The sequence below is a fragment of the Pipra filicauda genome, unplaced genomic scaffold (assembly GCF_003945595.2).
Source record: "Pipra filicauda isolate LSUMZ 115617 unplaced genomic scaffold, ASM394559v2 scaffold305_size881528_pilon, whole genome shotgun sequence".
Classification (NCBI taxonomy): Eukaryota; Metazoa; Chordata; class Aves; order Passeriformes; family Pipridae; genus Pipra; species Pipra filicauda.
This window is the reverse complement of record NW_024104427.1, coordinates 575,194-719,372: the sequence shown is the minus strand read 5'-3', so window position 1 is coordinate 719,372 and position 144,179 is coordinate 575,194. Positions and strand designations below refer to the sequence as shown.

At 40.8% G+C, this 144,179-nt stretch overlaps 3 protein-coding genes across 8 annotated transcripts; 2 read left to right on the top strand and 1 right to left on the bottom strand.

Annotated features, from left to right (window-relative positions):
- Nucleotides 1-7,000: 7,000 nt before the first annotated feature.
- NELFA (negative elongation factor complex member A) lies at nucleotides 7,001-30,957 on the top strand. The gene is made up of 11 exons (XM_027715554.2): nucleotides 7,001-7,569; nucleotides 14,648-14,819; nucleotides 15,971-16,132; nucleotides 17,038-17,127; nucleotides 18,987-19,117; nucleotides 19,304-19,373; nucleotides 20,213-20,301; nucleotides 21,402-21,513; nucleotides 23,753-24,009; nucleotides 25,086-25,185; nucleotides 26,697-30,957. Exons 1-11 carry the CDS (start codon nucleotides 7,318-7,320, stop codon nucleotides 26,879-26,881), a joined length of 1,620 nt encoding a protein of 539 aa, XP_027571355.1. The 5' UTR covers nucleotides 7,001-7,317; the 3' UTR covers nucleotides 26,882-30,957.
- A 5,311-nt stretch (nucleotides 30,958-36,268) lies between these two features.
- LOC113985012 (signal peptide, CUB and EGF-like domain-containing protein 1) lies at nucleotides 36,269-50,998 on the top strand. The gene is made up of 9 exons (XM_027715540.2): nucleotides 36,269-36,618; nucleotides 39,407-39,892; nucleotides 41,231-41,366; nucleotides 43,285-43,373; nucleotides 45,122-45,185; nucleotides 46,288-46,375; nucleotides 47,397-47,509; nucleotides 47,965-48,121; nucleotides 50,301-50,998. The coding sequence occupies exons 1-8, from the start codon at nucleotides 36,564-36,566 to the stop codon at nucleotides 47,975-47,977; spliced, it is 1,044 nt and encodes a 347-aa protein (XP_027571341.1). The 5' UTR covers nucleotides 36,269-36,563; the 3' UTR covers nucleotides 47,978-48,121; nucleotides 50,301-50,998.
- Nucleotides 50,999-54,417: 3,419 nt separating this feature from the next.
- On the bottom strand, nucleotides 54,418-128,584 carry NSD2 (nuclear receptor binding SET domain protein 2). Of its 6 annotated transcripts, none has more exons than XM_027715535.2 (23): nucleotides 128,453-128,584; nucleotides 113,619-114,244; nucleotides 98,288-98,453; nucleotides 94,578-94,744; nucleotides 93,717-94,208; nucleotides 89,096-89,240; nucleotides 88,031-88,108; nucleotides 86,470-86,588; nucleotides 83,012-83,093; nucleotides 81,884-82,008; nucleotides 68,830-68,961; nucleotides 67,671-67,794; nucleotides 66,565-66,765; nucleotides 65,734-65,913; nucleotides 64,541-64,697; nucleotides 63,584-63,789; nucleotides 63,033-63,136; nucleotides 62,507-62,776; nucleotides 62,294-62,410; nucleotides 60,393-60,534; nucleotides 59,561-59,667; nucleotides 57,771-57,975; nucleotides 54,418-56,862 (listed from the first exon to the last, which is right to left on the bottom strand). In XM_027715535.2, exons 2-23 carry the CDS (start codon nucleotides 114,213-114,215, stop codon nucleotides 56,597-56,599), a joined length of 4,182 nt encoding a protein of 1,393 aa, XP_027571336.1. In that variant the 5' UTR covers nucleotides 114,216-114,244; nucleotides 128,453-128,584; the 3' UTR covers nucleotides 54,418-56,596. The 6 variants fall into 6 exon arrangements, with proteins under 6 accessions (XP_027571336.1, XP_039239279.1, XP_039239280.1 ...); XM_039383345.1 differs by lacking the exon at nucleotides 128,453-128,584 and adding an exon at nucleotides 127,771-127,790; XM_039383346.1 differs by lacking the exon at nucleotides 128,453-128,584 and adding an exon at nucleotides 127,389-127,408.
- Between the last annotated feature and the right edge of the window lie 15,595 nt (nucleotides 128,585-144,179).

Genomic DNA, 144,179 nt, shown 5'->3' with positions numbered 1-144,179 from the left:
CCTTGTCTAGTTTTCTTACCTGGCCCTAAGCATAGAATTCCATCTATCCTAGTCCTTATGTATGAATCTCATAAAATGGTGAGAATCCTTTTTATCAGGGATTGGGTCCATACAATCCAATGGCAATTAGAACCACACCATCTGATAGAAGTAGCACATGTAAACCAGATTTATGCCTTTTGAAGCTCCCTGAAAATCTGTCCATCAGGACATCACCTCAGTTACTAGAACACAGTAGAAGTCTTGCTGAAGTTATAATAATATTTTTTTAAAAAAATTAAAGCAAATACTCAGCACATCATAGTAATCCAAAATTAATGAAAAAGAAAAATTGTTTAATGAGTTAATTTGCTGGGTCTACAATGGATATGCAATATCAGTTTGTACGGTGAGTAGCAACACCTCAATAATTCATAAACAATCACATACAAATACTGTAAGTTTGCCTGCAAAACCTGCAACTTTGTAAGTTCTTACTACAGTTCTGAAGGAAATCTAGCCATGCTGAGAAAAGAAAGTTTGGAAGGAGAGGTAATATGTTTTATTAGATGAAATCAGACCAAATACAAGGACTGCAATCCTGAAAGCTTGTTTATTTTTCCAATTATATCTGATAAAATATAATTGTTTTTCTATAAGCCCAACCTTTCTTATACATTACAGAAGTATTACTTTAAAAGTAAAGCATTTACAAGAAACACTTGTACAACAAAGCCAATAAAGCCTAAGATAATTTACAAGTGAAAAAAATTAGAAGATTTATACTAATCTACACCGCTCTCTACATAGCTCTAAAACTGTGTAGTGAGCCAGTAATTTTCCCCTGCTTATTTGGATTTTTCTCACAGCAATTAAAATAGCAAAAATAAATTTTGAAGTGTCATTGTAAGAACATAAAAACGGTCTGAGAGAATTCACTGGCATAAAAAAACTTGAAAGGCTTCCAGTTAATTTTATCTTTAAGTGACTATAGTTCAAGTTCACAGTATCCCTTAAACTAAGAGAAATGTTTTGATTTCAGCCAGACTCCTCAGTTATGTAAATCTTGTCATGGTCTTTGGAGGTCTCTGCAATTTTTTTCCTGCTGTAACCTCCAGTCCTTAAAGCCGTATCTGAACTAATACCAGAGATCTCAACTTCCAGGCATTAACTGACATTTACGCTTAATTTGGGCATTTGGCAGCATGTGGGCATTTGGAATTTATTGTGGGTGAATTTGTATAATTTTTTGATTAATGATTTCCATCAAATGATGTTGTGTGTGTGTGTGAATTCTCTGTGTTTATGTTCAGAACTTAGGCAAATACTGCCATAAACAATCTCCCTTTTAATTATGAGAATAAGAAATACATCAGCAGTAACTCTGGAAAGCTCACTGCGTCAAGAGCTACCACTAAAAGCAGGAAATTTTGCCTGTGAGGGTAACTAACTTCTAAATTCAAGTACTTTTATCTTGTGTTGCTACCTATGTTGATACTAACCAGGACACAGAGCAAGCAGAGATGGGCCGTGAAATTCAGGTTCTCCACTGACTCATAAATATGGAGTTTCATGCCCAGATACCTACAGCTCCTAAATCACACCTAGAACATCCAGCTGTATCACACATGGAGTATCTCAAACAGCGGAATAAGGCATATAACACATAATATTATAACACGTAATACAACTATATGGTAAGACTTGGATACCACAATTCCCATCCAGATATTTTACTGTCCTTTCTGTGTCCCCTGGGCTTTTAAATCTTCTCAAGTGCTCAGTGCGGGATTTATGCCAAAAAAATCTTCTATTATCTTCTATTTTAATTTATACAGTGACACAAAAAAATGGTCTTTTTTGAGAAAGCATGGGCTGGGCTGCCAGTCTGTCAGATGGTTTGAAAATTTGAGGATTAGGCCAACAGATACCTTAGGCTCGAGAACTCCAGGCATCAAGACAAATGGGAACTGGCTGAGCATCAGCCCAGGAGAAGGACCAAAGAGTCATGGTCATGCCAGGCCACACACAAGCCCATTTAGGCCAACAGTGCATTCTCACTGCAAATAAAGCCAACTGCACCTGGACTCCATTGAGAGAGATGTGGCAGGGAAGGTATTATCCCACAGTCATCAAAACAGAGAAATTAGGAGCAAAGAATTTTCACAGAGGCTGACAAATTCTATTCTAAGTGTTCATCCAGTTTGCACAGAAAGGAGAACCTTTTCATAAAAATGGGTGTAGTCTAGCTGGGAAATTAGAAGGTAGCAATCCTTGCCAGAGCAATGAGCTTCTGGAATACTTTTCTACCTTCAGAAGCAGGATAAAACAATCAAGGCAGTTGCAACATGGAGCTTAATTGCTTATAGAAAGACTGATGTAATAACGTGGCACGTGACAGCAACTGGTCATGTAGGACATCTCATCCAGTCCAACATTCCTGAGTTCCGCATGCATGCAGAGTGATAAAAAACGTAGGAAAATAAAAGAACAGTTTCTGAAACATAATAAAGAGGGAGAGAAAAGAGGAAAGTAACATGTGAGTGCTGGCAAACAAAGTCCCTGGAGGTAATGAAGAGGGAAGGAATCTTCCTTGAAAACTTGGTGACTTCCTTGTCAGAGATCCCAACATTGTCTCAACACGACCTGATGTCATAACCTTTAATACCCCTCATTTCACAGCACAATTTCATTGTGATGGCTGCTGAAAGCATTATGCTTCTCTCAAAACAACAATATGATGTTTCATACAGCACATGCCATGAGATGTCAAGTAACAGATGATCCTGAGTTAATTCCCTTGAATCCCTTACCTACAAAGCAAGGCCTTTCTAACATTTGGTCATATTATCATAAGCAGAGACAATTCGAAGCACCATGCATGGATAAATACACACCACAGCCGACACAAGAGGTTGCCACAAACAAGCTTTCCATTTGACAGGAGGAAGTGGGATAATCTGGTTTAGTTTGAGTAAATTCTCAGCCATTGTTTCCTTTCAGATCACATTCCTACAGCAAAGTTTTAAAATGGGTCAAATAAACTCCCACACAAAATGATACACCCACACAAATGCATGAACTCATAATAAGCAGCGTTTTAGGAACTGAATTAGTATAAAAATGTATAATGTATTGACAGATGTTAACACTGACAGTAAATACCATTTTATAAAACCAACTACTGCTTAATGATTACTAATAGTGTACCTTAGACCCAGTGACAAACCTCTGTTATCAGTTAACACAAAGGATATTAGCCTGTTACTATTACCAGTTATTCCATCAGTGCCCCTGACAGCTCTGAAGGTTTAACCCCACAGACAACTTACGTGCCAACTTGATACCACAGGATAAAATTTATCCTCTTATTACACTTTGAAAACCTAGGAAACTACACTTTAATATCATGTTGAATGTATTAAGGAGAGGTGGTGTTTAGAACACCAGCTACAAACATGAAAGTAAAAACAAAACTGCAGAAAAGCTCAGTTATTCAATCTTGATGGCAATGCTGGGGGGGCAGGAGGGTACATTATACAGTAATACACAATCTACTGCTTTGTCTGCCTTCCTGGGCTGGCCCCTGCCATCGTGGCATGAATCACAGCCTAAAGCCTTGCTGGCTCAGGCACTGCCATAGTTTCCATTGCAGGATGAGACACCAGTGGGAACTCAGTGCCACTGCTAATGCCAACGTTGTGTTCATCGCACAGGCCTCAGTGCTTCCCAAAATTCAGTAGAGCAGCTTCTTGTTCACTGAGAGCACAATGCCAACACAAATCTGAGACCTCTGCCTACTCCTCGCTGTGGGTGCCCAGCTGAGATGCCATCCTGCTTTCCCCCAAACCACGACAGCTCCAGGCTCTACCCCTGGAATGTCCTCCTGACTACACACGATTATCCTGAATCTGAGAGGTGGCAGGACTAATTCACCCCAGCATACACAGGTACATCTTTCAAAAGGTAATGAGATAAAACTGCAGGCCAGAAATTCATGGAGCACTGGGTTTGGTGTGAGACAAAGTCACACCTTTCTTAAAACAATTATAAAACTGGAATCAAAGAAATGAATTCTTGCCTATGTCTAGATTTTATTCGAATACTGCTACAACTGAGTAAGTGAATCTAAGGTGTCTCCCCCTCATCTATTTTGTAGCTCCAACTCTTCTCAACAATTTGATGTTCAACATCACCAACTTTGAGAAAGGGACCTGCAACTTAAGGGAGAAAACATCTGCAAATAGTTACATCTGCAAATAGTTATCTGTGAAAAGCAACATCCTCTGGGATATAAGGCATTCCAGAGAAATCAAGTATGCCTTTTCCAGCTCCAAGAATCCCTGAGGAATGAGAACTTTTTTTATTACTCTGAAAATCACTATACAAGCTAAACAAAATCTAAATTAAAAAAAAAAAAAAGCTTTATTCTTTTCAAACAGAAAGTTAAGGTACAAGTAACTGTCAGGATACAAGCTCTTACAGCACTTTGTCTTAATCTGCACAGTGTCTGAAGCCCCTTCAGTTAACAGCTGATAGGGACAAATTTGCAGGTGATAGGACTGGAGCCATTTTGACAATGCAAAGCCTTCTATTCCAGATACATATCACAGAATAGGTTCCCCTTGCAAGTCACACTTCAGATAAGAGCACAGAAGTGATCAAAGCAGCTCAGACCAGACTGTGCACAGTACAGTGTTTTAACACTTGACAGTGTCCAAAAATAGATACCTCGAGGAAAGCACAGGAACAAAGAAAACATGTAATAACCCTTCCTCAGTTTCCATCAGCATTTGGCACTGCCTGGGAAAGCCACACAAACTTTACTGAAACAGAGCTACCCTGTCCAAAAACGTCCAGTCCACCTGAACTGGTGGAGTTTGTGCCATCTCATGAACCAGGTTAACTCTCTTTTAGCTACTGCTTGAAGACAACCAGCTGAGCAAACACGTTCTCTGATTTACCTCCCTCAACTCACCTATAAAAGGAGGTGGTTACTTTTCTCCTCACATTAGAAGGTGAGAACATCGCTAGTTTTCCTTGCTTAATTAGATTTTTTTTTTTGTAATTACCCTATATTATTATACATTTTCAAAAGTAGTTGACAGCAGAAGGCAGAGCTAAGGGTGGAATATTGAACTGTGTCTCACCAATAAGTTTGGGTTGGTTTTGGTTCGGTTTGTTTTTGTTTTTTTTCACAATTGTGCCACTTTGCACTTTTTATATTTTAGAATGCTTTCTCACAGCAGAGTCCATACTTTTAAGTAAAATCAGACCTGAGTCTATGAGGGACCATGGAAGGTACAAAAACATACACTCTCTACCGCGGGTAATTCAAAGCTCACTCTCCTGCCATGAAATAAATAGTTCCAGTGAACTCAGTGGGATTTTGCACTACAGTTAAGCACATACCCAAGTGTTACCAGTATTGGTGCCTATTGTAAACGGCTAGGTAAAGGTTATAAGTGATAATTACATGTTAACTATATGTCTAAACTAATACAGTTCCTTTACAGCTATTTTTTAAACCTTTTGCTTTAACTAATTTCCTGTTTCGTTTTTAATTTAATCATTTAGCGCAGTCGCTTAGTTACAAATTTTTTTCTGTATAAAATAACAGATAAATAGCTACTTGTGGATAAATAATTCCCCCACAGCTACGTACTGAATTAACATACCAAGATAGAGGTCAACTGAAATTCTGGATGTTTATGTGCTGCACAAACTGCTTCAACTTCTATTTTGCTGTTCTAAAATGTCAGCTCACTTCATACAAAAGGTTTGTCTTAAATCAGATTTGAGTATACATCGATAGTTCCAACTAAATGCACGATTAGCTGTGGAAAAAATTCCCAATGTACTAATATATAGTTTATTCACATAGAAACTCTTTGCTTTAAAACACTTCCACACTGACAGAAGTCATAAGCACCTAAGAGCTGCAGACACTCAGCATTTTGGACATTACTTAAAAGTCAAAACAAGTACAAAATATAACACTCCACGATGCCATATTTGGATTTGATATTAGGAAAACTCTCTTCACTGAAAGAGTGGTTAAGCATCAGAACAGGCTGTCCAGGGAAGTGGTGGAATCACCATCCCTGGAAGTGTCTAAAAAACGTGTAGATGTGGCACTTATGGACATGGTTTAGTGGTGGGGTTGGCAGCGCTGGGTTAGTGGTTGGACTCGATGATCTCAAGAGATCTTTTTCAACCTTAAGGATTCTGTGATTCTTTATTGAAGAAAAATAAAGCACCTCGGCAACAACTGGTCTGCTCTCATAGAGAATCAGGTTGTAGGCGACATCCTTGAAACGAAGAATGTTGTAAAGAAAATGTTTTCATTCAAAAATTTAGGGAAAGAGAGAAGGTGAATTTGCTACGCACTCCTACAACTCCTGTACTTTGATTTCAACCAGAAAGACACCAAATTGAAACGTTTATGCTGCACTTGAAAAACTCCGGGTCTTCCGGGATTTAGGCAACTGATTTTCATATTTAAATAACAATGAATCGAATCGCTGGGGAATACGACTGTATGCACACCAACCCTAATTTCTGAGTGCCTACCCCTAGTGCTGCAGACACTGAGGTAACCTCCTACATCGCTGAAGCACCCAGCACACAAAACTCTGGGGAAAATCGTGAGGGAGACAGCTTCTGTCAAATCGCAGCACCACGGCGGGGCTTCCCCGCCTGGCCGGAGCTGGGCTTGGCGAGCGGGGCGGACGGCGCCTGAAGCGCACATGGCGGCGGTCTGAGGCACTTTAAGGGGCCCTTAACGCTAATAAGCTACCGGCGGTGCTGGGTGGGAACACGGTCCGGCCATAGGAAGGGCAGGAGGGCGCTAAGGGAGCGGGTGACCCGCCCTCGGGGCCATGTGGGAAGGAGACGTGGTGCTCCGCCAAAAGCTGTGCTGGGAGGCGCGGTGGTCGGCCCGGCTCCGGGGGGGAGCCCTGCTTCCGAGCCCCGCCGTCCTGCCCCGCGGTGGTTCGGCGTCCCGCTCCCGGTTCTCGAGGCCCTGGAGAGCCCCGGAGGAGTCGGGGCGGGCTGTGAGGGACAATGAGAGGCTGACAGAAGAGCTTCTCTGCGGTGAGGCGGCGCCATCTTGCAGTACGGAAGAAAAGCCGCGGTGGGCGCCATTTTGCATCTGCCCGAGGAATGGAGGAGCCTCGCTATTTTCTGCCTGGTGGGCGCCGCCATTTTAGGTTACGGCAGAGCCTCCGCCTTTCGTAGCGCAACCTCATTGGGCGCCGCCATTTTGGCTTACGAACAGGACGGCGACCCGCAGGGGTCCTCACCCCCTCCCTTCCTCCCTTTAGGTGCCTTCATAAAATGCCCGTCGAGAATCCCCTCTTTTTTCGCCCCGCTCCCAAGATGGCGTCGATGCGGGAGAGCGACACCGGCCTGTGGCTGCACAACAAACTGGGCTCCACGGACGAGCTGTGGGCGCCGCCGAGCATCGCCTCGCTGCTCACGGCCTCGGTCATCGACAACATCCGCCTCTGCTTCCACGGCCTCTCCTCGGCCGTCAAGCTCAAGCTGCTCCTGGGGATGCTGCACCTGCCCCGGCGGGCGGTGGATGAGGTGAGAGCCCGGCGGGAGCCGCAGCGAAGCGCGGCGCGGGTGTGTGTGAGGAGGAAAAGAGATCGGAGATGGCATGAAGGGGCAGCGGCGCCAGCACCGCTTCCCCCGCCCGCCCTTTTCTGTCCACACGGAGGCTGCGGGGAGGGGACACCCCGGGCTCCCCCACAGACCCTGGGGGACGAAGCCGAGCGGCCGCTGCCCCTCACGGGCAGGGCTGTGTGGTGGGGCTGGTCCCCACAGCCATCCCCGCCTCTCCCCTGCAGACTTTCTCGGACGAGGAGGGGGAGGACTCGCTGTGAGGGGAAGCGCTGAGATTGCCCGTGATAAAGGAGAGAGTGGAGTGGGAGCTTTGCTGCTGCTCCTCCTCCTCTTCCTGCGCTTTGGGGACTCCCTGGCTGGCATTAGTCTTTTAGAAGCAGTTTGGACGTGCGAGCCATCGTGTGCCTCCACAGGGTTGTGTTTTAGGACACTTTTGGGTGCTTTTTGGGGGAGAGAGCTATTCTGAGGCAGTGGTTGTTGTAGGGCTAGGACAGAAAGGCGAGATCGTTTAGGAGCTTCCTTCACTCCTTCCTTAGCACTGGCAGCTGTGTAGGTGTCACAAGTCGAACATCTCGGCTTTAAGAAGGACAGCAGCAAGTGCTGAAACTTTGAGAGTGGAAGATCTGGGGTCTGCACTGAACCGGGCTCTTCCCCACCCTCTTGGAGCCAGGGTTTTCTTGAGGAAAATTGCCATGCTTTTTATTTGCTTCTCTTCACCTTTCTGGGAACAGCTGGTGCTTTCCTTTACTCTCCCACCCCAGCTAATAAACTGGCTGGCTCGAGTCTGAGCTGGCCCTGCAACCTTATTCCCTTGGCCCTGGACCATACCTGGCTTATTCTTACCTATTGATGTTTGGTGCAATATCTGGAGAACGATTAGAAATCTTAAGTTTGTTCAGCCAGATTCGAGGAATTCCCCTCCTACTTCCATCGTGTAAGGTGTCAGTTCCTGGTAACAACCATGGAAGCAGTGTGTAGTTAGTCCTCCCCTTGTGCAGGGTATTCTCAGCTGTGCTTGCACCAGTCTCTTTCTTGGCTAGGACACAGCTGCTGCTTAGGCTTTATACACATATATACTAGACAGGGTGTGGTATCTAAGTTGGATTATTGTATGCTCAGCTTTTGTGCACTTCTAAGCTGAAAGTGGACAAGCATCACCTTTAAGCAATAATTTAGTGTACATCGGTGCTTGTCTTGCCACGTGCATCTGAGTGGTTGTTCACTTTGTTACACTGGTGTCAATTTAAAAAAATTCTTGTTTGGCACGTAAATGCTGATTTTTTAATTTTCTTTTTTTAAACACGATATTAATGTCCAGTGCATAAGCTGTCACCCTTGTGTGTGACAAATGAGGCTGTATTTTGGACAAACAAAATAACCAAGGCCAGAAAGGGGGGATGGGAGGTCGTGTGAACTCGTGAGTTAGCAAAATTGTTCTGAAGTAAGTGTGAAAATCCAAGTAGCCTGGAAGAAATGAGTAATGCAGTATTTAGAAAAGGCTATCAAATTAGTGGTGGTTTTAGATTGAAAAGAGCTTCAAAAAGCTTAGGGACCTTCATAAATAACACTCATGCCAATTGTTTGAGGGAGCAGCATTCAAGCAATCTGAAATAATTTGTTGAAATGCTACAAGAGTGTTCACTGGGTGGGTAGAAAACCCCCACGTTTTAAACCAATTCTGAGGAGGATGGATCTGTGCTTTTGTTAGCTGTGGAGATAAGGTGTGTTAAGGTAGTTGCTGTGCCTTTTAGTGTATCCTTTAAGCGGTCAGAATGTTCCAAATACAAAGCTCTTGTTACTGCTGTAACAAAATATTGTGGAATTTTTCAGTTTGGTAGAGTTCACAAATTCAATAACAAATTTCATCCTTCGTTGTAAACAGATCATGCTTGATTGAGATCTACCTGTAGCATCTTAATTATTTCAGGGATGTGACTTCCTTTTTTTTTTCTTAAACTGGAAGGAAAGGCTTTAAAAAGTGGTTAAAAATGGAAAAACTCATGAGTCAGAAACCCTTAACATCGCTAGTAGGCCTGCTATTATCATTATAGACTTCCTTCTATAGGTGGTAAAAATAGCTGATGTAACAAACTGCTGACAGAAAGGGATGTTGTCTTATCAGACACTCATCATTTGTGGTGAATTTGCTAAAATAGTTGCATTTGTGGAGATTTGTTACATAACTTACTGTTAAGATTTTTTGATATCTTAACTGGCATTGAGTGTCTTGCCTATGATACCCAGAAAACAGAGAGATAGGTTTGTGTTCAGTGTGGATCTGCAGCAGCCCCTACTCAATGTCTTGTGGAGTGCTGGACGTGGTGTCTTCCTGCCAGCAGAAGTGCACCAGGACAGGGTACCTGTAGCTGCCTGTAAATTAATTTAGGCATTTGGAAATCACTCCCATATCTGAAAGTGATTAAACTTAACTGTGAGAGTACTTAATGAATCTCTTTGGAAAGTCACATGTGTGCCTTCCCTGCCATGTGCCAGTGTGTATCGATCATGTGCAAGAAGCACTAAGCTGGCATTTGGAAGCTTAATTGTATTGGAAAATATATTGCATCAGCTTTATAAAGCTTTGGGAACCTCGACAGTGGGTACAGAATATGTTAAATGTTCCCCTCTCTAGATAACAGATTCGTCTCGGTTGTTTCTCCTTAAACTCTTTTTGGAGTTTGTTTGTTTTCTTTATGATAGCAGTTTCACCAAGGCTTAGGATAACATGGAAACCATTTGTGAGAAGACATTTGAGTAGAAAGTGATGTGGAAATCAAGGAAACTGTGGTGGTATTTGGTTTAGAAGGGATTTAATTCCTGCTGGTCCTTTCTAAATCTCTGTGAAAGCTTCAGTCTAGACAAGTGAATCTTCAATGAGCTCTCTTGAAAGCTCAGTCCTTCACTTAAGTGGTTTTTTTCCTCATATGTAATATCTCTCGATTTTCATAATGTTTTCATTCAACACTACAAATATTATATAGATTTAAGTGACTTAATCCTCGTAATACTCCTGTGGGATAGGTAATAAACCTCATTTTTTTTTATCATGCTGGGAACCTCATTACTGTGCGTTTGTTCCTGCTGACTAGTAAGAATAATTGGCTCTCATTTTCATCCTAAGCTGTGTTTTGTAGGCAGTTATCAAAAATACCCTTTCCCACTGTAATTCTCTGGGCAGAACTTGGGAACTCCTGAATCTCACAGCCTCCCAGCTTTTCAGCTGCTAAATTTTTTTCTAGATAATTGCACTTATTTGAAATGATGCCTAAAGCTCAGTCTAGTGCTGACCAGAGTTTCAGTTGTGAATTTGGCAGAACAGTTACTTCTGTTTATTTTGTATATTATAGTCTTGTTAACCTGATTCACAATGGCAAATGCAAGTTTTTTCTTTCTGTGCCAGTGTTTAATTTGTTTGTTCAGGGTTAGACTGTGATGTTACAACCAAGTTTGGAATCAGGACTGTGCTTCTATGCTTTCTGAATTATCCTGAGAGGAAGATCCTACCCCAGCAGGGGCCTGCCCTTTTATTACAGTAGCTGCAAGAGAGCAAAAGTCAAAACTGTTTATTCCTTCTGGCTTATGTGAACCAGGAGTCATCTACTCATGGAAGTGGGAATTGTGGAGTACTGGTGCAAAGGAGTCAGAGGGCACATGACACTTGCCTTTCCCTGTGTTCAGAACAGACAGGCTGCTCTGCATCTTTTTGGCCTGCACTTACTGTTCTTAATTATTCTGTGATGTAATATAGTATATTTTAACCTAATAGCACTCTTGGCCACTTCTACTCTTTTTCATGATTAAAATGCAAACCAAATACCATAGTGATACTCGATCCATCCTTGTTTTGTACTGTGTAAATATTAATACTGTACTTTCAATCCAGTGCTTTTAGTTTAATGAAAATGCTCTATAATAATAATACAGATACCTATTAAATATCACCTCTATGGCCCCTGAAAGATTAAAACTTGATTTTGTTGATTAGCCACCTGTTGATGCAGTTGTCTAGATGTATAGTCCCATATATTAATTTGGGCATAATATAAAGCAAATGAACGGGAATTCTTTGCAAGAAGTCATATCAGAACCCTCATGTTATGCCTTACTAGTAACATTTCCTTTTTTACTCCTTCCCACAGTCCTGTTTGTGTATTCTTCCTGCACAGCCATTATTAATCTGCCTTTGTTCCCAGACATTTTCCATCCTACCTGATCCTTTTTTGCTAGATATTTCGAGTCCTGCCCTTTGCTTTTTCTTGTGTGCCAGCAGGCTGAGAAAAATACTTGAGATGCTTAAGTTTCAGATGAGAAAAATGCCAGAACATGTTGCATCAGATCTTGACATTCATGCTTAACAAGATGCTGGTTGGAGCTAAAGGGAGTTTTACTGACCCAGTGTTGCAATCTTAGACAATTAAGAGTTTGGGATTATGGCTGTGCTCTATAAAGTGACCCAAAAACTGTCTGTAGGATTCCCTGTTATTTTAAGTTTCATTTCAGGCATTCTCAAACCACAAATGAAGTATATTTTTTTCAGCTGCCAGTTGAACAGTGAAGTGGGAACATGTATTTAAGTTGCCATTTGAAGACAAACCTGAGTCAAAACTTGAATCCAGGCTTGTTAAATGCAAACCCCTATTCAGGCAAGGTCTCTGGTTAGCTCACAGTACGAGTTAATGTGCTTTGCTTCCTTGTGCGTGACAGTGACTGTTCTTCCATCACATTCTTTCTGCCTTGAGGCCTTGTGATAATGTTATTTGCCCAGTGCAAGGAAAACAAGTTGTTTCTGGGCTCCTTTCTTGAAGGAACCAAAGGCTTGTATAGTGGTGGGTTGTGGCATAAATAGGTTGCCTGAACTTTAATCCTGAGAACAGTGGGGATGCAACATGCCCAGACAAGAGCTCTTAGGAACTTACACGGTATAGGCATGTAGCTCTGTGAATTTTTGGTATAAAGAGGAGTTTTGTGAAGCAGGTATGAAGGGTAAACTGTGAGGATACAGGAGACATCTTTCTTCTAGCTATTGCCTGAGTTTGCTTTGATGGAGCAAATCACATTCTGTGCACTTACCTGCATTACTGGTTTCCAGATAAAAACTTATAAAAGCTATAAATGCGTTAGCTCTCATGGCATCTTTTAGGTTTTCGGGTGTTTTGTATAAATCACTCCCTTGATTCCTGAAGGATGGATAGGAGAATAAAAGACTTTGTTCTGATAGTGTTCACAGACATCCTTCTCTTCTGTAGAAGTGACTTTCGATGAGATGTTTAGGTTAGAGAGAATGAGAAATCTGTGTGGAGGTTATGGTGGGCTTACATTTACTGAAAAAGAAATGAGCAGTGGAGGATAGTGAAGATTAGGACTTCAGAGGTGGATTCTTTCCACTGGGTGCGCGTCAGTTAAATTGGACAACGCATTAAACAGTGTGTGGTCCTGGTTATGTGCTCAGTTTAACCCAAAGCAAATCAGTGGCAACTGGCTCATGTTGAGTCTCCTTCTTGCTCCACTGTTTTTGTGGTTCTGGTGTTTGTGTGTCTGCAGTCAGGCACACCAATGAACTGGTTGAGCATAAAGCTGGAGAGATGCTGGTTTTCTGTCGGATGAACTGATGCTGTTCGTTTCACAAGCACGTTACTGTGAGCCTTGGAACATGCAGGGGGTGAAGGACAAACAGGGTCTATAGTGGACTTGTAAACCCTTCCAAAGTGAGAGGCCAATAACATTGTGTGGGTGAAAGGAATTGAGAAATGTTGGTATTTGTTTGCTTCTGAGTTTAAAAGTGGATGAGGGGAATGGGGAGCAGAGGTTTAACTTTTTCTTAAAGTTGTATGAGTAGAATAAGCTTATTTGATTAAATGTTCTCATATAAAAAAAAGACTGGCTTTAAATAAAGGGAAAGGAATACAGCATAAAGGTGAAGATGAGTTTCTTGTCCTCCTGTGTTCAGAAGCATGTACACTGTAACTAAGCTGTATGTGCCACAATGGGTTGTGAAAAATAAAAATTCACATATTTCCTTATACTTGCTTGTACATTCTTCAATGTTAATATCATACAGATAGAGTATGTTTAACTACTTTATGTAATTTTACCATTATGTTTTGTGGCTTGATAGACATGCAGTACATCTCGAACATCTTAGTTCTCTGATGCTAATGCTGTAATGCTTACATGAAAACGTACTTAGTTAAAAAAGCAAGTGTTCAGTCTTTAAGGGTTTCAGCTTACCTGTGAATGAAGTGAACCACTCATTTAAGAGATTCACTGTGTAGACCCTGACTGTAGTCACCTTGATATTAATTTCATAGTGCCAACAGACATGTCAATTAGTAATTAAAAAAACTACTGTGACAATGAGACTTTTTAAATTCATCTTATGCATTACTTAGCATTTTTCAAGATAGGTGCATAAAGAAAATTAACTTTTCTGACTATAGAAACTCTGGGTAGATGGAAAATCTTTGTACTTTTGACATAATAGAGTCCTGTGTTTATTTATGTAATACATAATTTTTGTCAAACAGTACAGTTTTGATTAGTCTGAAGCACATTATTTTGAGGGCTTAATTATGATGCAGATACGGTCTGTCTGCTTAATTATACTGTAGCTCAGCAAGGGGCACATCTTCATTTAGATGCCTGTTTAAATAACTTGTATTCTAGGTGATATTCTTATCACTGAATAGAAGGTGTGGGTACACTGGGAGTATGAGTGTAGAACATAAGGAGATGGTAATTTAAGAATTTGACCTGCTGCTTTTAGTAAAAATGTTCAGTGCTAAACAAAGCTTTGTGCTGCCAAAAGCTCAAAACAAACTGGAGTAAGATTGGCTGAAAGCACTAGAAAAAAATTGCTTTGATTCATTCTTTACTTAATTGTAGAGTTAATGTATAACTTTGTGGAAACAATCTCCCTCTTCCCTTCCCCAGTAGTAAAACATTGTGCATGTTTATGCTAGTGTCTTTTTAAAATAAATCCAACTATAACCTGTTTAAAACTGTTTCCAATTGGTTGATTTTCTTTTTCTTTTTTTGTTAGATGAAAGGGGCACTGACTGAAATTATCCAGCTCGCTACCTTGGATTCAGACCCCTGGGTCTTAATGGTAGCTGATATTTTAAAATCCTTTCCAGATACTGGCTCCCTTAACCTTGATCTTGAAGAACAGAATCCCAATGTTCAAGATATTTTAGGAGAGCTTAGAGAGAAAGGTAAGCCCTTCCTGTTGGTGAAAATTGCAGAAATATGGTGCCTTTTTTCAAGAACAACCTGTCATTTCATCTGCAGTCTTGCTATCTTAACAGTAGAGGTACCAGGACAAGCAGCATGTCTTGTCTCTGAACCACCACAGTTTATGACATGGAATGTTACTGGACTGGGAACTGTGATATTTGAGGAATGGTAACTTCCTAAAATGTCTTTTCACGCATCATCAGAATTTACATGTCAGGTATTGCCCTGGGTCTTAGTGCAAGGCAACACACAAATTAATGTGGATTCATTAGTGTCAGACAGGCTGTGTGTGCACTGATGGGTAACAACTGAGTGACTGCAATAATTAGAGGGTTTTCTATTTTGCTGTCTCATGTCCTAGTACTGAAGAAGACAGTAAGTCCCTGTTTTTCTTGTGTGGACAGCGTCGTGTGTGTGGAAGGACCCTGTTGCACTAGGCAGGTGGGCTGCCTCTGCTGGAAGTCCTGTGGGCAACAGGTGATAGGTGCTGGAGGGGAGACTGACCTCAGGAAGAGTTATGCTGCCAGTGTCCAAATAGCTGCAGATTGCCCAGCAGCTGAAAATGTGGGTCCAGGCACTTGCACAGTTGCTGCTTCAAGCAGTGGAGTAAATGGTGATGCAAAACTACTCATACTTCAGTGGGTTTATTTCAGCACACTGCCTAGAAAAAGCCCTCAGGCATAAATGGGCAGACATGATTTTGGATTTGGGATTGCAGCAGAACAATAATAAAATGACTTGGAGGTGGAAACGTTTTCTTATTTTAAACAAACAATCATTTGTCTGTTCACACTTGATTTGGACTTTATTCAGTAGTTTCCTTTTCATGTGTAATTTTTAAGGACTCTGAGATGCAGTAATTTTATCTTTTTTGACAGTAGTAGAATATTTAAGATTCCTGTAATTTGCCTAGGTATAGTTAACATGGAAGCTTTTATGAAGCTAATGTGAAAAACAAACATCCTAATAACTGGTTACACACTGTGTAATAATTGGAACTAAATTACTCTTGGTGTTTAAACAAGTAATCTAAAATTTAAAACCACCTGTACAGTCTAGTTGTAAAATGTTTTGTAATTAGCTGTCAAGAGGTGCTAATACCCATGTACTGTGTTAACTCTTTATGCAGTAAGTGAATGTGAAACTTCAGCTATGTTGCCGTTGGAATGCCAATACTTAAACAAAAATGCCTTGACAACACTAGCTGGGCCACTTACTCCCCCAGTGAAACACTTCCAGCTGAAAAGGAAGCCTAAAAGTGCCACTCTCAGAGCTGAACTCTTGCAGAAGTGTAAGTAGTATTAAGATTGTGTAGCAAATTGAATGGTGAAAGGAAAATTTATCTTCAGTCTTATTCTCCAACATGGTGATATACATTAAAAATTTCTGTTACAAGAGTTTTGGTTAAATTTTTCTTTTCTGGACTGATGTGTGGAGAGCAGGTGCAAGTCATCTCGGCCATGATTACATTAAAATTCTAATCTTAATTTAAATGCTGTTCAGATTTCAAGGCATACAAAGAGCTGTGGCTTTTTAAAGCACAGATGAGTTCTCTCAGGGGTATATTTAACATGTGAGGACTTGTGAGGGACAGCGTTGGTTAAAGCTTCTGAAACAAAAGTAAAATGAGAACCCAGTTTTATTTTGCCGTGTGTTTTTGCAACAGGGAGCAAGAGCTGCTAATTAATGTTTTCCTTTTGCTCAGTATTGGCTATACAGGGTGTGAAAGCCAAACAGGTTTTCACTAAAAAAAGGCAGCATATGTGTACATGGAGGTAGGTATTGGTCGCTGGTTGAACTGAGTGATCTTAAAATAGCTTACTGTAGCTGCTGTTCTGTTGCAGCAACTTGCTACTTTCTTGCGTGTGACTTGAGCAGTTGATCTGGTTAAATACAAGATTTGTAACTTTTTATGATGTTATCTGTAGCTTAGACAATTAACTCAATAGAGATTGAAATTATTTTATTTTGGTAATCTCTTTTAGCTTAGATCACCTTGTCAGTTGCATAGTCATTGATTTTGCATTTTCTCCAAATACTGTGTTAACTTCACATAAATGACCTGGATTTTAATTAAAGTATAATTCTTTCTTTGTTGCTATTCCCCTCTCTTTATGTATTAGTTAACGTTTTTATAAGAAGCAATGTGTTTTTTCAACACAGGTTCTGTAATAACTAAAGCTTTTTTCTTTTTAGCAACAGAAACTGCACAACAGCTCAAGAAGACTGCAGGAGTGCCTTTCCATGCCAAAGGCAGAGGACTGGTCAAAAAGATAGATACAACAAGTATGGCTCACTTCCATCACTTTTCAGAAAGAAAATCTGATAAAACGGCCTTGATGAAGAATAAAATTACCATCTGTTTTTTTACAAAAACTTAATTATTTTTGAAGCAAAGAATTTTTCCCTTTCTGCCTCCCTCTCTCCTGATATTTAAATATTTCTGACATGTCAGAAAGAACAAGAGTGTGGAGGTTTTTTTAAATGGCAAGTATATCTGCCATGCTTCTAAAATGTATGCAGCCAGATCATGCCTGTAGACTTTGGTAGGAATTTAATTTGCATCACTCCAGGAATAACTCCTGACTAAGCCATGTTGCTCCAAAAGGGAGCTGAGTGGATCACAGTAGTCTGCTGTGCTCTTTGAAGTGCTGTGAACTAGACTGAAACTATATTGCATTTGTAGAATTCTGTCTGGAGAAAGAAGGGGGACAGTGTGTTTTCTGCAGCCAAGGCTGTGCAGTGACTTCTATTTAATGGACATGACAGACATTTATAATGATTCTTCAGCTTTGTATTAAGAGATTTCAACTGTTTGCTGAAGTTTCCCAACTCCTGAATTTTTCAAATAAGTTTTTGACTAGAAGCAAGAGGAGAACTCAAAATTAGTTACATACTTTAAATCACTGCACAGGCCACCACATCACTTTTCTGGCCACCAATGTGATGCTGAGGTGTGAAACTTTGAGTGATTTCTTGGTTTTGTGGGTAGAAGCTATGAAGTACTTTGTGTCAATGCTATTTAAGATGTGGCTTTGAGGACCAAAGTTTGGCCTCACGTTCATGCAGGAAATGCATAAAGTCTGGTTGTAATTTGAACTAAAAGTTGTCCCAGTATAGAAAATGACCATTAGTTCTTGGCATTCTGTTTAGCTGTTGAACTGATAAAACCAGGTTTTAGACATGGCCTTTGGAGCCAGGTGGTCTCTAGAAATAGGAGTTGGGCACCAGCTGAGGTTTGCTCTGCTCTGCTGGAATTTACTCACATGAGTCACAGAGTTGTCCTGTGGTGAAAGGGTTTTCAGTACAACATGTAGAGGGATACAGTCTCTAACATCAAACTAAGGTTCTGTGTTTATCGTCAACTTAAAGAGTATGATGAGACTTTCAGGAGGCTCAAAGACCTGATAGATAATATATATGTGTCCCTAATTTTTTGGTAGGTAAAAGAATGCTGTATTTAGCAGTAGCATTAAGTGTGAGGTAAAGGGCAGCAGTGTAGAGTTGGGGGGAAAACAGCTGCTTACAAGGGTAGCTGATTCTGCTGAGACTGACTGAGACAGCAGGTGTTCTCTTTGCACCGTAGACCCAAATTGGGTCCTCACTTCTTGTGCAAACAGCAGCTCTAGAATTTCAAACCCCTGTATGAAGCACTCGTTTACCTTTTCACTAGACATGAGCCCTTAGCCCTGCAAAAGCTTGGCTGAGAATCTTTGATTAAATACAGTTTTACCAAGTAACCAGATCGTGAAATTCAAAGAGCAACTTTGGCAATAATTGGATTCAAAACATTTAAGTCCTATACCATTTTATGTGTTCAGAGTTTATTTTTTACAAGTAAGGAAAGCATCAATGAGTGTAGGAAAAGTCGATTTTGCTATGAGTGCACCCATTTGAATACTTCAAGTAGAACAGGGTTGCAAGCATTAGCCTAGAGATTGGCTCTTACTCCTTCTTTGAAGGGTAAAACCTAATCTGACGTCTGAGGGACATGCAGTGTGTTATAGACAGTTCCACATTATAAACATTTGAAGTTAAAGGGGAGGTAGGGAATGCATTAAGAAGGGAAAAAGCTGAAAAACTCGAATATGGTTTTTGTAACTAAATGTGTGTATCAGTTGTTGCTTTTTTTGATCTTCCCTAAGCACCACTCAAAGGAATACCAAAACAAGCTCCATTCAGGAGTACTTCAGCACCAAGTGTATTTAGTCCTTCTGGAAACAGAACTCCTATTCCTCCTTCAAGAACACCTTTGCGCAAAGAAAGGGGAGTAAAGGTGGGTGCGCTCATTCTTGGGCTCTTGGTTTTTTTTTTTGCTCAGTTCTCCTTCCTCGTCTAAAGTGAGTTTCTGGTGCTGTTTTGAATTAAATATCAATATATTAAAGAAAAAGAGCTAAGGACGATATTTAAACTACATACATTTAACAGTGGTTATTAAGTTCTTTATAGTCTTTCTTTTTAGCTTCTAGATATCTCTGAGCTGGATATGGTTGGTGCTGGCCGTGAAGCAAAGAGAAGAAGAAAGACATTAGGTTGGTACAGCATTCTTCTTACAAAGGCTGTCAATATGCCTGCAAACAGGATCTAGATTTGCAGTGCCATTTTGTTCTCAATTTGGTAAAACTTAACCGAAGCTAAACTTTAAAGACCAGGAGGATGATGTGAACCAACCCAGAAATGTTTTAGGGGAAGATTTTCATTTGTTTTATTTCAGTGCTCCCATTCCTCTTGCCTTGTGCCCAGTAACTCAGTCATGGAAAGGATTGAGCTAGTCATCCATTGTGCATTGGGCAACCCAGAGGTGTGTGAGTGGCTTCAGTACTGGAATTGTTCTGAGATATTCTGCTTACTTCTACTGGCTGTAGAAGTAAATTAATTGAAAGTAACATTGAAAAAACTTGGAGCACTCTTCAAAATTCTGGCTGAGAGATCTTAGCAAGTGAACAGTATGCACTATCATGCTTTTAAGTCAAGTGGCAGTGCAGTGCTCTACTTAACCATATCAAGAAGATGCACTAGTCAGTATATCTGTTCCAAAACAACCTTTTTGTATTTTTCACAAAAAAAAAAAACCTCAGCAAAACCATATTTGGAATTAAGTTGTTGCTTGGGCTTTCATTCTTTCTAATGTCAAAAAATTAGCCAGTTCTGCCTAATCACTCAGTTACTGTATCTGGTACATTGTGGTTCAGTACATTATTGGTTTGATTATAAAATTGTATATGGAGATTATCTATTTCAGCATATACCTCTCTAATCGTGTTTTAGCAGACTTTGAGAAATGCATTTTTATATCTTTGTTTAAAAAGTATATTTAATTCAGTATTTCAGAAAACTTTCTTGAACTGACTTCTGTTTTTTTACGCAATAGATACAGAAGTTGTGGAAAAACAAGCCAAAGAAGAAACAGTAGTAGAAAATGCTACCCCAGATTATGCTGCTGGCCTTGTGTCTACACAGGTAAAACCAAGCAATCAAACAAAAACCAACTAGTAAAAAAAAACCCCAAAACCAAACCATGATGCATGCTACTCTAAACCAACTAAACACTGTAATGATATTTTACTCTTTAAACGTGCCTCTTTATATAAAAATCTTTACATAATTTTTTCACCCAAAAAGAGCAAACCTGTTGCTAGAAGTACTTCAGTAAGGGAGGGGGGAAGAGTTGTGTGTAGGCTGTTTTCCTCCTGTTTCAGGTATGGTACGGTATAGAAACTGTCATGCAACTTTCTCTCTGTCAGGACATAGGTTTTAAAAGAATTCTATGTCCTGCCCCCACTTCTGAGTTAGAAACACATGCCAAAAAACAGTATACAGGCAGATATTGCTAGGCCAGAGTCAGCAGTGAAGGTCATTGCCTATCTTTCTGCAGAATGCTCAGAGTATCTTTCTTTTAGCAAGCTCCACATTTTACAGAATGCCCATCATTTATCCAGTAAGGCTACCTTAAATTATCTGTGTGCTAGACATGTTCCCCCAAAACTTCTTTCCTCTTCTTTCCTTTTGTTTATAAGGCTGGATTGGACAGTGAAGATCCTGATAGAGATACTGTACTATATATGCAGTGTCATGTATAGTTAAGTACAAAGTGTGGCTTTCTTTGGCTTGATCTTACATGGCATCCGTTGTGTTGCTGTTCACTGCCTTTTTCCGTGGGAACAAGGTTTTTTACCTGAGCTGTTCACTGCTGCCTTCTGCTTGCTTATGTCCCAGAGGCCTTTGTGTTCTCTTGCTGATACTCTAGTAGGTCTTCTGCCCATGGATGAACACAGATTTCTGCTTACTAATAGTGAAGAGCATGTTTGCCCAGGCAGAAGGTCACTTAATTCTATAGAGTGATTCTTCACAGAGTACCATCTGCACAAATTTCCAGTGTCTGAAGTGGAAAGTTAGCATTGAACAGGTCGTTAGGTAGGACTCCTAACAGAGGAGGCAGTAATTGAGTTCCCAAAAGGAATATTGTAATAAAACTAATGTTGAAATTGTGTTTAAAATTCAGAAACAGCACGCGAAATATATAGTGTGGCTTTAACACTTTATTTTCATTCTTTTTGTAGAAACTTGGCTCATTGAACAATGAGCCTGCACTACCTTCTACAAGTTATTTACCTGCTACCCCCAGCGTGGTGCCATCTTCCTCCTATATCCCAAGCTCTGAAACACAGCCAGGTAACAGACACATTTTTGCTCTTTGGACCTACTACCTCCAACTCTGTACAGTTTTGCTGTCTAGCTGCTATTTTATTTATAAACCTACTGTCCCTCTAGCGAAACTCCACCTTAGAAGTATAAAAATCCATTGGAAGAACCCAACCTTTGGGTTTGAAGTAACCAGACGTGTCATTTAACCTAAATAAAGAATGTAATTGTTGGCTTTAAGTCTTAAAATGACTGCTAGTTAAGTAAGTAAAACGATTTACTGATTTGGTTTTTTTCTTACTCTGTAATAGAAAATCCAGCTTTTTTAATCCCTAAAGAGACAGCAGTAATAAACATAAGTCTGGAGTATATATTCCATACAAACATTCATATGCTAGCACTTAGAGAACAGTTGCTTTCAAGAGTCAGATTTATTTCTAGAGGCAAGTGCACGTTAGCTTTCACACAGTCTAGGATTAAGCCATCCATTTTCCTTTTACCTTTGTAGAACAGTCTGATGGATAATAGCTGCGATATTATCTGTGAGCTCCTGCATATTTTGAAAAAGTGCTATGTTACTTTCAATTCTAGGAAATTGCCGATAGTAAAAAATAGTTTGTACAAATCCTTTATTTCTACACGTCTTATTTTTAACCCACTTGGTTTTACTTTTCCGTCCCTGCTGTGTGTAAAGTCTTAAAGGAGTGTATTAATTTGCACTCACAGATGTGCATGACTGAGATTCATTACCAGGTCTGGTTGTTAACAGAGAACCAGCATTTCAGTTTAATACATTAATTTTACTTTTGCTTGTGAGCTGTGGGATGTTGGTCGCTACAGAAAAATGTGTATGCAAACCCCAGTCATTTCACTTGGCCTCTGAACAGTTTAGAATCTCTCTGAAGGTCCATGCACAGCTTTCTCTGGCAGAAAATTGGCATCTCTAGGAGGAACACAGCCAAGAGCACATCAGTGTGTCAGCAGCTAGTACTATTTTCCAGAGTGTTGGCATTGTGTTCAACAGCAGGGAAAGTCTAGTTTAAAATTCCCTGTTGTCTGTTCTCTATTTTTATTTTAGGAGTATAGAATATTTAGCTTTTCTTATGGACAAGGAATATAAAACTGCTCCCTTGATATAAGATGCACACAGAAGATCCACAGATTTGGTCTCATATAATCTGAGGCTCCATAATTAAGCCCTGTTACTTTATGCAAGTCAGTTATTATGACAAGAGAAGAAGCTGGTAATCAAACAGTACAAAATTAAGGAGTAACTAATTGGTACAAATGTTTGTCCTCTCAGTTGTTCACTGTCCCCTTTCACATCCACTGGATAATAGTCATACTGTTAAAGCAATGCCGTGTCTGTGCTGAGATGGAGAACTGTAAACCTCTCATTCTCTGAAATCTGATCTGAAGGGTGTCAGCGTAGCTCTCATCGATACCTGCCTTAGAGTCTGCTGTGAACACAGTGTGAACAGGTCAGATTAAACCCCATGGGGTTTGGGACGGGTGCTTAAGCAGCTGTGCCTGTGTCTAAGAGCTGCAAAAGAATGTAACTGGTGAGTGTCCACTGGATAGTTACCATTGGCTGTGATCAAGCTACTGAGATTTCCTAAGTTCCCTCTACCTGCAGCCAGGTTTGGAATAGTAGCTTCCTTAGTGCAGGTGAATGGATCAACTTTGAGAAAGAACGGAGTTAAGACTTGTCGATATTGTGTGGTTTTAATGCTCTTAGCAGTTAGTGTTTAAATAACGAGTGATTTGTGAAGACTACATTTAATTCTGGCATCTCTTTAAGTATATTTGTATTTTCAGTGTCTGTTACTGGCTGAGGCTTAGTTACTGTTCCTTTGAAAGCTGTTGCTACATTAGATAAAAACTGCTGGAATATTTTTGGTTTTGCTTCTGCATAACAGTACAGCAATAGTCCTGGTAGGATCAGAGTACAGTTGTTACAGCAATATAAGCTAAGCAGTAAATAAAGCAGTTTCAATTTAATAAGTCTGATATCCATTAAACATAAAATTTGATACTAAATATAGTGTAATCCATATTGGACAGCTAATTACTCTGTTGTCTAATTATTGCTAAAGGTAATCGAGTGGAAAAAGCATTAGCTCTTAAATTCTTCATGTGGATATTAGCATATTGAATCGTGGTGCTAAAATGGAATAATCAGAATTTTTAGGGTTTTTTTAAAGGCCATTGGTAATGCTAATCCCTATTTGTGGATTATGTTTTTAATTATCCTGATTGGTTTTTGCAGCTGGCTCTTCACGAGAGGCCTTGCAGACTAACAGACAGACTGAAGAGCCTGCAGCTCCCAATGCTACTACAACTCTTCCTGCACAGTTCAAGCAAAGAACACCCATGTACAACAGTAACTCTAATCCACCTGCAGCTACACCTACCTCACCCCTCACACCCACCACGCCTCCTGCCATCTCCCCTGCGGCACAAGCACCACAAGTGGCCCCCCAAACTCAGCAACAGCCACCACCGAAGAAAAGCCTCTCTCTCACAGTAAGTAAAACCAGGTTCTTTTTGACTGATGCTTTTGATGTAGGTTGGAAAACGCCAATTTTTATTATTGATCTCATTTACTATGTTGGCAGTTCCTGGTCTTTGGATCATGGAGTGGTCGAGGCTGCTTTTTTATTACCAAAGATAATGTGAATGTTTTGTGGGTTTTTTTTAGCATCGCTGTTTTAATGTTAATCACAACATTTTTAGTTGTATAGTGTTAATGTCGCAGTAAGATGTTTTTATTTACTTCTATTTGTAATGGAAAATAATGTTGTTTTACTCATTAAAAAGAATTCTGGGAGAAAGGTGTATTTCCAGGAGAGCTGTTGCCCAACCAGTTTTACATAATGTAAGCTGCTTAAAAGGATCTTGTCACTGCTGTGGTAGGAGAAAATATATCAATAGATTATTCTAAGATGAAAACCTTTATTTCTGTTCTCGTCACTCCGCATTGCAAATTTTTCAAAGCCTGAGGGTGGGGAGGAAACTAAACTCAACAGCTATTATATGTCCTGAGGCATCTTATTCCTGGTATGTGGATATATATTATATGCATGCTTGAAGGTCAGTAGGTAACTAATTCAAGATGGAACTGATCTGAAGACTTTGCTAAGCACATCTGTAAGCCTGGCTTGCAAGGTCTGAACTTTAAGAAGCTGAGTGAATTTTTTTTTACAGTATCTCTACTTCATTTATTAAAGAAAAAAGAAAATTCTCTGAAATGACTGCAAACCTGGGTTTGTCGGACCGTAGAGGAAGCATTGTGTTTTTTTTCTTTTTTCCTATGCCATAAAGGCCACAAAATTGATAATGTAAACATTAAGTCTCTCACATGTTTCTGTAACTATTTAAAGGTGGAGGTTTTTTTTCCACTTTCAGAATTCAGTTGTCACTGCTGGAAGTATTAGGGGCAAGTATTAAAAAAGAGGAGGAAGCCTTGATGTTAAGGGGCTTTTTTTTTGTTTACTTTTTGTAGGTCCTACCAACTTCACCATATTCTTTTATGCTTATTAATGTGGTCCCTGTTGGCAGTGTCTCTCCACTGGAATTGACATTTGTTGTATCTGTTGCAGAGGGAGCAAATGTATGCTGCACAGGAAATGTTCAAGACTGCAAACAAAGTTACAAGGCCAGAAAAGGCTCTTATACTTGGATTCATGGCAGGATCCAGAGGTATGTACTGAGACTAATTTAGCTTGCTTCTGAATACCCAAATCTGCAACGCACTCACACAGACACATTTAGAAATGCTATACTGTAAGACTTTGCTTTAGGTTTGCCTGTATATGCTGGACTCCTTCCTTTACTGTGGACTGGACATAGTTTTATGGATTATAGTTCTAGCTACCTGGAAGTGGATCTTTTAGGGTCTATTTCCCATAAGTCAAACAGTTTGTCAGAACAGCTGCTGAACACGATATATACATAACTGAACATATTGTAAAATCACAGCTTGGGGTTGAAGGAGAAACAAAGCAACTGGTCAACCTTGAACAGCCTGGTTGGGTCCTGTACACTGTCTAGAAGAGCAGTGAATGTAATTCTTCTGTGGCAAGTCCAGGTACAAGCTGGGAATACAGAACCTCTTGGCTAGCTCCTTGCTTTAGAAGCTAGCAACTGCTGTCTCAGACTTTAGATAACCACTGGGGCAGTGAATCACAGGGAGATAAGCTGTCTCATAGCTGGATCCTGTTATATATTGGCCTTGATAGACCAAAGCTGTTTTACCTACAAGATTATCGGATGTAAAATGAGAAGGGACTTAAGAGTCCTTAAGTGAACTCCATCATCTGCACTAGCTCTGGTTTCTAAATTGGTATTTGAGGGTTCTTATCACTGGAGCCCTGGAGCCTAAATGTGACTCATACATTTAGATTAATGCAATAATCCAAATTAACAAAGATGACCAGGGTAGAGTTACTGTCCTTGGACTTTAAGTTTGGTGTATCTTGCATTAATGATGGTGGTTTTAGTATTAGATGCTACTTTAAATTGCAGTAGGAGAGTGTACTTTCACAGCTACATGAACAGCTTTTTGTAATGTAAGATAAAGTAGTATTTTTGGAAGAGTGTGTGTGTGATATATTCACGCATACAGAAAAGAATATATCAATATGAATTTCTTCAGTAATAACGTCAGCACCTTCTGAAGGTTGGGTAAATAACTGCCGACTGATATTCTTGAACACCATTTGAATACCTTGGAGTGTAACATTTAATATTCTACTGGCATGGAACTGAGTCTGGGACAAGTGGTTTCAGTGAAGCTGTTTTGGCTTTCTGAACAGCTAAAAGTTGTTGAGGCATTTAACTACAAAATGTATCCTAAATAAAATAAGTCTGGTAGTTCAGGTTTACCAACTCCTATTCAAATATAAGCTTCTCTTCTGACTCTCAAGGCAGAGAGAAATGACACTAGCATGTTTTACTCCCCCTTCTGTTATTCTTCCATTTACTTTAGCCTTGGGCTTCATCTTTAGGGGTCTGATTTTGTTATCCTTAAAGCTCAGTCTGTGGAGTATAGAGGGAGGGAGATCTTTGGCTTTATGTTTTGCTCAGTTTGGGGTTTGAGGTTTGTTTTTTGTGTATTGGGTTTTTTAAGCATAAGAACCCCTTTAAGTGCTCTTTAACTTGTCTAATACAGTGTTGAAATGTATAATTTGTTTCTGTTCTTGTTTCTGCAGAGAATCCTTGCCAAGAGCAAGGTGACATCATCCAAATTAAACTCAGTGAGCATACAGAAGATTTACCAAAGGCAGATGGCACGGGCAGCACCACTATGTTGGTTGATACGGTCTTTGAAATGAACTATGCTACTGGTGAATGGACCAGATTCAAGAAGTACAAACCTATAACTAATGTTTCCTAAGAGATGCAGCAACAGCAGACTGGACCAAATCAAGCTTAGAGTCAACCAGCTCATAGTGTATGTCAACTGTACAAAATGGCATTCGTGTGTACATTTCTTATTACCCTCCAGAATAGAAACTGTGGCTCTTCAACCAAACTGGGCTCAGTGAACACAGAAGATGGGGTCAAACTCACTCTTTTTTTTTTTTTTTTATTAATTAATCTTGGGAGAGGGAAAGATGATCTTGATGGGGAGACGTTGTGGTTTGTTTTCCTACAGTTCAAGATGCTGAAAAAGATTACAGATGGGAGCAGTTCACTGCCTAGTGCTGGAAGAGAAGACGACTGCACAGTCCTTCATGGTTTACCATTAACTGAGGGCACAGATCTTTATTGTAAAAAACATTTTCTTTGGCTACATGGGTTCTGTCGTAAGAACAGACATTTGAAGCACCACAAGTCAGTGCTTGATTACTTTGTATTTCAGCTGCAGTATAACTATTGCGGGTGGTATGTCAGTGTCTAAAGGTACCCACTGTATGTTTAGCTTATTTGTGCTTGGGTCATAGGATGAGATTGAGCAGCTTTGCGAACTCGCTATATTGTCAATGTACATGCCCAGCATGTGTTCATCTGTATTTGGCATTATTTGAGATAGAGAGAAACTAAGTATCATAACTTTCTGAAGGAAAAAAACTGTCGAAATTAAAGAAGTAGTGGTGGCTTGTCACTGCCTGGAAGTGACAGCTCTTTGCCATGGAAGTCTTGGGGTTGAAGTCCATCTGAAGCTCTTGCATAGCAAACCCTTTGCACAGCGTAACTTGGATGGGAGGAAGGGAAACCACTCATCTCAAGACCAATTGAAACTTAATTTAGAAATGGCCCTAGAAATGGTTGAGACATACATCTGAGAAGAAGTAGTAGTTTTGTTGTCCTGAGGCAGTGTTAGTTTGTTTGGTTGAACAGTCATAATGTGTTTGATCACCATGCCCTGACCCAAAAAGTTTTGAATGACTGTAGCTGTGGTTCTTACCAGTGTAGTTTTATCAGTATAATCGCTAATGTGGCCACAATTATACTGGCATATAAATGTGCCTTATACTTGTCCCCTGCTAGTAGAAGCACATTTTTATCTTTATAACTGTGTTCACACCACTGGTGTAATCTGGCTTTAATAGTACAAACAAAGCTGGCATTTATTTGAGAGGACTTGTGTACATAAATCAGGATTGCTCCTTGGGAGACTTGGCTTCATCATTTGAAGGAGACTTGGATTCAGCATCTGGTTTCTGCCAGTAGTTGTGTGTGGAGCTGTGCTTGGTTGGGAATGCTGCTTAGAAGGAAGAAATACAAAGATGAGTAGCAGAGTGGTGATGTGGTGCTGAGAAGGTACCTTGGGGCTGACTTAGAGGTTCATGTTGAAGTGGAACTCTTAGGACAAAATGAGGCTTTTTTCTTTTTTTTTTCCTCTAAAAAGAAAGCAGACCAAATCCCATAGGACATTTGTATACTAACAGACATCTTAGAGTCTTGTTTTTTATTGGGGAATTTTTATTGCATTTTAATTTTAGTTTTTCAAGCAAACTATCCAACAGAACAGGGCAAGTATAAATAATAAAAGAACCCCTGTATTCTACAGTGTTTTAAGATGTGACCAAAAGTGTAGATTTCTTAACTTTATTTAAGCAAATATGCAGAATGTTGTAGCTCCTGTGATGGCCAGTTATGTGATGGTAGCTGCTGCCATTAAGGAGTGTTGTGCATGTTTTAGTGTGAAAGTTAATCACATATAACTGTCACATCGGGGCTGTCCTCCACGTAATTACCCCATTTCAGAAACAATGTAGATTGTAATTTTGATTGCAACTTTTCTTTATAAACAGCTAGAAACCAGCCTGACAAGTGAGGATGAGTAGTGAGTTTTAGTTTTTAGGAGTTCAGTAGAATGCTTTATCATGGTTATAACTTATTTGATTTTAGCGTGTTACATGGTAAGGGCTAAGGATAGAATATGAAAATATTCATCTTTTAAAAAGAAAGGTTTAAAGAAAAGTGACATTCCTTTTCTTGTCTGCATTCAGATTTTGAAGCTTTCTTGTGAAGACCAGTTTTCTGTAAACATATATGATACTTGTCTGTCTTGCAGCTTATTTAGCAAGCAGGAACAGTTATCAAATACAGTTTTTAAGAAGGAGCATTTAGGAAATTGGCTTGAGGGGCATGTACTGTCACTGTAAACTGTTGATGAAAGACTTGTGCAACTGTGTCGTAGTCAGGAGCTGCCGTGTGGTGGCTCTTTTGGCTTCCTTGAGAGTAATTGTAGTCCCTCACTAAACTTTCTTGGTGCACAGAAGTCTGTATTTCAGACCTAGGGGTGGAGGCAGTTGCCACTCTCCTCTTCAAGAAGCCCTTCTAGGATGCAGTGGAGTCATCTGAGTGCAGTAGTATGTAGGAAGCTTAACCATGCTGCTGTTTGTATTTGCTGCATAACCCAGTTGGTCTCCAGGCCTGTTTGTCTAAAGTCAGTCATATGCAATAAATGGAAATTTTAAATAGAATTATAGTATATTTTTAATTCTGTTCAGTCATTAGAACAAGACAACACTGCAAAAATAAATTATTTTTTAAAGTGACTTTATGACCCTCAATATCAGAGCATTACTTCAACTTGATCTGTGAATCTAGAAAGTGGTTTTAAATGCCTAAACAAAGGGAAGGTTTTGCAACATCGTTAAAATGATACAGTAAGGAGTAAAACTACATAGAGCTCTTCAGTTCAGCAAATTCAGTCTTCAAATCAGTGTTCTGAAAGTAGGAATGATGCCAGACAAATCAGAAAGGACAACATCAACATTGAAATTCCAATATACTGGACTTGTTGCATACAGAACAAAATCTGACCCTGGAACTTGATATTTTTTGTCTTGAACACTCAGTCACTTCACTCGGATGTGTTCTCTGGAGCTGAGGCTCAGTGTGTGCTGTAAGTTAAACCAAACACTCGTTGACTCTGGAATGACTCGCAGATGCAGCCAGAAGTTGACCATAGAAGTAGTTCTTCAAGCTTTGCTTGTGTCCTTTCCTCTTCCCTTTATCCCAGCATGAAGCTTTAGGAAATAGCAAGCCCAAACTGTTGAGGTTTGAGCTTGAACTGCTCCTCAGCAAGGATGATGTCCCAGTTTCTTTTGCCCTTACTTGTAGAGAAGCCCCTGTCTGTGCAAGCCTAGACATGGTATGAAATAGCTTGTTCGATTTTTAGAGTGTGGAATACTGGAGAAGGAGGCAATGAAAGGGGCTTGTGTTTTCCCTTGTGTTTTCCCTATCCTGGCCAAACTTGGTCTTAGGGGAGAAAGAGCACATATGTGCTTGCCCAGGCTGCTTTAACAACTTCTCCTACAGTTGAAGTGCTGGGTTTCTGTTGGCTCCATTTTCGTTCACGAGTGCTGTGAGGACCAGAAAGAGTAAATGAGTGTAACAAAGAAGCTGAGCCCAAGAAGGATGCTGAGCAAGAGTTCTGATCACACACAGATTCCATCTTAATTGTCACTAGAACATTTTTTTGCTCTCTAGTGCTCTGTAGTTATCTCTATAGAAACCAGTCTAGGCTTAGTACAGTTAACATTGGTATTGGGCCTGTATTTTGTGGGTTAACCTGATTTTGGCTGTTAGCTTTGCCATTTAATCTTTCAGTTCAATACCATAGGATGCAGTGGGGAGGAGCCTTTGGTAGTTACTTGACATCTCCATGTGGAATTGGTCACTTCTCTCGCTGAGTTGTGTCAAAGTGCAGACCACTTGTCCAGATGAAAGAAATCTTGAGACTTTGACACTACACAGTTTAAGGGTGAATCACGTTTTCATAGTAAGATCTGACTGGAAAAAAAAAAGACTAAAAAATGTTAAACCAGAGCCCTCTGGGAATCTGGTGCCTTTAACAAAAACTGTCATTTTGTAAAATGTCACATCTATAGCATAGCCCGTATGTTTTCTATTTTTTTTTTTGTACAGTTGTAAATTCAAAATATTCTGTCTTTGGGTACGTATTTTCAGTGTAATACAGTATGTATAATAAAAAATTTAGATTTTCTAAGGAAATGGACTGACACTCGTCTTAATCAAGTTGTTTATTGTATTGACAGTTGAATCATTTTACCACCAACCTGAGACCAAACGGCCAAATTGCTCAATAATGTGTGTCCTTTTTAGATTTATGTTGCCATTGCCTCTGTAGATGCATTTCAGAGTTGCTATTTCAAAGCTGACCTGTGCTGGTTTTGCTGGTTTAGGATATTTTTGAGTAGGAGATCTACTGAAATGCCGTCTCTTGCTCTCCGTGTGGCTTCACTAAAAGCTGATGAACTTTGGGTGGTGTGTCTGTGGTTGGGTACTGTGCTGAGGCACTCGAGCCACAGCCAAGACCTGATGGCTCAAGGAAGAGAATCCATGCACAGGTTCTGTGGATTGCCCACGTGGTGTGGAAGTGTGGAATAAACTCTGGGTTTTTTTGGCGCTGCCTTTATCTGAATTAGAGCAAGGGTGGCCTCTTAGTTTCAGAGTGCTGCAGGAGGTGGGTGTCTCTTGGTTTGGAGTTGGTGGTTTTTGGGGTGGGTTGTTGTGGGTTTTTTTTAGAAACTGTTTTCATGCTCAGATACCATCCCTAGAGTCTAGTTTATCCTGTGATGAGCATGAAGGTTTGTCTTGCAATGTTGAGTTACGTGGATGTGTGTGGCTGGCCTTACTCCAGTTTCCTTATGCACAGCTGTGTGACATGGCTGTGTTCCGCTTCCCTGCGCTGGGGTGGTGCCAGACAGTCTGAGCTCACTCTTTATTGTGTCAGATCGACCTTATCAAATAGCTGGGAAGGGAATTCTGTTCCAGGTCAGCTGCTTTGGTAGAATGCTGGGGACAAAGCTTTGGGATAGATTGAGATGCGCTTTTTGTGATTTCATAGGGCACTTGTTCTGTCAAGTTTTGCAGTATCCAGCTGTGTCACTGATACACTGTACATGAATAGGTATGTGCCAGTTCACCTGCCTGCTGAGACTGGCCTGTGCCAAACTGGACCCAGTTTTTTCACCACTGGGTGAAAAACTGGGTGAACACTCTGGGCAGTCTTAGCTGGTACAAGCACAGGGCTTTTAATGTTTCGGATGTTGCTCTAATGCTAACCCTCAAGTCTGATCATTGAGCAAGTTGAGACCCAGACCAACTTGTCAGATGCTGCCCTGTATTCCCAATGCCTTTAGGCAGAGCTCAAAACATCCCAGACTCCACTCATCTCCCTGCCTGTGCAGGTGTGTGTGTGAACAGGCTCTCCTGAGAGCAGGAAAGGAAAGATAAGGCAAGAAGCAAAACCTGGTTATTCTAAAGTAGATGAGGTGACTTTATTTTCAGAATCAGCTGTGCTTCAGGACACTTGCATGGTACTATCCCTGGAATTGCTCAAGGCCAGGCTGGATGGAGCTCTGAACAACCTGGTCTAGTGGAAGATGTCCCTGCCCGTGACAGCGGGGTTGAAATGAGATAATCTTTAAGGTCCCTTCCAACCCAAAAAGTTTTGGGATTCTGTGACCTTTTCCTGAGGAACTTGGGGGGATTCCTTTACTTGGCTCTCAGAACATGGTTCCTGAGTAGCATTTGGTATTGGAAATACTGAGTCCTTCCTTGTGCAAATTTAATGGAAGCAGAAAACAATTGTTTTCTCAGAATGGTTGATTCAAAATCTCAGTAGCATGTAAGCTTGGTTCTAGTGCCTTACCAATCATTTGGTGTCACTGGAGTCCATAGTCTCTCCTTTTTCCTTTTCATCTTTCAATAGAAATTATTCTTACTGGCTGTTTCTTCACATGGGAAAGCTGGAGACACAAGCTCTCATGACTGGCCTTGTGCTAAAATTTTGTGTCATTGATCCAGAGCTGTTGGCCAGGTGGGACCCAAGCTGTGCCTAAAGGAAAGGTTACCTCATGTTTCCTCCTTCCCTCCCCCAAAAGCTGCAGGCTGGGTTTGACCTGCATCCTTAACACTGACTACAACCAAGGCACACTGCTCCATTTTGGAGCTTTTTCACATTTCAAAACCCTCTTTTTAAATGATAGAGACTAATTAAGAATTAAATGTTCAATGCTGCTTGTAAGAAAATAAATTTTTAACCTCAGCTTGTACATTATAATGGTTGGATAAGCCATCAGATCCCTGCTGTTTGGCTAGTTTTACTCTTTTTTTGAATTCCTTCTAAATCCAGGCACAGAAGAAACACATTTTTTTTAAAAAAAAAGAAGAGGTTTGAGTTATTTCGATGTGACTGCAATAACTGGGGTTTTTACCTTTTTTTTTTTTTTTTTTTTTTTTTTTTTTTTTTTTTTTTTTTTTTTTTTTTTACTTAATTCCTTCAGCTCCCCTTTTGCGGGTTGTTATTCCAACTACACAACGCTCATGACAGAGTTTTCTGCTGGTGCAGTTTGAGAAGGCAGCACCACCTCTTTTTTGGGTTTCAGGGTTGGCTGGGGTGTGGCGGAGTGTCCTCTCTCCCCAGGGCTGTGGTGCCATCATGTGGCCGTTCGCTCCCGTACAGGTCTCGGTGTCCGGAGCACAGAAAAGTGTGTCCCTCTAGGAACGCCGGCGACTTCCACTTGCTTTTTTCTTTCTTACCCGTGTTGGAGTGTCTTGGCCCCTTCTTGGGCACGAGGCTGTTGGATCTGTGTTCCTAAAGCCTTGAGTGCCTGTCCTGTTATATGGCAGTCAACTTGCATACCTTGGAATAACGTTGCATCTAAAAGGGGATTCTGGATTCCCAGTTGCTTCCCAGCACAGCCCAGGAATGCTTCAGTGCTGCTTTTGCTTTTTTTTTTTTTTTTTTTTTTTAATTTGTCTACAGAGGAGGAAGTGATACCTGCTGGCTGGTACCTCTTTTTGTTCACAGCCAGGTTTGGGTATGACTCGCAAGCTTCATTGCTTGAAGAAAAGTTGTTTTCCAAGAAAAGCTCCTGTCAGAATCCACCTTGCAGTTTGTCTTGAATATCTTGCTCTTTCCCAGGCAGCAGCTGCAGCCCAGCCCTTCAGGTTCTAGCTCAGCAGTAAGGTGTGGATTACCAAAGGACCATGGTCTGGTCAAATAGCTGGATACAGCACACCAGTTTTTTCCTCAGAGTAGTTGGGAACGAGGTGGTTCTGCAGTATCTAGCCTGGCTTGGAACATGGCAGTCATTTGGCACTAGAACAGGTTTGTAGTGGCTGCGTAGCTCAGAAATCCGAGTCTGCCCTCGGCAGATAAAATCTCTGATAGCACATCCTTTGCTGGCTCACTTTGGATCCTGATGTGGTTCTGGGGAGCCCTGGACAACAGCTGTGCTCCCCAGGCTGGGCAACACAGGGGAGTTGGTACGAACTGCTGGAGTGTCTGAACCTGATGCCGTGTTCTTGGGAGAAACATCACTGCTTCTGCCTCTGCCCTGTGAGTTCTGAGGGTGGAGGGCAGTGTCTGGTTTATCTGGGGACACAAGGTTCACCATCCATGGAGGAGCAACAGAACTGACAAGCAGAGGGCCCTGTGCCAGCCGAGGACATCGCTTTTGATCAGCCATAACGCTGCTTTTTATTCTCTGTGAGCCAACTAGCAAAAGCATTTAATCTCAACAGAGACAGTCCAGGGCGGGTCAGGAGTTTACACATTTATCTGTTTGTACTTCTTTGCCCTGAAGTGACATCAGGCTTTTCCTGTTGGAAGAGTATTTCCAACTTGGTAAAACAATTGAGAAGAAAGCAGCTTGCCTCTCCTTTCCACTGGGCTCTGGTAGCTTATCCAGAAAGGGAGCTCTGAGGGCACAGGAAGGGGGTTTAATATGCAATTTCCCTTTCTCTTCCACATGTCAGGCTGAAACTTGCCAGTGAAAGTACTGCCACATCCAGTTCTGAAGTGCTTTTCCAGTGTGTGTGTAGTGACTGCTCAGGAAGAATGTGACTTTCTTCTGGGACTTGGGGGTGTAGGAAGGTTCCTCCCAAACAAGGGGTGCAGTTTGTGGTATGGAGAGGACTGATCTGCTGTCAGCTCCCTGAGCAGGATCCATCTCAGTGGGTAGTTGCTGGCAGTGTTGTACCCATATGTGAGGCTGCTGCATCCTGCAGAGGTGCTTGTGTGGAAGTTGCCCACCACTGCAGCACCTCAGCCCACTGAAGGATGGATGGCCCCACACAGGTCTGGGTGGAACAGGTTGTTGTGTTATTTACACAGACTGAGATCAAACACCCTGTGCAGAGACTTGTAAAACCTATAAAGCTTGTTGAGAGCTCTCCCATCTGCAGGGAAGGGTCAGCCCTCCACTCCAGCCTTACCTGGAGCCATTGGAGCAGCATCTCTGTGAGAGGCTGCCAGGGCTGAGTGCTGGGCCTGGGGCTGTGTCCTTGAGTCTGATGTTTTACTTGCTGGCAGTAACCAGCTCAGGTTAAGGTTCTGTCTGACAGTGAGAAGCCTGGTCACTGCCTTGCCTGTGCCTACCCAAACTGGTGATACCAGACTGGAGGAGGCTACCCTGTGTCCCTGCTCCTGCCACGAGGCAGGTCAGCACCAACAGACTGTCACTGCTGGAGACAGGAGGATGAGAAACTGTCCCTGGTCCCAAATTGACACAACCTGGGCCACTGTGAGGAAAGCTTGAGGGATTGTGTTAGAGCACGCTAATTCTTGACTCACCATGTTGGGTCCTATTGAGGATCCTGGAGCACAGAGGACATTGGCTACACATGACAGTGATCACATGATCTGCTCATGGAACTTGGGGTGTGTGGAACATCCACAATCCTACATGAGTAGCCAGCTGTTCCCTGAATTTGGGGGAAGATGTGACATGTGAGATGTGGCATTTGGCTGTCTGCTAAAGGAAATCCTCTCTCACAGGGGAGGTTTGGCAATGCTGATTGCTAAATGATGGGGGCACAGTGAAAGGGGGGGATCTCTCAAAGCAGGGCTGTGAGGTGAGGAAAACATGGGGACGTCTGTGTCCTGAGGTGGCACAGCAAGCAGTATGGCCACTGGATAACATGTGGAAATTGGGTGGGGCCTTTCTAAACTTTAAGCCTTCACCTCAAAATCATCATCATCAGGCTCCTCAACAAGTTGATGCATTGAGCCGGACACACTGGGGTCAGCGAGGGGGGAGTGAAATGCTGATTTGGAAAGCTCTGTGCTCACCAGAGGCTGCATTCTGGTTATGGCCTTGTGGTCTTACTTAAAATGGGAGCTGCTCTGAACTGGGGACTCTTCTGGGGTTGTTTTTCTTGTTCTTCTTACAGGAAATCTCGTGTGTCTACAAAATGAAATCCTCTCACTTGACGAGGTCACAGGGTGCTGGCCCGCAGCCAGGCGCGGGGTTCCTCCACTGCTCTGCCTGTTCCTCCCTGTGAGCCCATCGCTCCCTCCCGGACACTCCTCCTGCATGAATTTCTGCACGCTGCGAGGAGAGGCCTGGATCTGCTCTTCTCAGTGTCCAGTTTGTGCTACGCTTTGAGAGGGCCAGTATTGTCTTAAGACCTGCTGCAGTCTCCGAATATAAACCCCCCTTTGTTGGGGAGACGTTGACTTGACTGAGCCGCATGATCAGAGTCAGGTGACAAAATTGGGCATGAAAGCAGAGGAGAATGAGCAGTTGGGTGAGGGCATGAGCTGCTGATCTTACCTTTTGACAAGCTGCGTTACTGCTCAGGGAAAAATGAGTACCTGGCCCTCTCCTCTGCTTTGGAGCTTGACCACGGCGTGTTTAACAGGTAAGTCCTCCCGACGTGGAGTTCCTCTTGGCAGGCTGAGCACAGAGCTGGGTAAAGCCATAATGGGATTGTGAAAGCCCTGGGCTTCACTGAGTCGGGGTGCTGCAGCTGGCAGGGCAAGGGGGGAAGGCAGGAAAGGAAGTAAGTGTTAAATGATAGGCAGTGTTGGAAGTGGGGTGAATACGGTAAATGTGAAACCTTGCTTTTATAAGAAGAAAAAAAAAAAAGGAAAAATAGAGCTGTATTACTCTGCATATTGAGGACTTGCAGGGGCCTCTTCGTGGCTTTATCTTAAACCCTAAGGAACAGGATGCCTGCTTGTAGGGTAGGAAGGATCACCTCTGTAACCTTCCCTGACGTCCCCAAGGCTATTTGAGGCATCACATGTGAAATGACCAATCCTTCAAGTATCCCTGGAGGTACTTTGGTTGATTCACAGTGCTCCTAAAAAAAAAAAAAAGGCTCTAGAAATCAAAATTGCTGCTCCCTGGAATAGACAATATAAGAGCAGGACAGGAAATGGTTTGTTTGGTGAAGCTGAGGTTGTTTGAGTATTGTTTTTTCACACCTGTGACACTATAACTCGTAAAACAAACCCACACACTTTATTAGATGCTCAAAACTAGTTTTTTTCAGTCGGCTGACTTCTTTTTTTTTTCTCCAGAAGTTGTTAAAATTAATGTAAAAAGTGCTGGCTACTGAAGGCTATTGATGGCTACTGAAGTTTTGCAAGCAACTCTTTACTGTTTTAGTAAAGAAATTATTATCAAAGAGTATTTTCAGTTAAAGAAACAATGCATCTTAACAGTACCACCATTTAACACCAGAACCAACCAAAGAGTGAAAGCTTATATATTCAACTAAAAACCCAAACAACAACAAAATTCACCTTGTTAATGGCAGTCCAAGGTGTTCAAACCCCTGCAGAGTCTCTGGCTGGCAGAGCTGAGCTGATGGGTAGGGCTGCTCTGTGGGAGATCAGACTGTGATCCCAGCAGTCTGGGAGGTTTTTCTGGGAAAACTGGACAGTGACTTAGTGGTAGTGTTTACCATTAGTTTAATGAATCTCGGGGCTGACTCAGTTCATTGCCAGAGGCAAGGAAATAGCAGCAGACTGGCTTCAGCCCTTAAGGCAGGGGAGTCAGATGACAGAAATTATGCACCTCAGTCCTGGGTGGAAGCACGGCCACAGTAGAAGTATCCTCTCTGGGCACTGTGGAGCTGCTCTTCCTGCCTAGGACCAATGCTGGCACTTCCAGGTCACTTGGATTTGAGCCTGGGGCAGATCAATATCCCACAAAATGATCTCTGCTTTAGGGCTACAGCAAAAAAGTGGGCAGTGGCCCGGACAGCTGGGTGTTCATCTGCTTTACTCAGTAGTTGCACAAAGATGGGCTTTAGCACTTGGTGAAGCACAAAGCAGGCACTTTGAACAGGAGGGAGCATTCATTTCAAACTCTCTCCATGTGATCTCAACTTTCTAAAGACTCTTTTGTCCAGTGTCCTGATCTTGCTGTAGAAATTTAACTGGAGTTACCATCAGCTTGGTCTGCATGTTGTTGTTGTTCATACCATGGTGGTTCTAAGCACTGGTACCTGCAGTGCCTGGCCTTGTGTGGTGTGGACAAAGTTGAGGGACAAATCAAAGGCTAGGGATGAAGCATGGTTAGGGAAAAGCCTTCAGGGACAGCTGCCTGGTCCTTGTGCTGTCACCCCTCTTCTCACCTTCCTCAACCTACATCCTCCTGTTGGGTGTCAACTGCAGTTTTGGAGCTCCTTGAAACCCGTAAACTGATTTCTTAAGACAGTCCTTTTGCTTTCCATGCCAAGGAGCACTCAGTTCTGTGGGGGTTTAGCACATGTTGGCTGGTTGGAAGAGCATGTTCACATGGTATCAGCTCTGGTCTCATACTGGTGCTGTGCAAGGTTGGATGTTTTCAGAAGCTGCAGTTACTACTAAGTAAATCCCTGCCCTGAGTTCCTGACCCCAGCTGATGGGGCTGACTGACCTCAGTTGCTGTGGCAGGAGCTGCCTGTTTTGGTTCTGCTTCGCTTCCTTTGCTTAGTACCACACTACTACAGTAAAACCCAAGCTGTTTAATTTCATGGGTCTCTCCTCTGTTCAGAAACTGGAAGATGTCCCCCATGCCTGTGACAAGAGATGGCTTCCATGAGCAGAAGACATTTCAGTCCACCACATATCATGGCAAAACAACTTGAACTGCAGTAACACCTCCTTTCTCTGCAGATTACAACTATCCTCTCTCTAGTGGGGGATTTCAGAATCAAAGCAAGTCTTGGCCTGCAGGTTCCCTTCTGGCTACTGGATATATCTCTAGACAGTTTTAAAAGATCCCAAACCCATGACTTTTCTTGGCTGATCCATTTAAGGGAGAAGGGATAAAACAGCCAGCTACTTGACAAGCATCTTAAATCAGATTGTCATGAGCTCTCAGTGTAAACTGTCTCAAGGAGCTAACCAAACTGAGTGTTTCTGGCAGTTCTCACACCCTTCTATCTGGGAGAGTCAGGCCTCCTGGACATTGGCATCTACTTAGTTTGTGGCCTCATGGACCCATTAATTTAGCTCCTTGATAAGTCTCTTGTGTGCCTGGGATGCTCAGATGCTGACTCAGATCCTTGCTCTGTAGTGAATCACAGCAGATGGGAGCTTCTGGATGTCAGACAAGGACACATGGTTTAAGTAGTTGATAAAGACCTAATGGGAAGCCACCGACCGAGGGAGAACAATAATTTTGCCACTTCTTATGTTTTTTTCTTCTCTTAGGTATTGCTTTAGGCCAGACAATCAGCACTGAGGTTTCTATTGCATCAACACTAGTGCCTCCCAGTACACCCAGCACTGAGGTCCCTATTGCATCAAGACCAGCATCTCCCAGTGCAAGCACCACTGCAGCCTCTGCTCCCCCAGCTGCCACTGCGACCCTCCCGGCTGGATTGGCATCAACCACTGCAAACCTTGTATCGTCCACAGCAGCTCCATCTGCTGATCCAAGCACCATAACCCCTGCTCAGGCTCTGCCCACCACCACAGATGGGACCATCCTCAGCTCTGGCAGCACAGCTGCCTCTCGAGTATCTACAGGACCAGTGGGTGCATCTACTGGTGCCCCAACGTCCCCTCCAGGAGTGGCCACGTCTCCCGGGGTCCCGTCAGCAGCTCCGTCCCTCACCACCCCTCAGCCCTCCAACTGCAGCAGAGTGAACGTGACAGCCTGTTCCCCCTGCCCCCCAGGGACATTTCCCAACGAAGGTAAGAGTTTCTGCTCGCCCTGGATCCCGTGTGAGATGGAAAAGTGACTTGTCAGGGGAGGTGACACCAGCACGTGTTCTTATGTTGGAAACTTGGACAGGCAGCAGGAGAGGGAGATAATTCATCACACCTTTCTGACATTAAAGACTTGGTCTTCTCTGGCCTTGTGCTGTTGGTCTTCCCAAGGCTTCCCAATGGGATGACAAAGCAGTAGGATTGTGGCACAAAATGTAACACAAGTGTAACTTGATTTATCGGGAGAAAGATGTTATTTTTAGATACAGTGCCAAATACAAGGTCAGCTTCCAGCTGTCTTGAATGTTTGAAAGAGAATCTCTGCAATAGAAACAGCCTTTTCCCTTGGGCTTGAGAGAATACTTGATCAACCTCTGTTGTGGTCGGGAGTGCATAATATTACCTTTTGCAGAAGTTAGTTATGTTGTAACATGGTTGGGTTTTGTTTTCAAACACAACTACCCCACAAAAAATATCTCAAAAAACCCCCAAAAACAAAAACCCACCACCACCAAAAAAGAATTCTCTAAAATAAAATCCATATACTTTTTGCTTACACACACACACACACACACACACCCCCCCGCTGCAGGGCACTTTCAAAAAGGGGAGTAAGCAGCTCTGATGTTTAGGGTGAATCTGCAGAGGACAGGAGTAAATTCCCAGCTCCCTTATGTGCAGAACATTCATCCATAGGGTCTTCTCCTCTTGCCTGTGCTTGATTGTGCAGCACCCAGGACTGGCTCCTGCAAGCAGTGGGATGGCAGGTCTGACATGTTCAGCTACAGCAAATCCCTCCCAATTACTCTGCATGGTTTGGATTTGTTTTGAGAAGCAGAGAGGGGTAGAGTTTGCCTGGTGGGAATGCCATGGTACCTGTGCTCAGAGAAAAGCTGTTACTGCTTAAGGCATATCCTCTGCTCCAGGGTTTTACTCATCAGTTCTGCTTCCTGCAAGCTTAAATTATCAGTAATTCAAAGGTTTGGGTTTTCTTGGGATTTTTTTATTTGTGTGTTGGAGGAAAAACAAGGAAAATGTTCCTGTCCCCTCAAATTAAAGGAGGAAAAAGCAGTGACCTTAACTACTGGAAATCCACATTAATAAACTTGACACCTTAGATCATCTTAGAGCTGTTCTTCGGCTTGCTAATGATGCACAGCAGCATAATTAGCATTAATATTGCAGTTCCTACATTCTGAGGGTGCCTTGCCAGAGGGGCTGCATCCCAACCCTTCTGTGTTCATGGCAGTGACCCGTCCTGATGAGCACAGGGCTTTCACTCAAGTCTTGCAGCCCTGATCCTGACTTTTTGTTCCAATTTAGGCACCTTGAGCTGCTCATGCTGTGCAGGGGGCTCGTGCACAGACCCCAGTGCCTGCAGCTCCTGCCCACCAGGCCACTACCAGCCCCAAAGTGGGCAACCATCCTGCCTGCCCTGCCCACAGGGGTCTTACACCAGGTAAGTGACTGAGCCCCTCCCTGGACATGGTGGGAGGTGGATGCTATTCCTCAAAACACTTCCCAGCTGGCTAAATCCCCTTCTTTGGGCTATAGGAAGAGTGCTGCAAGGGTTGTTTCTCATAGGCTAAATTCTCCTCATCAGGAAACCCTGGTGTGGATATCCTGGTGCTGAGGGCTGCCCAGTGGCTGCTCCATCCCTCTGCAGGCTACCCTTTTATACCCTCATGGTCTTTTGTGTGTACTAGGGGGGAACAAGTCTGTGTTGTGATGAGGGGACACTTGGGAGCGAGGTCTGGGTTCATCTTCTCATCTTTTCTCTAGGATATCTCTGGCCAATGGGCTCCATTTCTGTGCTTTGCTTGAGTATTTTCTCAATCCCTGTTTTCTTGCCTCCAAGAGATCTCATTACATTTAAGTTGCTGGCATCTAAAGCAATATCCTCAGCTGACAAGGGTGTGGAAAAGCTGACAAGACATCCCAGACAGAAACTCTGCCTTGCAGTCTCACCAGGCTGCCTCATCCACTTGTACATCATGCTGTACAAGTCCTCTGGCTGCAGGGACATGTGGATGTGCTGCTCTCCCTATTTTCCATCAGGTTTTCCCTTGTCTGCAACAAGTGGGTTCCGTCCCTCAGGTGGTTGCAAGGACAGAAGGGGTGGTCAGAGCTTCCTAGGACAGTGTCCATCACAGAGCAGTTCCATTCGGATCAGTCCTTGGGAAGGGGGAACAAATTCTGCAGGGAAGAGTGACCTAACTGTACAGTTTGTTTGCAGCAGCCCCTGAATTTGGGGTGCCAACATCCTTCTCCTTCTTGCAGTTTGTGCTGTGAGGACCTACCTTAAAAATTTACACCCAAATTGCTTTAAAAAAACAACCAGGAGCAGTCCCCAGGCCACCACGCAGCTGCTGCTGTCGGGATGTGGGAGAGGGCAACACAGAGCCAGGGACCAGAGAGGGTCAGCCAGTGGTGTTGGGTCTGTGTGTGCCAGAGCAGGGACATGGATATGGGGGATATGGAGACTGGGGGTTCTGGGGGGTGCAGTGTGTGCATGGCCATCTCTGTGGCAGCTGTCTGGGCCTTGGGGCTGCGATGGGATCATTTAACATTTTTGTGGTATTTGGAGAATCCAGCCCCCCTGGAGCTTTGAGCAGCTCTGGCTGCCACGGGCCCTGTGTTGGTTTGTTTTAAGCAATGCATTTGCTCTGTTTCCAACTGATTTTTGGTTTGGTTTTTTTTTTTCCTGCAAATCTCGGTCAGCCCGGGGGTTTCTGAAGGAATTAAAGAGCACATCCTTGTTTTCCTCCAAAGCATCCCTGAGAATGTTAACAAATTCTTATACCCCCATGCTTGTTGTGGGGGATTTGGCTCTGTCAGTGATGAATGTAATAGCTTCCTCTTTCCCTGCCTTTCCCTCATTTCCTCCCCCTCCTCCTAGAGGTCTAACATATTGCATCCCCTTTCCTACAGTCCCTGTTATTTAAGGTCAGGGCTCTCTCACACGTCACTGCCTGTGGTTTAGCTTCTGATTTCCAACAATGAAGCAGCTCCTCTTGAAATGGCTGATGGATGCTGAACAGCAAACACCTTTCCAATTCCATTTAATATTCAAATGTGGATTTAAGAGTCTGACTATAAACCAAGGGTTTTAAGCCTGGCCACAATGTATTCTTCAAGACCTTCAATTCAGGCCTTCCCTTTCCACGTAGCTCACAGGCACAGGGCATCTCTAATGTTAATAATACAGGAATTTTTTTTTTCAGCGGACCTTTAACATTCAGGCCAGTTCACTGAACTCCTTCTTTATAACAACTGTTTCTAGACTTGTCAGTGTTGTGCTCTGCTCTCTCCTCTCCAAGCAGATAGAGGCTCAGGTGACCTAAAATAGCATTCCCCTCTGCTCCCTTCTCTCCCAGCTTCCCAAGGAGCACCATGTGCCTTCCCTGCCCACCTGGCCATTTTGCTGATGAGTCTGGGGCTGCAGCCTGCAGAGCATGTGAGCAAGGTAGGCTTTGGTCTGTATTCAACCCAAATGCATTTTCATCAGGCTACCCGATGGTTTTTCCCAGGGCCAGACACAATTACCAGGTAACTTAAAAGCACCGAAGGGTAAACAGGTTATTTTGTTCAGGCTAAAAATAACACAGCAGATCCCTTCCCATTCTGCTATTGACATTTTTATGAAAATGAAAAGAACAGATCTTGGAGTCAAGCTTGTGTTTCCAACAAGCTAATGCTAACACTGCAATGAAAATCAGGAAAGGAGGTTTATGAAATTCAGTTATAGCACAAGGGGGAGGGGTGTGTCAGGAAAATAAAGTATTCCTCCTCCAGTTTTTAATGGTAAAGATGAGTCTAAATCATCTTTGCTTTCACTTAGGCAATCTTCTGCAGCCTGAGTATTAAGTGTAATGCTCTCCTTATTCCCCAGGTGTTAAAACTGGAGTTTCAGTGAGGTGCTTTGCACCTGGGTGATGCCACACGAGCCTGGTACAATGTGTTTGCAGATGAGGTAACAGCGTGTGCAGAACAGAACAGCGTTTACTTATGCCTAATTAACACATGCAGTGCAACAGCTATTCTGCACTAGAATGGGGTGCTGCTCGAACATGCACAGCTGTTCTTTGGAAAATCCTCCCGCTGAATCATTGGGTTGGTACCTAAACCTTGGCTGTCACTTGCTAATTTCAGGAGGAACAAAGTCTGACTGGTGACAGCGAGGAGGTCTGTCACTCCCTTTACTCAGCAGATTTGAACACTGTGTTAGGTCACAAGGGAGTCTGTGGGGGTGGCCCCTAAATCCTGCAATTATAAATGTAAAAATATCCTTTTTCCCTGCAGGGACAGGGAGGTGGGTTTGGTTTGATCCTGCTCTGCTGCAGCCCCTGCTGTTTGGTGCAAATCTGTGTGGATTTGAGGCAGACCTTACCCACACTGCTTTCAGCTCTTCTCTGAACGTTAGTTTTGTCCAGTGTGGCCCCACGGCCGTGATAATTTTTGTGCATCATCGGGTTCCTTCCCAAAACCTCCTGAATTCCCAGGTGCTGTTCTCCTGGCTTTCCTGCTGGTGTGGCAGGACTCACAACTTGGGTCCTGCCAGCCCCTGCCCACACCACGGCCACTTTGGGGCACTTCACTCCTTGCTGTGCTTTGGGAAGGGTCAGTATGTGTCCTCCTGCCCATGAGGGTCCTCATGGCGCAGGGAAGGAGGGGGGGTGAGTAGCTAATTCCTGCACCAGCAGAGCCATCCTGGTTGGTGGGTCTTGTGTCCTTCCCCTTGGGGGCAACGAGATGCACCCCAGACTTCCTGGGATGAGGGAACTCCTGGAAGGGCTGGGGTGACCAGAGGGATTTCCCCAGATCAGAGGCTTGCTCCAGCTGAATAACCCTGGAGATGGCACTGGGATTACCTATTCCAGCTTCATTCCAGTTCAACCTGTGGTGCTGGGAAGGGTGACAGATCTCTCTGTCTCCCTGGTGAGGTTTTGGATGTGAGAGTGACACCAGGGCAATCTGCCTGATCCCTCCATGCATCCCTCAGCGTGGAAGAGGGCAGTAGGGAACTTTTATTGCTCTTTCAGAGCTTTTGACAAATAGAACCCCAAATATCCTGAATTAGCCCATGAAATGCCACCTGAAGCATGTTGTGGGGATTCATTTTGTTGCTTGTAAAACGAAGATGAGCAAATACACAACAATGTGTGGCAGTGATGTGGAGGCAAGACCCTGAAGCCTTACTTTGCTCTTTTTCAGGTTATTTTAGCTCCAAGCAAAACTCATCTTTTTGTCTTCCTTGCCTGCCGGGATCATTTTGCAAGTAAGAAGCTTCCTGGGACACTGGCTCTCAGGCAGACAGGGAGAGGGGTGTTTCTTTTGGCCACTGAGCTGCAACCACCAGTGCAGTGGCCAAAGACAAGTCATCTGCCACTTCAGCTGTGGAGATGTTAGTGCTGACCCTGGTGAGAGAGGGATGGTACAATGAGGAGAGGATCCTGGCTGGATGCGGAGGTCCTGTGGGATGAGGTGGCAGAGAATCAGCTCACAACCTGCCTTCCCCATTCCCACTTTCCATCATCACTGCGTTTCATGGGCACTGCACACCCCTGGGATCAGACTGATACTGGCACAGAGATGGAGCTGAGAGTTGCTCTGGGCTCTGGTAGTTTGTTTATCCTGAATCAGGGTGAGCAGAAGGCAGTGGAAAAAGAACCCTGGCTGAGCTGTCACCCTGGGGTGGGAGGGAAAACCTGAGGGAGGTCCTGGCGGGTACCTCATGATGGGCCTTGACCTACTGCGTAGGGATGCCTGTACAGGGGTTGGGGTGTTTATGTCCAAAGCAGGAGAACTGGCATATGGATACCTTCCTTCTGATTTCCCTTGAGCTCATTTGTCCTATGTTATGCAGCAGATCTCTGCTGAACCCTGCTTAAATTGCCATGGGACTTAACCCAGGGCTTAACCAGCTGTATTGCAGGTCTAGCCAAGTTCTAACCAGTTCCAGCCAAGGAATGCCAGATAAGGCAAAGTGACTTCTGGGATAGCAAGTTCTTACAGGTTTCATTCAAATAAGCAGTCAGAGAAGACAGAAATGCCATCGTGTGCCCAGGCCTAGTTAGACATGTGTCCAAGGCCAGGCTGGATGGGGCTTTGAGCGACCTGGTCTAGCGGGAGGTGTTCCAGTTGGCATTAGATAATCTTTAAGGTCCCTTCCAACCCAGACCATTCTAGGAATCTATGGTTGCATGCAAGAAACTGCACTGGAGACAGACAGTGTGAATGCCCATAAAATGGGAAAAGCTTAGTTCCCAGTAGACTCTGAAGAGTCCAGTCTACACATACATAAGAGCTGGCTTTTGTGGGCTGGGCTGGCCTTGGAAGTGCTTGTCCTACAGCATGTCCTGCCTCCTCTCCCCTCCCAGCACCACCAGCTGCACGGCCTGTCTGCCTTGTCCTGGGGGGCAAGAGGCTCCTCGGGAGGCATCGGAGGACTGTGTGCCTGCCAGCCAGGTAACTCTGCAGGGAGGGTGGGGCTGGGCTGTCCCAGGTAACTCTGCAGGGAGGGTGGGGCTGGGCTATCCTGTCTGGGAACACGTGGCTTCACTGCCAGTGGAAGTGGCTTATTCCCGAGACTCCTCCCATTGGACCTGGAGGCTGTGTCTCCCTGCCCTGGCTGGCGTCTGCAGAGCAAAGCAGTGAGGGCTGGTGCTGGGGCGTTTGACTTGCTGGTGGAGGCTGTGCCTGTGCCAGACCTTCCTGCCGAGGTTAATGGCTTGGAGGAGGGCTGGTCCCTGGCACGCCAGGGCACCCAAAGCCAGGCTGGATACATAGTTCTGGCTAAAAAGCATCTTCATCAGTGGTGGTGGCTTTGCTGAGGAAAGCACAGAAGGCGGGATGCTCTGCACTGGCAGCAGGCTGGGGCAAAGGGGACAGTCAGAGAGGGGATGTGAGGACACGGCCCTGCGGGAGGGCACAGTGCTCCGGGCACCCCCAGTGGCCATGGCCAGCCTCCACTTTGGACACAGCACCAGGGGTTTCTTGTAACCAAGTTTTAAACGTGCAGAAAACCATTTACCGCTTTGAGACTTGGAACCTCTGTGACCCGTCGTTCCCACAAAGCTTAGGAAACCAAGCTGTGCTTTGAACTGTGCTCAGCAAGTTTCAAACAGCTGGAAAAGATGTTTGAATCCAGAACTGGAGTGGATGAAACACTGGTGACCTCCAGCTCCAACCTCCCATCTGCTTTAAAGCCAGAGCTCACAACTAAATCCTTCCCCCACCTACTCCTACTCACACCTACTCTTTGCCAAGGTCTGACCCCAGATATTCTTTAGTCCCTCTGTCCCTGTTTGTTCTGTTCTGCCCCTTTGCCACCGACCCAGGACCAAAGGCCAGGCTCAGTTTTTGTTATGCACATAAGTCTTTAATGCTCTTTCTCCTTGTGGCTTTGAAAACTAAATCATCCATATGCAACTGCAAAGGTCCTGGGGTCTAGTCCCAGATCTTAATTTTGCGCTTATTTGCTCTTTAGGTACATTCAAAGGTCCAAATGACAGCAGGTGCAAGGTCTGCAGGACAGGAGAGTACCAATTACAGCGGGGCAAGGAGAGCTGTGACCTGTGCCCAGAGAATCATTACTGCCCTGTGAGTCCCCATCAGCTGGTGGAATAGACTGGGTTAAGAATAGAGCTGTCCCATGACAAACCAAATACACTTCAATTAACATTTTTTCTTTTAATCTGAGCTTCTTTCTTTTTTTATAAACAGACAGAGCCCTGATGGAGGGAGATGGTTAAAATTATGACACCAGGAGGGTGGTTTTTTGCTACCCCTGGAGCTGCCCACTCTCCCTGGGCCATCAGGGGATGGTGTGTCCATTAATGAGGGGGTTGATGTATGGACTTGCTGCGTAATGACACCTTCTGCTCTTCCCCTACTCTAACACCACAGGGGCAGACAGGCTGAATTTAATGACAGCAGGTTCATTTTTTGGTTATTTTTCTTCTGGGTTTTTCTTTTCAATGCTACAGTGTCACCTCCCTTTGCACTAGTTACCTTCTGCAGTTTGCTGGTGCTGAGTTACTTCTTCTCTTGGGCAGAGCCCAGATGTGAACCCGGTCAAGTGCCCTCCTGACGCCTTCTGCCCCCGGGGCAGCACAGAGCCGACCTACTGCATGGAGCTCTTCCTATACAAGGCAGGGGACTCCTGCCAGCTGACCCCTGTGATGATTGTTCTCCTGGCCACCTTCTCTGCAGGTGAGCATCAGTCTTCTCTGTCCTGTGGTAAAACTAGACACCCCTCTGCAGCTGGGCACCTTTCTGTTAAACCAAGTATTCTCTGAATGGTGTATTTCGTGTTTCTGGGAATCTGGATTTCTAATGAAGGTCTTTCTGGCTGCTTTCAAGGCCAGTGATAATCCTTTCCCTGTTGATATGTGTTAACAGCTGTACTTTTTCTGGAGTAAGGCTGAATGCTTGTTGTCTGTCCCTGGGAAGCAGGTGTGCATATGGACCCCATATCAGGAATTTCTTGACTGCCTAAAAGTAGGAAATAAGGCCAATTTCCTTTTGGTATGAGACTTTGCTTCCTGAAAGCATTTCTGCCTTAACTTCTGCCACAGCATCCAGCAGGACTGGGGGCTGCCAGCTCGTGCACTGTTGCTTGTGTTGATGCCATAGTGCATCTTGTAACCAGCAGATGAGACAGCCAGCACCTGCTGAGTGTGGGGAGCATCCCTCATCCCAAGTGCCACCTGCTGGAATTAGCTCACTAGGGCAAGCCAATGCATGGATGAGCTTTTCTGCTGGGAAACTGCACCATGAACAATCATTCCAAGACAATGTATTTGCATTTGTAGTCTTAGCAAAGGGAAAAATAGAGTTCTGTTGGTTTTAATCAATGTTGAGGGGAGGTTTAATTGGAGAGTCATGATGAAAATGGGCAACTATTACTGCTATGGATTGCAAAAAGGGCAGATGGGAAGAGAGATTTGTCTCCCGTGCCCTGGCAAATGAAGAGAAATTCTTAAGTGTCACTTAACGCTACCAGAGAAAAAAAGTCTTGTGTCAAGAGAGCTAAGTCACAGAGATGATTAAGCCATCAGAAGATAAGGAATATCCAATAACCCTCATATCCATGGCTGTCTGTGTTTCAAGTGTGTGTTATGTACCTCCTGAAGACCCATTCTCCACTCAGCTCACTGTTGTTAAAAGGCAGGGGGAGATAAAATAGATGTGCTGTTCCCCACAGTGAGCAAAGCTCCTTCTCCAACAATAAAGCAGTGAAAGTCCCCATCAAACTCCTCTCCTGGCGGCTAAGGAGAGGACTCCATGGATACATAGAGGAGACGAGGACAGCAGGATCTGGAGAAGCTCTAACAGCACTGGCTGACTGCTTGTCTCCCAAGAGCTGAAATGCCTGGTGGGAGCAGATGGGGGTTGTTCTCACAAGCTGTGGCTCGGAACCATGTGAAAGCTCCTCCACTGACCCCTATCCCCCTCATGCCAGGCTGCAGTCCAAAAATCTGCCAGATGCCATTTGAAGCGAATATTAATTTGAAAAAGTAGATTAAAATGAAGTGTATGAAAAGCCCGTCCACAGAGGCCCACAATGGCCCATTAACCAGCACTTCTGATAAACAAGTCCGAGGGTGAGAGAACAGCATTCCCCGGCGCAGTCCCGCCTCTCCCAGAGCTTGCTACAAGGAGGGGGAAAGGAAACAGCCCACGCAGGAAAACACGAGTATTTCATGGCTGGTCTCACAGATCAAGTGTTTAGCATGAGACTGTCTGCTCATGCAGCCTAAATTTGGGCATATTTGCCTGGCCATATTGCATCAGAGCGACAGATCTGTGCTCTTCTGTTCAGATCAATTTTCTCTGATGATGCTTCTGCCAGAAACAAATGAACAGAATGTCACAGTACTTGAGATTTGCCAATTATTTCCATGTCTATGCCCAATCTAAAAGTAATTTTCCCTGACAGCCCTGATGATCTCAGTCTAGACTCAAAAGTTAATCTAGGTTAGTTACTTCTTGTGCCTCAGTGTGAGCGCTGCTCAGAGCAAACTAATTTCTCAGCAAGAGTCTTTGGTGGGATCTGCAGCGGATAGGATGCCAAGTAGAAAAGAACAGTTCCATGGAGCAGAAAGCTAATGGCAGTAGGAAAGCAAGTTAAAACCTGCCATTATTCCCTGCAGCTTCCAGAGCAAAGCTGAAATGCCAGAGCATTTATTATTATTGCTAGACAAACCTCTTTTTGGTGGTTTATTTTGAGGGGTTTTTTGGGGGTGTGTGGGAGAGGCAGAGTACGTAGGAGAAAAACCCCTTATGTTACTGGAAGAGAATATCTGGGTTGGGAAGCCTCAGAGCAAACATCACCTGGTGCTTTCTTTACCTTCCCATCTGAGAATGACTACCATTCCTCTCTTTCCAGGTGGAATCTTTGTTATCTTTCTAATAATTCTGAGAAGGCGGCAAGACTCTGGCAGGAAATCACTGAAGTCTCTGTTGCTGCCCCGAGGCTCAGGACGACATTCGACTTATGGGGGCATGGAGCACACAGAACCAGTCTATGCTGGGTGGTAGCACAGGACAGGCCCCCCAGCAGGCACCTGCCTCTCTTTTGCCTGGGGGAAAACAGATGTGTGTGTGTATGGGCAAGGTGTTTAACCACAAGCAACTTATTTCCGTATAGGCAAAATAAGTGCTGAGAAATAAAACTCAGTTTTTGAGTTGTGGCTGCTTGTGCGAACCAACCCAGCTGCCTGCTCTGCCACACTGGCCTGATGTGTTCCCCTTTCAATTCCTAGCTTCATTCACAAGTAAATACTTTTCTCCTTTCCCAGGGGGGAAAAAACCCAAACAGAAGCAAACAATTACGTCTCTCTCTCCATTTCAATAGTCAGCTCAACAGAGTGAGGACTGACCGCTCCAGTTATTGAAGTTCCTGTGACACAATACTCCCTTCCACCCGAGCATGAATTAACATGAATGTGCTTCTTTTTACTAATATGTCATTTGTATTTTTTTTCTCATTATCAAATGGGTAAGTCAAGGGAAGGAAAAAGCTTTCCCTCTTCTCTCAGCTGTGGGCAAACGTGCAACTAAAATAACGGTTGATTTTGGGACAAATACATCTCTTTTGTTTCCTGCTGTAAGGTGGTCCTTCATATTAGAGCTACAAAAGCAACTCAAAGGGAGCAGCATGGTGCAGGCACAGAAAATGCCTTGCAGATTTTTGCATGCTGAGGAGATGGGCCTTTATGAGACCCATTCCCTAAACGCCCATGCAAAGTTCCTTCCCTGGTCCTGGACACTTGATTCGTCCCCCACCCATGAGAGCAGCAGGTCTGGTTTCTACCTGTTTGCTCTGCCACTCCAAGCCTTCTCCTGTGCACCCAGCCCAGTTTAACCATCTTGTTAAACTGATGTGATTTGTGTTTTACAGGGATGATTTCAAAGTGTGTAGTTGGGTGACTCTTCTCTTTTTAAACTTACTTTTGCTGTATTTTCCCTACTGTGCTTTTTCTCTCAGTGATGTTTGGTCAGTGCCCCAGGCACTCAGAAATGCCATTGACTGTACTGGAGTCAGGTTCAACTGCTCCATGAAACCAGTACCTGGGGCCCCTTAACCTTCCCACCTTCCTTTTCCTCCTACAGTGATGTGCACACACGTGCTGCGTAAGCCCAGACAGACCAGCTGTGACCCTTCGTGTCAGGGCTGTGCTTCACCAGCTCTGTGAGTGCTTGTAAAAATAGTACCTACTATGAAAAGATCCACGCTTTCAAATGACTCTGCACTGAGGTGGGAGCAGGTGTTACTTCTACTTCAGTCTTGCACTAATGGGCCCCTGGAGCAGCTCAGTCGGCTGAATAACCCAGCTGTGGGGGGTTAAGTGGTTCCTGCCCTCAGCTGCTCATTCTCTCCCCAGGGGAGGTGTTAGTGTGTTTCAAAAAATATATAAAATATATCAGTGCTCTGATCTCTCTCAACTATGTCAGATGAATAAATGGATGGCAAGAGAGGTACATCTGCCATTGGAGACAGACAGGTTGCCCAGAGAAACTGTGGATGCCTCATCCCTGGCAGTGTTCAAGGCCAGGTTGGATGGGAATTTGAGCAACCTGATCTAGTGGAAGGTGTTCCTGCTCATGGCCGGGGGGTTGGAACTGGATGGTCTTTAAGGTCACTTCCAACCCAAACCATTCTGTGATTCTAATCTGGATCAGCAGCAACACAGCAGCAAAGGGACACAATCCTGATGCACAGCACTAGCTGAGCTCAGCAGAACAGTAAGCCACTAGTATCAAAGCACTTCTCTGAAATGCTTTTCAAAAAAATGTAGCTGCTGTCAGACATAGGAGACTCTACACATGAAGCCAAACCAGACCCTCCTTCCCCCACAAAAAAACCCCAACCTGTCTGAACAAGCAAAACAGTCAAATTCAGACCTGGGCAAGCAGGACCAGCAGCTGTGACAGCAAAAGGAACCCGAGGGAACGGCGCTGGTCGGGCTGAGTGGCTCCGGCTCAGTGTCACTACAGCATGTAAAATTATGAGCACAGCGCTCTCACAGGAAAAACTGGACTGCAAAAGATGTCAGTATTTTTGTGATAAGAGAGGCTGTGAAAACAAGCCAGAGCACAATCATTATCACCTCCATGTAAGCGTAAAACAGTATTTCCATGGCGTCTCTTAGGAAGTCCTGGAGTGTAAGTTTTCCCTATGAAAGAACAAAACCCCATTCCCTTGCTGTCAAACCATGCTTGCCTAGTATGTATCATTTTTCTTTAAAGAAAAAAATTTGGTGCAAAAATAAGTTATTAGAGCTGTTTTATGAAAAAGACTTAGCAACTTCTCAAATAACTAGGAATGAAATTCAATATTTAATAAGACATTGAAGTTTCTCAAGCAGTCAGACATGGAATAATATGACTCAACAATGTGGAAAAATCCCATTAATACGTCTTTCAAGATATTTTGCTTTTCCAAGTAATTCAAATTAAAAAAAAAAAGAAAACCTAAACCTGACCATGAACACAAAGCTACTGAACAAAACAGACATTTGATTATTCTTCCTAGAGTGTATGAAAATACATCTAACATATTCAACTGAAAACTGTTCCCATTCTTGCTCATGTGATAAGAGAACAACAAATTCTGAAATTGGCTGTCATGTATCAGCTTTTGGCTGGAAAAGGAAAGACATTTTGCTACTTTGATGGGCAAAACACAGAGAACATAATTTAAGGCCACATAATTTGCCACACTTAGATTTTGTTTAGATGAATTTATAACAGAAAACCTTTTAAGTTGCTGAATGCTAGGAAGTACTGAGTTGCATCATGAGAAAGCTCAGTTTTTGAAGACTGTTTTACCTCTTATTTGAACAGTGGGTGTCTTAGTTACAGGGACTGGGACCAGTTTATCACCATGTGGGTATAACCAAAACTGTGTGTCCTACACCCTCTATGTCATTTCTGATGGACTGGTAATGATGGATCATTTGCAGCAGCTGCCCAGGGCACACCTGACACCTGAACCTACAAGCTGGGTGTTAAAGAACTCCACAAGGAGTGTTTCTTTGTCTTCACACCAAAGACTCAGATGTGATAACTCTCCTCAGGGGAGGCATTAGAACCTTCACACCCAGCCTGAGGGGTCATCTCTGTCCCGGGGGCTGGGTTATACGTCTGTCTTTGGGGGTTAAAACCAGTTTTTCTCTGTATCATTGCATCTATTGTAATAGTTTTTTGTAAATTGTAACTCTGACTTACAATCTCTCTGGAGTTGGATTCATTTCTCTGGCTGGTTTACTTTTAAACCAGCACAGTGGGAGAAGGAAAACAGTGGAACAACTTTTCTTTTGCCCTCTTTTTTAAACAAAACTTCGGCCTATTTTCCCAGGCTGCAGAGCAGGTACAGAAGCCTTCATTAAAACACACCCAAACGCCACCTTTCTTAACTCAGAAACTAAAACTCTCCCAGACTGCCACGTGAGTGACTGAGCTGAGCTGGGCAGTACGTATTGAGGGGGAATATGATCCACATGTGCCCAGCAGAAGGAATGAATCGCTGGGAACTCAAAAGGGAACTCCTGGTTTGCAGTCTCAGTGATGCAAAGCTCCACTGGCCCCGAGAGTTGAGTAGTAAAGAGCAGGGAAGAGGTAGAAGGAGGCGGGAAGTGGAGCAGCCGCTCCCTCAGATCTGTTTGTGTGAATGTAAGGAGGGCTCGGAGGGGTCGCTTTGGACACCCAAGTCCTTATGTCCCCACAGACAGACACAAAGGGGTGGCTGTCCTGCATCCTGCTGTGATAAATGTGCTTGTGACCCCACTGGAGAGGCAGGCAGGGAGCTGCAGGCTCCGTACCTGATCCCAAACCGGAGGGTGTTACTGCAGCAGTGCCCGTCAGTAACAGTTTGAGACAGTGGCTTCTGCCTCTCAAGGCCCGGGGCATCACTGTTCCAGAGTGCCAGAGCTGTTACACCTACACGTGAAGAGGAAAAAGCAACACACCAACTAAAAGAAATTAACAAATTATAAAAGCAATGGAATGTAAAGGTAAAATTTTATAATAACTTATTTAAAGGTATTCTTACAAAGCCTTCCTTACACGGTATAGTATTCAAAGAATGGTCCCAATGACATCCAATTCCTTCATTTTGTTTAAAAGCAATGAGGAAAATATTTCTGCTTTACTACGTGACCTCGTTTTCCTCCCTGCAAACCCCCATATCAGAGAAACATCCATAGTACCATCTTTTGGTTTTGATTTTAGGCACAGGACTGTTCCTCAGTCCCATGGCAGAAAGTTTCCCTCAAAACCAATTAAGGAATCTTGAATTTTAGCTCGAATGCAAGGCTTGGCATACCATTTCAAGAAATGCAAACGTAACACTTCCCCTGATTTTGACCTGTGCTATTTCTTCAAAATTATTTGAAAAAAATTAACCTTCCAACAGTGTTTATAAAAACTGATTCAAAGAACAAAGCAGTTTGGTCACAAAACAGGAACAAAAGAGTTCAGGATACGGCAATGCAACATTTAAAATCTCTTTCAATTAATACCTTCTAATAAAACCAAAGTTTTTACGTGTTGGGAATAAACGGGGATTTTAATAATTCAAAAAAACTATATCTGCAATCAAATCCTGAAGAAATACCTTGGGAAAAAACCATACACTTTCATGATATAGCAAGGCTTCATTTTCAAAAGGGCTACACAGAGTTTTTGCACTATTAAAGGCAAACTAAGCTAGAACATACACAAATGACTAAATGGACGTGGAGGCGCCCGTGGTGTTCACAGAGGGTAGATGACAATGGCACAAGTCAGAATGTGCTTGTAATGCTGCCTAATCACGGGGCCAAGGCCATGCACTGGGAAGAAAACTGCCAGGTGTTTTTCTTTACCGTTTTTTCCTAGTTCTAATATTTCCATCAATACTAAATCTCGTATATCCATCTCACTGTGAGAACCCAACGCTGATGAGAGCAAAGGATTCAAAACAGCTTTGCTGGCACAACACAGTGGTGATGAGATAGTCAAGAGCAGAGCTTGTAAAATTGTAACAAATAATTTCAGTCTGTGAAGTCAAGTAGCCAGTTACAGACTTTATTGAAAGGAACAGACAGGCTAAATTTTGTATTAAAGTTACTCCTTACGTGCTTCTTCAAAAATCTATTTCGTTTTCACTTAGTTGTTTTGAATTTAGTTTTTGCACTTTAGTCAAGTTTCACCTTCTGTTTCATTCACAGGGGTGGTTTTACCTGTTGTTGGGCATTTCTTGCATTATCATAAAGTTGTAGTGCTTGGGCTCCAAGCATTCCAAAGAAATGTTTGCCTCTGTGTTTTACCTGACATTAAGGAAAAAAAAAGATCAAGTAATTTTTTCCAAATAATAGGTTTTGTAAGATTTATTTTTATTAAAACACAAAATTCCTAGGGTATTGGGCCTAGACTGCAAGACAACATCCCTTTAAATCCTGACTTGCACAGCTCTGCAGGATCAAGTCACTTCTATTTTGCTGGGATGAAACACAGGAAAAAACAGTATAGAAAAAAAATCCCTAACAAAGTAGGATTTCCCCTCTCTGGTATGGGGTATGCCTTTCCACGCACTACACTTCTCGGTGGAAGGATATTTAAGAACATGATTGTTTGATAATCATTTTCTAAGAGCACAAACAAATTGTTGTGTGTGTGGTTATAGCGAGATACACACCTGGACCATGACTGGCATTCAAGCACTTGCTCAAAAACACACAAGGCAAGCAAATCTTATTGGGACCACAGACCAAGCCATTTCTTACTCAAAAGGACTTGAGAGCTAACAACTTCTTTCAAGGATATACTATTTTAAACATCTGTTGGTTGACAAATACTATCTCAAAAAACTATGTTTACGCCTACCTGGTTTGATTTTTAACCTACCTCCAACCTGCAAGTATTTTGGAGGGAACATTTTACATTCGTAACAATTCAAGTGTAACTGTAATGCTGAGTAATAAGTTTGGTTTGTCCTGAAGTTTACTGAACTATGCAGTTCGTTATCAGTGCAGAAGCAGCAGAAGACTGCTGTGGTTGGCTCAGTGGAATTATAAAAACAAAACAAAAAATCCCCCCCCATGTAACCTTTACAGAATATATGTAAAACCGTGTCCTTCCCTGGTCATATTCACAACTTATCTACAAGATAGTGTTAGCAGTAGAAACTGCAGTCCATGACTATTTGCATTCAGCTCTCATCCATCTGTTCCTCTTTCTCCTCGGCTTCAACTTGTTCAGTTTTCTGCGGGGTTTCTCAGTCTTCCGAGTTTCAACAGAATCCACCCCGAGAACATGTTCAGAGCAGCATAACTGTCCATTCAACATAGAATTTAGTACTGTCCTGTCTTGGTGCTCCTTGCAGAAGGAATTTGGGCAGAAGTGGCAGAAAGAAACAGAAGGTTTGCCACAAACATCACAGTGGTGCCAAGGACACTCCCACTTCCCTGCAGTCAAAAAACAAAGAGCCCATTAGTGAGTGGGGAGTAAAACATGGCATCGTCTCTGAAAGAAGTATTGTGTTTTAGCAGCTGAACAACACACAACTTTCCTGACAAAGCAAATGAGACAGCAACTACTGGGGCTAATCTCAACACAAAATGCTACATCCTACCTCTAAAGTTCAGCTGACAGCTGTAAGGAGCACACTCGACATACTCTCAATTTAAATACAGCAGACAGCTCCAGCTAGAAGAAAGTATTCAGGCTTTACTCAACAAAATTTTACAGAACTTGCAGGCTAGTAGAGCACCCAAACATCTGCTCAACTGCTGCCTATTACAGCACTCACCTGTCTGTTGCCAGTTTTGCTCAGGGATGGCTGGTGTGCTTCACCTACGGCTGCTCTTTCGCCCCAGCATGCTTTACCCAATCCTTGTCTTACTTGTTTCTGGGATAACAGGCTTTCCCTGCTTCCCTTCTTCATATCCCACCTGACATGGCTGTTTGGAACCAGGTAACTCCTGTGATATCTAGAAATGCAAACTGACTGCTGCTCCTAATTTTACTACTCGCCTCCTTCAGAAGCTGCTGTTATTCCTCTGGCTTGAGCTCAAAGGGCTTCATGCATTTCTCAGATATAAAACAACTTTCCTGTGACAGTGATGTACTCAACTACCAGGTGATGTACTCAACTGCCTACATTTGTAAGCAAACAGCCCATTTTAGCAGAGAGGCAGGAGGAGGCCATCATTTTGCCTTCGCATCCAGAAGCTGCTCCTATGTGATGCAGGAGCAAAGTTCTCTCCACACAAACCCAGTGTTTTCTAGATAACACTCCTGACAAGGTTTGAATGCAATAAATGAGGTACCTGCACAAGTTATTTATACAAGTGTAAGAGGTGGGCTGACTCACCAAAAGGACGTTTCACCAAACCAAGACAGGAGAGATGATAAGCTTTAGTACAAGATTTCCTGTCACACAGTACCAGCTGGCCTCCATCCCCACAACGGAAACAATCATCTTCAGATTCCTTCTTCCCTTCATTTTTCATTCTGCGTCTCCGTGTTCTCTTTTTGGTCTTTTTGCCTTTTTCTTCTGAGGCATTAGTGGAAGAATTCTAAAAGATGCAAATCTGTTAATGCCAGTTTTGCAAAGCAAAAATATAACACAACCTAGACAAGCTGTTGGCACACCTGACAGACTCTGCACACAGCCAAAAACTTGACTTGGGGCAGACCTGTCCAGTGCCTCACCATACTGATCTGTGTTGGCAAAACCCCCACACTGACCCTTGTGAAAAGTCATCCTAAAAACAGATCTTGCCCCTAAAGTACCTTCCCTACTGGAAACCCCCTTCACTTTCTTGTCACTGACAAAAGGTCTTCCAATTTCCAGTCTGATCTACTTGTGGCTAATTTACCCCCATTTTGTACTTGCACCACCAATCACTTCAATACCCATTTTTCTCTTCCAGTTGTGAGTATTACTGCTGGAATTACCAAAACCTGCCTCTATTTCTCTTTGAGGAACAGACAGCAGAACTTCAGGAACTGTAGCTGTGCCTGTAATGATAGAAAGAATTTTCCAAACCTTATCTCTATTTCAATCTGACATTCTGCTGCTTGCACTTCACCAAATCATGTAAAATTCTGGACGTTTTTTCAACATCCCTACCATCATTCCCCTCCCTCTTACCCCAGTAATCATTACCTACTTTCTTTGAAATTAGCCCATTCTATCTACCAATGCAGACAGCTCTGCAAAACTGAACTGTAATATTTCATTTTTTCATGGCTGTCTGTGTAAATGGATCACAAGCTTATGAGAAACTTCCCCTAAGCCTATCTCTAAACAAAAAAACAACTGTGTGAACTCTGGAGATTTTCAGTCCACTCTCTGAAGTGGCTGGTACTGAGCAGTGTGAAGGGCTACAGGAAGGTGCAGCTTTTGAACATCCACAGGTGGTACCTGTGCCTTCCTTTGCACTCCTATTCCAGTCCTTCAGGAAGCCCCATCAACTGCTGGATTACAGGTTTTAAACTAACCTGGCAGGAATCATACAGATAATTTCTTGACATAATTTGATATCATTTTTTCCTCATTCAAAACTCACATTTTTTATTCTTCAGTTCAACTGATTTTTCTTTAATGAATCTTAAAGTAATAATATTTTAAGGTTTAGATGGGAGAAATATAAACTGCAATGTCAGAATAATCTCACTGACTATAGTTAGGTGTATTCTTAGTCAGTTCAAAGCTCCTACAACTCTTCCCCTCCCCATGTTTCAAGTGGGAGTGGGGAAGTTATTCCTTCTGAAATCTCCTTTTTTAAAAATATGCTTTTGATTTCAGAAACTAGTGTCAGTAGCTAGCAGTATTTCTTATTCAGGACCCAAAGTAATTAATTTCTCATAGGAGAAAGTGGTAGAAAATATTTTGGGCTGCTCCCAAAACCAGTTATCACCTACTGTACTGTTACAGCATGAAGTGTATTCTTCAGCATCAAGGTTATGCTTGGTAAAACTATGTTTCCATCTTTCCAGCAAGGGAAACAACAAGCTTTGAACTCAGAGGACAGAAAGCATCTGTTCATGCATCATCACCCCTTATCACAACATAAAACTGGTCCACTCACTCATACCCCAAAAGAAAAACCCAGGGTAGTAGACAAGACTGTCAGAATCTCTTGATGTATTACTTGCCTTTGGTCTGTCCCCAAGAAATCCACTGCAGTTTGGGGCACCGCATTTGCAGACTGTTTTTTCATTGCCCAGACAGTCAAGGTTGTAATTAAAAGTCAGCTCCGTCCCTGAGTGAGAAAAGACAAACCCTTTCATTGTGAAGAACAAGGTAACAAATTCTGTCAAAATTATTACAAACAAATGCAGCTTTCCTTATCTGTCTGCTGGTTTGGGACTTGATGTATTGTCACAGGATTTTCCTCCCCTTTACTGCTCATAAGCACCGACAGTGATTAACGAGATGCCCACATAGCACGATGGGCAACTACATTTTAAAATAAATTGGTTTGACTTCACAAATCAGTGCGTGTGTTTGGTTTACACACTTGTTATATAGATTATCTATCTATCTGTCTATTCATCCTTCCAGCTAGATATAGTTATAGATAGATATATGTGTGTGTGAGCATGTGTGTACACAAACCAGAACATACCTACTTTTAAGCAGTCTCCTACATCCACGCCTTAAGTTTATTATCTTCTTGTGAAAAGATGCAAAATACTGTTTGAGATCTCCAAAACAAAAGCTAGGCTCTACAACACAAAGTGAGTGTAAGGATACTAACTTACTAAGGTTACTTGCCCTTTCTAGAAGGAAGCAATAAAAAGCAACCATGGGACTCACTATTAAGAAACACTGAAGTAAAAGGCAGGTTACGAAGCATCTCTCTGACTGCTGAGTTGTCTATAAAAATACTTGCACTGAATCAGTTCAACCACGACTGTCCCACCCATAAGTGCAGAATAGGTTTAACTTAAGGAATGAAACCAAACCCAAGAGAAGCAGACCTACCTGCAGGAATATCACACACAGCAAACAGCCCGACACGAGTGTCTCCATTCACTGTCCACTTTAGAGTTTCACAATTTGGTTGGCAGCTGTGATTCATAAACCGAGAGTAGTTTCCTTTGGGGCCAGCGTCAATAATACGGTCCTGGAGGAGATCAGACCAGCAACAGAATGAATGTTTTTTCTCTCCCCCTCACAAAAAAAAATAAATCCGTACATGATTTCAGTAGCTGCATTCAGAACAAACAGGGTGTTGCTACCCAGAGCACAAAAGACGATCGATGGTACATGTTGTATTGAAAACTGTAGTGTCCCATGTGGCCTGGAATGTGACACTCCCAAAGCAATACTTGTGCTCTAGCTCACGTTTTCCCAGCACCCATCGCAGCCACAAGGCAGGATAAGTGTTCTCGTGAGCACTGTGGTGGTTAAGGAACCCCCTCCCTCAGGAAGCCTCAAAACTCAGACTGAGTCCATTTATCTTTTACTTTGCATTCACAAAGCTGTGAGGCATTTACAAATACTATGCTTTACGGCATTTACCAAGTCACTGCATGATTACTTGCAGAGATTATCAGTCTCGCACCAGCTTTTTTTCCCCAAATCAGCCTAGTTAAAACAAAAACAAGCTCTTGGTAAACTAAAAAAATCCCATCCCTACACACAATTGCTTTTTAATTTCTATCTCCACTGTACATACCAGACATTAACAAAATAAAATCTTGAAATAGCCAGAACTGTGTTTCTCTGCAGAGCTGCTTAAGAGGGATTTGCTAATTAATGAAATATTATTATAGTTTCCCTCTAACTCATTTTTATAATGCACATGGCATGACTGCCGTGCCTATGTGCACACACACCCAGCCACTCCAACTGCACGGGCAGCTCGACCCACAATTAGTATTTATTAATTACAGCAAGAGTCAAATACATTCTCAGTTCAGATATGTAACACACTGATGTGTGTCAATTTAGTAGAGGGGTGAGAAACTTTTAAGTGTTCAGAGAAATGTGGTTTCATCATTCCTTGGTGATAATTCCAGTAACAGGAACTCCTCAGTCACAGGTTTAATGAAAACAGTAGATGTGGAAATACAGAGCAGGACAGTCTTGGGCAAAAGAATAGTGGTTGGGACTGAAAGAAATGCAGTACTGGCAGCCAGCTCTTGTTTTTCTCCTAAGTAGCTTTTTTTTGGGGGGGACTGAAGCAATATAATATATGTAATCAATACCCCCTACTGTCCAGGTTCTCTGCTTTCTTCTCCTCAGAAAGAAAATACTCAGAAGTGGGCACAGAACCACAGGTGCTGCATTAATTCGATGTGTTAATTAATCTGCTGCAACAATTTGCTGCAGAATCAATTTGTGGAGTACTAGCTGGCTACTGATGCAGAGAGTGCTTTCAGAAAGACAGTTTCTACAAAAGCACACATCTAGTTTTGTTATAAACTAAGAAATGGACAGAAAGATCCAAAAAATATTAAATGCCCAATATAAGACACAGCCTCACAATTCTATTTCACATTCTCTCAAGTGAGAATTTTATCTTCTGTTGTTGAAATTTTATTAAAAGGACTGCTAACAGTAATTCTTTCAACTGTATCACTACTATTCCCCAACACTTCATTTTGAGACTAGGCAGGTAAATACTTTGCTGCATCTGATTTCAAGCAACAAAGCAAAACTTATAGACCTTAATATTTACTTTATTACATAACACAGAACTAATGAGATGCATTATATACATATAGAATGCAGAGAACAGGCACAGAAGATACAATGCTATGAATACAGGAAACTGTGGAACATCAAAGGCAGCAGAGAGCCCTACCAATGTGATCAACAGGAGGAAAAGGGATCAAAATAATAACTAAATAATGGCAAAAAAGTGTCAAATACTCTACCTTATCAATAGTAAGCATATAGAAGTGGGTAATGTCATTTTCATGTGCATATTTGATTCTTGCCATACATTCCTCTTCATCAATCAGCTCTCCCACATACTCGTTCACAAACTCTCCCTGGAAGATACCAAGTATCACTAGTAAAGTATATACCAAACCCACAGAGAGCATCACAAGTCACCGATTCTCCGCTGGGGCAAGAACAATTCATACCTTTTTGATGTCCCTCTTGGCGACCAGACCCCACCCTTTCCCGTCGGTTTTGATGATCTTGGTCTCGGGGTACTGGCGCTTTGTAAAGCACTGGTTTTGGCACCTCTCTCCCGCTGGACAAACCTGGGGATGGCACTCGTACATCAGCATCCGGTTGAGGCACTCGGAATCAAAGCCACAAGGGTTTTCATCTGTGGGTTTGCAGTTGCACTTGGGAATCTCAGATATGTCAGCAGTGTATATCTGCACTTTACCGCAAGGTTTATTCACCTGAAAAAAATACATTAAAATAGTTCATATATCACTTTAGAACATTTGAATTTGTTGTAAGAGTTATTAAGGCGGTTACTAATTTGTTTTTGCCACACTAGGTGTTCCAATGGAAGCAAAATTTCACCGCAGCAGGACTGTAAAAGCAGAATTACCAGCACAGCATCACAACCTGTCCCCAGCTCGCAGCTCAGCTTTTCCTCTCCAGTGCTGCCTGAGACCTTTGAGTACCCAGTGTAATTTCCTCAAACTTTACCTTAATATGCTTGTATGGTGGAGGTTTGCGTTCACTCTCCTGGGTTTCTTTGGCTTCTCGCTGTAGCTTTATTTCTCGAAATCGAGCTTCAGCTTCTTGCAAAGCTGAAAAAGATTGTCACATCAACACAAATGCCAGAAAGGGGATTACTCTCCCCGGGTTGACTTGCTCATTCTCACATGTGTTAAACAAATTGTCTGCTTCCTAGTCCCATCACTCAATTTTCTTACAAACAACGCTTCTGAGATGTTAATGCTCTCAACAGATGTACAAATTTTACTCTTTCAGTCTCCCAGTTACACTTTTCCTTTTCCTTTCCAGAAAGCAAAAATCATCGAAAATAATTCCAATTAGACCCTAGTCTTTTAAAAGCCATGAAAATAATGTTTTCATTCAAAGATAGTAATAGTGGCTGCTGCCCAGGACACCACAACAATTTCCTTAATTCAATATTGTAAAACAACTGTACGAAAGCAGACCCCAAGGCTATGTGTGAAGAAAGCAAAGCATGCATATCCCTAGATTATTTTTGTTTACTTTTAGTTATGTACCATTTTTGAAGACTTTTCCAATTCCTTTGATCCCTTGGTATCTACTCCCTCTGTCTCCCTCCATGTAAGGGAACACCCGTGCTTGGTGCGTCCAATAGTAATCCTTAGAACCAAAGAAAAACACAGGAAATTCTCCGATTTCATGCTTCATTTTCTGGATATTTGGGGGAACGTTTTTCGGATGGCAAACTTCTGCAGGCCACCATCTAGCACAGAAGTACAAATAAAAAAATACAGCATTTTAGTCAAGCTCTTTCTGCATGAGACAGTTTAGTAAAATCACTCTAAAGAGCAGTAACTGCATATTATTTCCAGGATCCAAGAGGATTTAAAATCCTTTCCTCCCTTCACTCACTAGGCAGTGAGAGAAGACTAGGAAAGGAAAGCCTGACACTCAGATCTGTGGGACTTTGGCCTTCCTGTAAGTCAAGGAAACACATCGGGTTCCTCCTGTCTGGGTGGCAAAACCATCATCTTTACAAGACCTGCAATCTCTGTAATTGTCAAAGACCAAGAGAAGGTTGATAATAGCTATTAATGTTTCTAGGACAACTCCCACCCACCTCTATCTCACTCAAATCTCAATGAAGTGTGAAACACTGACAACCTGACAACACTGACAACCTGAGTGACTGATCTCCCAGCCTGGGAGGTAGTAATTTAGCCAATTACAAGTTATAACAATTTATTTGAAGAGATCTCTGAAACAAAAGGGGTTGAAAGCTCATACACTGGAATCAGATATCATAAGGCTCAAGGAGTCCTGTATGGGTAATGCCCTGGCTGAGAGCAACAGCAAAGCTGCAAGTCTTTGAACTTGAAGCTTGCAAGGTCTCCAGCTCAGAGAGGAGTGAGGAATCAGTGTGCAGCAAGGCTGGTCTGCAGGAGAAACCGACTGTACGATCCTTACTTAAACATGCCAGTACTGTAAAACAACATAAAATTCCTTCATCAGACCTGTAATTTCCCAGTTTAACCCAAATAATATCCTGGAAATGGAGCTTCTTGCCCGCCCTGCAGTCGTTGCAGTACCAGCTCCCATCTGGCATTTCAATGTTTAAGCAGTCGGGATGAAAGGCTGCTGGACACGACTCGCAGCACAACAAGCTTCCACCTTCACAGAGAGAAAAAAAAAAAGGAAAACAAAAAGTTTGAAAGACATCAAGACCAAAATAAAAGTCTGCATAAAACCAGTGTGATGTACATGTGGGTAGGTTCACTCATAAAATAAATGGTTAAAATGTAACAAATACATATCTCTTAGTTGTGTACAAAAGCCAAAAAGTCCTGATTTGAATGCCTGGCAGACTTGGTTTAGTAACACATACAAAATAACAAGCAAGCTGGTGATAAAAAAGCCAGAATAATGCACCACATATTATAATTACTTTGCTTTACTTTAATGACTACAATATATTTAACACAGTTTAATATATATTAACATTTCAATGTGAGAAAAATTTTAACCACAACAGGCTTCTCTTATATTTGTTTTTTTTTTTTTTTTTTTTTCCCCTGGGGGAAAGGGAATGAGGTTGTTAGTTTGTTCCACGAATTATCAAGTGGAAAGTTAGCTGGAGCTTAAAAGCTGCTATGCTGCTTGTTAATTTGTTAACAAATCAGGTAAACTTTCCCTGCTAGTTTAATCAGCACTACGCATTCTGTGGTTCTCAATAAGGAACAGATTTATTGTACAACATAAAACAAAACACCCTTAATTAGCAGCACTCCCAGCAACAACTAATACTGATTCAATTTGCTGCCTGATGCTAAACTAAAAGCAACACTTAAAATATTTATGGCGTAATATTACATATTAGCAATAAAGAAACACAAAAAGCTTCAGTACATTGAACACAGGGGAAAGAACAGAGAAATACTCATTATGTGTATCTCACACAGAATTAAACCAAGCTTCTAGTTGCTGGATAAATTCCAAGTAAAACTATTCTTTAATCAATCATTTCTGCAAAAAAAAGATACTTAAAAACCTGAAGCAGCACAAGCCAGCCTGACTTTATACCAAAACCTCACAAAACCCCACTTAATATGCCACACTTCTAATAATTTTGTATAAACGGGATCAATAAAATAAAATTTAAAACGTTTTGAGGCCGCATTTACGACACGGAGTTCTGCGGGAGTTTTACCTTTGGAACACACAAAGCACCAGCTGACATTGACATGGGCATGGTGGCTTTTCCCCTTCGTGGCAGTGAAATGGTTGGTGCAGACAATGCTGTTGGAGGCGATGACGGCGCATCCCGCGGCAATGCAAACGTCTCCAGCGTGGTACGCAACGGGACAGCGGACACAGCGCATCATCTTCCCTGGCAAAGCACGACACTGACACGTTACTTTCCAACAGAACTGGCTGTTTGAGCTAAAAACGCCTGAGATAGCCAATGCACACACAAATACACGCTCGTTACGTTTCCAAAGCCCAAATATTTGCATTTAGCGACAATGCCGAATTGATAAAGGTTTTTTAAAGCACTATAATGTTTAAACGTGAAGATTTCTAACTATGGACACCATTAACTATGACAAGCTTTCTTCAGTCATGTAGTTTTGTCTACAGTTGTTGCCCAAAGCTAAAAGCCTGCACAGAATCAAATGTCTCCATGTTCATCGAGCCTTGCTGCAGTGTTGTTACATTCTCAGGTCCTGCCCTCACTGCCCGGCCTCTTTCCCATCATCTATGCATTCTAGATTTCATTCTCTCTTCAGAATAAAACATGGTTAACTATGGATAACTGAAAGCTAGTTTAAAAAAAAAAAAAAAGAGCACGAACAAAGTAAATACTAATGCTAACTAAAAATTATTCTGTTATTATTTTTTAAAAAATTCTGAGTCAATCAATAGTCCATTTACACCTAAAAAAATTACAGCTAGCAGCTCTTAAATGGACAGATTCCTTACCTTAACATACCACAAACAGAATTAATTCATCAGTTATAAAAATGTAAAATTAAACTACCTTTTGAAATTCGTGGATGTGAGGGGTTACTGACATGACAACTGAGGCAGCTGTGGAGAGGACATCGAAACCCCCTGTTCTCAAACACAGTAAGATGAAATTTTTTCACACAAGCTTCATGGTAGAATTTTCCACAGTGAGATACGACACAGCGTTTCACATCTGCCTTTCTCTCCTTACACACAAAACAGGTGTGCACACCTAATGGCAAAATAATAAACAGAATGTAACTAATTTTTCATGCAAACATGTGAATTTAAAATGCTTCTCTTGTGCTTTTATGTTATGCATGAGGGAGTTGCTTCTGTTTTGTGCAGTTAAAGTGTACGCAACATCCAAAACCTCACCAATCTGCTTTTACGTTCTTATTTATGAGCCTCAGTACACCAGGACAACTGTGAATTTTTCTTTTTTAATTTTGTTTTTTTCAACCAGTGAAACAGAATGATGGGTTGTCTCTGATCCTGTGAAATCTGAGGCAGCACCACAAGCCAAAGACAAGCATCCTCCAATCTTCTCTCTGGACCACTCGGAACAGCTTTATTTTGAAGCAGCCTTGTTCCAACAAGATTTTACTGCATGTACTGAAATGGGCTTATGAGCAAGAACGCAAATCATTTACATAAAGTTTCGAGATTAAGAACTTCCAAGCAGTTACTACAGGATTAAAAGCAAATGAAATTAATAGCAATTAAGGTAGTCTTTTAATGGGAAAAGCAAAAGACTGATATAGACGCACAAAGGACTAAACTAGGACTGAAAACATTTCACGTGCTGCTCTTTTTTCTAGCATTTCTTAAGTCTTTGTGACAGACTTTAAATCTCATCTGTAATTGTACTCAGAGAACAAATAATTTGCAGTTATTAAGGCAATGGAATTCAGACTAAAATCAGCCAACTTGCAAGAGAGTTCTCACCAAAACCAGCGTGAACTTTCTAAAAGATGGCACACTTAGTGGTACTCTGTGAACTCCCACCCTGTCAGGTCCCAAAGGATAAGTAAGGGTTCTCCAAAGATACATACTCTGTCCAGGAGCATGTCCTAGAACAATGTATCGGAAAACTACAACTTTTTTTTTTAAATTAATAGAAAGGGACAAACTTGCCTGATGTACATTCACTACAAATGAATTTTCCTGCTGGTCTTCCAGAGAGCCCAAGGCAGCTTACATGAAAAGCTCGATAGCAAAGTCCTTCACACAGTAGGAGATCACCTGTTTTTTCACACAGCTTTTACAACACAAAGGCATTGAATGTTAAAGAAAAGTTCATATGTGGAAAAAACTGATTTCTTTATTCCATTTCATATACTGCTCCTCAAAATCTCTTTTCCCATTGTTGAAATCAAATTTAACAAGTGAAAGACAATTTTACAACCATCACCACATGCCCTGGTTTCAAGTTGAAACAGGTAAAAGAATCATTAAACCACTAGAAATATCGCCTTCCAGAACCATAGCTCAATACAAAATACAACTTGACAGAAAAAAGGAATAGGGAAAAAAAAAGCCTGAAGAAATATTCCCTGAGCACACTGATGTATCTGAGCAGGGTTATAAAGCATCCTTATTTTCCTTTTCCTTGGCAAAAGGAAATTAATCTAGTTGGCACAATGATACTTCTATGTCTGAGTGGTTAGCAATGACACATGCACAACTAAAAACGAACTGAACAACAGTGCTGTCAGAATTTAGGGATTACCCAGCATTTAAAGATAGATATAACCTCATCATCACTATGCACAAGAAATGGAAATGTAACTGCTTGCCCAGTCTCATGGAAACAAATCTGATCTGCCTACTTGGACTGTGTTATCATTTCATAATCTAAGAACTCTTCCAGAGTAGTCTGAAAAAGCTTTTTGCTTTCAGCTGCCACCTGCATGCTGTGATCAGTGCATCACTGCCACCTCTGCTGTGCACAAAGCACAAAACCCACTAGGTTTGAATTCCTCCTCTTTACTAAGAGAGGAGCGAGCAGCTCTTCTGAATCATCACTGGTCACCTGGCAACACTCATTTGCTTATTCTGAGGTACAAATCATGCTTATCATACAGATCTGGAAGCTCAAGCAGAGAGGCTAAGTCACTTACTGGAGGTGAAGAAAAAAAATAATTAGGTACTAAGAACTCCATTTACTGGCATGGCAACCTCATCACTAACAGACATCTCAGACAGACTTTATAATCCTGCTTCTGGTCTCACATTGTTATTTTAATATTTAAAAACACCTTTCCGTCTTGCTGCCCCAGCTAACGTCTCTCACCTGACACACATATTCTTTTTTTGTTCCTGCTCCTCGCTCAGATTTTTTGGATGATATAGACACTTCAGTCTGAGTTTCATCAGCACTTTCATAGGGAGACTCTGACCGCTCATCTCCTTGGCCATCGGAGATCTGAAGATTAAACACAGGTGTTAGAGAAAGCAGCCATGAATGGTCATTTCTGCACAGAATATCAACTGATGGAAGCAAACAGACTGCAATTCAGACTAGGAGATTCAGGCACACTCTTTCGGTTTTGTTTCCCCCACCTTCAAGAAAAACTTCATTAAAAACCAGAATATGCACTTGTGGAAGTCTCAGCAAAAGGACTATGTAACAATCACCCTCACCAGCAACTCAACAGCAGCCAAAACAGAACACCAGAACTTTGTTATATGGCATTTTATTTATACTCAGTTCTGTAATACAGTTAGCAATAAGTGCCTAGCCAGTAACATAAGGATATCTTCAAATCCCTCGACTGAAGTTTGAGTATGTGGTTTATGAGAGAGTAACAGTCAGTTTTAAAAAAGAAACTTGGTAAACTTCAAGCTGTGTATGAAAGTCTCTGACTCAAATATTCTCTGAAGAAGTGGGAATAGTATATAGAAGAGAGGAAGAAAGAAACAAGCAGCTCTCAATATGTTTAAGGAATGTTACAGTCCACAATGAATTCAAAATACTATGAAAGATAGGATCAATCTTATATAACAGATCTAGATGTATAAAATATGGAGGATTTTTAAAAGTAGTCATAATTTACTTTAAAAATTTTACTTGATAAAAAAAACAACCCAAGTAACATATTTAAAGAAAAATACAGGGCAGTTTTCAGTTCAGTAGAATTTAAGGAGGGAATGGACAACCAAGTGATTCATCTCATCTCATCTCACATTACACCAGAAGATGCAGAATTTCTTGCTGTTGCCCCCAGATGGTACTCAGCGAGTTGTGTCTCACCAAGTATATTCTCCAGGAGAGCATCACAACTTGGAATTGCAAAAGAAATCTGTCACTTCTCTTTGAGCTTGTTCTAATGGTTATTCACACATACCATCAAAAGCACTGCCTCCTGTCCTTTTGGGTTGTCTAACTGCAACTCTCAGTTGATGGTGCCTTCTCCAGATATTTCAGCTATATTAAAAGTCCTTTGGAAGCAGACATTTTCCTCCTGTGGAAGCATGCTGCCATTAAACTGGTTTCAAGCCTTTTTGGTCCACCCTCTAATTTTCTCCCTAGGGGACACTTTACAACATCTAGAGGATTTTAGTGGTTTTTTCCTAAACCTTATCTGTACTTTAAAAGGGTTGTTGAAAAATCAGGCATGACAACTGGAGGCAATAGCCCATTATAAGTCTTCTAAGTCCAGTATCCAAAACAAGCCACCATGCTACTACTCTTCTCCACTTCTGTTCTGCTATGCAAGGATCTCCCCAAGTCTTTTCAACACAGCACTGAAAGTCACTCTAAATAGCTGTGCTACGCAAGAGATCATTTTGCCAATGGCCATTTGTCAGGACAGAGACACCCCACTTTATATGAAGAATTTGCTTTCTCTTTTCAGACACAGAATCTCATCTTTAACCCAGTAAATTAAAAAATGACCCAGCTACATGCAGGAGACAGCTACATGCAACCTGCCTATCAGACAATCCATGTAACGTGATTTATTTTGACATCAGAGAGAAAAATATAAGACCGAACCAGGCCTAGAATTACTCTTTATAAAAGCCCTTTAGAAACACTGCTTTTGAGTGATTACTTCTCACTGCTGCTGCCAGTTAACATTCAACATTTGCTTGCCTTGAGCATGTCTAAAAATATTTTAAAAATTGAATCAGACTGACAGTTGTTGGTTGGTGGGGTTTTTTTCCCCCCACATTACTTGCAAGAGTGTAAATTCATTTCCTCCATGCAAATAAATACTATCAAAGTGTCTTGTACCTACACATCACCTACAAATATTTCTACAATTGGAGTGATTTGGAGATTCTGCTTGGTCGTTTTGCAAAAAACTGCACGTAAAAATCACTGCTTTGTTCAGTCACCTGGAAATCTCTGTCCCCTGGAAGGAGCTGTGAAATAGTAAACTGCAAATGCAACCCAAGTGCAAGGCCAGGAGCAGCCAGTTCTTGCTGGGAAGGGGCAGATAAAGGATGGCAGTGTGGGAGTGCAGCAAAAACACAAACCCAGTTTCCCTTATGGTTTAAGCATACTTACACACATGCTCATTTTTGTTTAAACTATCCCCACAGAAGCATTAATTAGTGTAAGCAGTGCACTGCTCCAACGTTTTTAGTACCTCATTATGTTCCCTGTTTGAACTAGCCAGAATTAGTCATGGTTAGAAAAGAATAATAAAAAAAAATAAGCTGGAAGGTCTTAGATCTGTATTTCTTTTCTACTTCAAAAGAAAAGAGAACAAAACAAGCAGTTTTATGCTAACTTGACGCTATGGTTGTTCCCCATCTTTTAACCCCCACCACAAAACACCTTAACCCTGATAAAATCCTTTTGTGCAGCACATCTTGAGTTCAGACAGTCTTCCCAGCAGCAAAAGCTACAGAGCCTTGCCCCTGAGGAAGGCACTCATCTTCCCCCAGCTCACTACTTTTGAAGGCAGAGCAGAGACACAGAACACATCCAGTGACAAATATATTCAGTCAAAAGACAATGAGTCAAAGCAATGGTTTCCAAGATATTCTTTGGCTTATATACTCTGTTGAAACAAAGGATGCAGACCTCTATATGGAAAGGAAACCCTGCTGACAGATGGCAGTTTTTCAGAACCCCCCTAGATCTTGGTGACAAAATCCCAGCTATTTGTGAACCATAGGCTGACATCAATTTTCCTACAGAACAGAGATTTTACTGCCTCAGAATTAATGTGCCAGCCCTTCACTTAAATTAAATGGTTACTGAGCCAAAAAAAGGAGCAGCCCTGGCAAGAATCAAACTCTACATCACAAATGCAACCACAAAAGCCAAATTCTATCAGCCCATTCAAGATAAAACTTGGCAATTTACACCCACCTATAGATTAATGCCAGATTTCAAGCAAGAATACCAACACGCAGAGCATGAACAAAATACCTTCAGTTCATCAACCATGTGGCTACCAGGCCGAGAGTATCTTTCAAGATCTCTCCTTTATGGCTCTCAGGAGCCTCACACACTTCACAAATAAAATGCTCTATTAACCACCAGTTTTGTATTACACAGACAAGCCTGGATACCTGCTCAGGGCTGTCTCAACTCCTAAGAATCACAACATTCACAAGAAGCTCAGTGATACATCTCTATGGCCTGGTGCAGGCTGCTGCTGCTGCAGGACCTGTCTCATCATCCCTGCAACTGTGACCAAAGGTTTAGCCATCACAGCCAACAGCTACAACTCATTCACAGCTCACACGCGCCTCACCATCGTCTGAGAGTTTTCATACTAGGTAATTTCAGGGCCCTAATAAGGGGAAGGCTAGCAGATTCCCTGTTGTAAGAAAGGGAAGCATTTCTATAGGATACTTCAAAGTTTGACCCTTATTAGTATCTTGCAGAAGGTGAAACAGCCACCTCCCCTTGCAAATAACCCCCGTTCCATATAAGCACCTTCTGGGAAGGCTCCCTCCATGAAGAGGGAATGAATTCAACACTTCAGCTCCTGAAGTTATCCCAGAACAGGCAATGGAAATATCGGGGAAGTGAAATAAGAGTCTGTCCCTTCAGGCCTGAGGAGAAGAGGCCAAGACAACCTTCACCTAATATTTCTCAGAGAGGACTTAGAATCTAAGACAGGTACAGCATGAGATGGCTGGGAAAACTGTATTTGTACCCCAAGCAAGGTGTAGCAGCAAAACCAGGTTCCAATTCACCAAGGAGACACTGAGTTTCACAATTAAAATACCTGTAGATTGAAACAGTCACTAAGTAAAGATGATTTACAACAAGATTGCTAGAAAGCAGTTTGTGCTGACGTGACACAGCCACCACTACAATGAGATGTAACACTTTTACGGGTTGTTAACCCAACTCTCCACAGCGGAAGGTCTAATACTTCGCATACCAGAGCCCTAATCACAGCCTTCAATACAAATCAGGACAGGTTTTGGGGGGCTTTTTTCTGTACTTGTTAAGTTACAAATGTAAACCTTTTCCTTGTGATCATGGCAGAGCTTGTCTTGTCCTTACTTTCCTAATATAATCTTCCTAGCAAAGAAAATTGCATGTAATTAATGCTTCTGATATTCAGGCCAAGGTTCAAAGTAATCAACATTTAGATTAGGGGGAAAACCTGTTAATTAGCAATTTGTAGCTATTTTACTCTGCTTTGCATTTTGAGTAATTTCTTACTTCTCATAAAGGCAAAGTACTATTTTTAAGAGTGCAAATTTAGGGGGGAAAAGGCACTTCAGATTTTTAGCAACTGTCAAGTTTCTGCCTTGAAATTGTACCCAAATTCTATCATCACCTCCACTTCTTGTTAGCAGTTACTGATGCTGCAATGTGAAAGATGCCCTTCTTCTGCTGCAGTCAGGATCATCACAAGCACCATCAAACTTTGCATTCTGCACATCAGTCAGGCTTTCCTTCCCATTTCCTTCAATTATTGAACGTCAACACTACTTTGTGAGGACTTGCCTGTAGAGGCTTTCACACTTCACTGCCTGAACACTGAGCAAGGGTGGTGTTTCAGAAATCAAATGCAGCTCTTTCTACTGGAAACCGTGCACCTGCATACACAATTGAGAGAAAGGGAAGAAAATGGCCTAAAACCCCAATCATGAGCTTTGCTCGTCATTTGAGCTGGGCCAGAACTTACTTCAAGGATAGAGAGGTTCACAATATGGTTACTGCTCACAGAACTTCCTGTCAGGTTCCCAAGGCTATCTTTCCTTTCCCACGTGTCTCAGTCATTATTCATTACTCACACATGTAAGACTCAAAGGGAACATGTAAGGACACATTACTTCATTTTTCCCAGTTCTCCACAGCTTTATGATTGAAAAAATACTTTGTCACTGAGTCAAACCGGGACAAAATTTTGGCATCTCTGTGAATTCTTTGTGTTTAGTATTGTATTTTCACCCTTGAAAAGAGAGCAACTGTAGCAATGGGTCATTAAATAATTGGGTTTACTCATCTCAAGATATTTTGGGCACACATTTTATACTACTCCAGTTTTTTTTGGCAATAGTGACTCAGACCCACAACGGTACAGGAATCAGCATATCAAGACTTCAAATTCCCAAAGTATTTTTAATCTTCTTTTGAACTGTATGCTAAAATTCCCTTTTCACAATAACCCAAAGAAGCGCTTAAGGGATTCTTTCAGACAAACATCAACCTATTTTTAGAGAGACTATATAACAATGCTTATAAAGCAATCCTCAGCATTACTTCTTAACCGAATGAACATGCTTTGCATACTGCAATACTTGATGTCTAAAGCCAGATTACATCAGCAACCGCCGCTGAATACTGGGTAATTGTTTAATTGCTAAATATAAGGATGAGATTTACTTTTTTTTTAACTGCTTCCTGAACTACTTTTCCTTGTTTTGTGTGAAAGGGACATACAATGTGCATACAGATGCAAAGACTGTTTGTAGAATAACGGAGTTTACATGATTACATTGAGTAAATAAGTGTTTGGTTTTGACAGAGGCTGCTGGGTAGGCTTAGAGGAGGAAATGTGTGCAACTCCATACACTTACAGTAAGAGTTAAGACACTAGAGTATTAAAAGGAATTAAACTGAGTCAGCTATGTGGATTTTCTAAGTTTATATTCTTAATTTTTCCTTTTGACTAAAGCTGTTTAAAACAATTAAGGGGGGGTGGGGGTGGGCAGGAAGACGATTTGACAGAAGATTCTGTACACATACTGCGTGTACAAAGTCACTTCTCAAATGTTTTTCCTGCCGCAAGACTTCCCTCAGCTGCAACACTGAGCTTCAGTTACCTTCACAGGTCACTGCACCAGCAATTAAAGCATTCAAAGGTGAAAGGAAAAGCACCAACACAGGGAAGCATTTCTCACAGTACATCTAAATATTGAATTCAAGTCTACAACAACTTTTTAAGGATTTTTCACAACCAGGTACCTGATTCCAGTCTCAGCCACAGACCTCAGCAGAAATGCGAGCCAATTCTTCATTCCCTCTGGTTTTTCACAAAAAAAAAAAAAAAGGGGGAAAAAAAAAAGCTGGATGCAGGCTGACGTACACTCAGCTTGCATATTTCTAGAATCACGTGGGTGAACTTTGCAAACAGTATCGTTACTTCCCCATCTGGATGGTTAAAATGTCACTTATTAAAAAAAAAAAAAAAAAAAGAAGAAAAGAGGTGCTGACATATTCTCAGCTGGCATCCAATCACACTGATAACATGGTACAGAAAAGGACAGCCTGGAATTTAAAAATGCAAATGATGCTGTGGTTTGAAGAAGCAGGTGAAGTCAAATACCGATGTGGATATTTGCTCCATCAACTCACCCACTTGAAGAAAAAATTTTTTTCTCCATTTACAATTTTCTCCTTCCTTTCAGACAGCTCCAAAATCAGAGTAAATACCAGTGCCAGCAAAATCATTACACTGCAATTCCAAGGAAAAAGAGGTTCAGAAATCTAAGTCTGAAAGTAAGTGGCTGTACTCATCCAATCTGCAGCTTAAGAATTTAAGTTACCATAGTAAAAACACAAAATGTAAATGTTCTGCTTGTCAGGACTGGCCCTCAATCAGCTGGTGACTTGGCTATTAAATGTGCTTTTTGTTTCAGACTTAGAATTAAATATTCTTTTTTTAACAGCTGATATATAAAAGCATCCTTGCTCAATGTTATCCTGGGGGGTGGGAAGGGGGTGGTGGTGTGTCTTTTTTTCTTCCCTGTAAGTACTTTCTGGCTAAAGGATGTCCTAAAGGACTAGAGCATCAATATTTGTTAAGACAAAAACTACTGCTTCATGGAGCAGAAGCAAGTTTCAAGTACTATTCACTGTGTGTTAGCAATTGCAGAATTAACAACATTCATACTTCTGTGCTTATCAGCTTCCTTGGGACTTCTCTCCTAGATCCAATTCAGACAAAGTTTCCCTGCCCAGTGTTTAAAGGTTTAAAACAAATTTAGACATTTAGAGTGAAAAGGTTGCTAACATTTAAGCACCTATGGTGCCCACACTGGAACGGGTTCCAACAGTCACTACTTCATCAGCCACACACCTTTTCAGACTTTTCCAGCTACCAAAGCGCGATTCCCCATAAAAAAATTTCTTCTTCAGAAAATTCATTTAATCAAGTCATTCAGTCTTACAAAAACACTTCTTATATCACTCATATATGCTTGTGTAACAGTCTTCTTTAAGAGCACAAGTTTTGGTCTTACTCATACTCAAGACAATGATGCTCTTCTGCCACGTTCTGCTTAAGCAGTTACAAAAACAACTAAAGGGTAGATTTTTCGAGAGCCAAAGAAGGTAAGGTAATCCCTCCTGCTTCCCCTTGTTTTACTTGAGCATCACCTGCTTCATAATCTGGGCTGTAGAACTTCACATGGAAACACACCCCACTACGTACACTTATCTTAAAGCCAGGGATATATAGAATGAAAAGAAACCATGGCAGGAAATTATTTCCTTCTGCTGTTTTGTTTGGTAGGCAAGTCTCCTGCACTGCAGGATCAGCAGGATCCATAAAGAAAGGGCCCACAAAGAGTGACCTGCTACTCTTACAGGGATGTCTTAAGCAACATCCTTTCTTGGGTCACCTGCTATCATATATATTATGATCATATGATATGAACATATCATATTAAAAAATACACTGCATCTTTTCATGGGCAATTTAGAAGCACATTTCTGTGAGTTCTGAATGGTGTTGCCTACTAAGTTCTACTTTCCTTAAAACTCAGGACACTGCTACAATCTCAGACTTCCTGACAGGACTTTGGAGTCAGTGATTTATATACCACAGTCACCCAGGAGGAAGTGGGTTGGGCTGGCCAAGAGTTTTCTCTAAAAAGCTTGGTGTATGCACACTCTGATAAGTGAATTCTTGAATCCTTCCAACAGACAAACCCCATCTGCCTTTTTTTTTTTTTTCTTATTAACAAAATCTGAGCAGCTAGAGGGTCAAGGTTTCTTTAATCTAAAAACAACTTACGTTAAGTCAAAAAGCAGCACACAAACAACAGGTCAGGCTGTATTCAAAAGACTATCGTGCACCCACACAGAGACAGAAAAACTGACAGAGCCAATTGAGTTACAGTTAACATTTCCTTTATTTCAGTATAAGAATTCCTGAACTGAATGAAGAGTGATATTTTGGCCCATACTGCTAGACTAGAGAAATTCTTTAAGTATGCGGTGCCACAAGTGTACACAGTACTATAATAGCAAAAAAAAAGACGGCCTGGGACAAGTTTCATTTTATTATTAGCAGGAGTTAGACGTTTCAGATAAGGATATTACGCATTTCTGAATTTGCCTGGAAAGTTAATTAAAACTATGAGAACATTTTAAAACAGTATAAAATTGCCTACAGATACTCATGATACTTTGGTAGGGAATGTGGAATAAAAACCTACATCATGTAAACATTCAGTTAACAGATTCTCTGCACTCTGAAGCCTAAGTAATACACAAAAGGAGAATAATTACATAAGAAACTTCAGTTTTCTACACAGCATGTGCTGCCAAAGAACAAAAGTCAAGCTTAGAACTTTTTTTCATGTCAAAGTAGAGCCATTGTAACAAAACTGTATGGACTGGTGGCCAATGCAGGTCATGTCAAATGTTAGTCTTTAGCAGAGGTTTAGCAAGAAACAAGTCCAACTACTTGCAGCGTTCCACAAAAATTGTCCCCCTGACTGCTTACTGATGCTTTCAAACAAGGGAAAAAATAATCTACAGGCATATAGAAACACAGGAAACAACTGTGTGCTAAGTCACAGGATGTAAGGTGGCACTATATATTAAATTATCCTTGAGCACTGTTCTGAAGAGAAAATTACATTTGAAGGAAGCTAGAATGAAATGCTAGAAGCACACTGGTTTTGTTTAACAACCTGCAAGGTTAACTGCAACTGTTTTTTCTTTAGGGCAGTAGTTTGCTTAAAATAACATGAATTCCCTCTTCCTTCCTGTTCTCAGGATCTCAAAGACAGTTATTTTTACCTTCAGTAAGACTGCCCAGAACATTTTAGTTGTATACTGTAGGAGAGCTAGACTCCAGGGTTGACAAATGGAGGTGAGGTACTTTTTGAGTTGCAAGCTGTGCATGTCTCACGACTGCCTTATCAAATACCTTACCTTTTAAGAACTGTATGTGTTTTCTCCATTGTGTATACATGCTAATACCCATTGAAAATGCAGATAAAGCAAATCTGTCTCAAATCAGTAATGAGAAAAAAATACATTGTTTAATACACAGAAAAAGAGCATTAAGGCTTGCATTACTATAATTTGCATTGTCAGGCCTTGGAAACACAAGAATCTGCAGCTATAACCGGCAACTGAGCTTGTTTTGACACTGGATGTTACAGAAGGAAGAAAGAATTCCCTAAGGTGTGAGGAACTTAGGATAAAAGCAACCCCTTCAAAATCTTTCACAGGCTTCTTTAAGCTGCCATCTGCTGGTCAGCTCATACTTGAGGAAGGTGTGATGAATGACAGGCTGGCTAACTTAGAGAGTATTATATGTGCTTTATTTTGACCTCTCTTAGAAAAAAATTACAGTTTCTTTGACAAAGTTCATAAGTAGTATCTAGACTCTACATGATACTATGACACTTATCTGCTGTCAAAGTCATCCAATTTAATGAAGCCAGACAACAATCACAAAAATTGATTGAAAAGCTAAAGCAGATATGTTTCATGCAAACACACCAAGTGTGCCAATAATCCAGAAGTAATGGTAATGTAAAGTCTTCTTTATTTATTAAAAAAATACTGGTTACACTCTACTGGCACCTACTACATTATTGGGAGGTGGAGGGCCAAGGTAAAAAAAGAAATTAAAATACACCACCTGTATCTTTTCTCTCATATATCATGTGCTTCTGGATGGTTACACCAAGTCTTACATAGGCAGTAAAAAACTACTTCGAGCTTTTGCAGACTCTGAAGTGTTGAGTATCCCTCTCACATCTGGCCCTACCAGTTGCTGATTAAGAATTATAAACAAAATCATATTTCACACAAGTACTGGAGGAAGTTACCACTGGTGTCAAGTGCCTAGAAGTAAAATTACTTTGTTTCAAAATTAAATGCACGTATGAAATTCATTTATTTCTGTACCTTACTTAATACTTCTGTCCATCCATCTTAAAACAACTTCAAAGCCCAATTTTTTGAAGGGAGTGAACGCCTACCTTTAATCTCTGATATGTCAGGTCTATAAATCTCTGCTTGCAGAAGTCCACACCCCCACTCCTGTCTCTCTCCCAAAGTAATTTATCAATTGAAAATTTAGCCTTCCTCATTTTATAGTATTTCAAATAAACCACATTTAAAAAATACCAGGAATAACAACAAAAAGCATCCAAAATATTTTTGAAAATGTCAAATAAGATGCATCTTTCAAACAAGAAAGAACTGAGCACACCTTTCCTAGAACCTGGTTGCAAAGGACTGACATATAAGGGGTGTGCAGGTAAAACAACAGATCTTGACAAATAACAGTCATATCCAGGTTCCATTCTGGAACAAGTTGTCCACAAACAGCGTGGGAGGAAAAGAAAGGAGAGAAAAAAAAAAAAAAGACCAGAATCCTCTTAGTATACACCTTATGGAGGTGTATGTGCTTGTGGAATATGTGGAATTTTTCCTGTATTTGTTAAGAGAGCACCTAAACCAACAGTTAGAAGTATTATAGTGAACACAGAAATATAAAAGTTAATAATCAAATCTATTTAATGTTGAAAAGTATTACATCCTATTCAATAAGCTGTGCAAGGCTTTCATCATTACCTGATTGTGTTTATTTTTTAAACCCTTTCCCTCAACACTGGAGAAGGTTTCTCTCTAGATAAATGCTCTCAGGCCACACATATTTAGCCATTTAGACAAGTGCTAAATAATACAAAGGGGAAAAAAGTTTTTAGAGCTACCCACACAATCCAAAATTTTTGTCTTTCCTTGTTTTGTAGAACAGACCAATATAAAGTTCAGAAACACATGCCTGACATTCTTGCTTTATTTAAAGGCAAAATATATCTAATACAGGAAACAAACTAGGCCCAGTCCTTAGACGGTCCAAGTTCAGGTCAGTGTAGCTTTAAACCAATCCAAGGATCTAGCCTACTAATCTACTTCCCCCTGCACCCAGTCCCCAAAAAAATCTCTGTTATTTGACAAGGTGTATTTTCTGTTATGCTGTTTGGGACTTTTTTGTACTTTAAACCTTTCAAACCCTTGAAAACAATTCATTCACTTTCTAGTTTGTGTATCTGTGTTCTGTGAGCAGCGTATGATGTAAATTTTCTCACATCTTTTACTGCTTAGCAGTAGTTGAGTAAATTGAAGCTAAGTCTTAAAATGTCTATCTCAGCCTATATAACCATATGCTTTCTCACATATGAACCATTAAGTTACAACACCAAATCCTACAAAAAATGAGCCTTTTTGTTAAGAAAGACTTCTGGGTAGCTAATTTTGTAATCACAATATCTAAAAACATAATAATCTTTCTCCTGAGTACACAATATTTAGAGATGCATATTTAGAGCCAAAAAAAAGACAGTAAAAAAACCCCTTAAACTGGTCTGCCTGAATAGATGGTCCCAAACAGAAACAGCTTTGACATATTTTTACTAATTCTCCCATCAGTAAAGCCAAACCAGAAGAAACTAGTAAGCCAAAAGATGGGAGTCTCTTAATTGAGAGAACACAGTATTACTTTACTTGGCTGCTGCTATGGACATTATTTCCTGTGGGACTTCCTTTGCTTGTCTTATTGGGGTACAGGAGGGAGAATTTATTGTTTGTTTTTTTTTTTTAGTTAAAACGTTTTTCCAGTTACAGTTAAGATATACAGCCATTAACATGCAATCTTTTTGCCCCATAAACTGTTTACTGAAAATTATGTCTAGGTATTTTAACTGCATTCATCACAGTGTCTAAGCACCTCATGCATTTGTTAGGGGATATGAGAGTCTGTAGGAGAGCTGGAAGCCCTACTCCCTTGTTAGCAGGCAAGTATTTTCTCTACAGCTTTTGTAACACAAACTGGGTGAAGCTGTTTGTCTATGGATATTTTACTAAATCCTACCAACTACGTCTCTGAACCCACCTGCAAAACAGCATGCACGCTTCACCCTCATGCTGCCACTCTTTGGCTGATTGGGTTTAATAGTGTAGATGACTTGGGGAATGGTTCAATGGACTGTATGAATACACTTCTGGTACATACATTTCATTTCTCGTATGTCAATTGGGAAGAATTACAGTTCCAAATATGCAGAGCTAAGACTGGGATTCGCAAGTATCAAAAAGATACATCCTCCACTGCCTGTTTAACTCTACTGGGGATGGAGCTATTTGCATCACAGAGAAATAGCACTTAAACAGCCTGAAAACTAATTTGAGCTCAAAGGGGCTCTGCTCAGGAGACTGTCCAGTTCTAGATCAAACAGAGGATTAGGAAATTTGCTTCAATATAAAAGCTATGGCAACATGACAATATTGAGTTACATAATGTAACTAATGTAGTACACTTACATAAAAGTCTGTAGAAGAAAATACAGAACACACTGGCATTGTACTTTGCCTCTAATAGCAGGTTACAATTCTAAAACGTTGTTGGTAAATACAATAAAAACCACAATAATACCTCGACGTCCCCAAATCAGACGTCCGTGTTACAATAAATGAATTTGCAATGCACACATTAACAGGTTTCACTGAGGCCAAAACTGTAAGTTGTCTAGAGCACCAACGTTAGAGAATTCGCCTTTGATTTTTGTGTTTTGTTTTTTTGTTTTGTTTTGTTTTTTTTTTAAACAAGATTCACACCTGATAACTTCTGTAATTAAATGGCTGTGTGCAAACACCACTTTTTTTTTACCTCATTCTCAGTTAAGGAAGCTGAAGGAGATGAACTCTTGCTAAAAGCAAGAGTTGAAGATTCTGCTGCTGAAGCCCGATTTCGCTTCTTCAGAGGTTTACATGCATCAGACAGATTTTTCGTTGCTGTAAAATAATTTTGGTTTACAAAGTGAAGTTTGGAACTTTAAAATGTTATCTCCCTGAAGCCACTTAAAAATATTCCTTCAGATAAAGGAAGGAATTATTTAGGTAGGTCTTCTGGGCACGCAAGTAGGGCTGAGCAAACATGAAGTAAGTTTCTGAAACCATGTGTTTCGGTTTGATTTTAAAAATAAAGAGGCTTCCACTGATCAAATATCTGATACAAATGGCTAAGAAATGTTTGTTTTCTCAATTTTTTTTCTGGCTCATTTCTATTCAAATAAAAATATCTTGTGATTTATGACCTCTTTAAAGCAGAGGTAACAGTTATATTAGAAGGCCTACGTGATCTCATCACAATCTGAGTACCACTAATACTTTATTAAGAGAAAGGTTATACACAGGAGCCAAGAACCAGACATTAACTATGGCATGTCACCACTTCTACATCGTGCAGAACTTGCTGAAGCTCAGTTGTCTTTGGCATATCGCTGTGATACCTAAAGAGACATGCTCTGACAGAAGTTACCTTGAACTTGAGCATCATTAACAAGTCTGACTTTTGAGTTTTGGTCCAAGAATTAGAATCCCCTCTCATGCTCCACACTGCCTCCCATCAAGCATCACTTAAAAGGACTAAAATCCCACAGTAACCGATGACATTGACGGTCACTGCATTTGTTTCACTGGGCCAATGGACAATGACAAACTGGAGCAGTAGGATTTGTATCCCTGCTGCCAAGAGCACGAGGCACCAGCTTGTAATTTGGTGCCATCAAATGGTGAACTTGTGAACTGCTGCTCTCAATCAGCAACGCACAACTTCAGTCAAGGATAACGTTGCAAAATGGTAGTGAAGGAAGAGGACATGCTCCCCCCAGGTGTGGCACACTGCCTGCAACTGGTGACTGCATCAGCAAAATTTAGCGGCTGCCTCAGACAACCTGGTTATTTTAAAATTACTGAATTGAAAAAGTTACATTAAAATTTATTCTGACCACATTACCTGACTGGTTCTTTTGTGAAGAGGAGGTTTCTGTGACCTTAGAAGAGTTTGTTTTTGCTGTTTTGTCATTGCTTGTCTCCCTCTGTCACAAAAAAAAATATGAAAAAATAAAAAAACTCCTAATTTATGAGTGGTTGGATAAAACTGGCAATTAGTTCTGGATTTATATTATTAAAGAGAAAGTGTCTTCACAAATATATGAATGGTAATGTAGTTAAGCTAGCCCCATTTAAGTGAATTTTAAAACTCATTTACAGCACAGGGTACAAACCCATAAACAACTGAGAAAAATTAAAGAACATAGTATTCCAACATCCCACTTATCCATCCCAAATTCAGCATATCAAAGAGGGGAGCTCTAAATGAACACAAACCTTGTAAAGTTATCCTTACTATTCTTTGTCTAAACTAGTCAAAGTAAAACCTTCAATTATTAAAGATAAACTGCAGAATTAGTATAGAAATTTGAGAATAAACCCTGTGCAGAACTTGAAGTCCCAGAAAGGCTTGCTTTCAACTCCACAACTTATAGCAGTGCCATTTTTGAAATTACTATGGTTAAGATTGTTTCAGCATTTCCAAAATAATACACTATTTTCAAGGGAGAATAAACACCACCTAAATTTGCTCTGGATTGAGAATTCATCATTAAAAGTTTAGGCTGAGAACTGGGAAAATTTTTGTCAAATCTTTGTCAAAATTAAGACACTGTTCCTTACACATGCCACTATTTTTTTTCATTTTTTGTATGTTACAAATTCATTCAAGTTACTAAAACTGCAACCAAGAGTGCTTAATCCTTACAAATGCTCACCTGATCAAGAAGAACAATTCTAATGAACAGAAGGCTTTACACACTTTTTCAGTCTTCATCTGACAATGAGTTATACAAAAGATATGCAGGTGAACACCTCTAAGGCCAGAGAACTGGTTTCCTTTGTAAAAATAAACATGAATGGCTACTGAACTACAGATGTGCTGCACTGTGCTTTTACTGACTTCTGACAGACTAAGCTGCCCTACCACTAATGCCACCGAAGGTTCCCAATATCAGTTTTCTAAGATTACTGTTACTCTTCTGTGCAAAAATGAAAGAAAAGAGGGTGTCAAGAGGATGGTGCCAGACTCTTTTCAGTGGTGCCCAGGGATAGGATGAGAAGCAGTGGCCAATAAACTAATACACAGGAAGTTTCACCTCAACATGAGGAAGATTTTCTTTACTTTGAGGGTGGCAGAGCACTGGAACAGGCTGCCCAGGGAGGTCGTGGAGTCTCCCTCTCTGGAGACATTCCAAAGCCACCTGGAACTGTTCCCTGTGTCACCTGCTCTAGGTGACCTTGCCTTGGCGAGGGGTTGGAATGGATGATCTCCAGAGGTCCTTTCCAATACTAACTCTGTGAAAAGTCATTTAAATTTAAAGCACGCTTTACAGAACCCCCATTCTGTTAATGTGCATTTTATATATGTCATCAAAGCAACAATGAACAAATTAGTTTTTCAAAACTGCCCTATGGGTAGTTATGACTTGGTCACTATGTGTGAAGACATTCAGATTTTGTAAATAAGGATTAAGGACAAAAGCAGAGTATAACACAAAACAAGTAAAACATCATGAAATAAAGGCTTTAAAGCTCCTCCTATCCAAAATTATTGCAACTAAAGCCTGCAGGTAAACTGGGAATAGCAGAAGGAAGGCGTATGGTTAGTGTTTGGTTTTCGAATCATTATATAGACACTTTCACTGTCATTCACGAAATGTTTTACTAAGCAGCAGCACATACAGCTGGAAGTACCTTGGGCTCGTGAAGGCAGGAGAAAGGCTAAGAGATAATTCCTAAAAGAAACTGCAAAGCAACCATTCTACCATATCTACCTTTCTGTGGAGCACAAACCCTGCTATATCCAGTTAGAGTTTCCAAATTGCCTAATATTTACACGTATCAGATTCCTTGTACCAGACCTTCCTAGTCTGATAAACAGATCAGGTAGAGGACAACGCTTTTTAAGTGCACGTTACTAGGTCAGTGTTACTAGTGGGAAGTATCTCATGGGAATTGTTCATCTCATTTACTTATTTTCCTGTTGATATTCACCTCTGTGTCACAGCATCAGACACCAGAACCTCCCATGCACGAACTTATACTGCAACCACGTTCCATTCTCTTGTGATAACACAGACTAATTGTAGTGTACGAATGCTGGTGGGATAGTAAAGTACCTTTAGCACACTTAAAACAAGGACTTCATAGCAGGAATTAATTACAATAAGTAGACTTCATTATTCCATGGGCCCACTGCATTATAGTGTATTCAAATCAATTAGAGGAGTTTAAAAAGATCTGAAAAACTGCTCCTGCTCACCATAAGATGACTATTTCAACAACTAACGTGCTAGAGCAAGAAGTACAAAAACCAGTTTTGGCCCTTCTTTCTGCAAAAGTAACAACATTAAAATTATCTCTGTCCCTTGCTAATCAGCTCATTAAGCCTGGCTATCCGAAATTCTATTTGGTTTTTTTATAATAAACTTTAAACAAGTTCTCTTAATATCCACAGTATCAACAGAATTACTAAAGTAACCAGCCTACCAAACAAACCGACATCTACAAATGAGATCTACACAGTTTATTTAAAAATAAACCTATTACCTTTCCTTATATTAAGTTGTTTCATTTAACTGCTGTACCATCAAAGTTCTGAGCTGAGGTCTGTGGAACTCACACTACAGAATGATACTGCAATAACATACCTGAAAACACGCGTGAGATAAGCTTTCCACACAAGTAAAACCCATGAAGTTCACTGCTCTACAAGCATGACTAAATAAACCCGTGCTTAGGTCTCCAGAAGATAAGTATTGCGTCCTTATACACAGCTTTAGTGACCTATGTAAGGAAAAGTCTCATCCTCACAAGCAAGCTAACCTGAAAAGAAGCCTGTGATTTCTGTGATATACAATACTTTTACTGCATAAACATAAATTTCCTGCAGTTTCCTAACTTAAGAAATGGGTCAGCATGCCACTGTAGCCTTCCAGTTCATGAAGTTTTCCTGTTTTGTTTTACTTGCTTTCCCCTCTCCTGACTTTTGTCTAAAATAAGTATTGACTAAAGGTATTTTTTTTTTTTTACATTCCTGTAAAACTGAACTCCAAATCAGGAGGAAAGAAAAAGAACTACAAAGCATGACAACATGGAGAGGTCATGCCTCCCTCTGCACATTCCTTCGGGAAACAGATTTTCTGAGTGACGTTTGCCACAGTTTAAGTCATACCTCCATCCTCAAAACCAAAGAAAAAATCCTACAGTGATAAGCTCACATGTATCTGAATACTTACAACAGTTTGGTGTGACACAGTACTTTTTTTATCCTGGAAATGGAAATGCTGACAAACTTAACTACAGCAATGTGACTGGTGCTGCTATAAATCAACCCAAACAAACCAACAACATAATTACCTTCCGATTATTCTGTTTATCCATCCTGAGTCTTTTCCTAGGTGCTTCCTGAACTTCAAAATCTTCTGTAGGTTCCTTTGTCCTCTTTTTTTGGTTTCTTTTATTTCCATGTAAATTACCTTGGGATGGGGGATGGGGGAAACTTACATGAAAAATAATCTAAAACCCACTTTGAAATTATTTTGAACTGATCTAGTTATTTAAGGTACTTTTCTCTCAGTCATTATCTTTAAAACATGGTTAAACATTAACACAGTTTGATGACCTCTTAACACTTAGGATCTAGCTTCTGGTGCTGAGGACTAACTCTAGAACACATCCAAATCAACTCCTTCATACTCAAGTTATTTTAGAAAGATGAGTCTATCTGTATAAGCACTAGTTTAACACCTGAATGTTACTGCCCAACATTTATTTAATATCACGAGACTGCACGGGATTGATCTACACAGCTTTTAGCTCTCCTGTCACTTTTATCACTAAAATTAATTTGTAAGTCTCCTCCTTAAGTCTACTTTAAGTTCTTCAACTGTTACAGATGAAGATACTGGCGACATCTGTTAAAGGGCCTCTGAAAAAGACAAGTTATCATCAACCATACAGATTGATTCTCTTTCTGGTATGGCAATTCCAGACAAGCTTACTTATATTTTACAGGAGACTGTAAGATCCCTTTATGAACCGGAATCCTATGAGCAGAACCACACTGGTCATTTTAAACCACAAACTCATTCACATATTTAGATGATTGTTCACTGTACAGTTTAAGCAGCTGCTAAATTACAAAAGGTCAGTGAGTAATCTACATACCCCTGCCACAGGCTCAGCTATTGTTTGCACCTCAAACACACAGGTAAGGGTTTGGGAAGTGCTCTGTTTCATCAGGACGAAATGACAACATCGTTACACTCTCCAGTACTCTCTACTTTATGAAGCTACAGAATATTATTAGTATGAAGATTGCAAGCTTCAGGGGCACAAATATGTTAACTTAGAATTGCCCTATAGCTACAAGCATTCTATTCCAGTGGGAACAAATATCTGTAAATATTAAAAATATAGCAACTTGAAAATATGGATAATTTTCAAATTAATGTTCTTATCTAAACAATCTAGAATATATTCTACGATCAGACTCTGAATCCACAAAGCAGACTGAAATGGCTCCAGGAGAACCTGCTACTTACAAAAAGCCAGCAAAAGAAATCCCACAATATTTTTGCAAGTTTAAGATAAGAGGATTTGAGTAGGGGAACAATCGAACTGACATATTATCATCTGCAGATAGCTATAAATGTACACAATATATGTACTAGAAACACCTGGTACAGGTACAATTTCAATTACATTTCTTGCAATATGACACTGAGGAAGGTGAACAAAATTCAGCACTACAGTGTTAAGATATTTAATTTGGGATCCATTAAAGTTCTAATGTCAAGGAAGACAACATCTGAGATAAAATAAAGAGATTATGATACGTGGGCGATTACATAAAAAAATACACTCAATAGCTACTTATAATGATGAGCTATTTGCACACAACACAAATTTCAATTACTTCTGGATCTTGATCTCCTTTTAGGTGAGTCTTGAAACACTTTACGTTTGGCCTCTCCAATATTCTTCAATGATGAACCTTGAGAGATACAGAATGTGTTTTTTTTTTAAACTGATATCCAAATATTTAACACTTAAAATTTAAAGTTAAAAACTTTTCAATTTTCCACAAAATGATGTTATTTCACACACACACATATAGTTAACAAAACTGACTGCCATTTTTATACAAGTTTTTCCAAGTCTCACAAACTTTCAAACACTCCCTCTCATTCTTGTCATTGCCCAAAGCAGCACCTGTTGGCTTCTAATACTTCCATAGTAAGTCTTCTTAGAGTGCTGTAATGCTATTTAAATTTGAAAAATTATAGCTAGTTTAATTTGATAAAGTTCATGCAAACGCCAAACTATCTTCCTCCTTTCTCAAATGACTCCAAACCCCCTCAAATATTTTGCAAAATAATCGAGACTGTTTATCAAAACCAAAGACCAGAAAACAGCAACAAAAAAATAAAAACAGGAAAAAAATAAAGTAATTGCAATCTCGTACAAAGTCCTAAAAACTTTGAGTAGCACAATAAAATGCCAAATGGATGAAGGTTTCAGAATAAAGTTCAGAATACTTCTTACACTTTAGGTATGTATCAAGAAAAGGTGTAGCACTGATTAAATTTTTTAAACCATTTCTATCTGTTCTATAGAAACAACACCTCAAATTTTACTAGTAGTAACACTTCATCTTCCCTTCCCACCATCCACTTGTAACAGGCAGTGGATGCAATGGCAGCTGCTTATGGGCAGAAGAAGAATGAGAAACCAGCAATGTCTAAACAGCAGAAGGTTTACATATAACAACTTTTCAGAACAATGAGCAAGAAATGTAGACTTCGTGGGTTGCGTTTATTGTAACCATTGGCATTCCTTTGCTATTGGCACAAACACCAAGAATTAAAACTGGAAAACAGGGAAAGCTGTTTTCCCTACAGGGTCTCAAATATGTGCTTAGTTTAACGCCACTATGTATATCAAATTTAGTTAGAGTACACTAGCACAGTTTTACGTTTACCAGAGTCTTCTTCAGATTTGGGGGAGGTCACTATGGCAAACTTTGTGTTATAGCGAGCTTTCTGTTTTTCACTAAGCATGTTCCACTGCGATTCGAGCAATTCTTCAATCTCCTCACTTGAAGCATCTGGATGTTCAGCAACCACCTATACATGCAGAAATAGGGTTGAATTAAAAAAAGTTGACCATTGAAAAGAATGGTGAACATACTTCCATCACTTTGGAAAACTGGATACAACCAAGTTATCTAACATTTCTAGACAGAGCTAGAATAAAACCTTCTGTATCCAGCTTTTCTTTTAATAAGCACCTCTCTCTCTGTGTCTCTAAAAAAATAATCCATGAGAGTATTCAGAAGTATTAAGACTAATTTTGGAAGTATCTATTTGCATTTTAACATTCAAAAAACCAAGTGTAAATCTTGTTGTCATTCAAAAAGATGTGTATGATTTCTCAATGAAGTTTAAATCTATACCACAAACGACAGACCAGCAATACTGGAGTATAGAAATCCATCCATCTTCATAGAAGAACTCATTACACAAAACTCAGTACACCTATCTCAGCAGAGAAATTTAAACAAGCTACCATCTGATGCAACATGTTCCTGTATTAATTCATCATTTTATATTATGTATGTGAACATTGGAAACTCAAAAGCTGTGCATCTTTTCTTAACACTATGAGCAGGACGCATAATATCCATCAACATGGAATTTAAGAGAGTTTCTAGAGGTTTATTCAACACAAACAGAAAATCCAGTATTAAAACCCAGAAAAAAATCCTCCCCAACTGCTTCAGTATTCCTCTACTTCTACTTAAGGAAAACCAGATTTGATTAATCATAACAGTCAGAAAGCTCTACAATTGTACAGAAATGAAACAGTACTTTTAAAAGCAACCCTTCTCATCTTATTACCCAGCGTTCTCCAAAATCCTGTTACTGGAGTGATGCAACCAATACCCCGAAAACATAGAGCAAAATAAAAACTAGGACAAGAAAGTCAAGTGTTCAAACAGTAACACTGTTCAACAGAACAGCAATACAGTTTTTCTGATAAGTGGAAATTATTAAACTTAATTTCTTAGAACTTAATGCCTTAAAACTGCACTTCCTGTTATCAGACAGGATACCAGTGTGAGTGATGCTTCTCCAGGGGTTAGAATAGTTGCAGTACCATCCTTCCACTGGGATTAGTCAGTGTCTACTATAGAAATCTATGCTGTAATTTTTCTCCTGGTAGAGTACTAAGAATTTTCTTGCTTCTATCTGGCATAACTCATCTGTATAAGGCTTGAAGAATACAACTATCTTTGAAGGCCTCTACTCAAAGTTTGATTAAAATCCAACAATGTCAAAAAAATTCTTGAAGGGGGGGACATAGACAGACCCACAAGATACCCCCTCCCACAAAATCTTACTTTAGGAAATGAAATTAGCATCACTTTTGACCATTGCTGCCAAGTGTACAGCTCACTGTGCTCAATTAGGGCACAGAGCTATTTAGCTCTCTAAGAAATAACTAGATTCATTCAAACAAATGAGATAAGTTTTAACATCATCCCCAGTCTCACCAAAATACAAATAAAAATAACTTTCAACTGACTAGGAGTGCTGTGAAATGACAAGGAAAAGACAGTCATGGTTCTTAACAGTGAAGGGATCCTTGCAAATACAGCCTCCAAGGAAAATGCCCAGCAGTCTTCTCCCAAGTCTCCACACTGTAACACTCAATCCCAGCATACATACCAGAAATTATGTACTGGGTACCTTGATGTACACAGAAATCATGCACTTCTCCCAGGTACTTATTCTAACTATGCTCCACAACACAAGGAATATCTTTTCCTGGTTCTGGGAATTAACATCACCAAAGGTGTGGATGTGGTAATCAGACCAGGCACATCCTAGCTCATCCAAGTAAACGGTATCACCTTCGCTCTTATTTGTCTTGATATCCAACACCGCCCTACACGTGCAGAAATCTTCAACTGTGACCCCTGCTAGTGAAATTATTTCTTAACTTTCCTCAAAACAGACTCAAGGCCCAATGTAAACAGTATAGCTGTCTGCCTCTTTATCTCCAGTCAGGCACTCCTGTCTAATGATTACTGTGGTTGTACTTCATAGACGAAGTGCACAAGGAGTCAATAGTACAAATACATCTTCACTCCTTTGGTAACAGCACAAAACACTTAATGCGTCACTGCAACCACAAAAGTGCTCCAAGCTTTCAGCACCTCTCTCAGGGAAGTGTGCCTCTTAAATCATAAAAAAACATTTTCCAGCAGTTAATTAATAATAATAAAACCAAGCCAATATATGAACCCTACTACAGAACAAAGCCAGACTCCGAGCAAGACACAGCAGAAACGGCTCTACTTTCAAGGGAGCTCACGATTATTAGAGGCCCCAGAACAGAATTCTTCAGTCATACCTTTCATTCACTTCCATCCCTTCCCAAGACTGGGGCCAGAGAGCCTCTTCTGGATACACAGCTTTCCTTTTTTCTAAGTTTGTACATGCAAATACTAAGACAGCCATACACTACACTCTCTGATGCCACTAATACAAGTAGCTCAAAACCGGGTCTGTTTTTTTAGCTGTTTATCACTCTTTCTAAAGTATCACAACAGCTACAACACAATGAAACCAACACTTGGGTGGAAAGCAAGACGTGCAAGTTGGACCAGATAAACCTAACAGAAGGGGAAACTCTGAATACTAGTTCGGATACAACATCCACCTTCCACCAAAGGCACAAAACTGCCATTTTAAAAGCGACATGACAGGCAAAAAGCATGAGTATCTAAATTGGTATTTCCTCACTTTGCCAGTTAACTTTGAATCAGGAGAAAGGAAACACAGGTCCTCCTGCCCTGATGATCAGTGAGGGGTGTCTGCAGCTTTTGTAACCTAGTTCTGTTCTACCCACAGAAATGTTTCTGTACCTGTTAGAACAGATAACACAATCAGGCAGATTTGGGATTTCATCACTGATCTCATTAAAAAGTATTCTAGCCAGTAATGGTAGGATGTCCTCTCTCTAAAGATATGTAATACTTTGAAACTTACTTCCTTCTGCTTTAAACTTTGTGCAATGTTAGTCACCATCATCAGTGTGAATTCCAAGTTAACGCAAGCCTTTCAGTTTCCCAAAATGACCCTGAAGACAAAGCATTACCTCAATTTCAGATACCGTAATAGTCTTCACATTTTCCATCTAATAATTTGAGAATTACGGTACAACCACAGCAGGGAATGAAGCTTGATAACTGGCACAGAAAATAGAAGTATAACATTGGAGGCTCAGCATGCTTGGTTAAGGCTCCATAAAACAGGTCCTCACAACCTCATTTCTTCCAGAGGAGGAATTTCGTGTCCCTCAATATTGAACACACGTTAAAGGCCAAGGAAATTCTCTCTTGCAACGTCACTCACAGAAGAACTGGAAATAGAACTCATGTGTCTCCAGCATGAGACAGATGATTTACCCATACAGCTTTTCATGATTAATATGTCCAAATCTGTATTTAATAGTCTGGCTAAAACAACGTTTCCCCTGCAGAGCCAGAAAACTGAATTGCCAATGCTTTTCTCAATTTAACCAAAGTCACTAAAAGGTTTATGTAATGCTATGCTCATTTTCATTCTCAATATTAGCTTAAGTTTCAATGACCTAAAAAGATCTCAAGTTGAACCACAACTAATTGACTTCCATACAACAGAATCTGCTTTTCAATATTTCTTTATGAAGTTGGTATCTATTAATATTTTCTAACATAAATATCCTATGACAAAGTCAACCATTCAGTAGCTATACAGTATGACAAAGTCATCACTAACTTTCTGATCCTGAAATATGTAACAGTACAAGAAAACACAAGGAATCACTCTTAGCTTCAGTGCATAGAATAGTACTGCAAATGGAGCAGAAGGTCACAAGGAAGAAAAATGATGGCCATGATTTTAAAGTAATGAGCTAAAACAGCAGTACTGCTTTTATACTTTTAACAGTCTTCCTAAAAAAGGTTTGGAGTATAAGCATCTCAAGAGGACCTAGTTTCTGTCCCAGCAGGTTGCACATTTACAGTGGTCTTCACAAGCTTTGGTAAAATGCTTTTTTTGAAGCTCAGCAAAAAGTCCCAGGTAGGTAAATGAGGTTTTGAGGTGTTCAAAGGTAAATGAACACACCAAAGGAATTAATTCATGTCTTCAGAAAGAATGTACAAGCTATCTACAAGTAGATTGCCATAAATAGCATAATCTTTGTTATATTTGCTTGAGCGTGTACGTATGCATATCTATTATGTTTTACATACATTAAATAAAAAATATGGATAATACAAAGGACTACTAGATTATGTGGGAAGATACTAACACAACTTTGGCTTAAAGTACAACAGCACTATCACCATCTTGTTCATACTGCTCATCTACATTCCCCTCCTTCTCTATTTCTGTCTAGACTAAGATTTGATGCAGGTATACCTCGTCAAGCCCAGAGTATTATGGATTCTACAGTAATAACTATTTTTTGCTTACTAAAGCAAAAAAGTTACTTCAAGTACAGAAATGAGAAGAGGCAATCAACAACAGTAACAGCCAGAAGAGACTAACCTCATCTCTGTGCTTCTGACAAAAGACCAAAAACTGAGATACTGCATCGCCCTTTCTGCTTCGCGGAGTAGACGCCGGAGTTTTCTTTCTATTGAGAGGGGAGCCTATCCCTCTTTTGGATTCTGCCTGTTCAGATGACTTCTGAGGAGTAGTATTCTTATCCTCCAACTGACTGCTTTCTTGTGTATCATCAGTGGCAGACAGTTTTGATGTCCTTCTCCTCCTCTTGTTAGGAATGCCAGACTCCTTCATCGACCTCAGGTTTGGAGTGGTTTCTTCATTTGAGTAAGATGACTCATCCATCTCCTCCGGCGGTTCCACAGTAATGCCAACTTCCTTTGCCACTCGAGGATTAAGATGAGGTCTGTCCCTAACATAGATGAAGGTGTACTTGGCCTTCCGTTCTTCCACTGTCATGCCAGCTGCTTCACTCGCTTGCTTCACACCCATCTCCCACTGTGGCCGCAGCTTCCCCGACACAGGCTTTAACATCTGCAAGAGAAACTGAGAGAGTGAGAAACTTGTCCACTTTTCATTTCAAAATGCCAACATTAATATAAAACAATTCCAAGAGACTAAGGGTAATGCAGATCTACAATTCAGGAGGTTCAAATGGAGTTGTATTTGACGGTACTGGTACCACGCGTGAATCAGTGACAAAGCAGAAGAGTACTGATTTTTACTGAGTAACAAACAGTGGCAAATCATCCCATCCTTTGCATCTGTAAATGAAATGTAAGACTACAGGTCTCTGTAAAACAAGCTGTCTTTAAGCTTTCTAGAATATCTATTTATATCTGTACATACCTGTAACAGCAAAAGAAAAGGCTGCAAATCTTGTCTGACTTGGTAACCTCTTACCTTTATTTTCTCTGCTTTAGTGAGGGCTTGTCTTGCACTTTCCTGGCATAATTGTTCAAATTGGTCTTTTTCTTTGAAAGGCACAAGGCTCTTCTCAAATATCCAAGCTCGCTCTGGGACATCTCCAAAAAACTGAACGTGATATTGACGAAAACTCTTTTTCTGTCCTGAAAATTAAAACCAAATGTATTTAAGATACAACTTTGGTTGTTCTCTTCACTTTTGGACTGGAAGTCTGTTTGAAAGCTGCTACAGTTACCATGACAAAAGCACAGTACAACTGGATAACCTTTCAAAAACCCACTTAACCAGCCTGAAAGTCTCTGAGATATAATCTATGAAGTCTGACACAAAAGCCCAACAGTTTAATTTCCATAAACAATATGTTTGGCTAAATTAACTCAAGGTTACAATCACCTGTCACCGTTTTCCATGTATATTAACTTACATCTAGGTCTGGATGTTTCTGAAAATGCACTGAGCACTCAGTGAACATTGAGAAAGTTTCAAAGCTTGGATAGCCTGTATACTCAGCCTCATCTCTGAGTCACCTAAACTTTATCTTTTAATATTCTTAAACAGAAACACATACTTCAGCTAGTTTTAACCCCTGCAATCACAACTTCATGTTAGCCAATATTTTTCAGGGATCAGAGCAATAAACAAAATAGATTGGGGTGGTGGTAGGGAGAGTTCAAAGATAAGAGAACAATTCTGAAACCTAGGCAAGAAATTATTTATTCTTCTAAAAATAAAAATACTCCCTTTTTTCCAAAAAAAAAAAAAAAAAAAAAAAAAAAAGAAATATTGTCTCGCTGTGGAATAATAAAGGCATGCAACCTTCCCCTTCTAAAGGTCTCAGCTGTTCTACAGAGAATGGGGAAGACAACACCTTCAAAATTCATCGAAGAGTTCACAGTTAACAAGGAATTTCTAAAATGCAGAAGTAAGAGATTAGACTTAAGATGTCCTCTAGCACCTCCTTCATTAGAACTTGCAGATTGGCTGTCTCAGTGTTCAAATTAGGGACTCATTTAAAAATGGAAAAGGTTTTAGCTGTGATGACCTACATTTTTGTGTTTGCAAATTCAATCCTGCTGTATCAGTTACCCTCCCTAGATTATCTAACAGAGTCTGGGCAGCAGAGGAACTTGGGTAGGGATGGCTACACAGAAGGAGCAAATAGCAGTCACAGTTCTGTTACAGGGGTCTTCAGACTAGGTCTAGATTCTACCAGGTTATTGATACACTGCATGTCTTCTGGCTTAATCAGAAAATACATCTAGTGGATCACTTCAGGCACTGTAACTGGGATGTTTCTAGACTTAGAAAGAACTTTCTTTCCATGACGACTCAAGCCAACAGTTATTTTAAAAGGGGTTTGATTGTAAGATGTAGCATCTGGAAAGGTAATATGAAATCAACCTAATTAATTATATGAGCAAAATGTAATGTTTTACAACAATTACAAATATATACATATATATAAAAACATATATGAGAACTACAAGAACAATAATGACTCACTTGAGATCAGATATAAGAATCTAGAGGAATGGCACAGGGAAAGGCTTGGGATTGTATACACCACACATCCAATCCACTAGCATAATACATGTTCCAGTAATGCACAGTCAGAAGTGCACAATAATTCTCTTGCACAGTAATTACTCTGTCCTCATTAAGAAAATGCTGTTTGAATAGGAACTACAAAGCTTCGATGACTTATATTATGATGAAATAAGGGGTAATGTTTGCATTTTACCAGGATGCCCTGGCTGCAGACATAGATGCCATAGAATAAATTCACAACCACCTGTAAAGATCTGCCTCGTAGTGCTGGACATCTGTAATTGCCTAATTAAGGAGGCTAAATAACAGCGCCTACCACTGGAGTCGCAGAACCTAGTTGTGAATCTTCAGATATCTTTTGTGAGTTGAATTTATATCAATGCTCTTGGATAAAATAATTAAATTCATTAATGGTTGTTATACAGCAAAACAAATTTTGGCTCACATAATCCTGAAATAAGTTGTTGAAGGTTTGGAAGAGTGTTCTGGGAACCCACCACTTCTACTGGTCTTTTCTGTATCCGAGTGTCTGTGGTTGACCACAGCCAGAGACAGGACACTGAGTGAGATGGAGCTTTAGTCTGACTCAGTACGGGCTTTCTTACACAAAGTATATTTTCTGCAAGTTGAAAGCTGTTAATTTTTCTCAAGCCTAACCAGCTGGAAGGATGAAACAAAGCATTAGCATCCAGAAATTCAGACTGTTTATAAACACTCGCTCCTTCACCTAGAAATGAGAAATACAGAGACCTAGCTCAGTATTTCTACAACTCCCAGATTAAAGAACTCTTCTGTTTGGAAAAGGAGACTTTTGCAAGTGCCTCAATATTAAACAGTAGGTGGAAGGTAAGACTGGAAACATCTACTGATGGAAATACACACATCAGTGTGCATTTACCAGTTATGGTGGCTGCCCAGACCCACTTCAAATTCCCAAAGGAAAAGGTAGGCCCAAGCCAACTCCAGAGCAAATATGAGAAATAACCATCACCCATGTTACTTCAAAGAGATGGAACTTAACATCTTAAAGTACGTGGGCCCTTTTTTCTGGCAGTACTCCACAGGTTGCATTCAGATACAGGGGACTGGTTTTTGCTGGATCTACTTCTATAAGGAGCTACCATAGAGATTCTTGGTAACAAAACATAAATTTTGCACCCTTCAAGGGACAGAGTAATTCAGTTAGGAACAAATAAACAGCTTTATTACTCTCAAAATCCAGCTCTTTATGTCATAATAGACCTAATAATCCAATGAATAAAAATCCCAGGGACTGCCTGATCCAAACTCTGAAAGATTTTTACAAGGAAAATTAGTCTTAGGAGTCTATAATAACCATTCTAGCAACTGTATTATGAATGCTTGAAAGGTTCTCAAGAAGCCATTTAGTTTACTACCAATGTTGGATCTAGCTATAATCCTAAAAATATATTCATTCAATTTGCTCTTAAAAACCTCCTATGAATGAGATCACACCATTTCTCCAGGCAATCCACCCCAATGCTTCACTCACTTTAGCCCTTCCAAGTCTTTCTTAATGTGTAGTCTAAATATTCACTGCTCTTAAGTCTCAAATGTTTCAGGTATCAGAACAGAGAACAAAGGTAGAAATGAGATTATGAAATTGTACAGACTCCTACTTAAAAATTTCATTAACACTTGGTAGCTCCTGCATTTAAAATTGACTAATATTGTCTGCAGATAACAGTATTGACTCTATGAATCACAGAAAATTTAGCTGCCTGAATTCTGGATTGCTTTTAATAAAGTACAATCATCAAGAGTATTTAATTCCCATTACATTTCAATAAAATTTTTAGCCCATATCACTTATCCAAGCATCTCTCTAAAAACAATGGAAAGCAGCATCAAAGAATTTTTTTAACAAGACTCCACAGTTTCACAGATCACAACTTTGATACCTTTCAGAAAATGTTCAGAGTTAAAAGACACAGTGGGGAAAAATTTCCCTCTGCTATATGCTCAAGAATGGTGTTTACATGATTTAAACATTCCTGCTGACAACAAGGAGTTGATTTAGTTACTGATCATCTGAACAGACGAAGAACAGAATTCTTCCAAAACGATGATTATGTATACCTGAGGAAATCTGATTTTTTTTAGCATCACTGACATACCTTTTAGTTTAGTGTAGGAATGGAGAACAGGATCAGCAGTAACCATACATGGCCACCATGGGAAACCAGACACTTTTGACCACACTAGATCTCCTACATTATACTTCAACAGATGCACTTTTTCTTCTTTGGTGGTACTTTGAGTCAGATCTCTCTTAGCAGGAGCCTTAAAAGATAAAAAAAAAATAAATAAATTCAAACTAATCATTATCTTTCTTCAGATAAGCACCAGGATTACAAATAGCACCAAAAAAGCCAAACTACAGTTAGTAATCTGTTTAAGCATTCTTATTATATGTGAAAACAGAGGGGTAATGGAAGGAAGAAAATAAGAAATAGTTCATCAGAACAAAGTGCTGTCATGTTTGCTAACAAACAATAATTGCATTTCATGCGTAATAAAAAACTTCAGATCATAACTTTTGTTCTCTCACAGTGAAAAAAAATTCATGTTCCAGTTATGGGTTTGGTTTTAATTAGAAATATTGGCAAGTAAGCTGTGGTTTGCCTTTATCTTTTCAAATAACTGCTGAGAGACCATCAGGAAGGCTTACTTTAATTTCAAACACATTAAGTGAGCATTGGATGTACATGTGGAAGAGCCAACCTCCCTCTGTATTGAACATTACTAATCAAGTTAAGTGCTATACACACACACACGTGTTCTTAGATTTAGAAAAACAAAAAAAAATTCCCAAACTAGAATAGAGTGAAATACTCTCTTTATGTCTGAATAGAAACTACATAAATAACCAGTTCTAAACCCCCAAACTCTCTGTCTTTCAGTTGTTTTTTTCCATGCTGGGAACTTGTGACACAAACCCCTCCCCACACCCTTCCGCAACTTTTTTCTGTTCCAGTTCTAGCAGTAAGTTTGTGAGTGCTCAGCTGCTGCTCTAAAGCTATTTTAGCTACTGGAAAACAATTACAGAACTACAAGGGAGTTTTGTGTTCCCCTATGGCAGACACATTTTTATATCATATTTTTGTATCATAACAAAGTTCAGCAACACAGACATCTATTCACCAACTAAAACTATTCCAGGAATTAGTTACATTTTGTCCTTTTTTGCTTCATCTGTTCTGTTTGATATAAATAATGTATGTCTTTATCTAGGTAAGCACTAACTCTGGCTGTAAGAAAGCACATAAAGTGTCTCATTATAGATATCGTGTATTTTATAAAATCATGTATTTTGAATCTTCTTTTTAATTTACCAGTACTAAAGTTATGTGCAAAATGTTACACCATTTATTTTCTGCAGTACTGGCTCAACATCCAGAAGTCAAACCAGGAGCTTCATGTTTTCACTGGACTTAATGTTAAGAGCTGGAGCAAAACTCTGGTTTAATTAATTAAAAGTAGCAAAAGGAAAGAGAAAACACACTTAAGAAACCAGAAATTTAGAATATAGAAACAAGAACCTGGAGCATTACGCTGAATCAGAGTAGACTTTTATAATTACACATTATTTGCCATTCACAAACACTAAATCTTTGATGCACTGCAACTGCATAGAGATTTATTTGCAACTGAAACATAGAGGTACATCCAATCATAAATCCTAAAGCTTGACATACTCAGAAATCCTTTACTCAAAGTTTTTAAAGCTCTGCCTGGAAAACATACATGATGCTCTTGCCATTTGATGGCTAAGGACAGTTACTCATCCAGTGATTCAGCTTTTCTGATGAATTCAGACTTGGTTCATGTGACTCCAGCTAGAGCTGGAGTCATGTTCCCATGTCTCGAGAGTTTTGGCTCTCTAAGGATTCTATAAGACTGTTAAGGAAACCCCTTCTGCAAGGTTGCCTCAAGTCCAGCACTCTCAAGAGACCTAGAAGATTCCAAGCAGATGTGAAAACTCAAATGCTCCTCCTAGCAGTTAAAACATGATGTGAAAAGTTACGCTTAGAAGCTAAAAACTAAGGAACACACATGCCAAGAGCAAATCCGGAAAAACATTAAACCTAACACACACAACCCCACTCCAGCACTTCAGCTAAAGAGGTGGGATGATTCTTTTTTTTTCCAACAAGTTAACTTTTTGGAAATGTAAAAGTTACTGAGGATTCTAAATCTCATTTTTAATTTATGATTCCCTGTATTCCTCGGAAAGTGCAACTAAGCCACAAAGATTTATGACTCCAGTCTGAGAGGGAGCTGGTTGGAATAATGAAAAGGCTCTAGCAGTGCTTCTTATTCCAGCATAATCTAAAAGGGGTGACAGTACAGAGGCCATTATCGCATTCTAATGTATCTACAAGCACTTCACAAAATTTAAATAACGCCCAGAATTCTTTTACTATACTGAAACATGATAAAAAATTTGAAAATGACAGGCTCTCACAACACCTGCAAGGTTTATCTCTGCAATGCTTGCTGTATTTATGTTTTCTTTTATTGATAAAATGTGGGTACTTTGAAAGAATGGCAAAACACAGCACAGAATTCTAGATGAATGATATTTTAAGAGCTCTCATATGAAGTTACTTAAAAACCTATAGAAAATATCACCACTAACTTGCTCACTTCCATCTTACTTTCGTGCATCATTCTGGAAATTGCTCTGATGTATTTAATGGGTATCTCATCAGTAAACAGTGAGACGAAATTCCTGGTATATACTTGAGAGAGAAGCAGCTGTAGGACACCAAAAGTCTCTTCAATACTTCCTCTCAAACATTTTGGCAAACCACGAGCACAGTACTAAATATTTGAATATTTAAATTCTTTAAAAACATTAGGAAATCCTAGATACTGGAAGGCAGTTGTATGTACAGAGTTTACTTCGGTATCCAGATTGGGTTTTTTTAACTATTGATGGGAGGGGAGGAAGAAAGCATTTCTAAACAAATTTGCCATCCAGTCCTGTGATGGCATCGATGTTCTTACAGGACAAGAGCTGGAACTTCTTTATGAGACACCTGTACTCTCTGTATTTTTAAGGAATAGGAGATCACTGTAAAGTTACACAGTGATATAGAAAAAAAATGTGGCTTGCAGTTTCTTTTTCCTCCAGAAGAAAACAGAAATTGGTGTTTAGGGAAGTTCGGATTCCTAACAATATGTAGTCAGACAGCACAGGGCACCCGACTGCACCTGTGAAAGATGGAGAGGCAGCACTAGAAGCACAGTCCTGATGGGCTGTGTGAATGCACCAGAAGACAGGGAATACCTTGTCCTGCAAGAGCTGATCAATTCTTTCTGTGATGATACTTGAGCAAACAAATTAAGATGGAAGACTCCTGGTTTAGAGCCCAACTGTAAAGCAAGGGCAGATCACACAAAATCAAACTATTTTAAAATACTCTACCTTCAGTTTTTGGCTCTTTGTGTCTTTTGATGACTTTTAATTTCTTGAAATTGGTCTCATTTCTAATTAGATCTCCTACCCATAAATGTCAACAGGCTTTCTGTGCTGCAGAGGAGCACAGAACAGTCTTTGGTTGCTGTCCTCCATCTCATTAACTTTTATTGCAGTTTTGCCAGAATTAAAACACATTCACATTTAATTGCAGGATTTCCCCTACCTCTCCTTCCTTAAGTATAGGCAAGCTCTATAGCCTGAGATAACTATCACCTCAGTCACCTCAGCCTCAAACTTTAACCAAGTTATGCTAAACAGAAGAAGGAAACAGCTTGTGATAATATTAATTTTCTACTTTAAGGAATTTGAGGGGGTTTTTTCCCTTTCAAACACTAGACTGCAGAGAAGTTATACAAATCAAGGCCAGGGTGAGCAGGTGATGACTCCCATACAGACCAGTCCTAACACTGAACACACAGGCCATTCCACAGGCTCTGCACTACTCACTATGGCAGACATGGAAATTTCTGACTTTCTGGATTAGCATCCTAATGAAACACTTACTCTAAAGGCAGCTAGATGGATTTTAAGTTTATTTTATCCAGGAGGACGTGGAGTGTGAAATGATGTAATTCCTTTATAGCAACTGAGGTTTTCTGTGACAAATTATGCCTTGAAGAGTACAAGCATACTTAAAAGCTCATCTGGGCAAGCAGCTGAAACAGGCTGAGAGGGACTGAAAAATAAAAGAAAATTTAACATGCCTTTACTCTTCCCTTAACATTTCACAGATTTGTTTGTCATTTGTCTCAGCACTTTCATAACCAATGAGTGACAGGCAGATTGACAAGAATTTACAACACTGCTGTCAGCATTCTATCAGCCCAAAGAAGTGGCTTGGCCACAGAAAATACTAGTATTTAATTAACTTTGCCTACAATTGATCAAAAGAATCCAGTCAACTCCCATTTACTTTTGATCTGCCTAACAAATATGGTGAGGCGAGAACACACCATGAGTGATACGTCACTTCAAAGCTTAAAACTATCTTAAAGTGACCAAAACCAAAATGCATTTAAGGACAGCTTCTTTACTGAGAGCTTTGGGTTTATTTGTAGACTCTGCTACAAAAACACCGTGATGAGCATTTAGTAAACAAGGGTCAAAGGTAATTTCTTTTTTATAAACACCCAGAAGCCTTACTAGCTGGTGTCAGACAGATTATCCCTTTTAATCAGTGGTAAAGATAATAATATAATCACTATCCACTTTGTGTGTTTACAGAGGAAAGAGGAACCTTTCAAAATTATTGCAAATTACCTTGAGCATCAAAAAGCTACTATTTCATTACACAAACTTGAAAAATTACAGAAATCGTAACAAAAACCCCTTTATCTTTTAATTGTCATAAAGAGATTCGACAAAAAACAATGTTGAGAACTGGTGAAGAATACACCACAAGAATTTAATATTGGACAAAAAAAAAGGAGAGAACCATTAATACAAGGGAAGACAGTAAATGCTCTCCTCTGTGTGACATAACTGGAAAGTACATATTGAAGAGCTTAAGCTGCAGATATCTGGTATTTCCCTTTCTGTTTTCATTTTCAATTCAGTTTCACTCTGTACCAAAGAACTTCCACTTTCACTATAACAGGAGGCCCAGCTACAAACACAGACTGCTGGAGGTCCGTTTGCAGGCCAGGATAAAAAATCCAAGCTACTGGCACTACAAAGAAACTAAACCAAAATAATCAAGGTCCCTAAACAGAATATATGCAATTGAAATGTATTTTGAATCAAAGTTAGAACACACCAACTCAGACAGTCAAACGTGTTTCTTTCCTACAGAAAAAGATAAGGTTTACTATGGAAAAGCTCAGACTGCTTGATGACCAAACCCACATGTTTTTCTGCTCCCACTATCTGCTTGTCCTGTGCCTCAACCACCAATACTCCGATTTTTTATCACGGACTTGTGCAATGAAAATAAAAGTAAAACTGCTTTGTCTCGTCTTGCCTCTCTATCAGCACACATAGTGAACTAAGGAAGTGGAAAATTCAGGAATTTCACTTGACAAAAGACAAATCAACATTCAGTCTTCAGTCAAAGGAATGGAGGGATGCAGCTACTTTCCCAGTGAGTGATGTCCTGTCAATCTGGGCAGAGAAATGGCTGTTTCTCACTCTGTGACTGAGGACAAAAATCTCATTAAGTCAAATCACTTCAAAATCCCAAATTACAACTACAGCTGATCAAAATCAATGCAACCCCCTCAATGTACACTATTTTTCAAACGAGAAGGGTGGCAACTTAAGTCTGTTAAGAAATGGCCAGCGCTCCTTCTAAATGATTCTGTCTCTAAAAATAGTGTATTCTCACAACCCTACTTGCCTATGTTTTATTTTTTTTTAAAGATTATAATTCACATGTTATAGTAAAACTGTTTAACCAAAAAGGGCCTTAGAGCCCCTGTGTTTATCCAAACAGCTCCCACCTTCTGGGATCTGTGGTGTGTATATTTAGGTACTAAATGACAAGTAACTGAATGCAACAGAACAGAAATGAAGGGTTTTTTACTTTGTTTTGTTATATTCTGTTTATTATGTAATGGAAGAATACTGTGCAACTACATATTCGGCAAACCACTGCCTACAGAGAGAATGTTTTAGGCAGAAGAGTAAAGAGTAAACCAGAACCTCACAAGAAGATTAAAGGAAAACATGGATTATTATTACAAAATGGAGAAGGATGAGGAAACACGAAGAAAGAAGCAGTGAGCTGGCAAAGTTTTATGTTCCATCTTCAGTAAAACAGAAAAGGACACTTCAGTAGAGCATCCAAAGACTGCAGCCCTCCAAAGACCACTGCACCCACGTCTGCACAAATGAATCTGTAACACCCTCATAAAACATACGACATATTATGCAGCGAGGTAACGACTACTGAGGGGGAAGAGGACCTGCAAAGTCTAGAACAAAAGAAAGCAAACAAACTATATTCTAAATCTCTTTGTTAGTTTTTAGGATTTCTAATTGTTTTATACCAAGCCAGAGATTTAACTAAAACCCTCCAAATTCAATTATGAGAACAATTACATTGGATGTATTTCCCCAAGTTATCTTTTATTTTCTTCTATTACTAACCACTTACTCCTTTTCTTCTATCACTTAAAGGGGGTCAAATCTGGCAGTCTGAAAAACTGTATTTGCAGAAGACACTAAGTTTTCAACTTCCTGACACAACCAGGACTCACTTATTTTTCCTCAATGTGCTTAGATGGTAAAGCTATAAAACAAGAAAGAATATCTCTACAGATCTCTGAAAAACTCTTCTGTGCTGGCTGAGGCTCTTTGAACCCAAATATAAGTCTTATGACAATAGGTGTGTTTCCTCTATTTCTTTCCACTAAACTCATCTAAAGCAGTTTGTGGACAGCAGGTTGAGTATTATTATGCAGGACCCTCCTCTCCAGGAGGGAAAGCAAGCAGAAGACAAAAATTCATTTAAGTTTAGAGAGGGATTCCTAACGTAGATTAAGGGTTTTAAAACAAGACAGAAGTTCAAATTTGTCTTTCAAATCAAGCAGTAGCCTCCTGGTTACATTTCAGTTCTTTTTTTCCTGGCTTTGGTTCCCTCATTAGCAAGTCTCTAGCAGATCAGAAAGTTTTTTAAGATGCTTTTACATTTAAAAGCAAATCTGTCTATTCAAATCAGCAGTATTCCTTTACACAAACACTCTATGAGCATGTATTTTAGAAATAAACTTAACACGGTATTTTAGTAACTAGGATACAACTCTTTCAGAGTAAAGAGCTGAAGAGAAACAGATTCAATCATTCACAGACAGATCCAGTAAAATGCAAGTTCTGGAACACTTCCCAACCCTCGATCTTTCTTAAAAACGTGGAGAGTAGTTTCTTTTAGCTGCTCTACTGAACTTCTGCATTTACATTTAGATGACCTCTTAAGTTGTTACTGGTTTATTAATGAAAGGTTCCATGTTTCAGAAATTTAAATTAGATAAGGCCTGATCGGAACGAATAAAACCACCTTTTATACTGAGTATTAGAAAAAGATTCCTGCCTACATCCAGCATCTCTAATCTTCTCCCACCTTCAAAGGTTTAAACTTTTGATGTGGTATCTGGGTATATAAGACAGTGTGGATATGAGATGCTATACAAGCCTGGAAACGCATAGCTGTAGAGCCACGAGGACCTTTGGCATGGGAAACAATGATTTCTGAATAATTTCCATATGAACTTCACACAGGATAACAGAATGAAAGCTAAATCATCTCAGCATACCTACAGATTTTCAGAATGCCATATCCATATGTATGTTGTTATCTGCATGTACCACAGTTTCACATACTTCAAGATCAGAATCTGTATCAGGGCCTTATTCTTAGCACTCTTCTACACCCTTAAAGAGTTCAGTAGGAAAGAGTTTTCCCAAGACACTTTCTGAAGAGATATCCTCTGGCAGGTCCCAGACATCCAGGGGCAGCATGGGTAGATGTTCTGAATCCTAATATTCTTGGTAGAGAACAGAAACATCCAAGCCCAGATAGCACTGCCAACAGGCAACTAGATTTACAGAACACTGTTTCCTGGTGAAGGCAGAGACTTATCTATACCTTTTTTTTCAACAAGAACACTTCTGAAGGCAGCTGGCTAAACCTAAACAACAACAAATGTTGATTTGGCATAAAGGGGCTCTGGTAGTTAACTAATAATTTGACATAATCCCAGTACTACTCTGCCTTTGAGATTAGACCTTCAAAATTAATTCCCACACACAAAGGCAGGCACGAAAGGTTTCCATACAGGTTGTGCAGTTACATGTACCTAGTAAGGCCTCTTCTTCTACAGAAGAAATGCAAGAACAGTGGTTAATAAGCCTGGGGCAAGTGGGGGGGGAGGGAAACAAAAAACCTGGACAGACATTACCTTGATTTGGCAAGGCTGAAGCATATTCCTGAAATATTCCTTATTTTCAGCAGCATTTTTCAGATGTACAGAAAACCTGGGAAACCCCAACCCCATATGAATATTAAAATAATGCAGTCATTGCAGTAAAAAATCATGATGCATGTGATAAAAGTACTATCAATTCCAGAAGATCCCAAATTGTTTTCCTTCTTTACAGGCATCCTCAGCATACACTGAAGTTGACATTTATTTAACAAACAAAAAGACCAGCAAGAAAGAAAAAAAAAAATCAAGCTTTTCTAGCACTAATTGCTGCTACGAGGCCACAGATTCACTTCCCTTCCTCACACAAGTGCAGGGCTTGTTTACCAATGGCACAAGCAAGATCAAGCTTTTCCTCTTGCAGTGAGCTTCCAAAATAAAGCATTTTTATAAAGTGTCCTTCTGAGAAGGGAATTTATTTTTTATTACTTACAACTCAAGAGGTTTAGGTACTGTCATTTTATGATGCACAGGAACACAGCTCCTGTAGGTACTTTGGGTATTCACAAAAAGCAGAAATGTAAGTTAGCCCAGTTGGACCTATTTATTTATAATAGAAGGATAATGAAACACGGTAATAGGCAAGCATAAAATTAGTATCTGTGAACAAAAACCTCTTTTGGAGTTCCTAAAGTTCATCTACCCTACATGAAATTCAGCCCAGAACAAGGGAACTTGTAAGGGAGGCTGAAACCACTGTTCCAAGACAGATCAAAATATTTTGCTTTTGCTACTTCGCCTAAGGGTTACTACGAAGCATCTTTCTTTCTTGACAAGAGGGGGCTGTAAGGGCCAGAAATGACATCTGGTACAGATCACTAATGTTTCCCAAATATCTGCCTGTAAATCCATCCCAGTAACATAACCCTGAACTGTAGGTCTAACTCAGCTAAATACAAGACTTAGACATGAATTATGCTGGTTAAGTAGAACACAGAGTAGAGCGACAGAAAGGCTTTGACGTATCTTGGATCAAAAAAAGCAGTGAAAACAAGCAAATTCCTTGCCACACAAACCCATAATGGCCAACACCATCTGGAGAGGAGATGCTGAGGTTTTTAGTTATTTAAATCATGACACTACCTGTGCCACGACTGAGAATAAACCTGGTCAACTTATAAACCGAGAAACTGCTGTTAATTTCTCAACACCAGCTGCTGTTAACATGTAAAGGGAAGTTAGTTCTTCCAAAGAGGGCCTGCTCACCACATTATTTCATCTGTCATGTCCACCATAGTGCCCAAAAGACCAAAATAAAAGAGAAAAAGCCCTGGAATGCACAAACCAATGAAGAGTATGAAATAATGCAACAGTTCTGACATTCTTTGAATTTGAGTTAGTTACATCTGGTCAGCTCTTTTCTACAGAAAACTGGCTCAGTGTTCAGAAGCAGTGAGGAATCAAACGCTGTGCATTATTTCTAATGAAACTGAGAACAATGTAGAAAACCATTAACATGCCACTGTATGCATTCACAAGATATCTGTATTTTGAATGTCCTCTACTGTTCCAGTCCTCATTCTCAGGGGGGAAAAAAAAAAAAAGATAGGATAGGAGAAGCTGAAGGGCATCAGAGTTCAGAAACAGGACAATAACAAGAAGTAACATTCTGGAATGACTCCTGTATGTTAAACAACACACTAGGGCTCATCAAGTTGAAATTAAAAATAGAGCAGGTTTGTAAGAAATCTATAAAATTATCAATAATAGAGAAGTTTGTCCATGATCCCTATTTCTATTACTATGAAAGAATCAAGCAAAACACGTAGGTGGCAAATTGAAAGGGAAAAAGAGCTGCTCTATTGTTTTATTATTTAATGTCATGGATGCAAAAAACTCACACTGACTCAAAAAGAAACTGAGGTCTCCCACGAATTTAGCCATCTACAGCCATTAAATACAAAGGCACCAGCTTCAGAAACCTCTGAGTCACAAACTGCTGGAGGCTGAATATATTCAAAAAGAGCATCACTCCATGATTTGCCACATCTACACTCTCTATTATGCCTCCTCCACTGATCCTCACCCCGAGGTGAGGTGCTGAATTAAACGGCTCCTTGATCCAACTTGGTAGTGCTATTCTTAGACAGTACTTCTGTCAACACTTCAAGATACTGTTTCATATTTGATTTGCAAACCAATGGGTTTATGAAGAGAGAGGACAAAAAAACGTATTCAGATAATACGCATTGAGACGACAGTTTTACGTAGAAACTGTACTTAATTCAGCCACTTTTACATACAAGAACAGGAAGTCTGGTATGGAAAGCCTTGAACAAATACTCAAACGTTCTGCAATTAATTTTGAAGCCACACTGAGAATACTCACAGCTTCTAATCTCCCCCCAGACCAGTATACTGTTGTATGCTTTTTGGTGTTTCTTAAACTACAAGCAGTTCTTTAAGATACTTTTCCAATGAGGCATTAAGAAAAAACAATTTAAAGTTCCAAAGTAACAATTACTGCAGCACATCATGAGCTGCTTAGCATTAACAACTTCTCAAGGCTTAGCTAAACTTAATCCTTTACTAAAGGCTAATGCAAAACAGTAGTTCAGAAACTCTTCCAAAAAGGATAAGAAGTTATTTCTCTTGTTCCTGAAGGGATCACCCCAAAGATATTTTTAGGATTACTCCCACTCCTTTGGGATTCTGGTGACATCAGCCAGACAGCATGTATTATCACTCGCCTGAAAACAGGATTTGATATCTCAAAAATGGCACAATAAAAAGAAAAAGGTAACTGAGTTCATTTTACCCTACAAATACAGATCCTGTGCACATTTTATGACACGTTCAGCAATTGTACTTGGCCAAGAATTCCTAATAACTGATGATGAAAAACAGTCAAGAAAGTCCTTCCCCTGAAAAAGACACATTTATTTTACTACAATTTTTCTTTTTACTTTTTCTGAAATTAAAACAAGTCACCTCAGTATCTCTATAACAGCTACAAGAGGGTAATCAAACATCAGATAAACTCGGCTCTCCAATCTGACAAAGGGCACTTGTTGGTTTGTGCTCAGCTCTACTGATCAGATACAAACAAGCACCAGAGCAACATCCCCACCTTCAGTGGTCCCCATCTTCCTGTATTTAGTTACCAAAGGCACATTCAAAGCAGCAGATCCTCACACTGCTTCTGTTCTACCCTTAGTGGGTTTATAAGTCTTCACCTGGTAAAGGCACTGTAACATTATGTGGGTATTTGACGTAATGGATTTGGCCAGAACAGTTTTTCTCTGTGATGGTGAAATGGCAACATAAACACAAGACAAGGACTAATGGAATTTCTCCAGCAATTTGCAGCTGCCCCCCCTGCAGCTTCGGCAAAGTCATTATAGGCTGTATCCCGCACGAAGAGTAAAAACCTGCCAAGTTTCTGGTGTACTACTAGAAGAGCACTACAAGAAAACTGGATAGGAAGCTATGTGGAAGGTATAGCTTCTGGATCGTGTACATATCACACAGCTGGAAACCCTAAGCTAGCAAGTAGAGCGGTGAGTGGACTTCCAGGTTTGTTCCGACACAGCACTGCTGCTTTCTGAGCTACTGCACCCGTGCTGGGAAGCCAGGCCAGGAAGCCAAGCCAAAAGGGCAAACTGCCACTTGCAGGCCCAGCCCAGCTTCTGCAGAACGAGCTCAAATGTGCCAGGATCACATACTGAGCTGCTCTCAGGGTCAGAGAGCACAGATCTACGCTGGGAGCCACAGCATGAGCGCTGCAGATACATGTACTCTCTCTCTGTTTCCCTCTGGATTGCTCCAGGAATCGGACTTGGATTACTTCATATTAATATAGGAAGAAAATTTCTGCTGTTCTCCTCCAAACACTATTGTTTCACTTCTAACACAGGCACTGAGTAAGAAAAATGTAGGCAAGTCCTCATTCCTCACTGAACATTGCAAGAATTGACGAAAGCAGTGACTCAAAAAGCAGCCACCACAAAACCCAGTCCCAAGGCATCCTGCCGCTCCCACGAGCAGCTCTGGCACGTGAGCAGCTACTGGAGCCCATGGGTTTGGCATCAGTTCAAACCCCTAACATGTGACACCCACCACCTATGACACAGAACATTCAGGGGTGTAGTGCCTTGGCATTGAAGTTGATAAACCGGACCTTATTAAGAGGCCTGAATTTTAAAGTAAACTCCTCAGGTGGAGAGATACCGGGGTGGAGGGAAGAGGGGTGAAAGGCAGGAGGGGAGGGAGGAAACAGCCACGGTTTGTCCCACTTCCTCTCCTTTACCTTGGGAAAACGAGAGCAGTACAGTTGTTTCTCAGAGGCCTGGAAAAGGTGGTGGTTATCAACAGAAATCTAACTCTCATCAGACCCAGGCAGATCATTTTTATTCCCAACTGAAAACTAACCTGCAGCTAAAGTTTTAAACAGCCTTCATTTCTGTTAACGAAAAATGCCCAAACAACAAGAACACCCAAAAAGAGAGCACTGGAACATTTGTTAAATGATATGCCTCTCACCTCAGCACCACAGTAATCTGCTGTGTCCATCAGACAGAGATATAATTACCTTACATAAAAGGCAGTATTTGAACCATGGTGATTTTTGCTAAATCAAAAGAGTAAGAGGTTGGACAAAAAAGAAATTGAAAGCCCAGAAATAAAACCAGACAAACAGGTTCCACATTAACCTGTAACCTACAATAAACAGGGATCTGAGCGCAAAATTCATCAGCTTTTACTCCAAGAATATTTACCTAATTTCCACTTTGCAGCCACAATCAGCTATATAAAACCACAGTATGATGCACTAACATTAAGGCTTTGGATGCTGGCCATGAAATAACAGCTAGAGCAGAGGCCTGGAACCAAAGAACACTGATACTAAGATATTACAGTTATCACCACAAAAAACACATGTATATCACAAGTTTTCATGTGGACAAACATCTGAAAAATCTCCTTCACATGTTCCCTCATACTATGTTTTTCCTTATTTTAAACCTGTGCAGCTGTAAACCTTCCTCATGAGAGAAAGAAAAACCTCGGGATTTTTACAATCAAGGAGTCAGATCATAAAATAACATCTTGCGACCTTTAAATGCTTCTCCTTTCGACCTCTGCGCTTTAAAATGCACTGTAATAGGAAAAAAGAAGCCAGAAGCACGACCCTCTGCTACAAAGTGCTCTGAAAAGAACAGGGTTGCAGTGTTGCAAAGTCTGATATCAAGCAGGTGGTTGTTCTGATTCAGTAGTTTGGTAGCTCACAGGTTTGGCACAGGAGCAAATAACCCTGTCGCTCACCAACCACCGAGTCTCAATCACTCTGGGAAACAGTGTTGACACGGTTTTCTCCTCACCATTTCTGGACAGAAGGCAACTCAAAGAAGCCAGACAAACATTTCTTGTAGTTTTAAATAATCCACACACACCAGGAAAAAATAAAGGCCACCCTTAATGGACAACCAATGTAAAAGGCATAAACTGCAGAATAAACTGCATAGAGGAACACATTAAACATCTCCTCCTCTTTCTAAAACAAAAACAAACTAACAAACACACACAAATATGCTCGAGTTGCTGATGCTAATAAATATACCACCAATAGAACCAAAAATGTCCAATTTATCCTCATTAATAATGAACTGGACAAAGAATTACTGACTGTGCCTGCATCTTTTACCTGAGTAGTGATTCGGAAAAGTCTGAACCAGTTAGTGTTAAAACATTCTCCTTAACAAAATTAAAGAAAACAAACCCTTTAATAACATCCATGAAAACATCAGTATGGATCATTCTAGGATGAATAATATATTCAGACCATAAATAAATCATAAATATTTCTGATACTCGAAAAATGTTTACACAGTTCTGTGAACTCATTAAGCAGTTTTATGGAAAAGAAGGGTAAATAAAATAAATAAAATAAAAAAAGGGAATGGAGCAGCTGTGTGTGTGATTCTTCCCTGCATGTGTGACCTTATTAGAAAGTAAGAATGAATAGTGGTGGATTTGGCAGAGCTGGGTTAATGGCTGGACTTGACCTTAGAGGTGTTTTTCCATCTCTGTTTCTATGATTAACTAGAAACCTGCGTTTGACAGAAAACCGTAACACACATTTTGTGTTTAAGGTGTGTAAAATCAGGACACAGTAACCAGCCAAAGCATTCATTAACGTCTACCATTGTTATACAACACTATTCTGAATTAGTCACTGAGAAACTTAATATACACAGAAGTATTCCTGCTATGTAGGGTTTTTCTTCCGAGATAAAAGTATTGCAAACCACCTTCCTTTAAATGGAGTCCAGAAACAAAAGTTAAATAAAGGGGGGGGGGGGGGCTGCCAGCAGCATTCTTATTTATAACCTGATAAAACAAGTTAAAAAAAGCAAAATATCCATTTTTGCCCATGTTTAAAAGAAGCAAAACAGATGAGCTTGACTACAAAAGTTAATGACACCTAATACAAACATCCAGATGTTTTCAATTAAAACAATTCACTAGGTTATAACAAGCAAACCTAGCCCTTTTCAGGTGACAAATATGGGTAGGGACTCCAGTCCAATTGCCAAAATCTGACAGTAAAGAGCCCAGTTCATCAGCCAACTGACTGCTGAGTACCTTTTTATTTAATTCAGAACAAGGAATATAGAAATAGGTGGTTTTTTTCTGAAACAGAAATACCAGAATACCTCACTGTCCAGCAGTTAAAGGCCATCCCTAAACTTAGAGGCACCCCCAGCTCCCTTGCTCAGGTGCACGCCCTAACTTGTCTTGGCTTCAAGTCAGGAAGAAGTTTCTGCTTCGTACATCACACACTTCCACACGCCCTGATTTGCTCTGGAGACTTATTTTACTGCTATGGAAACAGAATTTATGGGGTACTCCTAGGCTAGGGAAGAAACAGGGACCAGAACTGGAGTGCATCTGTCCTTTGTTGAGAAAAAGAGAATCACAGCAAGTGACCTGTCTGTGGGAAGCACCTACTGAAACACCTGAAGGTGAGCACATGGAACTGAACTTCCAGTCTGATTAACTAACCTAACAAAAGACAGAACATAAAAAACAAAGTACTACCTTCTTTTCAGTGGGGCTTGAAGTCTTCGATACTAATGCTGCTTCAACAAGACCCTGCTCAAGTAAGGAGTCATATTTTATGCTTCTTTTTCTGTTTCTCCTCTCCTTGTTTGTTGGCTTCTGTTCATTCTCCTCTGACTGAGACACATCTGCACCGTTGTCTCCACAAATGGAAGATTCAAAAAGAGGCTTTCCATTCATGTAGGTTTTAGTGATTTTCAGCTTTATCTCTGGGGAGCCATTCTTGATAGGAGTAGTGCTGGGTGGTGTTCCAACTCCCTTTATTTCCTGGGGTTCAAAGCGCAGCTTCGCATCCTGGGCCCCGGACTCGCCATTGAACACGCGGGAGGTCAGATCTTTCAATTTTTCAGCTGGAATGAATGGAAGAGTCTCATGGCCATTATATTTTTGCATGACCCCTTCCTGCAGAGTGGCAGAAAGTTGTGCTTTGCCCAGGTAGACGGAACATTCACGATTCACTTCACAATTCTGTGGTTTCCCATTGGTATTTCCGAGGATCTCTGGTACCTGCTTCATTTTGATGTATTTAATTTTTTGAGTTAACAGTTGAGAACTTCTTTTGATGCTAAAGTCCATTCAGCCCAGATGTTTCCAGTCTTACACTGCTATATTAAGACAAAAAGAGAGAGAATATTTTTAATACAGGAAATGTCAAAAGCTATTAAGTATACAGATATATGTCACCACTAATATAACACTCAATGTACTTCGTTCAAGTTTTACTAAAAAAAGCATTGCTTACAATCTTGTTCAGCATATTCTATGATTTAGTGATCTTCATAACCAAAATACCTCAATATCTGTTAATATGCATTACAAAAAAGTCCAAGAAAAATAGATTGATGAATCATCAATGTTATTAAAACAAATGCAGAAAGCAAAATCACAGCTTTAACAACATGTTAGCCACCTACAGCATGAGTCCTGCCCACATTAATTACACAAAGGTACTGCACTGTTTGAAGCTAGTAGGAGTTAGACCTAAGATAATATCATTAATAACAACATAAACCAGGTGCTTTTATTTCTAAGACGTTGTGCCAGCACAAAAACCCCACAGGCCGTGTTCCTGTAGCACCTACACCATGGACAGCAGCATCACAAGCTTTATCTTCCTCACTCTACAAACAGGCCTTCAATCTTCCATCAAAGCACACCTCCTGAGGAAACACCACATGCTCAGTCTCCATAGGAGTCTGCCTACATGAACAAATGCAAAAGTGCATTTTGTGCCAAGAACACCAGTCCTAGCCGATCCTTTAGGCCAGTGGCCATCCTGTGCAAAATTTAAATGGTCAAAGCAACTCTGGAGTATCAGATTTTCCATAACAACAATATCATCTAACACCTACTTTTCATACAGAAATCTGCAAACATGCCACAAGCTAAAACTGCACTATTAGCCTAGGTAGGTTCTCCCAAGGGTTCTAAAAGCTAACCCTGCCTATTTCAACATTATACCATTGTAGCAAACAAATGAATTTGTTAGAATAACTCCTTTGTGCTCCTAGACCAGGCAGATGATGGTTTCAATTTTTAAAATTCATATGCATAGATTCTTCACATTACCAGGTCCAGTTTATACACGATACAGAGAAATACATCATCATAAATATTATGAAATCTCAGCACAGCAATCATCTTATCCATGCTCAAGGTAACCAATTTCATATATGATTAAGTCCAAGAACTGTCACATCAAATCAAAAATTCATCAAATCTAGTCTCACATGCTTCCAAAAAGTACAGTAAAAACCATGATGAATAACTATTGAATTGCCAGTTGCTATGGAAGAAATCACTTCTGAATCCACCACCTTGTTTATTAATGCACACAGTAATGATGCTTACAACTGCAATATTCCTCCAACTTGCATACTTGCTACATCTACAACAGGAGCAGTAATGTATAAATGTTCATACCTGAGCATTGCCCTTGCCTGGCAGAGCTTCTTAAGGATATCAAGCCTGAATTCAAAGCAATTGGCAAGCATGAAACCTTTTCATTTACAAAGAAGATGCAGGAAAATAAATAAAAAAAACCCACTAAAAATCATAACTCCATCACTCCTTAGCAAATGCTCCCCTCTCCATAACATACCTAAGGTACCTACAAGGTAAAAGGATATTTCTCCACACAAGCTATATAGACTCATGTGAGAGATGAAAACCGTTCTCCCTCCAGGGACAAACAGCAGGCTGAAATGTTGGCATTAAACAAGAAGAGCAAGTATTCCTGAACTCCAAGTGAATCTGCAAGAGAAAAGTTTCTAATCTTTCTTTAGTCAAACAAAGTCTGAATTACCAATAAAATCTCTTAAGAAATGAGTGGAAACCAGTCAACTATACTAACCTTTCTGAAGAGGAATCAGAGGTAAAAGAAAACTCAAAACTTCACCAGAACAGAACAAAGAACTCACTAACCCAAACAAGAACTCATGTCCTTTCACAAGATCTTCTCTGAAAGCACGGACATGAGACAAACTCTCAAACCAAATAATGATATGATAATGCTTCAAGCTGTGATTCAGCAGATTTAACTGAAATCGTATTTATTTTAAGAAGCAACTGATGACGAATTCTGTATCTCTCTAGGCCAAAGGCAAACCCGCTAGGGAGCACTTACGGTTACAGAGATGAGAGCAAAATTCCTTTAAAAAAAAAAAAACAAAACACCGAATTGTCACAAAATCTCTACTCCCTTCCTACAGATTCTTAACAGAGCAAACCAGGGATTTGATTTGGGCATCTCAATTCTGAATTTCCTTTGATGTGAACCAGCAGCTTTGTGCAGCTGCAGCGCCCTCCAGTGGGTGCCGGACGCAGCCGCCGCCTCCCCGGGATTCCCAGTGGCTCATCCGGGCTGCTCCCAGAGCACCAGCACCAAACACGCCTCCTGGGCATCCCTGAAAAACGTTTTTTAATATGGCTTCATTAAGTGCTTATCAGGGTCTGGATTTCTGGATCGAGACATCTGCATTGTGTAACTCTTTGTTTTGATTCGTAATTTACTAGTGTTTGTTTTGTCCTGCGTAATAACAACTCTTACTCTCATCGCTTACTTCTTTAAGCTACAAAGCCATCCAGCTTGAGGCACACCATGACAACTCAAAAAAGCAATAAATAATCTAATTCGACTGTGTTACTGGTGCACTCAATCTCAAAACACTGGACGAATTAGAAGTGATAGCTTTAAGAGTTTCAAAACATAAAAATCATCATAGAGTCACACAACCACTTAGGCTGGAAGGGACTTTCCCAGATGATCTATTCCAACCCCTTGATTAAGCCAGGCCCAGTACAGATCAAACTGCTCAAGGCCTTGTCTGGACAACAAGCAGTAGATAACTAAGTGAGAAGATACCGCTTAAAGAAATCAAGTTATTCTCTTTCTAGCTAATAAACCTAAGGGGACCATTCCATATCACAAAAAAGTGAAGACCAATAAGGCCATGCAGTGAAAGACCCTGAACTTTTAGGAGTTATCTTGATTTGCCTAAAACATCAGAAACATCAGAAGATACACAGTATTTTAGAATTTCGATGAGTGAAGGTTCAGTTAAATGATTCTCACTAATATAGGTCACTAAAACCAGCTGAAAGCACTGAAAAAGGCTCCTCAAATGGCTGGAGCCTAGAGATGACAAACCCAGGAGTAAAAGTGGTAAAAGGAAGTTAAGGTACCCAGGGCAACGGTAAATGGGAAAATAAAGACAAAGACAGGAATTTGAGAGAGTAAGATTATCAGAACCAGTAGATATAGATTATAGAATATGAAAAATAGACATGTTCGTACAAAGATTTAACGGAACCACATGAGAAGAGGCTTAAAGTAAGAGGCAGAATAATGGGCAAAGATAATAGACGTGAGTACCTGTAAGCAAATATAATCCCACTGGGGAGATGAGACACGTAGAGAGCAATTTGCAGGTTAGTCACCATGTCTAGGACAACCAGTGGATGGAAATTGTTCATATGCATCAGTCCTCCTCGCAAAAAATAAGCTACATTGTGGGGTCCAGTTCAATGGAAGAAGTTAGCAAATCTACACATGAGAATAACAAAGGGTTTCAAGAAAGAAGATCAAAATTTAAGCCGGTTACATTTTGCACCACCTTTGCTATATAAAAATTCATGGTAACACCATAAGGAAGGAAAAGCACGAGACTCTTTGTGGGAAGAGGACGACAGAGCAGAAAAGAATTGGCAAGGAGAAAATAATCAGCAGCAGATAACCAAGCAGTGTTGCTGTAAGATCTAAAAGACAGGACATGAAAGAATGAAGTGAGACAGATCACGGACAGGATCTGGTTGATCCAAGTCGTAAGAGTAAGGTCCTGAAGCAGCTGAGCATGTGATTAAATTTGGTAGTTAAATTTAAGTGCACTCATGCTGGAGTACTGTATCACATAGAAGCAAAAGCAATCCCTTATCTTTTCCTAGATGACTCTGTATCTATTGAAAAGGAAACTGGGGGAGGGCAGGGAAGGGAAGGGGACAAAAGCACCACACGCTAGTAGCAGCTAATGAGCTTAAACCAGTATCGTCCCATATTGAATGTCTGGTGACCCAACAAGTGCCATTTTCACTAACAAAGAGGAAAAAACATGATAGCCAAGGAGTCTGCTGAATAAACATGATATTTTGGCTTGCGAACAAATAGCTTTCAGTATGCCAAAGAAGATTTGACTTATCAGAGAAAGGCCTCCAGATATTTTATTCAGACAATGACAACTGGACAATCCTTGCAATAGCTTTGTACATATTTTCATATGAAAAGAACAGGTTCTATACAAGGTAAATTATTTTGCAGACATTTTAAATAATGTTATTAATTACTTGAAAGTTCATCATCTGACAGGAGTCATGAGCCAAATACAGTTACTCTGCGTGTCAGATTCCTCCTTCACTGTCCAGGCCACTATCATTTCTGTGATATTTATTAGTCATTTCTTCCACATCTGCTGTAATTTCAGAGATGCTTTTCTTCTGTGTCAGAAATAATGGAGTAGTCCACTCCTTCCAATTCTGCCAAAGGGAGTGAACAGAGTAAGTAACCAACAACAAGGATCTCTATTAAATATCACTTTTGTTTTCTCTAAGGGCTTTCTTACTAAGGTGAATTACTTGGAGCAGGCACAGTGAGGGGGAGAAGAGGGGGAAGATGACACACCTCAATACAAATTCACAGTAAGAGAACTTTATCTACAAAAGCTATTTTTATTACCTACAAATCAGGCTTTCAGCTGGCACTGAAAAAGCCAATAGATGGCTACTGCCTTTTTCTGTTAAGTCTGCTCCATTCTCTCATCAATTTTAAGACAAAAGGTTATTCCTAATTTCAGATCAGAATGAGACAAAATACTTAAAGAGATCAATAAGGTTACAACACATTCTTGCTAATACATTTGAGATCTTGAGTATGCTTACTCACGTTATCTGGTGTAATACCCCTGAAATATCAAATAGGAGTAGAGAAATATTTACTATCATGCAGTAAATTCATGAAACTGTTATTCACTGTACTAAAATAACAAAAGATTACTACAGGATCTAAACAGAATTTAATTTCAGAAGAAAACACGTAACTGAAAATTGCATTGCAAGTTTGCCAAAAATTGCTACAAACCAGTTCTATCCAGAAGATTCAAAAGCATTATCTCTCATGAAGAAAACCTTAACTGTAGTAGCTGACAGAGAATTGAAAATAATTAAACCAAACCTTTCTAAAAATTCACCACTGGTCTTCGGAAAGGAAAAAAAAAAAAGGAAACCTTAGTCCAAAGGAGGCAATTTTTAATGTAAAAGCAGCTGAAGTAAAGACTTCATTAGTCCTGCAGTAAATATACAATGATTACAATTAATCAGTCAGCTGACAAGGCTGACTTACAAAGTATTTTTATATGGGCATATAAAAATTTCCTTACACTTATAGTACACAATAATGTTAGACAGAGATGCACTCTACATTTGCACAAAAAGATCAAGCACATTTTGAAAATTGTGTGAATAAACTTAAGAGTGCTTACAGTTGCACTTACCACCCAATAGTTTTTTGGGGGGAAAAGGAAAAGTATCAATTGTTTTTGTCTTTTTTTTCTGCTAACGGATAAAATTTTAGAACTTTAATATTATAGTCCATTTTCATCAACCAAAGCAAGTATGTACTGCCTTCTTACGAAGGCAATAGGTAATACCAACTTGTACACTTAAGAACTGTAGAATGGTGAGTAATTTCTTCCCCTTAAATGCCACTTGCTACTGCACAAAGCAAGCTTACAAAATGGACGGACTTGACTTTTTGTTCTTTCTCAGGAAAAGCTTTTGCAAGCAACCCTTGATGACGAGGACAGGGCTAGAAGATTCTGTAAGAGGACTCCTCCCCATGAATTCCTTTTCTCCAAAATCGCAAGAAATATTCTTTTTCCGCTGCAGCAGAAATTTAATTTTGTCAGTTCCACTCCTGCTGCTGGAGGTGGGTGGAGAAGTGATGAGACAGATTTGAGTAAAATCAAATTCTTCTAAGATGTTGTATTTCTATCTGAAGAGATAACAGATACTACCATGGTGGGACCAGAGGTTGAACAGAAAAGAATTGCTTCTCCTCTGCAGATAAACAGGGAAGAATACTGGTGCCTAAAATGGTAGGAATTAGTGGATTTACCACCAGTATTTAATAAACACTAAAAGGCAGCCCCCAACAGTTGCTTAACAAATGGTTAAAAGTAAAAATGTTATGTTTTCAAATGCAAACCTTAGGTCTTTCTGTGTCTTGGAGAGCTCCAAATGGTTCAGCTGTAGGGACTGGTCCCTCCCTAACAAAACAGGACTCAATACAGCCAGTCTAGGTCTTTGCTCACCAGTGAAATGATGTCTCTCTCTGTCTCTCAGGTGGGCCAGAGTTGTGCCCCTGGCTTCTATGTAGCTTGGAAACAAAGAACCAAGTAAAATCCCAAATAGCTCAGCACTTAGGTGAAGAGTTCCTTATTTACACTGCTTTTTGACCTGGTCCAAGCCTACTTTAATTTCTCATACCTTCTTAAATCCCACTGCTTTTTCTTTTCAGCATCCTACCTTCACTCCTTGCACCACACCTTCAGGACTTGGATCCTCTGGCTTACGTAAGACTCCCTGCAGCAGATAATACACTGCAGTCTGTTTCCTGTTCACTGTGGCCAGTGATTCTGCCCTTATTCCCATGTGTAGTCATGACAGCACAGCAACTGCCTGAAGATTCACAGAGACAATCATGGAAATTTCTGATCATACAAATTCTGAGAAGGGAAGATCAAATCTGGGGTGACACCACAAAATGTTATAAGTAATGAATCAAACGGTAGTGTTAACAAAATGTTATCTGCTACACCACTACAGAAATCAACAACATTGCCCAGAACTGACCAGACAGCAACTAACTTTAATCCAGAGGCTACAATCATTTTGCCCAGACCCTGACAGCTCTGCTATCTTTGTCTATCACAGCATTAAAACCTGTTCATCCAAGTGGGTGAATATAAATGCCAGAAGCACATTTGGTGCACTGGAATTACTGTAAAAAGTGGTGTTGTGACACTGGTGATATGTGAGGCCTTGCCCACAGTATGAAGGCCCAGTTGCCTGTATACAGAGGTGGGCACCATAATCTTTACCACAGGGCAGCATTCAGCCACGTCTTCTGTTGTTTATAGAAACAGCAGCACCTTGCACTGATAATGCACCTCTCTAATGTGGCCAGGTAAGATGTACAAATAGATGAGTTCTTTCATCCAGTATATCCAACCTCACATCCCATGGTACTAAGTAAAGAAGAGGAGGGTAAAGTTCAGAGGTAATTAATAGACTCCATAGAATTTTACTTACAGATGCGCACTGTTCACCAAAAACTGTACATATCCGTTTCTGAACAACTTCACTGTACATAACGTAATCCTGGCCATACTGTGCTAAATCTGGTCTACTTTACACAGACCAAAACCATTTACATTCAACTACATTAATAATTCTATCAATCTATTACCTTGAAGCAAAACACACTCACACGGAACTGGCAGATGTATGCCAGGAACACTCAAACAAGGCCCGAGACTTTGAACATTAAACACTCTCTGAACAAATCCAAATACTTGCCATGAAGTGGCCTTTCTGGGTCTGACTTTACTTGAAGTATTTTCCTGTGCTGAGGCTTTACCATGCTCCTGCCAAAATGCATTACCACCATTCTCATGGTTCTTAATTCCTTTTTGCTACATCTACATAAAAAATGTCTGAGGTAAAAGGCCTGGCATTTGGGTTTTAGGTTTCTGTAGATATAGTATAGCTTACCCATCCAGCTTGGAGACAGAAAGATAAAACATTTTCCTAACAAACCAATTCCCTCTTGCCTACTTTACAAAACTTCTGTGTTGAGAGGTTTGCAACAGGTATCTCTTACCATTTTTTGCTGTCCTTTCAGCACAGCACTAGCTTTGCGGGTTACTTCACTGCCTTATCAAATTTAGTTCTTTAGACAAATTCTGTTGTGCATACCTCTCATGGGAAAATCTAAATAGTTCTGAATGTAGAAATAAGTCATGTTAAGCAATTGTAGTTGTTGTCCTTACTTGCAGTTCCTGAAGACTCAACTATCACTACCATTTTGAGCTAAGCATTCCCCTCAGGAATAGATGTCGTACGTGCACTTTCTGCTACAACATTTTAAGCCCGCAACTTGATTTTTGCACTGGTGCTGAGTTTCAGTGACATTCCACATTTAATCCCAGCATTTATTTCCAGTTTGTTCAGGAGTGCTACTATAAACCAGATTCTGATGGTCTGCATTTTGCACCCACAGAAAAATCACAACATTAATTTCATTCTGAAGTATCTGATTGAAAGTTGTCAGCAACTACTCCATATAGTGAAATGATCCATATTCATATCTTTCATCCTACACTGCACTACAAGGTTCATACTTTGGCTTAAATCCCTCTGTCTTTATTATCAGACTAGAATCTAGGCATTCTTTACTACAGAGATAACTGCTCAATTTAGACATTTCTGAGTGCCAGTGCAGTCAGGATCTTTGCTCCAATGGCATCCCACCAAGGCTGGCAAGTTCCACAATTGACATTTACACTTCAACTTATTAGAATGAATAAATACATGAAATGGGTCCCAAACACCATCCTAGAAGGCTGCATTACTGCAGGTTCTTTCTATTTCATTCTTTTACCAGTAGCTTTTCAAAATATTTCAAAAGACGTTTAAATCACATCTCTAATGAGATCTTCCCTAACCTCAGCCCTCTTTCTTGAAAATATTTTTGTCACGTAGTATCTCATCATCTGCTCCTTGGTGTATCTCTTATTTACTAAGACAACTCACAAGATCAGGACAACAACCACTCCTACTATGTTTTTGACTATGGCAGAGAAGACATGGAATTCTGATCTTAGCCCTCAAGGCCAAATACGTTTAAAAAGGACTTGTACACTCTGAGATCAGCTCAGCTGGTTAGAGCATGGTGCTAATAATGCCAAAGTTGTATGTTCAATCCCCATACAGGCCATTCACTTAAGAGTTGGACTCGATGATCCCTTCCAACTCAGAATATTCTGTGATTCTCTATGAAACACAGGGGTATTTATGTGTTTTAGCACAGATGTGAGATGCTACTATTTTAGTATTTTGTATAAGGCACAGGCCAAAGAGGTTTCACAAGGACAGTTAAATAGCCATCTCTGTCAGCCAACAGAACAAGACATCCTTGTGCTTCTCCAAAGAGACACACAGAAAACTGACAGTATCCTTCAGACAGCAGAAGAAAAACGTTAAAGGTTCTATGAAAGTCGAGTTCAACAGCACATCATGCTACAGTTTTTCAGTCATTTGCCACCTATGTATCATTACCCCAAATATGAACATAAAATAGCTCCAATACCAAAGTTCAAAAGAAGATCAAATTGCTCTCTTTCACTAAGATAAAAATAGGACAAGTTAAAAGGATGGGGACAAAACTAGAAACTGAGCCATCACCTCTTGAGCAACCCTTGCAATTTAACACATGCTTTATGTCACTTGTATATTTGATTAGTTTTGAAGTATGTCAAACACAAGAACCTAGATCAATGGTGCCACAGGGCAAAGTCATTTTGCCCAACATATGAATACTGTGAAGTACACATAGGCTAATACTTGATTGCTGTGAAATGTTCAAAAATATTTTCCAACATCTACTTTCCACATGTAGCTCATCACATCACTCTCCTATCAGAACAACTTCCATACAATGGTATTAATTCTTAACATCAGCAAGAAGGATAGCAGAAACCTTGCTTTTGGTTCAACCACGATTCACAGGTATTTATTGCATATAAAATGTATTTTAAAATATTCAGTTCATGGTATGATCTATTGTATGCCTTGGACAGAAGCAGCGTTTTGAACGTACCAGAGAATCAATGGATTCAGTTACCTGTTAGGAAAGTAATGCATGATGGATTAGGCATTAACCTATCATCACCATACACATGGTACTAGTATATATGATCTGTTCTCCAGAAATCTTGTGTATTTTTGTAGTTTACTATTCAACCAGAAGGACAGTAGAATAGAGTAAGGTCTACCTTTTCCTTCTAACATATTCCGAAAGCTTCTCTTTCAGGTGATGCTAGAAAATATAAAATATCTGTTACAGATGTCACCAAACTTCATAAAAACATTAAAAGTAACACCTGGTGTATCACTTTAGTAATTTCTGTCAGTGCAAAATGAAAGGAAAAAGGTAAATACATTTATATAGCTATCTTAGTACCTCCAATGACTGCAGGTCATAGAGAAGCTAATTTGAATGTGCAAGGAAGGTAGTTTCTCACTTTTCCTTAAAAAATGTTCTCAGAACCAAAACTTTACAAGTAACCATTAACTGTATAAAATAGCTGACCAACCCATTCAACCAGCTACATGAATTTACAGCCAGCAGGGTGACTACTGGCACGTGAACAAGGCTCTCCTTACCCACCCCCTTTTCTCCCAAATTCTCCACAATTAAGCACCACAGGAAATTTAGACTCCCCTGCCAAGATCGGATGAGAAATTATTTTCTCTTTCCACTTTACCACCTGACTGCTTATCCTGGTGCCATATTCCATCTCCACCTCACATTTACACCACCGAGATTACGGAATATCCTCGGTGAAGACATTTCTCAAAGCTACATCCTAACTTGAAAGCGATGTTCCCTAGAAATGTGGGACTTACTGATTCACTTAGATCCACTTGAGATGGGGCTCTGAGCAACCTGGTCTAGTGCACGGTGTCCCTGTCCAAGGCAGGGGAGTTGGAACTAGATGATCTTTAAGGTCCCTTCCAACCCAAACCATTCTGTGAGTCAATGATCTCCATTATTCCTTCATCCAAAGGCAAGATTTGAGAATTATACCAGATCTATTGTATCTACTCAACCGTGAGGCCATTTCATTTGTCTTTGCAGAAAAGTAATGAAAGAGCTCAAACGCTATAGCCACAAACATAGTATTAAAACACGCAGTCATCACTATCTACTGCATTATTATTAGTTCCACCCGAGCATTTCTTTATTGATGCCTGATTACTGACTGTTAGGGAATTATGTTTTTTCAGCAATACCATTTAGTGGATGCTTCTCACTGTGCAGCACAGTGCTCCTGAGGAGAAGTAAAAATTTTTTTCCCAGAAAAGCCCAGGCCCTTTACCTTGCTCTACACAGAAAATACTTGCAATTTTCATGCATCAAACCATCTTCTATGCTTAAAACCTAAGAGAAGTCTTGCAGTTATGTAAGCAGGAATGACCAGATGTGACTGAAATGCTGCGAGAATTCTGCTGTATCTTCTCCTCATCACACGCTACATCCTCGATGCAGGAATCTGACCAGAGCAGGTGAACCTTTATGCACACACGGATGGAGTCCCAAGGCTTTGATCGACCACAAGGAAATACAGACATTTATCAGGCTGGAGAAACAAGACCTCGCTCGGGAAACGTCCTGATACCAGTGGAACAAAAAAGCAGGCTCAGTGCAAAAGTGAGAGGTGAAAGGGCCACAAACAATAGGGCACTGAAAAATAATCCCTTCATGCCATTCCTTTGCTATTTTATTGCTGCAATGTTTTGGACACAAACTCACATATATATGTATATATATATACATGTGAAGATACAGAAACACGTACATAGGTATATTCATTTCACCATCCAAATATCAGAAAGCCACCCCCCATCAATCATTTTTGCTTCCAGCCTAAACCCAAGTGGGGTTGTTTTTCCTCTAATATCCAGTCTATTGCATGCAGGCAGTAATTAAAATGCAGTATTCTCCCCTGCAAAACCACCACTGGCTTCAGAAAAGGCACGAAGCCCTACAGACAGTAAAGCACAATTTTTTTTATTCTTACTAGCCATTTGTTGGATTCATATTGAACTAAAAAGAAATATATTTCACATTTGTTTTCCATTTTCTGAACTACTTTAAATATATATCCTTTAAGTATAATGACCTAGTTTCTTCTGACATTTTCAAATAATATTTGATAAATTAGTAAGTTTTACTGTAATTTTAATATCTGGATTTTTCCAAGCATGTATGAGGGTGGATAGTCCAGTAACCTTCACAACAACTAGCCATATAGTCTCCAGGAATATTCGGAGTATTTATATTCACATACTGAAAAAAACTGTCAGATTTTCTGATGGCTGCATCCTAGACAAAAATCCTGATATGTTTTAATGTATGAGGTATAGATGCTTACTAAAGCAACCAAAAATTGCACATACTTTAAGTACTGAGCCCTGAGAAGCCCTGAAAAACAGTAGTTTAATTCAATGATTACATCCAACAGTCAAATAATACCACACTGTGAAACTGAGGAGTTTATTAAGGTTGATATGCTGCATTTCCCGAGTGAAATTCCCACAGCAAACAAGCAAATAACAGCTTCAGCAATAAATTTACAAAGATTCTACTAACACACAAAACATTTTAGTAAAGAACCAATTTATTCTTGCAGCTGAAGCCACACTTTCCATGTGTACGGATTTTTAGTAAGCATATATATGTCTGCTCTAAGTCACCAGCAAGGACTCTTTGCAAAATCTATTACAAACTTCACTGCCACCCTACAGTGTTTACAGTTACCTTCCTTGGATATATGAAAAGGCTAAAAGCAAACGTATCTTCCCTTTTTTTTTTTTAAACGGACCTCTTTAGCTTACTCAGTGTGGGCAGCACTAGCTCCTAAATTTAACAATCAGTATAAATCCACTTTAAAGCAAATGCCAATAAGAAACTATTTGCACACACGAAATACATGGGCAATGACTGATACCAGCCTCTTGCTTGCTTAATGTCTGTTAGCAAGAAGCCGATTTTCTCTGAAATCTGTTTAAATATGGTGTTTACCATCTCCCTACCCTTAATAGTGTTTACTCCCCGTTTCAGCCGACATATTTAAAAAAAAAAAAAAAAAAGCCAAAACCAAAAAGCAAGTATAAATATGTTCAAGAAGTATGGCAAATTCCCTTCTCCACCCCCAGAGCGGTAAAGCCACAGCAGATGAGCTGTAACTATGGCCTTGGGAATACAAGTTCCCCAGGCTCTTTTACCACACAAATATCAATCCAAGTTACAAGAGCCCTACCCTCCTACAGTTAATGAAGATTGAGCCAACGAGCCCGCACGACTTCACAGGAATGTTTCCTTCCCGTTTTCCTAACAAGGCTCTCCTCCCATACCGGTCCAGGATGGACTGCAGAAGGGTGTAAGTGGAAGAATCATCACACCACTGTTTAGTGGAGGAATAAATCAAACATGGCTTCCCCCTCCATACATTTCCAGAGTTACATTCACTCCTGCTGCCGTACAATCCCAGTCCTACCCGGCGGGAAGGGGCAGGAGCAGCCTCCACCTCCCCACACTCTCACCGCTACGGGGGGGACATTTGCAGCCTCCACACCCCTTAAGGAGGCGGTTTAAACCCTGGGGAGGCTTTTTTTTTTTTTTTAATCCCTTCCCATTGGTCGTGTCCCCCCCCTCCGGTTTTCTTTCTGACTTGCACTGATTGATCCCCCATTCCCCGGGGGAGGGAGGTGGGACGGGTGGGCACCTCTCCCTTACCCCTTTATGCTGCCCCCGACCTCCCGCAGCGCCGAGGAGGAGGAGGAGGCGGGCAGGGGGGGAAAAGGATGAAGCTGCAACAGCCGGGACTCCTGCTCGGCATCGCTCCTTTCCGCTCCTCCGCCACCCAGGAGTCAGGGCCCAGCCAGCGGCACAAATCCTGCGGCAGCCTCGGGGGGGGGGGGGGGGGGGGGGGGGCAAGGGGCGATCGGGGGGACCCGCGGCCCCGCAGCGAGGGCCAGGTAACGGGGGGGAGGAGGGGGGAGCGAACAAAAAAACCTCCTCCGGGGCACGGGGAGACGGGAGCCGTGGGCTGCCCGGGCGATGCAGACGGTAAGTTTGAGGGGAGCGCAGCCCCGGCGGAGGGGGAGTCCCCGGACCGGGGCGAGCTGGGGTGGGGGGGGCCCGGATGCCCCGCCACGGGACCCCCAGTCCCTCACGCCGCCTCCGCAGCGCTTCGCCGGGCACGGCCCGCGGTCCCAGCCCGGGAGGGCGCTCCCGGTGCCCGCGGCGAGGCGCGGGGCCGGGCGGCAGCATCCCCGCGGGCGGGCGAGCCTCCCCGCCGCCGCTCCCGCCTCCCGCCCGGGGCCTGCGGGAACGTGCCCCGGGTGCCTCCTCCCTTCCCGCGGGGAGGGAGGGGGGGGGTGCGGGGAGAGCCAGCCGCGCTCCCGGCCCTACCGACCTGTGCACTAGCGCATCCTTCCCCGCGGGGAGCCGGGCGAGGCGGCGGCGGTGTCTCGGTGCCGGGGGAGCGGCGGGAGCCGAGGCGACACAGCGGCAGCAGCAGCGGCGGCGGCGGCTCCGGCGGGTCCTGCGCGGCGGCCCCGCCCCCTCCTCCGGCCAGAACCAGCGCGAAAAATCCGCGCCGCTGATTGGCCGCCGCCGCCGCGCGGCCCCCGGAGCGGCCGTTTCAAATCCCCCCGCGCGGAGCCGCCCGCACGCGCCGCCCGCGGGAGCGGCGCCCGCCCCGCGCCGGGAGCGGGGCCGGGAAGCGGGGCCGGGAAGCGGGGCCGGGAAGCGGGGCCGGGAGCGGGACGGCCCGACAGGAGAGGGGCAGCCCACGGGGCTGGGGGGGGCAGAGCCTGGCTCGCCGCCCCCAGGTGGGGCGAGAGCGCGCCCGAGGGCCCGCCCACCGCCGGGGTGGAAAACGCTTGTATCTTTTTTTTTTTTTAAAATATCTTTATGTCGCTGTTGTTGTTGTTTATCTCCCGGTGGGATGCCAGGCCCGGGTAGAAATGCCCTCCTCGCCGCTGGCCTCAGCCACCACCGTGCACGTGCGCTCTCTGGAAAACCCTGATTTAAGCCAAATGTTTTGACTTTCCGTACAACTGCACGCAATTTGGGGGCTGTCCGGTGGTTGTAAGAGCCCAAGTGCGCCTGGCTGCCAATTACCCAGGCTGTCTCTTCTGGAAGTATGGCCCGGGTTATTTTATTTTCTTTTTTAAGCTTGCATCAAAATAAGTACATGTGCTTGCAATTTGCCAATGGAAAGCACAGCTTTTTTATTTATTTAATTTTCTTTTTTTGGTCAAATCATTAAATAGCTGTCATGTTATCATAGGAACAGATATTCCTGTGAAATGTAAAGCAGGTAATGGCCAACTTTTTCAGCTTTCGATGGTTTAATGAAGAGTTTATGGAGCACTGGGTACCTGTGTTTTCTGTACAAGGCAGAGGACAGAGTTCTTCGGTGCTATGGATACTGTAGTAACCTGGTAGCTAAGGGCCTGTAGCAACTCCTGTGAAAGTAAACAGATGATAATTGAGGAGGGGAACACACCGGCATCATACTTCATGGGTAATGGGGAAATTAGACCATCTGTTACAGAAAGGCTCAGACTATTTTTTTCTTTTTTAGACCTTAATTTACTTTCATATGTTAGAGTTTGTTGATGTGTATTTAATGGTGGGTGCACCTTTCTCAGTTAACAGTTGAACAGTGTGAATTTAGTGCTAATTACTTAGTAATGGAAATCTTAATTGTCGGCTGATTAAAACTTTAATCTCAAAGTGGCTGAAGGAAATCTGTCTGTACTGATAAGGTACCTTAACTTGTTTTAGAACCTTTCTGTAAAAAAAAAAAAAAAGCTATCTTTAAGGTGTAAGACAAACAAGGTTTACACCATTAAAGAGAAAGATAAAGTGCCATTCCATTTTATAATAGCTAATTTGGACTACCAGTCGTGACAATTCTATCTATCTTCCTTTCTAGAGTTCAGTTAAACGCATTTACAAAAAAATTAAAGATGCTTTCTAATTAAAAATAGAGACACTAGTATCAATACAAATAAACAGAAGTACAAATATGTGAATCCTGTTGTTTACATAAGGGAATATATAGTCATGCTTTTTTTCCACAGTTGAACCATAATGCTAACATATCAAAAGCACAATATATGGCGTTTGCAGGAGTGTTTCGTGTTCCCCCCCCAAAAAAAGCCCAAACTTTCATAAGAAATTAGGTTAGTTTTCAATAATTGGCATAATATAAATGCTTTATCTACATTCTCTTGGGAATAAACTCTGTGTTCAGGCCCAATGATATAAGTTCATTTTTATGTAAGACTTATAAAAGAGAAACAGATTTTTATTTTGTACTTATTACTAATCCATAATGTCCTCCAGATAACTCCAGTTCCTATGTTTGCCTTTTGTGTCAGTCCTTTAAGGTATAAGTGGAAGGATTTTGTTATCATGGTCAAGGTGACAACAAATCTTCCTTAGCCCTTACAACTCCTATAGATCACTGGCCTTGTCTATGCCACTAAGATTTGTAACCATGTAGTTACCTCCCTAAAGACCCACCCTGCAAATTTCCAGGAAAGCTTATGCTGGGAGTTAACACCTTTAACTGGAATACTACCAGCTTATATTTGAAAGAGTTGAAGGAAACATTCTCCAATTGGTTTCTATTAGTTGCAAATTTGCAGGCTGAACCTCTTGGAGTTTTTATTCTCTTTCATTATATTTTCTTAGGATTTTTGAATTGGCCAATATTTTTTAATGGTTTTGGTTTCAATGACCTATCCAGGAAATATCAAAGATGTATTACTAGAGCAGATAAAAGTATTCATTTATTAATGACTCCTATTTCATCTTATATCTAAAATTTTATTGCTCCTTACTTTCAACTTATATGGATATATTGTGTTAAACAGTATCACAATCAATGTCTCTCTGTTCAACTCAAAGGATTTAAAATAAATGTAGCAGTTGCATATTGCCCTAGAAATATTTAAATATTTTGGAGATTATCAATTAGTTACTAGGCTGACAGATAATTTGCAATTTAAACACTTTTTCAAGATCACTTATTCGGCAATAACTGTAGTTAGTGGCTCTGGCTTTAGGCATATGTTGGGATATGCTGAAATTCTAAAACTGAAGGAAGAATTTTGTTGCAACCTCAGGGACAGTCAGTGCTGGAAAAGCCAAGGCCCTACATTGCAGTTGCTGTAGTTCCACTGTGTTAGGCAGAGCTCAGGATCAAGTAGTGTGTGTATGGAACTACTCCGTGCAACAGTGCAGAGCTCCCTACTCTGAGAGTTTGGTCAGCCCTGTTAACAAGGGGCTGAGGCACATTTTGGGGTACTTGTGGCCATTAGAAGCAATAGGGACCAGCAGTTCCTGTGCTAAAGCTTTGCCTTTCTCCTGGCAAAGGCCAATAGCAATGATGGTGCAGTTCTTGAGCACATTTAATCTCACTGAAGATCTTTGTGGCAGGAGCTTTGTGTTTACATTTCTCTCCTATATGGATGCTAAGGATCGATTGCTTTCTGAGCTCCTTTCTTGTATCCCTTTACCTTTTTGTTTCAGAATTTTGTGTAATAATCTGTAAAATATTTTCCTGAATGCAGTATATCTTGGTGGCAATGTTAAGATAACTCGAAGTAGAGTTAAAATGAATTTATGTGAGTGCAGTACATGTGTTAATCAGATATTTCCAAATTAGTTAGTACCACCAGCACAGCATGTCCACAGTGTTTATTGTACTACAGGTGTTTAATGGGATAAGGACTGTACTAGGCCATATAGAATCTACAAATGTAGTTTTTTCTTGTTTCACAAACTTTTCCACCTATTGGGGTGAACGCTGAAGACATTGTAGTTCTACTTCAAACCAATACACTGGAAAAGTTGCTGCTGCCCATTGTCCTGTTTTGTTGCAGCATAGGATTGCTTTTGTTGTAGCATAGGGTTGTTTTGTTGATGCATAGGATTGCTCAGTGTTGTCCCTACTGTCACCATTACTCTCCATTTCATGCTGTCAGCTGGCGGCCCATTACCTGAGCGCTGACTTTGGCCAGCAGTCCATGTTTTCCCTTCGGATTAACAGAGAGTAGTCGTTGTTTTCAACCTGTCTGAACCTATCCTTATCTATGTTAGGTATAGCTAGGACAGAGCCACTGATCCTTCAGCATGTCATCTGTGTGTCCTCACCACTGTTAAGAAAAATCTTTATCAGCATGTATGCACTTATGTCCTTGGCCGTGCACCATATTGCATGCCTTTTAATATGGAGACAGCAAGCTGCTGCTGTAGAATTAAGAAAGAATGAAGCGTAAACTTAAATCAGCGTTTCAAAATATTTTATATCAAGTGTAGCATATTCGTCCTCAAATTATAGTAGTAAACGTGTTCTTGAGAACTTACACATCTGCTAATTAATCTGAATGAAAATTCATTGAAAATGGTTATTCAAAAAATTTGGCATTGTGCATTAGAATCGCTTTTACTTTTAAATTAACTTGAAAATGAGAAGGTATGGGCTTTTCAGACTTTTTGTATGTTTTGTGTAATCTCATATAAAAATGGAGCAATGGTATTTTTTGATTGTAAGTTGATTCTGTGGGAAAAAGAAAATAATCTACTTAGAGAATTTCAAACAGAATTAGTCTCTCTCCTAATGAGAGGCCTCTTACGGGCAGCTACAGCTTATAGCTTAAATACTGATCGAGTAAGATATGATATCCTGATGAAAATACACAGTTAAATGTGAATCTTCCTCAGACTATGAGATACACCAGTCTGTTTACCAGATATGTTTTCAGATAGGAAAAGAATGGAGTAAATGTCACTCTTCTTGCAAATATCTGTGTGTTTGCACCATTTGTGCTGAGCAGGAGGAAGGGAAGTGTAATTGAGGAAGCAAAAGGAAGAGGAAAGTTGAAGACATGAGGGAGTGGGATACATCTTCAGGGCAAGGCAGAGGCCAGGAGAAAGGAAAACTGAGGAGCATGTCCCTGCTGTTTTCCAGTGTTTGGATGATAAAAACCAGCTGTATATCAGTTCTAGGCAGCTAACGTGCTTCAGCCTGGTGTAAGTAACTTCAGTGCGCTAATAAATTTAGCTATAGAAGTTATATGTCTCTAATTATCTTCAACATCACGATGACTTAATTTAAACATTGCTGACATTCAGAATAAAATAAATCTAATCTCTGTAGAAACACACAGCTTGAGCATTCAAAACACATTAACTCTTCTATCTCTTGATAGCATAGTATGTTACTGTTTAAAAGATAAATTTAATATCATTAAGAAGTATATATACCAAAATACTTTAATAATCAGAATTAATGTTTAGCACTCCAGAACAAAACTATAGTTTTTTGACTTATGTTTGGTATGTATTTCTAGGTCTTAGCTTGTTAGGGCTAAAGCTTAACTCTGTAACTCTTAGCTTTTGAGGAGCCATAACGTAGGTTTGAATGCTAAATTGTTCTGCATTTCAAATGGCTGACTTATGTTTAACCTTCATGTAATTATTGGTCAGCAATAATCACAATTTGGTAAGTTATATAGCAATGGAAGTCTTGAAGAGTGTTTTTTCTTCATTTTGGCAGAGAAGTGACTATTGATATTTCCACTCTATGCCAGGGCCAAAGAATAAAGTTTGTTAAGGGTTGAATAGGCCAGATAGATAATGCTACTACTGTTTCCAGCAGATGCTAATGCAGTGTTTTATTTTGCACATATATTAATCTTTGCTGCCTCAGTACAGAATGGTGAGGGTAACTATGTCTGTCCTAAAGGTTAATTTCATTCTTTTTTAAGGCATGCCATTATTCTGTTAACCATAATTGCTCTTTTTTGAATGATTAATTTGATCATATGAACTGTTTCTAATTATATTGGTGGCTGGCAATTTCCTGTACTGAGAAATTGTAGCTGTGATCATATCCCATTTACTCAGTATATATGCCTTGAGAAAAATGCTCACTGACAGGCATTTTCAGAAACATCCACTAATTTTGAGAACTGTTTGGAGACTTTATATAAGATGCCTAGCACTTGTTTTACATTGGTGTTGAGTACGTGCAAATGTAGTTGACAAATGAGGGCTGAAACAACTGGATTTGACGCATAAGATGAGCAGGCTTGTAAATGCGGGCCGAACTGCTAAATTATCACCTGTGCTGTTTCTGCAGTGAAAACTGAAAGGAGTAGGATGTGTTTCTTGCACATTTTACAGTTTTCTTACACTCTTCTCAAGCTCGACATGCTCACTCCTGTAAGCTCTGTTTGTTCGCTTCAGTTATTGTTAATGAAGCAGAGCGTGCGCTCTGCCAGGCAGTGCAGGGCTGTGTGAGACACTCCTGCCTGGTGAACTAGCCCTGGCAGGGAGCAGAAGGGCTGCTGGGCTGCCTGCAGGACTCACTGTCAGCAGCTCAACCCTACACACAGCACTGATCCCACCGTGGCAGTTCCGGCTCCAGTGCCAAATCTGCGTCCAGTTTGCATATGGCAGGAGAACATCAGGCTGCCTCAGCTGCATTTACAGCAGCTGAACTAAACTGTAATTCAAATGAAGAATGTGCTCAGCAGAGAAGAGGTGTTGGGCCTGGCCAGCGTGTAGAACACAGCCTACATGAAGATTCACCCCCCCTGCGTTGTCTCACGCTGAAGCTGGGCATGGTTGTAGTACCACCGTGCTAATAATAGCATCACTGCCGTGGGCACGAGCCACCCTGCATTGAACACTCCTCCTTTTGCAACTGCTGCAGCGACTGGGCATGTGGTGTTTGCTGAAGGGCTGATGTGATGTGCATTTTCTGGGGCTGAACTGGTTCTTCAAAGCAGGAATAAACTGTTTGCACTGGTCCAAAGGAGGTAATAGGCACTTAAATGGCACTCAGAATTCAGGAGTCTAACTGATTCAAATCCCCAAATTTTGTCTTGTCCCAGAAGTACTTTATAGAACCCAGAAGAGGCACTTTTGTTTCTTACTTAAAGTACACCACTGATAGCTTGCAGCTCACTGGGAGCTGCAATACCAGGATCTCAAACCTGAACATTCTCTCTGGTGATCCAACATGGAGGCCTTCAAAGTGCAACTAAGTGATTTGCCACAGCATTCCATCTTAAATGCACATTCTACATGTGTTCCTTGCTTCATCTACACTTGTAAAACTGTAATCCCAGTGCCTGAGGGGAGTCTGGTCTAGCCCACTGTGGACCTGCAGGAAGGAATCGCTGCAAGCCTTTTTATGTGCTCCCTGATTTGCCTGTCCCCAAGGATTTTTACGGGCAGGCAGCCTGTAGGCCTGGTATGGATGTGTCCTTCACAATACATTAAAGAACTTTATCAGACTTCCACTGGCTCGTTAAAATGGGACCTGTGATCCCTGCCACTACACACACACTGCCTCTCCAGCTCTGTATTGCCCTTTCTGATTGCTGCTGCCACCTCTGGGGCTGGGACACACCTCTGTTCATGAATCATCTCAGGCACTACTGCAGTTCTCAGCCTGTGTGAAAGGTAAACCAACTCCCTCCATGAATGGATCACAGGTTTCTGCTTCAGTGTTTTGGGCCGGAGAGCTTCTGCTGCCCAGCTACAATCCACTGTCTGCGTTCATCTTCCTGGGGCCATCCTAAGAGTGTAATAAGTTGTGAGGCATGCTCTCAGAATTTACCACTTTGCTGACTGTATGAACAGCAAATAGAAATCCGAAGGGTGCTTTGGAGATGCTTTTTACAATGCAATATAAGCATATTGACTGGGCCTTTTCAGAAGTTGCTGGGTCTAACTGATTCGGGAAAGAACATAAAGAAGTCATTGATTCAGTGGGAAACATTTACCCAAGAGTCATGTTTGAATAGCTCAGATCTCGGAACAGAATTCCATTTTGGCAATGGCCAGTAATCATTTAAAAATTTACTGTGGCTTCTGAGAATTAATTTCTAGGTTGGTTTAAATAATCAGATATCATATTCTCTTATTTCATTTTCATGTTGTTGTTGTTGGGGAATTAATTGTATGTTAAGTTTTGAATAATTTTAAAGATTTCATTTATTTCCCAACTATTCTTGCCTTTTAAAAAGAAAGTCTCAAGGGCAGAGACTTAAAAGCCTTACATGTTTTTATGGCACCAGTATGGGAGCCCTCAGCATGAAGGTGTCCTGTTGAAATTGAAATATTGAAATATAAATGTTAAATAATGATGTCTTCTGAAAGTAAGAGCCATAGTTTTTACAAACCTTTTGCACATTCATGAGTATGTGCCAGGTAGAAAAGCACTCTGGAGTTTGAAAGATGAACCCCTTTTGAACTATAAGGATCCCATCTCAGTATGATTCCTGGGGAGAAAATCTTGTCTTGTCCAAGTGTTTTGGATTTATGTAGGCCCTGTGGAGTTCACTGGTGGGTTTATTTGGCAGGTGGGCCTTATTAACCTGCCAGCAAGGGACTGTTTGACCTGCTTAGGTCTGTAGAGCTTGTAAATAAAGATTCTGTCAGGGAAGAGAAATTCTCTTGTGCTTTGGACTATTTATATCTCTTCTAACTGTGGCTGTTAAAGCTTATAAAGAAACAGAAGGTCTGGGATGTGAGACAGAAAGCCCTGAGGGAGTCTTACGTGTTGTATTTGGATTGCTGTGTTAATATCCTAAAATAAACGCCGCATGCCAGAAAGTGGGGAATACTTTTATTGTGATTATTATTAACTCGAAGACATAAATTATTGGTTATTGAATGGAGTATAGCTGAGCTTGGCTGCAGAGGACAATAAAATAACCTCTTAATTTAACACTAGCAGCTACTGGCAATCAATGGGAGACAGACATTTAACCAGCTTCATTTCCCTCTTTTTTCTTTATCTTTTTCTTCGCATTATTCTTACATTTAATAATTACTAGTATTAACATTTTTTACAGCTCGGGTAACTAATGAATACAATAAGTTTACAACAAATTGTAATCATAATCAACCTGTGATAGACTCATCATCAATGGAATTACTTTAATTGGGCAGAAATATTATATTGAAAGGTATGTTATATTTCAGATTGAAAAAAAATCTCTTCAAGAAGTCTTTTAGCCTGTCTAGTGCAGGTCTGATGATAGGGTCCTTTCTAACTCTGTGACATGTAATTTTAAATAAGTGTGTCTGAATCAGTGAAAGGACTTTACATTATTTTATTTATACTACTTATAATGTAAGAAAATGTTTTTCTCTTACTCAGACGCCACCAGTTTGGACTAGTTGAGCAATCTTTTCGAGAAAGGTTTCCTTCTGCTTCAGCTGACCTACAAAGACACCCAAGTGCTACTGCAGATCAAATGACAGGTTCAGCGTCTGCCAGAGTTGAGGTTTTGAGTCTATATTCCTCGTTCATTCACTTGAAAGTCAATTTTGCAATATTTCTGCCTTCTGTCCTGAACAGACTCAATAAATGTTTTTTGACCTTAGTCGGGTTAGACTGTTCTGCTACTTACACATTCTAGAGATATTTTAAAATATTAAACAGTTTGTAGAGAATCTGTTGAGTTTACAATTACAAACATACTGTCTGCAAAAGTATTTCACCCAAGTTGCTGCTGCGGCCCAGGAGAACTTGCTATTGGGGAAGGACAAGTAGGGTATTACTGCTGATGCACACTGATTGGAGAAGGGCTTCCAAATTCTTCTTCCAAAACTTTGCAAGTGGAAGCCACTCAGGAGAGATGCCAAGAGAGGCAGTGCCCTTCCTTCTTTTGTCTACCTCCTTTCCAAGGGGCATCTCTTTCATGAGCTGGAGCCCCTGGCTCCCAGCCCTGCTATGATGTGGGACTGGCAAACTGCTGTGCACCTGTTCTGGGGGGATTAGCCACCCAGTGATAGCCCATGCCCAGAATTTCCTCCACAGATGGTATTACCCTTCAATAAGTGAGTCAGAACCGTTTGACTTAGAGCTTTTTATAGTTGTTGTTGAGGGTAATGATAATCATCCTAAGAAAGTCTAGTTCTTAATCTCTCATACTGAATAGTTATGCCACTGGTTAAAGAAGATACCAACCTGCCCTTCACTCCCATCCCTATCAGCTTTACCAGCACTGGCAAAACACTGCTAAGCTTTTATGATGATCTGTCATTACATTGGGAAGCGAGTGTTGTCTGGTAGATGAGATACCAGACTGAGGCCAGAATTGACTCCGCTAATTAATTCACCATTGGGAAATCTAAGACAATATTACTTCCTCTGCTGTTCTGATTTTCCTAACGATAAATACATTCGTTTGAGAATTCAATAAACAACTCGTGCTGAAAATCAAGTATGCCAGGATTGGTTTGCAGAACGGGGCTTTATGTTAAATTTTCTAGTCCAAAGAATCAAATATTGTCTGTATTGTATTCATACATGTTGATATGCACCATATACCAGTATGGTGCAATTGATTACAGAAATAATATTTACCATGTTTTTTCTCTTTTGTCTACTGCTTACAAGCCTTTGTCATTCTAGGAGAACACAGGTTTTGATATAAATACTTTATTTTATTGCTCTTGAAGACTGTCCATATAGTTGAAGGAATAAATGTCCTAAATATGATTCTACCCAAGTCTCTCTTTTTTTATCTTTTTCTCTTCTCTATCTCCTCCTTTTTCCCTTTTTTTTTCTTTTTTTTCCCCCTCTTGTTCTACAAATACATAAAAAGAATCAGGCACTTCCTGCTATCCTTAAGCACAAATTTAGTTCCTGGTATATCCACTCTAACGTATTCAGGAAGGAAGGAATAATCTTTCTGAGGCTGTAGTGCTTTTACAGTGGCTGCAGTAGCTGTAACTCAGACTGTAGCTCCATACTGGAGGAATTGTATAATGTTTGATCTTTGGGAGTAATAAGGAACAGGCCCATTCATAGGTGAGAATAATACACATTGTGCAACACAGTGAAGAGACAAATGCTCCTGCATAGAGGAGACTACCATCTGCTAGAATTAAACAATTCATACCAGACACAAAATTCACTGAATAACAAATTTTTTTTTCTAAAATAACCCCCTCAGTTTTCTGGCTAGGATAAAGTAAGACCGATTAGGTACACTTGTAAAAGGTGGATTTTATGAAAGAGGATGTTAAGTGCTCTAGAGAAGAAGGATTTGCAGGAGAAGCATGATAAGATAAAGATTTGTCCAAAATAGGACTGGGAAATGGCTAAGTGGGAACTGTGAGCTGAGTGTGTGGGAGGGGAGGAGGAAAGCATTCATTTCACCCAACACTGAGAACAGAAAGAAGACAGGGGTGGAGGGCAGATTTCTGTTTGCTAGTCTGCTTAAAATTAAATGACCTGTTGATTTCAGTCCTGCAAGGTATTAAAACTGTGTTCATTAGGCTTTTAATGTATACTTATCAGTGAGTTTGTTGTGAATAGTTTCTATCTGCCCTTTCTTCTAACTACTCTCTTTACCTCACCAAAAAAATCCAGGTGACAACCAGCCTGATTCACCTTTCAATTCAGTAAGATTCTACTTGATTTAGATCTGGCCGCTTTGCTTTAAAGATACCAGCTGTTAATTGTAAGCAGCAGCTGTAGGGCTGCTCTAGTGTTCACCTGCGAGCAGTCAGGTCCAATGTACCCTCACACCTTCTCCTGGCTCCCATGGCAGCGGGAGGTAGGACAGAATAGCACAGGGTAGGTTTTACTGTTGGTGCAGCAGGAAAACAGAGCTGCCTGGCAAAGCAGCCTTTTGTGGAGTATATCAAGCTCTGGCCCTGTTTTGCCATAAATTAGCTGGTTTAATAAACATTTCCTGCAGCCTTTAGTAAACAGACTGTTTCATGCTTGAACTTATTAACATACTCTTATCTTTGCTATAAAATGTATATAATCATGAGAGATTTCCGAGTGACAGAGTGATTTGTGAAAACATCCGCATAATGTTTTTCCACTCGCTTTCAGCCCCGTTCCTGGATTCGCTGGCTGAGACAATGTTTGGAGTAAAGTCACATGATCGATCTGCATTTTCTTGCAGTCTCCCTGAGCTGTTGCACCACTCCTTTTCATGCCAGGTATTCTGTTGATCTATAGATCCAGGCTCCTTCTTTTAAGGGTAATCAATCAAAATTATACAGTGTTTAGGATTTCAGTCAGAGAGATTATGTCAGAATTAGAACATTCTTGAGTGAAGGTCATATAAATCAATCTTTCAGTTATTCCATTTTCAGTTTCATTGTAATGAACAGTAGCCTGCTTGCAGTGAGAAAGCTTATGGTGCTAGAATACTGATAAGACGATACTGCATTCAGAGTACATTTTCCACTATTGGATGAAATCTGCAATGCGATATATGACATATATGCAATGGTCTGTGCTGAAAAGCCTTGAAATTGTCAAATGATAACATTCTGGGGATGATGCTGGTTTGCAAAATCATTGAATCTCCTTTATTGCAGACAGAATTCTAATGAACAAAATAATAACAAAGGACTTTTAGTAGAATTGTATTAGAAAAAACATACCATTCTTTCAAGTTATCATATTAAACAGGTTAATGGTGTATTGTTGTGCATACTTAACACGGGGGTGTGCTTTTACATGGGCAGTAATGCCTAACAATTAACATCACTTTTCCTACTTAAAATACTTGACAAGTATGTAGCTAAGTAGCCATTTTAATTGCCTGTGAAATTGGAACACTGAGAAGTGAGGAACTTGGCATTGGGATCAGGCTGATGGTATTTGGTGTTTGCTGCCAGTTACTCAGGTGGTTGTCTAAACTCCTTGATCTTTCATATATACAACCTATATGTACTTCCTAATGTATATATTGAACCTGTGCTCACAGGACACTATAAAGCAAGTACTACTCTTTGAACACGCTCCTACTCACCCTGGGGAAATTGCTAAAGCATGCATACTTCTATTTATTTACTATACACAGCCCTCCACTGACGTGCCAATATTCCAAGGCCTGTATGTTCCAGTCTATTTACTCACTTCCCTTTCACTAGTTCTGTGCTTCTCACCAGCATCCCCCTGGGTTAAGCATATTTGGTTACCACTCAGTTCTGATTTGCATGTGGCTTCCTCCAGTTCCTGTGCACCCTTGCCCTGCATAGAAGTGCAGCTGGAGGCTGCAGGGAGGAGGAGGAGGAGGAGCTCTCCAGGGTTCTGCTCAACCTGAGGTGCAAGGATCTGGGGAGAAATTCCTCAAATCTGCCCTTCAATCCAGCCAGCTTGAATCACCTTGCAGAAATGACATGCCCAACAGCTCTAGAGGCCAGGTGATGCATCAAACTGGTAAAGTCTCTCCATGTCAAGGTTAAAAATGGAAACGGGAATTCTGGCAACTCCCTGTCTACCTGTCTGCATTGTGATGTTCTGAGTAGTGTCCTGGGTGAACAGCTTGCAGTGGTGTTTCTGAAAGGATGGTAGACCAATGGAGGTGGAGACAATGGTTGTGTAGGAGGAGAGGGTGGAGTTTCAGCAACAATGAAGTTGTGGGCTCACGAGAACTGGGCCTGCAGCTGATAGTCACTTTCGGAGGGTCCATTCAGGAGCCATCTTACCATGCTGGGAATCGCAGATAGTCTTGAAGCAATGTGTAACATAGTTTTTAAGCAAAATTTGTAATGGGAATTTTTAAGGAGGTGACTTTAACGTTATCTTTCTGGTTTTACTGGAAATCTAACAGCATCGCCTTTTTATCAGCAGCTTCAGTGGGGACATTTGAAAGGATCAGTGCTACCTGACGGATTGACCTTGACTTGGGCTACGCAGTCGGGGAAAACATTTGCAGAGTTTTTACACCAAGCCTGCTGCTTGTGAGTGTAAGAACGGAGGGATGACAAGCTTAAGACAAAGCACGAGGACCACAAAAGCCAGTGATGATAATCAAGCAAAAAACAGAGGAGCCAGAAGGAATGGGGGAGAGATAAAGGGGCACAATAAGAAGTGCACCAGGATATTGTGCAGCTCTTCTGGAAACAATCACAGATGTTAAGCAGCCCATTAGGGAGGAACAAATCTCTCCATAATACCAGACCTGGCCAACTACAGCACGAATGCAAGTGTGGGTACGTGAGCGTGGGCCGTGTGTGCCTCTGCAGTGCGGAGGCTTGAAGGCAGGTTTGCCACCACCACACACGAGCTGGGACACAGCAATGTACAAGTAACCTTGGTGACAGAGGCAGGGCTGAAACAGCGGATTCATAGCTCCCAGCTCTGTGCTCAGACCACTAGACTACCTTCCGTGCGTGTTTATCAGCAGCAATGAAATACAGCATTGCTGCTGCAGGCAGTGCAGGCAAATGGCAGCAACGCTCTGTGCTCACCCTGTTTCTCCTACTCCTTCCCCAAGCACTGCTTTCTGACTATGACCACAGACTGGATAAAGGGACTCGCAGGCCTTTGGTTTAGCCCAGTGCAGTCGTTCCAGTTTCCGTAATTCCAAATGAAGCCTTCATCCAACCTAAATAAAGAATAGGATGTGGCGCTGTAAGTTTCTTTGTTTTCAGCCTCTTAATAAATTCTCGAACAAATGCACTCAATTTGGATGCAAAAGAACATTTTCTAACTGTCAGCTGTACAAGCTGGTCTTGAAGGCTGGTAGTCACTGAATCCTTTTTGTCCTGTACAGCAATGCAAGGAAAGCTCTGGAGACAAAATCCGTAAATTTCTTCTGCAGTACCTTTTCCCTGCCTCCACCTCCTTCCTCAGCGCCGTCTGCAATTCTTACCTTCAGCCGGTTTATGAAATGTCTCAGCTGAATAAAAATATGTTGTAACTGATATAGCAGCAGGATTGAAATTCATTTCATCTTTATTACAGTGAGATGAAATTAGTTATATTGACATCTCAGTTATAAAGGGAGCAAAAGCTGCAGTATTTTTTTACCCATGTAAGTAAAATAACTGTTGATAATCCTGATATGCTGTGTAGCAAAATTATTTCTGTATGAGGCTGTTTCACAATATAATGTAAATATATGGATTGCACAGGTGTTAGTAGGAACAGAATTTGCTCCTGATAAATAATCCATGACCTTACTTTGCTTCAGTTAAATTCCAGTTTATTTTCATTTTATTCATTCTCCTTGTGATACCTGAGTTTGTGATAATAAAGACTCTTGGGATTCTAATTAGTGACTTTTGAGGAACATCATTATCACAGTGAGTTGAGAAAAAGGTCAGTGCCTCCAGGAACCTGGCAAATACTTGGACTGGAGCACAATGTCTTTTATGTCAGTTTATTTAGATAATTCAAAGTTTTAAACAGAAAGGTAACATAATGATTAATACAAAGCCTACTATCACTTGAGAAATGTGTTATCAAAGCCTGTCCTAAAAATTTCTTTGAACCAGATCTGTCATTTTTCATTTGGACAATATTGACTTGTTCCTCTTGTTGTTTAAATTCTGCTTAACCAGACAAAAAAAAAAATCAGAGTAGTCAGAGAAAAGGAAATACCTTTGAGATTCATCCCTACTATATTTCCATTAATCTGAATGGAGGAGCAGCCATAGTATCCAGCCTATGTACTCTGCAAGGAGAGAAATGCAGTTCCACAGACAAAAGGCATGGTCTGGTTAAATCAATTTCTATAGCATCTTGTCTCGATGTATTTGAGAGCACTATCCTTCTCAATTAACGTCAGCTCTGCTCTGGGAATACTCTTTGGTAGTTAACTGTTGCTGTTAGAGAGCTAACTTCAGATAGAACACAGCTGGCTTATGTATTTTGCTCTTAATAGTTTTGGTAATGGAACAACAAATGCAAAGTGAACAAACTACTAAGCAGAACGGAGAAGATTTTCCACCCAAATAAATCAACTTTAAGGATAAGAAAACCCAACTGTAAATTTCTTTTTACTAACTCCAGATAGAAAAAATAAATTACAAACGTCAGGAACCCATTTAAGGTAGGTCTTAGGGTTTTCTTTTCCCTAGGTTTCTAAGCCTTCAGTGTACTGGGGGTTTCACATGTGCCTCTGTGCAAACATCACTGATCTCCAGAATATTTCATTTTAAATTCATTCTTTGGCAGCTTCTTTACTTTCAATTCCACTTACATCAAAGTCAAACAGAAAACTCTCAAACAGCCCAACTCCTCACAAAGCACAAGAATGGAGAAGGAGCAGACATGATGTTTAGAGAGGGTACCAAGAAAACATGGAATGTACGTGTAAGAAAGATCACGGATGAAA

Excerpts from the sequence above, each read along its gene's own strand:
- NELFA (XM_027715554.2), top strand. The coding sequence starts at position 7,318 with ATGCCCGTCGAGAATCCCCTCTTTTTTCGCCCCGCTCCCAAGATGGCG. Across the intron at positions 7,570-14,647 it reads CCCGGCGGGCGGTGGATGAG|ATGAAAGGGGCACTGACTGA; the intron begins GTGAGAGCCCGG and ends TTTTTTTGTTAG. Across the intron at positions 17,128-18,986 it reads CAAAAAGATAGATACAACAA|CACCACTCAAAGGAATACCA; the intron begins GTATGGCTCACT and ends ATCTTCCCTAAG.
- LOC113985012 (XM_027715540.2), top strand. The coding sequence starts at position 36,564 with ATGAGTACCTGGCCCTCTCCTCTGCTTTGGAGCTTGACCACGGCGTGT. Across the intron at positions 36,619-39,406 it reads GACCACGGCGTGTTTAACAG|GTATTGCTTTAGGCCAGACA; the intron begins GTAAGTCCTCCC and ends TTCTTCTCTTAG. Across the intron at positions 46,376-47,396 it reads ACTGTGTGCCTGCCAGCCAG|GTACATTCAAAGGTCCAAAT; the intron begins GTAACTCTGCAG and ends TTTGCTCTTTAG.
- NSD2 (XM_027715535.2), bottom strand. The coding sequence starts at position 114,215 with ATGGACTTTAGCATCAAAAGAAGTTCTCAACTGTTAACTCAAAAAATT. Across the intron at positions 82,009-83,011 it reads TTCACAAAAGAACCAGTCAG|CAACGAAAAATCTGTCTGAT; the intron begins GTAATGTGGTCA and ends ATTATTTTACAG. Across the intron at positions 63,137-63,583 it reads TGGAAAAGTCTTCAAAAATG|CTTTGCAAGAAGCTGAAGCT; the intron begins GTACATAACTAA and ends AATCTTTTTCAG.